Source organism: Solanum verrucosum, unplaced genomic scaffold (genome assembly GCF_900185275.1).
Source record: "Solanum verrucosum unplaced genomic scaffold, falcon-dt-bn FXZP01001278.1, whole genome shotgun sequence".
Taxonomy (NCBI): Eukaryota; Viridiplantae; Streptophyta; class Magnoliopsida; order Solanales; family Solanaceae; genus Solanum; species Solanum verrucosum.
The window spans coordinates 1094018-1236702 of record NW_026020317.1 but is presented as its reverse complement, the minus strand read 5'-3'; the positions used below and the strand labels follow the sequence as shown (position 1 = coordinate 1236702).

The window sequence follows — 142685 nt, the reverse complement described above, 5'->3', positions numbered from 1 at the left end:
AGTCTCATTTGAAATCAAAGTTTTAAGACCATTTAGATGTCCTTGCATATTGCTAGCTCCATCATAACCTTGCCCACGTATTTGCGATGGACTTAATGAGTGATCTGAAAGAAAAGAGTATATTGCTTCCTTTAATGAACAGGCAGATGTATCACTAACATGAATAATACCAACAAATCGTTCTATCACTTCTCCTTCTTTGTTAACATATCTTAAAACAAGTGTCATTTGCTCCTTGTGTGATACATTCTTTGATTCATGGCTTAAGTAATACGTAGCCCCTTAAAGTTGTCCGCATAATTCACTTAGACACTTTAACTAAGACTAGTACCTATTGAACACCTCTACTTATTCGGATTTGAACCTTTTAAACACTTTTTTGACAATCAGCTAAAAGATATAAATGTGTGTAATACACTCGCGCTGACATGGCAAATTGACAAATAAGTGACGTACATGTGGCGTTTTGAGGGGAAAAAAAAGAAGAAACAAAGGAAAAGGAAGTTGCAGTGGAATCAACTACAAAACTAATGATGAACAACTAATTCATCTCATGTCTATGGAGTGGAGACATCACCTTATCTCTGAGCAATCAAATGATTTAACTTATTGATGATCAGTAGGGAAAGATTCACAATTCAAATGATTTAACTTATCGATGGAAATTCTTGATTTCAAAATGCCATTCCGTCCGGCCACCATTGTCGTCGTCACCTTCCAACCCATTTAATTCAACGATTTTATTTTTCAGATCTAATTTTTCTAAAAGTTGAAAATAGCAAATTACATATATATAAAAATTAATCAATACATGAACCACCTATAGTTTTTTAGATACCAATGAAATCATTGACTACATAATCATCTAAGCAAAGCATGGAGAAAGGTAGAAGGAGAGGTGATTTCTTTTCTTTTTTTTAGATCTGATTTATTTGAGTACAGATTTAAACTTTTAAAGAAGAAAACAAAGAAAGGAACTTTTCCGATGAATAAGATTGGCGATGGGGGTGGCAACATCGGCGGCAGCTATGGAAAAGGTGGTGGCGTTGAAGAAGTTATGACTAATGAAGAAGGAAGAAGAAAGAGAATTAAAAAAAAAACTAAAAGTACCCTTCTGACGCGCTAAACGTAGGTGATTTGCACCTTCCTTGCCAAGTCAGCAAAAAGTGTTCAATAGGTACTTGTTTTGAATAATAAAAGTGTTCAATAGGTACTAGTCTTAGTTAAAGTGTCTAAGTGAATTATGCGGACAACTTTAAGGGGCTACGTATGACTTAAGCCTTGATTCATCGACTAGTATCCCAAAATAATCCCCATCTAAATCTTCAAGAATAGATTTGATTGTTTCCTTAGCACAAGAATCAATAATATCCTTTTGAATACTTGGAGAACACATCATTTCATTTTTTGGAGCTTTTTCTAAAATAATGCTTCCAACATCTTCATTAATATCTCCATACCATTGCAAAAGTTCAAGAAAAATACCTCTATTTGAAGAAGATCGACTCTCATCATGTCCACGAAATGATAATCCTAATTTCAAGAGAAATCTTGTCACATCAACTGAAGCACTCAAGCGACGCCGAGACTCACTTTTTTCTTTCTTGGACTTTTTATCAAAGGACGTGCGTATTGACTGTGATTGATTCATCAAATCAAGCATCTTGTTGAAACACTTGTTGTGGATGCTATTTATATCTCCAACATGAGCTCTAAATCTTTCAGTAGCTTTGTTCCAAGCTCTATAGCCAGTCTTTGTGAAAGCAGCATCAACCACATATCCACGACTTTCACATTCATTTTTAAACAAATGCAACACAAACAAAATGCAGCATCTTTTGTTATGCTATACTCCAACCACTTACGACCATTAAACCAATCAGGAAAAAATTGCCGCATTTCCTTCCCGAACTTAGTTTTAGGAAATTTATGATCCTTAGGTTGGCAAGGCTTTTTAAGAATATAATATCTCCTAATATCATCACGTATATTAGGATTATATTCTGCAATGGGCTTTCTAATTCCCGGATCAGCTTCAAGAGATTCTAAATCAACATCTGAAATAAATGTTTTCCTTTGAATTTTCGGAGCTATGGTTGAAGCGGTAGATGGATGAGTAGAGCTAGAACTTGGATGCCCAATTTTCGATCTTGTGACATACTTATCCATCTCAATTTACAAAGATAAATTTCTGCAAAAAAATCAATTTTATCATAGAATTAATTCACATAATTCAATTAATTTTTATTGAAATCTATAACTTTCTATCAACAACCCAAACAACAATTAATATATCTATTTGATCTTTCAACACCACAAGCAATAATTAGCAATATATGAGTCAATGAGCACAAAATTTTCAATTGCACAATTTGTTATTTGTATACATCTTAAAATTTAATTTTTGAATCAAGTAAGTTGGTAAGAAAAAAAATTATTTCAAAAGTATTCAAAAAAATATATTTTTAATCACAAAACACTAAATATGTGACACTCTAAAGTCTAAATCTATTTATCAAGTAACAAAAAAAAGTATGTGGAATATATTTTAAGAATTAAGACTTAAAGAGTACTAGCCATAAGCAATGAAAATCTCAAAACCTAATTTCCCTAACCCTTTTTTTTCATTATCTAACTTTAATCAAACATCAAATTTTATTACCTTGCTTTTGTATTTTGATTTGAAAAGAAAAAAGCTTGAAGTTTGTTGTTGGGCTGACTGCTTTCTCTTTGAAACAATAAGAAGAAGAAGAAGAAGAATGATTTCCTCTTTTTGTTAAAAGAAAAAATTCCATAAAAGTGGGCAGTGGAAATGGTTTTAAAACATAGAAAAGGTTAAAAATAAAAAAGAAAGAAAAAGTTAGTCACCCTAAACTAATTAAGAATAGGAAAAGTCAAAACAAGTACAAAATTCGGAATAAAATAAGCCCTTAATTAAAAAAAGGAAAAGTAAAAAAAAAGGTGCAAAATTCGCTGGAAAAAGTTAAAAAATAAATAAAAATGGGGCTGACGGGATTCGAACCCTCGCCCTCTTGCTTCGTGCGCCTTATTTTTCCAAGTGTTAACCAGCGCACCCACGACTGCTAGTGTTCTATGGGTGCTTATTTTTCTTTAATAACGTATTTATCATATTTTCTATATATATATACAAAAAAAATTCCGGAATCAATGGGTGCTCGAGCACCCAAAACTGACTACGTGGGTCCGCCCCTGCATATAGCCATTTAAAAATAGTCTAATTATACTTTATAACTATTATTTGCTAATTACGATTTGTAGCTACATGTTATAGGGAGGAGAGTGGCGAGCGAGAGAGGGCAGAGAGTGGGAGAGAGGTGAATTATATATGTATATCAGTTAGATAATTGTATATTATACATATGTATTTGTATATTCTGGTGAGAGAGATTGAGAAAGGGAGGAGAGAGGTGAGTGAGGAGAGAGGCGAGAGAGATTGGGAAAGGGAGGAGAGAGATTTGTATAATTCGCAGGTACGTTTGTATAATTCACGTGTTTTTGTATAATTGGGTAGTATATACATAAAGTTTGGAATGATACAAATATAATAAAACTCGAAATAACGAATTGATACAAACATAAACGTATGAACTTTAAACAATTATACAAAATATATTACACAAATTACATTATATAAACTATATTATACAAAATCCAAAACTACACGTTTATACAAACTTTTAAAAGTTATACACAAAAAGATTGAATGTATATGATGACAAAACTGAAAAATCAAAGCAAATCGTCGTCATATACAAATACAAACAACTGTATACAAATACAAATCAAACAAAGAATTGTTAGCTGTGAATTATACAGATGTGGCGAATTATACATATACAAACGTGACTAATTATACAAACTCGAAGTCAACCCATGTAATTAATGTATAATATTAGTCGCAAGTGGTAATTATAGCAAACTATAGCTATGATGAGTAATTAAGTAGTATAAGTTTGCTTAATCGCGTAATTTTCCCATATTAAAATGAGTTGAAAATAGAAATTGAGTTGGGTCCTGACTCGTTCAAGTTTCCTTTAAGCTAAAATGGGCTTAAAATGGGTTGGGTCTTGACCAGCCCAATTTGACCCACTTAATCTCAATAATTATAGGAAAAATTACAGAAATCCCACCTTTTAGTTTACTTATTACCATTATCCCCTATAAGTTTTACAAATCTCCAAAATCCCTCATTTTCGCGCATCAGATTAGTGTATCTCGTGCATCAGATTAATGTATCAGCGCTTATATTATTGTATCTCGCGCATTAGATTAGTGTATCATGTATAAAATGTACATCAGATTAGTGTATCATGTATAAAATGTAATGTATCTCGCGCATCAGATTAATGTATCAGTGCTATATTATTGTATTCGTTTGAGGGATTTCTGTAATTATAAACTTTTAAGGGATAAATTGTAATTTTGCGTTAAAAGTATGTGATTTTTGTAATTTGCCCATTATTATAATATATTGTTATTTAGGTTTTATAACCATAATTTGAATTCCAACTCAAGAAAATTTTAAAAAAAGGAAGTTATAAATGGATAGATAAATCTTAAAAAATATAAAATGGATAGTAATTCATACCTTAAATATAATATTGAAATTAAGGATTAAATTGGACTAATTTGAAGATTCTCTTAAAATGAGTTAGGATTGAATGAATTGAGATTGAACCTAACTCAAATTATCTTGAGTCAACCCTTAAAATTATGGACGGATTAGATGGATTACCTATAATTGAGCTCAATTTTAACACCTCTACTATATTCTAATTGATTACAGCTGGTGTTCATATTTAAATTTTAACAATTTTTTATCAGTAAATAGTAACGATCATACATATGCTTGTTGAGGAATCATACTCCCACGTAATGAAAGTTCGATTTTCCACCTTGTAATTTCTCTCCATTTTCCATTTCCCCTTTCCTTGCCTTTTTTTTAAAAAAAAAAGATCATACATGCATGTTGATGTTTTACTACAAATATATCAAAAATAATATCTCAGATAATCACTCAACTATGTATTCTTTTCACGGACCACCCATTGAGTGAAAGACTAGTCTAAAAAAGCATCAACCAAATTTCTTACTAGACATGCGGAGGATTAGTGATAGCTGGTTGAATTTTCAATCTTCCATTCTTAGGTATATTAGTATAGTCAGCTCTCGTGCGTAAATTGTTCTAGTCTTCCTGAATTAAATCCCTCTGCATTCAGTTGATTTTTCTATTATTTCGAATTAATTATAGTTATAGTAATATGTTTTTCTTATTAGGACTCAGCATCACGACTTGGGACAATTAATATATACATGCATCTGAATTTATACTCTTCATGTTGATGCTGATTAGTCACTACATTATTATAAGGCCAAATTTTTTTTATTAAGTTAATTGTAATAACTTTTCTTTTTAAGAAAAAGTTAGATTGTAATAAGTTAGTCTGGAAGAGTTCTTGCATAGTAAAGTCTCTTCCAGTCTTGTTGTACAAACAAACAGAAAATCATTCGTATAATTCTATTACTTTTTTTTTGTATGTGTGTGTGTGTCTCTGTGTCATGATCGAGTACTAGTTGCATCTTCTTTGCTGAATGCTGAAACTTTTTCATATACAAACTTTTGTTTAACACTTAGAATTTACATACAACGAGTTTGTAACATATACACACCACACAATGTATGAACAAGGTGAATAACAAATTTACAATAGTGTTTAAAGACGAATCGATAACAACTTTCTATCAAGCTTCTCAGCTATTTAATTAAGCAGTTGGATAAGAAGCTTGCATAGCAATTCCACAAATTCCTTCCTCAGGAACAACGCCTCTTTGCATTCTAATGTAACCGTTCTCACCCCAGCTAGTTCCCCACGAGTTCTTGACTAACCAATACTTTGTCCCGTCACTAGTTATTCCATATCCAACTGCTGTAACACCGTGATCTAACTCTGTTCCACATTCTCCAGTGAAAACACCACTAGAATAGAATTGGAAATCTGATCCACTAGCATCAATGGCGACGGATACAGGTTGGTTAGCAACAGCATTCAACAAAGCAGATTCACTGTTGGCTGGGACATCTTCATAACCAGTAATCTTAGCAGCGTCATTGGATTCCTTTCCAGTTTTGCAAGTGCCATCCGTTCCCTCATATGGATAATTAGATTCAGTAGTAAGACCGTGGTTTTTGATGATGAACTTAAAAGCATCATCCATAAGACCTCCTTCACATCCCATATCTGAACTTGTGTCGCAGTCCACAAGTTCTTGCTCAGACAAGGAGATCAACTTACCTGTTTTGATCTCATTGATCCCTTCAGTAGCAGCAACAGCGGAAAATGCCCAGCAACATCCTACAATATTATCAAGTTAAGCTAATAAGATTCTTCTTTCGTTAAAAAAAAGAGAGGATACTATTAACAGGACTTAATTAATTTGAATACTTACCACATTGCCCTTGATCCTTAACTCCAGTAACAGCACCTTTCTTTCTCCAATCCATGGTAGCTGGAGCAGTCACATTTTCATACCTGAAAAATGTTGTTTTTGATGATGTAAGATGAGAAGACATTTTGTATCCGTTATGAGTGGCCCTAAATTCCTCATTTGTTAAATCTGTAAATCCATTGATGCTCAACTTATAAGGCCTCATTCCAGCCTTGTTGATTGACTGAATGTAATCAAAATTGTCCTTGAATATGTTGAACCTTTTTGCCTTCTCTGTATCATCTCTGTACACACGCCCAAAGCGAGCCATCCACTTCTCGTGTTTCTGGACCATTGAGGCTTCGTTCAAGTCACGAGATGTGGCTTCATTAGCCCACAATATTCCTATCACTAGTAGAGCTAAAATAGCTGATTTCCAATTTATTGTCAAAGCCATTTTTCACCACTTAAATGTTTATGTTGATTCTAATATATGTCCCTGTTTGAATGTTGTGGATGAAATGCTTAGAGTGACCATGGTATTTATATTACTATCATTCTGGTTATATTAAGGTGACTCAAATGTTATTATTTTCAATTGATGATTGAATTCCCTGGAAAGCACGGCAAGTGATATATGTTAAGAGTTATAGAGTGATTTTTATATGATAATAAAGATGGATTGTACTGTACGCAGTCTGATGTCCTTATTTGATTGTGTTGCAATGAACCTTTCATTTGTAACTATCTAACAAGTTTTATTACCATAATCTTGGAACTATTAGCACTAACAAAGCTCCTTTACTGGCACATGGAAAAAATTTCTAATTTAGCAGTGGAGAAGTTGATCACTATGCTGTCCTTTTTGCAAATCAAAAGTGCTTCTCTTTTGGCTTAAATGTGATAAGGAAATGGAACAAACAAAAACATCAAAAGGTTGTGGTGGAGTGGTAAGTACTTATCCACCAGCATCAAGCTGGTTCTAGTTTCCGTCCTTCCCTAGCAGTGCAAAAATGAATTACTAAAGAGTTCACATTTCTAAGACACAGAATGGATTCTTTCTTAATTCTCGAGGATGCAAAAAACTAAAAGATGGCAAGTTTATTAGAAGGGAAGCAATTTGGAAAGCTCAGATTGTTACACACACATATATATGGGCTCTTCAGAAGGGAATCAGTTAACTAGTCATGCATTTTAGAAATTCAATGGTTTTCTTGGTTACACATGGAAAGGCGAAAATCATACCAAAGGAAAGTATAAGCCAGGAGCACAAGAACATAAAGACACATATCACACCCAAGTAGTGGATCTAATGATATTTATGAGACCGACTCTGCGAAATTCAAATGAGCTCTTGGTTTTTGAAATTAAGTACATTGTTGATTTACCTAGAAGAATTTCTAATATTCATGAACGGGAACGTAACAAACCACATTGAAAATTCCTTGTGAAGCCAGGCTTTCTATATCCACGGGTATTTGGCCATTTTCCGGCACCAGAAAGGTGTCGATGTATATTTGTCAATCACAAGAAACTAAAATTTTGATTTTCATGCCAGAGATTCGAGGTACTGTTTGTGCAAGTACTCTTTGAAAGTTGTATATATCTGAAAAAACGAGATTAAGTATTTGAGTATTATACTACTATCCCTTTGGATTGGGTGACCTTTTTAATTTTTATTTTTGTATGCGTGTGTGTCTATGATGAGTAGTAGTTCCATCTTCCAACTTGCAAATGCAGGATTCGATCTTCTAGGTACAGCATTTCATGAATTTAAACAAAGTTTACGAAGGCTTCGTAGTGCAGGATAGGCTAATCTTGCTCTAGAATAGGTTAATTGTTCGAAACAAGAGCGAGTGAATCTAGTTTCGAGAACATGTCATATTGAGATTCAATGAAATGTAGAAATCTTTTTTGACATGAGTTACATCTATAGCAAGTTGTACTTGTCATTTGGAGGCAAGAACAAAGTGTCCTCTAATCTTCTTCATCATTGCTTACTGCTAGTTAATTTTTGTGTCTAGACAAAATTGCTTATTTTAGGTCAAGTCGTGACTAAAGATTTGCAAGAAGATATAAGTGCACTTCAATGTTCAATGCTGAAATATTTTCACATATAAACTTTTGTTTAACACTAAGAATTTACAAACAAAGAGTTTGTAACATATACACAGTATACACACCACACAATCTATGAACAAGGTGAATAACAATAGTGTTTAAAGACGAATCAATAGCAACTTCCCATCAAACTTCTCAGCTATTTCATCAAGCAGTTGGATAAGAACCCTGCATAGCAATTCCACAAAGTCCTTCCTCGGCATCAATGCCTCTTTGCATTCTAATGTAACCGTTCTCGCCCCAGCTAGTCCCCCACGAGTTCTTGACTAACCAATACTTTGTCCCATCACTATTTTTTCCATATCCAACTGCTGTAACTCCGTGATCCAATTCAGTTCCACATTCTCCAGTGAAAACACCACTAGAATAGAATTGGAAATCTGATCCACTAGCATCAATGGCGACAGATACAGGTTGGTTAGCAACCGCATTCAACAGAGCAGATTCACTGTTGGCTGGGACATCTTCATAACCAGTAATCTTAGCTGCGTCATTGGATTCCTTTCCAGTTTTGCAAGTGCCATCCGTTCCCTCGTATGGATAATTAGATTCAGTAGTAAGCCCGTGATTCTTGATGATGAACTTAAAAGCATCATCCATAAGACCTCCCTCACATCCCATATCTGAACTTGTGTCGCAGTCCACGAGTTCTTGCTCAGACAAAGAGATCAACTTACCAGTTTTGATCTCGTTGATCCCTTCAGTAGCAGCAACAGCAGAAAATGCCCAGCAACATCCTACAATATATCAGCTTAAGCTAATAAGATTCTTTTTCGCTGAAAAAATGAGGATATTATTAACATTGAACGGGACCTAGTTTGAATACTTACCACATTGCCCTTGATCCTTAACTCCAGTAACAGCACCCTTCTTTCTCCAATCCATTGTAGCTGGAGCAGTCACATTTTCATACCTGAAAGATGTGGTTTTTGATGACTTTTGATGAGATGACGCTTTGTACCCGTTGTGAGTGGCTCTGAATTCCTCATTTGTCAAATCTGCAAATCCATTGATGCTCAACTTATAAGGCCTAATTCCAGCCTTGTTGATTGACTCAATGTAATCAATATTGTCCTTGAATATGTTGAACCTTTTTGCCTTCTCTGCATCATCTTTGTACACACGTCCAAAGCGAGTCATCCACATCTCATGTTTCTGGACCATCGAGGCTTCGTTCAATTCACGAGATGTGGCTTCAATAGCCCACATTGCTAACACAAGTAGAGCTAAAAAAGCAGATTTCCAATTGATTGTCAAAGCCATTTTTCACCACTAGAATTTTTTGTTGATTCTAATGTATGTCTCTGTTTGAATGTTGTGGATGAAATGTTTAGAGTAACCATGGTAGTTATAGTACTAAGATTGTGGTTATAAATTAAGGTAACTCAAATGTTATCATTTTCAATTGATGATTGAATCCCCTGGAAAGCACGGCAAGTTATAAAGATGGGTTGTGAATGCAGTTTGATGTCCTCATTTGATTACCTTGCAATGCACCTTTCATCTGTAACTATCTAATAATTTTTATTACCATAATTTTGGAACTATTAGCACTAACAAAGCTCCTATATTGGCACAAGGAAATTTTTTCTAATTTAGCAGTGGAGAACTTGATCACTATGTTGTCCTCATTGCAAATCCCAAACACCTTCCCTTTTGGCTTAAATGTGATAAGGAAAAGGAACAAACAAAAAACACCAAAGGTTACTGTGGAGTGGTAAGTACACCTCTATCATTAACCAAAAGGTCTCGGGTTTGAACCCATTTCCTAGAGTGAATCCAGATTAATTAGGCCCCAAAATGGATACTGAATATGTGGGAAACCAAGAAAAAAAAGGAGGAAAATAGAAGAGAGGGCATTACAACAGTTTGCCCCTTACTCAACGGGAAAAGAAAATATTTCCATGTACGGCATCAGGCTGGTTCTAGTTTCATTCTTTCCTTGCAGTGCAAGAATGAATTACTAAAGAGTTCGGTTTGCAAGTTCACTGCAATTGCTGCAAAAGGCGTGGTGAATCATTTGAAAGACGGGAAATAGATGTATGAACACAGCAAGATTACGATCAAAAAGCACACCCTCTTTTGGATCATGGATAGGATCTACTTTGACCTACAAGAACTCAATTTGTCACCTAAATTGAAGAGGATCACTAGTAAAGCAATTACAAGTAGTGGATCTAACAACATTTATGAGACCGACTCTGCAAATTTCAAATGAACACTTGGTTTTTGAAATTAAAACGAGCAATCTCATGACCAATAGAAACTGATCAAGTACATTTTTCATTTACCGGGAAGCATTTCTAATAACCGTGAAACAGGAACGTAATATACCACATTGAAATTCCTTGTGAAGACAAGCTTTCTATATCCACAGGTATTTGCCCATCTTTCGGCACCAGAACTAAAATTTTGATTTTGATGACAGAGATTCAAGGTACTCTTTGAAAGTTGGACAAATCTGAAAACTAGAACGAGATTTCATAACAAACACACTATCACCTAATACACAAAAACTTAGGGTGTTTGTGTATTACACTACTATCCTCATTTGCTTAATATTTGGATTGGACGCCCATTTTTGTGTGTATATTTGTGATGAGTAGTAGTTCCATCTTAAAACATGCAAATGCAGGACTGAATCTTCTAGGTACAGCATTTCATGAATTTAAACAGAGTTTTGGAAGGCTTTCGAGTAGTACGGGATAGGCTAATGACTACATCAGTAGGTTAATTGCTGGAAACAAGAATGAGTGGATCTAGTTTAGAGAACATGTCATATTTGGATAACTAATTAATACTGAAATTCAATGAACTGGAGCCTACGAGTGTACAAGTCTTTTTTTACACGAGTTACATATATAGCTCGTTGTACTGTCATTTGGAGGCAAACGAGTAGAATTTTTTTTATCAAAAACAAAGTGCCCTGTCCTCTAATCTTCAACAACATTACTTACTGCTAGTTAGTTTCTTTGTCTAGACAAAGTTGCTTATTTTGAATCAAGTGGTGACAAAAGATTTGCAAGAAGTTATGTCTACACTTCATTGCTGAATGCTGAAATATTTTTCACATACAAAGTTCTGTTTAACACTTAGAATTTACATATATATACACAGTACCACATAATCTATGAACAAGGTGAATAACAATAGTGTTTGAAGATGAATACATAGCAACTTCCCCCATCAAGCTTTTCAGCTATTTAAGCAGTTGGATAAGAAGCTTGCATAGCAATTCCACAAATTCCTTCCTTAGCATCAATGCCTCTTTGCATTCTAATGTAACCGCTCTCACCCCAGCTAGTCCCCCACGAGTTTTTGACTAACCAATACTTTGTCCCGTCACTAGTTTTTCCATATCCAACTGCTGTCACACCATGATCTAATTCAGTTCCACATTCTCCAGTGAAAACACCACTAGAATAGAATTGGAAATCTGATCCACTAGCATCAATGGCAACTGATACAGGTTGGTTAGCAACAGCACTCAACAGAGAAGATTCACTGTTGGCTGGGACATCTTCATAACCAGTAATCTTAGCAGCGTCATTGGATTCCTTTCCGGTTTTGCAAGTGCCATCCGTTCCCTCGTATGGATAATTAGATTCAGTAGTAAGCCCGTGATTCTTGATGATGAACTTAAAAGCATCATCCATAAGACCTCCCTCACATCCCATATCCGAACTTGTGTCGCAGTCCACGAGTTCTTGCTCAGACAAGGAGATCAACTTACCTGTTTTGATCTCGTTGATCCCTTCAGTAGCAGCAACAGCGGAAAATGCCCAGCAACATCCTTCAATATTATCAGGTTATGCTAATAAGATTCTTTTTTTTCATTAAAAAATTGAGGATATTATTAACAGGACGTAATTTGAATACTTACCGCATTGCCCTTGATCCTTAACTCCAGTAACAGCACCCTTCTTTCTCCAATCCATGGTACCTGGAGCAGTCACATTTTCGTACCTGAATGATATGGTTTTTGATGACTTCTGATGAGAAGACGCTTTGTACCCGTTGTGAGTGGCTCTGAATTCCTTATTGGTCAAATCTGCAAATCCATTGATGCTCAACTTATAAGGCCTCATTCCAGCCTTGTTGATTGACTCAATGTAATCAACATTGTCCTTGAATATATTGAACCTTTTTGCCTTCTCTGCATCATTTCTGTACACACGCCCAAAGCGAGCCATCCACTTCTCGTGTTTCTGGACCATCGAGGCTTCATTCAAGTCACGGGATGTGGCTTCAGTAGCCCACATTCCTAACACAACTAGAGCTAAAAAAGCAGATTTCCAGTTCATTGTCAAAGCCATTTTTCACCACTTAAATGTTTTTTTGTTTATTCTAATATGACACTGTTTGAATTTGTGGATGAAATGCTTAGAGTGACCATGGTATATATAGTACTATCGTTGTGGTTATATTACGGTAACTCAAATGTTAACATTTTCAATTGATGATTGAATTCCCTGGAAAGCACGGCAAGTTACATTTGATAAGACTGATTTTATGATAATAATAAGGTCAAAGATGGATTGTGCACGCAGTTTGATGTCCTCAAATGAATGAACCTTTCATTTGTAACTTTCTAATAAGTTTTATTACCATAATTTTGGAACTATTGGACTCTGATACAGCAGTAGATCGAGTACTTGATCACTATGTTGTCCTGTTTGCAAATCACAAAAGCTTCTCTTTTGGCGGAATAAACAAAAAAAAATAGGAGGAAAGGCATCACAGCAGTTTGTCCCTTAACGGGAACGGAAAATATTCAACACCCTGCTCTAAAGAGAGAACATTTAATTTTCCTATAAAATAAGGCCCTTGATGTAAAGAAAATTCCATTATGTACAACAGCAATTACGCTTCAATTCCAAACAAACTGTGGTTGGCAAAAATTTCATTGATCTGTACCTCTGTCCAAATACGAAACATCAGATGTGTTTCAGCTCAATTGTGAACAATGATATTCTTTCCCAGTAAGAGCTGAATAAGATCTAAGCCAATGCCAACGTGAAACTATGGAAGCCTTACCCTCATCCTTCGGACTTCATGGAGTTGAAATCAATGCAGAGGTCTTTGAATTGTTTATCGATCTACAAGTTCGCACAAACAGCCTATTTCTCTTCAGACCCTGCAATAGCAGCACTAAAAATATTATGAAAATCGATAGATGTATGAACAAAACAAGATTACTGCACTCCCTATTAGCGAACTTCATACCATTGCAAGTTGTGCAAAAGGGAGAAACTTCAGAACACTACTGTGCCACAAGCTCTGAATTTTCTGATAAATTAAGGTTTAACGAGCACAGTGGCATTCAGGCTCGTTCATCCGTCAACAGATTGGAAAGTGCTTGAATCAGTGACTTGGGATCAAAAAGCACACCCACTTTTGAATCATGGAAGGAATCCACCGTGACCTACAAGAACTCCATTTGTCAACTTAATTGAAGAGGATCACCAGCAAAGCAATCACATGTAGTGGATCTAGCGACATTTATGAGACCGACTTTGCGAATTTCAAATGAGCACTAGGTTTTTGAAATTAAAACGAGAAATCTCATGACCAATAGAAACTGATCAAGTACATTATTGATTTACCAAGAAGCATTTCTAATAACCATGAAACAGGAACATACCACATTGAAAATTCCTTGAGAAGCCAAGCTTTCTATATCCACAGGTATTTGGCCGTTTTTCGGCACCAGAAGGGTGTTGACATATTTGTTTGGCTGAAAAGAAAAATTCCATCATAACTTCATAAGAAACAAAAAATTTAATTTTCATGGCGAGATTCAAGGTTATGTTTGTGCAAGTATGTGAAATCTACTGTTGTGTGTTACATTCAGCTAGTTGCTCAATGAACTAAAAACAAATTAAAATTACAGTGATGAGAGCCAAATGATTTTGATCAAATTGCAAAATATAATGGATACCCACTTTTCATTGTTTATCCATGAAATAATTTATACTCTCAAGAAGAACTTTACAGCCTAATATGTAATGTGAGGGGCATCTTGAGCCACTTTTCCTCTTTGTTATATCTCTCTTTCTATTCAATTGGGATAAAGGGAGTAGCATTTTTCATCGACTCTACAGAACCATAGGACTCGAAAATTAACTTATGAGATGCAGTAGGAAAACACTTATGTATGAAGAGAGTTCAAATTCTTCATCAAGTTAACTTCCTCCCCACTTTCAGACACACTTCTATTTAAGTAAAATAAAATTTTGACTCTCACTCTCATACTTATGCCAGCCTATCCAGGATGCCCACTATGAGATGGAATGAACACGATGCTATAGAAGATTGGAACCAAAATACCAACGCAAACCACATATAATAAATGCTTCAGCATGAGTACTGATCTCTTGGGGAAGGAACTCATAATTCCATGAGGTTCAATGTATGGATCATGTAATCAGAGAAATGGGATGGCAAATCATATGAGCTCCCATGAAATTTAACTGAAGCATCTGTCATGAGCTATAGTTTAGTAATGAACAATTGACAAAGCTAGCAGAGTATCACGACCTATGATGTCAAACTAGGAGTTCCAAGTTCCAATGCCAAAATAAGTTGGAAAATTGCTGATGTGGAAGTGCTTGAGAATGAACAATTGGCATTGCTATCAAAGGATCCATCCACACATTGAGACTGTTAACTAGGCCACTAGGGTGTGCTTTATTCAGTAATTTTTGGGTCGGATTCAGGATCCTACAACCACAATCGGGAACATATTGAGTAGTCCATAATTTCTCATCACTTTCCTTAAGTTACATCTAGGCAATGATTAGAAAAATATTCAACTGACAAGATGCATGTTCTACACATAAGGACTGAGAGTGAAAACCCCAATTAAATGAAAATCCATAACAACACACAGTGGACAAATGAAAATACATAACAATTAGTCAATTTGAGAAGAAACGCATAAATGCTTAGGTACTTACAGGATTTTTAAGACAATTATGAGGATCTCCATAAGTTCGATTTAAGGCATCGGTAATGGCAGTCACAAAGCAAGAAGCACTAAGGCCACTAGTTTCTCGATCATGAGAACCATTCAACAGAAGTACCTGGGATTAAGAAGAAGAATTGTTGGGGAAGGAGAAGAAGAAATTAATAACATTCACATGAGAAAAACATCAATGAGACGAGGAAATCATTTGCACAGACAACACAGTTTGTCTGAGAAAGCAGCAATACAGTTATTATTTGCATCGCCTAAATTACCTTGGGACAAGACTGTGAAGAGATGGTTTCCCCCACTCCAAGTAAAACCTTCAAATGGAGCAGCAAAATCACTGAGTACTTATTTTCGTTCTTTTCAAAAAAAAAATGAGAAGAAGAATGATAACATAATAGTGATGAGTGATGACAATGCCATGCTTGAGAAGATGAACTCAATTAAAAGAAAACAAATTAGTTTGTCAATATTAGGTATATCTTCAACCTACTTGTTTTAGTTTGTCTCACAAGCAGGATCGACTCGACAAAACTAGATACTTGCACATGCTTTAACAATGGGGGATGAACAGTATAAATATCGAAATCAAATGAGAAACAACAAATCCTGAGTTGTAATAATGCACCCAGCACCACCCAAAGCATTTCATGTCTGTGAACTAATGTGGAAGAACTTAAGTTGCATGCTACTCTACCAGAGAAGGGCAGATGGAAGTAAAGAGGGATCCCATGCCAAATACGATACAGTCAACACTTCTCAACTGTTCCAAGACAGTGGGATTTACAGTGGGGAAGACCTGTACAAAAGGCAAAGAACCAGGAAATATCAGCAGTCAGAACATCAACTATAGAGCTAAAATGAGCTTTTCATTAATCTATTTATACTATTTTTAAAGCATCAAAATCCAACATGAAATATTGATCAATGTTTTTACCTTAGTTATTGTATTCTATGGTGGATCAAATTGTAATTACAATTAATCTTTAAGAACTTCATAGTTTTATTGCATTCAATTTTGACCTTTTCTAATACAAAACATTTCCTTTTACAGTGATATTAGGAACGCCAGTAGTAATTCTTGTTCCCAATACAAGAAGCAAATTCAAAAACGGTAAAAGGGATTCAACAACCTTTTTTATAACCAAAAAATCCCTGAGAGTTAGTTGCACAGTTCAAAGCTCGGTGGGTAATGGGCCACCCTTCTCCACTTAAATTACCAAACTTATGCATGTGATTAGTGATAGAGTTCAAACTTGTGAAGTACATACAACCCCCACATCATGCGTTGCGCTTTAACCACTAGACCAATGCCCTGAGGCTCAGCAGCTTTAACCATCTCACAGGTGCAAGATTAGCTACTTTTATTATAGGAGAAAATATGCATAAAATTAACATGTAATCCCTTAGAGACAATCTTTTTTTTTTTTATGACAAGGGACCCTTAGAGACAATCTTGTCAACAATTTCTTTGGTTGCATAAAGCTTTTAAGTTTCGACAAGTAGGAATGTGGAATGAACTTTCACAATCCAAAACTCATATGGCAGATATTCTTTGTAACATCCAAATTTAGATGAAGGACAATCATTGGAGACAACTGATTGATAAATATATTTCTTCTACCTCGTCTGGCAACAACATTTTGAAGTGAGGGTTTAGCTTTAACGACCTATCAGAAAGTGCTTATCTTTTAAAAAACATGTTATTATACAGGCATGCAGAGTTCAAGTCTCATCTTTCTATTCATTGATAAGAACAACAAGCCTATTTACCTCATGCAATAAGTTGCTTCCTTCACTGGACATGTAGAATATCCGTTTTATTCTAGAAGGAAGTGCTGGGGCTGAAGAGGCATCCTGTCCGACAAGGTTCAAAAAGTGAACTGGTTAAGTTGAGCAAGACCAACCTGCTGCACACTAGCAAAAAATGAAAGCAAGTACTCTAGATTTATATTGCATCTCCCGACTTTCTATACTGTGTTGTTGCACAGATCAGACTATTCAACAGAAGTGTAAAAGTGAAATATCTAGCAAAGGTAAGGGCCATGACCATGCTTTGGACTATTTCGTGAAATTTACCATCACTCCACCAGTCTCTAGTACATATATGCAGGGTACTCAGTAATCTCTCCGATCCAAAGTGCCAATCCATCAACTTAACCCTTTGAAATCACTCGGTTAGATCAAATTTAACATCCTGAACTATTATACCAAGGCCCCTTTATACAGAACGCCCAAGTGCCCATATGTACAAAGCATATCCAAAATACTCTATAACATAAGCATCTCATTTACCAATCTCTTTCTCCTATAGAACAAGATGGTATTATACAAGTTATTTAGCAGTCTCACAAATATGAGGCTTAATCATTCAAGAGTATGTTAACCCAAGTAAACAAGTCTCCTTAAAAAGCCCATGTCATACTTAAGCTTTGAAATTATCCACAACATGCAAATGGAAAGTAAATTATTCTTATCCATGTTCGTTTTGAACCTATCAAATGAATCGAAAGTATATCCCAGATAGATTATCCAAATAAATTAAGGGTTTCTGATCTGAGAACAAAATACGATAACAAGGTATGGTAAAAATATCACATTTCAGCAGGGATCACAGCAACTCCTTTTTAAGAAGACTGTATTTATCATGATTATAGTTTATGTTAGGAATATAAAATTACAACAATTAACCTTGCAAGTAGTATCTGTTTCCAGAAAATTTTAAGGGAAAAATATAATAAAAGAAACAAAAAGCATTACACATCAAGATTACAGACTGCTTTGATACCTTGTCTATAGGTTGCATGGATCCATGGGTTGGATGAGATATTTCATTTTGTCCGCGTATGACAGTTCCATCCTACACATTGGTTACATGCAACAAAGAAAAGTTTTAATTGTAGTTGCAAGCCATTATCCATTAACTAAATTATTTTAACTTTTGTATCTAATCGACAAATAAAGGAGATTTTGAATGGCTTAACAAACAGTGTTTACCACTTTGAGCACAGGAAACAGATTTTAAATTTGTCAGTTACTGTTCAGAGCCTTGTTTGTTAGAAGGATCATCATCCTGAATTCCTATAGAAATTCAACTTCATCACGTCTGAGATAACTACAAGGTGCTACTCTTACAAGAACAACATACCTAGTGAAATCCCCCAAGTGGGGTCTGGGAAAGGTGCTATTCTTGCCGATGAAAACAGTATCCAATTTATATTGCAAGTTACTCATTGATAACAACTTTCAAGCCATGGTTCTTAGTATTTAGCACTAGTGTTTGACATCATTGTTTAAGATGACTTTAAAGGCAAATTATAGAAACTTACCAAGATTATGGATTATAAGAAGCCATGTAATTGATCAAAAGAATCTCAAAGAAGATGGCATAGGTTCCTTAATTCCCTAATATTAACAAGCACAAAACAGGCATCCAAGTGACTTTTCAGGCACATATGACCAATTGGAAATAGAAAACTGATATTATGAATAGCCTGAAAAAAGAGAATTCCTTATCAGGTAAGCATAACACAATTAGAAAATAGACTTGAATAAGAAAACATAAACAGGGCATTCCTCATTTTGGTTATATCTTTTCCTAGTTTTATGGACTTATGATTGCATCTTTGCAAAAACGCTCATTTTCCATATCTTCAGCCACACTTGTCTAATTATATTTTTCCCTTCACCGGATTACATCCATTAATTTATTTTTTTGAGAAGTGTGATACTTTCCTCACAAAGTGATCAAGATATTCCTGGCACAAGAAAGACATCAATGCATTTAAGCGACTTACTGAAGCTCAAAAGCATGCAGTCATACTCATTTGCATTAGATGCTAAGAGGAACTGGATTCCTTGTGACTCTTTATTTATGTCTAGTCTATATCAAATAAGGATGACCAAAATACAACCTCAAAATAAAAGAAGGCGCTGATGATGAAGGTACCGAACAGAATAATTAAAGAGTCAAGGTATAGAAAGGAGAGGTTAGATAATTGTTTTTGTTAACATAGAGATCATACCGATAACTCACATCCCAGGGTAAGCCTTTCATTTGTAGATATCACGGGAAGAACAAAACTTTCTGCTGGAATTTCTGAAACCCGTGAAAACAAAAAGATTGCTGCATCTAGAGACTGGAAGAATATGCGTGCTCCAGCGAAGAAAAAGTTCCCTATACTGCAAGTGTAATAAGGTCTTGTTACCAACTTCAGTCACTATTACAAGTGCTGATAAAAATAAACCACCCAGAACAATGACTAAAGGATAATATTAAGCTATACAGACAATTAGTAAGATACCTTCCATTGCTGAAACAGAAACGCTCATCTGAACGCCGGAGAATCTGAAAACAGAAAGAGACAACAGCTGGTTCAATAGCAAAGCCAACAACTTCTAAAGACGACCATTCAAGAGGGAAAAAAAGACCCAATTAATGAGCAATTATAAAGTATCTTTTACTTCCAGTGGAAGTTTCATCATTATGTATGACAATTGACAACAACAACCAGCAAATAGCTTCAAAAGTTTCGACCATATTATCTGATTTCAACACCATGGAATGCTGGCACAACAATAGAAAGAAACATTGATTTTTGGATAAGGTTACATATAGAATTTGAAGGAATATTAATGATTTGACCGTTTAGTATAAGTGCTCAAGAGGTGAATATTTATACACTCAAGCTGCAAACTAACCGCCATTGATAAGTGTTTGGTTGATTCATTGGCCATTAAATGCCATAAGCAGAAGTTTGATTCAATTAGGATCAACCCAGTCCCCTATCATAAAATCATTAATTGGAAGGGGGCAATCTAAACTGGAGGTCAATATAACCCTACTAATAATAAAGACATCCAGATTAGGACAGTAGTAGGTGTTATTAGGTGCAATGAAGCTATTGGGAACCTATTCTCGATAATAAAATTATAAACAAGAATCAGAACTTCTTTTATATGACAGAATTACAGCATGATAGTTTGGGCTATGGGTTAAAATACACTGCTTAAAACCACTAAGTTTAGGTATAGTCATCCATTCTATACGGACTTGAACTCCTTATTCTTTCCAAATTTGGCAACTTGTGCCCTAAGATGTAACTCCCCCTCTAAACTGATGAAAAATATACTACATGTATATAAACTTATTTAATGCAGCAATAAGCATTGGATGCAAAGATTATCCATCAACAAAAGACAAAGATGAATTAAATAGCATAATAATGATGAAGAACAAAGTCAGCCACGTCTAAGGAAGAAGAACAAAATTCTGCAAGATAATTTTCAAGGCAATAATGCATCTTAGAAAGCAATAAGACAACCCGAAACAGTTAATAATATAGAAGTACCTAATTGACCAACCTGATCCTGGAAGTAAGCCAAGAAAGCTCTTATAGTTTCCCTATACGGTTTTGAGACATCTTGCCAAAGTTTATGGCTGCCCTCCACAATTTCATACCTGTCATGATCAATTAACAAGTATAAGTGGGTATACAGAATTCAGTAGAACCGGTTAAAAGATGAAAAGGTTCTCAAAGGAACCACTGTTTTTCTTTTCTTCTTTTTTTTTCTGTTTATTTCCTTCTTTTTCTTCCTGTCTTTCTGTCTTTCCATTAAGATGCCATCATTTTAGTAAAAAAATTCACATTTGTGTAGGCATGCTACTACTCCAAGCAGTCAAGACCTAGGTAGTTTCCTAAGCTTATATCTTCTTCCTATCAAATTTCTGAGAATTAATTCTTAATACTATGAATCTTTTATTTCTTCTAGGTCATTTATATGCAGCCTTGTCTGACAGTTGGGGTTTCTTCTACATCCTTCAATTTTATAGCTATTGTTATTGTTCAGGAGTTCACAAACACAGATAAACAGATCTGCACCAAAATAGATCCAACATTTTTGTTCTTTCCTCAAGATCTATCCGTTGTCTCACCTCTTTGAAGAATTTTGTAGTTAATATTCCACCTGAGTTTAGCTATCATATAAGAAAAATCATGATAAGCCCAAGGAACCCATGACCATGGCATAGCAATTATTCTATCTAACCATCTAATCTGTGTTGATAATATTTTACCACTGAGCATGCATAAGAAGAAGACTTGTAGCCAAAAATTCCACAAAGTACTTTTTGGAGAAGAATCCAAGAGCATTGTAGAGAAAATGAACAGAATTGATGGAAGGTGTTACACAAACTATCTGGTTTTAACTACCATTCTGATTTGGCTCTTCGTGGATCAAGAGGTAAACGATGACCAAGCAATATTCGGACTGCACGAGCCTCTGACGTGCTTTGGTCGGATAATCTCAAACATCTTGATCGTATATCTCCAACAGCAGGACCACCTAAACATTCACGGTCAACTTTTCTATCTTTCATTCGTGTTGCCAGAAAACATGCGTAAAGAATGATGCAAAAGCTAAACAGGGGAACAAACTCATTAACATAACTGTAGTCAGCAAGATAACCAACAGTCATACATCACTTTATTTTCTGAAGAAACTTTATTTTTCTCTTTTTTTCTTGGGAAGGCCTAAAACATTACTAGCTATAGTTGGAAAAGTGTTGTGCACTTCTCCCAACGAAGATTTAGTCACCGTAACTCTTCAGATATCAGTCCACAGCAAACTAAAATGAAATGTAAACTATCACACACCCAAATATATCTCACGTGGGGAAGTCATGTGCTATTATTAGTGCCTTCTTTTTTCTTCTCATCGGAGTTATTTCACAAAGACTTGCCAGGGTAAGGAAGAAGAGGAGAACAAGCACAACGTGGGGAAGTCATGTCTTATTAATACTGCTAACACTAATTTTCAGATGCACCAGTTTAGTGAACACAAATAAAGAGTGCCAAAAAGGAAAGATACAGAATAGAAAGGATTGGAACTTTTAACCATACCAAGAACACGAACAATTTCGGCTGTACTTCCTCCGTCATCAGAAACAGGGAGCACATGAGCTACACGTGTAGTTAGATTCTTAAGCTCTTCAACCACACCATTAAATGCAGTTCCACCTGTAGCAGTAGTAAGTTCTCAGAAAGTAATCATCAAGAGTCTTGATGTATAATACAACTACACCTTCAATATCAACCAACTTGAGGTCCACCACTATATGAATCCTTGCTGACCATGTCGCCACACTTAAGCTCATTCCATACCAACATTACACAAAATAAAAATAAAAAGTACTATGTTCATTAAATTTTCTACTGGCATATAAATCTTTGACAGGACTAAAAGACTCCTAGAGTAAATGTACTAACATGAAAAAAACATATTCCCAACTAATTCATATCGCTTGTATAAATCTTTTTCTTCCACTGTACCCTATTTTTGGTTAGGTCTACATGTATTCCTAGAGATTGTAGGTCTTCCAACACAATTTTCGTACATCTGATTTTAGACTATGTTGCTCAGACTTCCCAAAATATTGTCACACACGTGTCAGATCTTCAATAATTTAATATTTTTGGAGGATTGGACACACACTCCTTGACATTTTTTAAGAACCTCACTCTTCTTATGCCAACTAAACTTCTAATGCATATGGTTAGTCTTACTTCTACTTATCCTAAAACCCTTGCTCTCTAAAGTATTTATCCATAGTTCAAACCTTTGGTGGACACCTTCATTGGTTTCGTCAATTAGCACAATATCGTCAGCAAATAATATACGCCATAGGACCTCATCTTGTATTGTATTAGTTAGTTCATCTATAAGATTACAAGTATGGTGTCAATGCTGATACCTGGTTTAAACCCACTATTATGGGAAACTCCTCTGTATCTCCAACTATAATTCTTGCACTAGCCACAAGCTCCTTCATACATATCTTTATGGCATTCATATATTCAATATGAATTCCTTTCTTATCCCCAACACCTACCAAATGACCTTTCTTGGTACTTTATCTACTTCCTATGTTGATATACAAACATTTTATGTCAAAAAAATAAAGCAGGAAATAAATGCTGAACTGGGAATGATCCAATTATTTTAGTTGAAATTGCATATTAACCGGACAAAATCCAATTCCTTCAAACTTCAAAACAAAATGCCAATTCTAAACAATGCCTACGTTCTCTACCCACATTTGGCACTGACAACCAAAATGTAATTGAGAAATAAACTGATATTGCAAGTAACAGCATAAAGCTTCATTCCTCTGAATTAGTACCCAAAAACACTAGCATTCAAAATACCCAATTCTCATCTCAGTAACAATAAAAATGAGCTTTTTGGTTTGTGGGTACTTTTCAATATTCAACATTTACATACCCCACCAATCAATTAAGCAAGTAAATCAACAATCTAGCCAACAAAAAACGGAAAACGCGCAACATAGGTACCTGAGAAAACAAGAATAGAAGGTTGATGGGTAGTGGAGGAACTAGTAGAGGAGCAATTACAGTGACGAGCAGAAGAGCAATTAGAGGCCATAAAGGAGAAAGAAAGAGATCTGGGGGAACCTGAAAATGGGGAAAAAGTGAAAGGAAAGGTATATAAAGAAGAGGGCTTAAGAAGTGGAGAGGGTCCCAAATAACTGTCCGCCATACTTGTCGCTCTCTATTTATACCATACACAAACCCCAACTCTCCTTAGCTTTTACTAATGCAATACCCAATTCTTACACATGCACCACAATCAAAGATACCATAAATGGACTCTCCTGGAAACAGACAATTCTCTTCCTTTTTTGTTTCACTTTTGCCAACAAATGAATATATCTTCTTTTTTTAAAACAAGAGAGTGAAATATGTATGGTATATGTCACGCCCCTTTATTTTCCCTCAAAATTAATTTAAGTATCTTTTGAAAGAAAAAGAGTTTCTTCAATTAAAGTGATAATTTGAAAAGGGATTATTTTATTATTCAGAGTCACCACTTGGAATTGAGTTTTGGTGTTCCAAGTCACCTTATTATTTAAACCCCTAATCAAAAAGAAATTTGACTCTTTATTTTTATTGGTCTGCAAACTAAAAATTCGGGTAAGAAATTCTGTTGACCAAGGGAAAGGTGTTAGGCACCCCTCGAGTCCCGTGGTTCTAGCACGGTCGCTTTATTGACTATATATATGACTTGAATTAATTTTTTGAAAATAAAGGGGCGTGACAGATGGCGACTCTGTTGGGGACTAACCAGAATTCGAGCTTGTAAATATTGACTTGTGTATGGCTTTATTTATTTATTTCTTCATTTATGTTTTGGATATTATATTTGTTGGCTTAATGTGCTAAGTGTTTACTTTTCTTTTTACTATTTTAATATTATTTGAATTGCATTATAATTGTCTTCTCTCGCGCACCCCTTTGAGTCTTCTATAATACAATTATGGGAATTGCGACTGCGCACCCCACTTTTGTCAAGATAGCCAGTGGATCTTCGGTCCACAGTGAAGGATTTTTAGTCACACATGTTTAGAATAGGGAGCACCTATGCACAAAGCCGAAAAGCGCTGCTACCGGTACGTTGCTACTCCCTAACTCGAGTTGTCCGCTCGTTTTACAGCCAGTCTAGATACCTTTCTCCACAAGTTCAACCTTAGTATAACTGAAACCTTCAGACATAATATCCTTACTAGATTCTGTTTTATCTGCATCATGTGCATTTAACTTAGCAAGACTCGGCATGGGGGCCAGGTCTGTCTAGGACGGGTACCTTTTCTTGAGATCATCATGTACATTTTTGTGCTACTTGTTGCATCATGTGGAAGACTATAACAAATATTGACCGGCTTTAAATAATTGACTAAAAAAAAAACGTCTATTTTTACCCATTTTCAGCAACTAATTCAAGATAAACAAAGTGAAAATATAAATATATATATATAAAATTCAAGATAAACAAAGTAAAAATAATATATATATATATATATATATATATATATATATATATATATAAATAATATATATATATATATAAAAATAATATATATATATATATTATATATATAATAATAATAAAAATAAATAAATAATAATAATATTAATAATAATAATGCATATACAAAAAAAAATATATATATATATATATATATAAATATATGTATGTCTTCAAATTTGTTTCAGATAGTGCATGTCCACCTTCTTTTTATTACTTTTTCTTTCTCTTCTTCATGATTAACTTGTCAAAATTATCTCCTTATCTGGTGATTCTCTCCGAAAACAACCTAGGCTTTTCCTAAGAAAGGTCAACAAAAGTCGTTTTCGAAAGAATGACCACTTTAGGCATTCTGAGTCATTTTTCAGATCTATGAGAAATCGCGAGTTTCTTTTCCTAACCAGGTAATCATGAGATCTATGAGATGTGATAAAAGACCAAGGGATGAAGCAGTCGAAATGGCCAATGATCCCCCAAAGTTCATGATCACGGATAAAACCCTACCACTACTCATGGCTTGGTGGAACGATATGCATGAGTTTAGGCGAACTGAGATATTCAAACATCTTGGTTTCCTCACAGATATCATAAGATTTAGTCCTGACAGAGATTTGATCGAGGCTTTGATCCTTTTTTGGGATTTTACAAGCAATCTGTTTCGCTTTAGCGATTTTGAGTTGACGCCTACATTGGAGGAGTTGGGTGGTTTCACAGGGTTAGGCAAGGATCTCCGAAGCAAAACACTCATAGCCCCAAAAAGCGTCAGCGGGAACAAATTTTTAGAACAAATGCACATCATCTATCCTCATAAGGAGTGTTTCGATAATGGGTTGGTTTCCTTGGAATTTCTATACTTAAGATATGGAAAGAAATAAGGATTTTCAGACTACGGGAAACAACTTTAAAATGGGCAACACCTCCCTACTTGGGAAAAGCATAAACAAGAAGCATTCATGGTGGCCTTTTTGGGAACCATGGTTTTTCCAAAGAGGGATAAAAAATCAATATTCGTTTGTCGGGAATAGTCGTTGTTATGATGAAGAAAAAGAAATCCACTATCTTGCCAATGATGTGGGCTGACATTTATCGTGCTTTGACTAAATGTAGGGAAGGGGAAGACTTTTTTGAAGGTTGCAGCATTCTATTGTAAATGTGGTTTTTGGAGCACTTATATCGCCATCGTTTTGCGACAGATTTCAAATCTGAATGGACGAATTATATTTTAAGCCACCCAGACAGGATGAAAGAATTAGTAGACAAATTACCAAAAGGTGTCAAAGCGTGGAGACATTATCTTCTTAAATTAACTGCATCTGATATTACATGGAACTATCATTGGTTCCCTGTGAGTGAGGTAATTGTTATGTCTTCCTATCGTCCATTCTTTGTTCTGACAAGCCTTCGAGGATTCCAACCATACATACCCCTTCGGGTGCTACGCCAACTAGGACAAAGACAAATCTTACCTCGGGCCGAGGATACACAGAGTTTCGTATGGGAGGTGTCGTCTAAAGTTCGAGATCGAGAATCAGAAGCTCAAAAGATTTAGGGTGATAGTCGAACTTTAAGCTCGAAAGCTATGGTAGACGATCGTGTTGAAGGAGAAGTAGACCCCTCATACCTCCATTGGTTCTTTGATCAAGCCCCCCTCAAAGTAATGCCCGAAGGATCAGCGCGATAACTCAGAGATCGAGAAGAGGAAATTGAAGTCAGAATCAAGCAAGCTCGGCTCGAGGTGGAAAGAAATTACAGGTCTACTCTGGATATCCTCAGTAATGATCTAAAGAATGCTAGAGAAAAGTTGGCTCAACATGATACAATATTCGAAGAGAGAGTTAGGTTAATTCAGAAAAGGGCTGAAAAGGAACATCAACCCACCATTCGAACCTTACATGAGGATTTAGACATTGTCACAGGCGCTATGGAGCAACAAGAGGAGGAGTATAAAAAAGAAAAAACCCTCTTAATACACACACAGGCTAGACTACAAAATCAGTTAAAAGCTTCGATGGGACGAGAAACAGACATAGCAAAGCATTTCACATCGTATCAAGCAGAAGTCGCGATCGAGAGAAACCAATGAATGGGGGAGCGTGAAGAACTTCATAATCAAATCGAAGAGCTTCAGGCACATGAAGAGGATTTGACCCACACGATTGGTACTACTCAAGAATGGTTGCAGAATTGTCACGAGAATATGGAGGAGGCCAAAGGACAAGTGCTTCAACTGACAGAGAGCTTGATTGATGTTTATGATGGTTATCTACATCGGAGTAATGAGAGCCTGGGTCGACATGCGCGTGCACTGGCCCCACATCTGCCAAAAGCTTTGTTCAAGGTTTACTCTAGCCTATGGGGCAATTGATGATCGAGAAATATTGGAGAAGGATTTTTATTATTATTATTATTATTATTATTTCTTTTATTTTCATTTTTTGTCGAAGTTTGTTTCAATCTTTAAGTACTTTGACGTTTTGGTCATTTGTTTTAAGAATATTTTGATTTGAATGATGTCTTCATATAAATAAATGTCGTGTTTTCTTTTTTTTAATAATTCTTCTTCACGAACTACGTAATGATCTGATTCATGTTCAACATGATACGTAGGCAACCTTCAACAGGTTCGATCAAAATGTGTTCAAAATATTCAGATGAGTAAAGTATGGGACTAAAAGACATAAGCAAGTCGTCCAAAGACGGGATGAAACATTAAAGTCTTTCAAAACTCATTGTAGAAATAAGAATAATTTAGGTGCATAACATACAACGTGTGATTAATATTGCAAAGTGTTGAATCCTAACACATTTGTTTTTATATATAAGAGAGAAATAGTTTAAAGGTGGCTGGTTTGTGAAGAAAGCTGACATCTCATCAATATAACACAAGATCAAAAGGGAAGGCAAAAATGACACGCAAAGACGGAACAGAGTCGGGAAATGACGAAGTCCAAAATCAAATGGTTGCATAAGAGTCAGTATCTGTAGAAGAGGTAAAAATGTTGAGACAACAGATGGCCGAAATGTATGAAGCTTGGATGAATGGGCAGGCTCCCCCATCTTCAATTCGGGAATACCTGAATGTGAATATGTCATTCCCCATTCAAGTCTCAACAAGTGACCCGATTTATCCACCTAGATTTGGACCCTACGTTAACACATCTAATACTGCTGGAACTTTCTCGGTACACCCATTGAATCCACCCATGATGAATAATTCACTCTTCATGCCAACTGTGCAAACTAATGCAATTACTCAACCAACACTAGTACAAAAATCCAATGATGATCTTACACCCAAAGATCAATATGGCCAAGGTCAGGCCCCTAAATTGACTTTCAAAATTCCTGATTCTTACCACCACACTCATCAATACAGTTCCCCCGTCGAGGTTGAAAAAACCATTAAGGACGAGGAACATGAAGAAATTGCAAGAAAAATGAGGAGTTTAGAGCAAAACATAAGGAATATGCAAGGGTTGGGAGGACACAAAAGTGTCTCGTTCAAGGACTTATGCATGTTTCCAGATGTTCACTTGCCTATAGGGTTCAAAACTCCAAAGTTTGATAAGTATAATGGTCATGGCGACCCAGTGGCTCATTTGAAAAGATTTTGTAATCAGCTAAGGGGAGTCGAAGGAAAAGAAGAACTTCTTATGGCTTACTTTGGAGAAAGTCTAACGGGTGTAGCCTCAGAATGGTTTATCGATCAAGATATTTCTCGATGGCATGTATGGGATGACATGGCGCAAGATTTTGTCCAACAATTCCAATACAATATCGATATCGTTCCGGATCGCAATTCCCTAGCTAATATGAAGAAAAAATCGTCTAAAAGCTTTAGGGAATATGCCATAAGATGGAGGGAGCAGGCGGCTAAAGTCAAACCGTCGATGAAAGACTATGAATTGATTGATGTTTTTCTCCAGGCACAAGAACCTGACTACTTTAATTACCTTCTCGCTGCAATGGGAAAGCCTTTCGCCGAAGCAATTAAGATTGGAGAAATGGTAGAGAACGGCATAAAATCGGGTAAAATTGTAAGCCAGACAGCCATTAGAGCTACCACGCAAGCAATATAAAACGGGTCAGGTAATTTTGTAAATCGAAAAAAAGAAGGAAAAAGGGTCCATGATGACGTCTGGATCGAGAGGTGTTCAAATGGGCATGAACCACCCTTATGTTCAAGTCCAACAAGAACAATCTAATTCTCCTCAACATTATTACCCATCCCAATATGCAGTTCTCAACACTCAAGCATATGTCCGACCTCCTCAGCGCCAACAATGGTGGGCACCTACCCCACAAGGTTCTCGCCCCCAACAATAAAATTTTCAGGCACCCCATAATCCACGTCCTTGAATGGATTATACAAGAGAACAAGGTCGGAAAGAAAACTTTACCCTAATTGGAGAGTCATATATGAGTTTGTTGCGGAAATTAGTACAATTGAGATTGGTTGAACCTGTCAATCCGAATGCAAGAGGCTTTGATCCACCTGTTTTATGTGAGTATCACGCTAACACTCCAGGTCATAGCACAGAGAATTGTTGGACTCTAAAAAGAGTCATTGAGAAGTTGATTGAGGATAAGGTAATTGAGATACGCAATGAGGAGGCGCCAAGTGTCACCAATAACCCACTCCCTACTCACAATAAAGAGCATGTTGTGGGGATGGTAGACATTTATGAAGATTGTGAGCAAACATGTAGAACAAAAATGGAAAGCAGGGATTCAAAAGAAGAGTCGAGTATGGTTTTAGAACCCATACAAAAGGCACCGATAATTGTGAATGGTGCAAGTTCAAATTTTGGAGACTCGAGAAAACTAGTGTTGTATGTCCCTGGAGCTGTAAAAAGAAGAGAAGTATCGTTGAATGGACCAAAATTATACATTCTTGGTAAGCTTCGAACATTTGGTCAAAATCAAGAAAGTGTGAAAAAGCCAATTGTGATACAAATTGCAATGCAACTTCTGATGACAAACACCAAGATCGTTCCATGGAACTACAACAAAGTCGTTGTTACCCACAAGGGAAAGGAGATTATTGAAGAAACAAATGAAACAAGAGGATTAACTCGTTCTGGGAGGTGTTATGCTCCAGAAGAATTAATAAGGGACAAACAAGCCAAAGAAAATCAGTTGTCGGTTAAAAAACATGTCACTGAGAAGGAGGTTGAAGAGTTCTTGAAAAAGATGAAAGCTCAAGATTATTCTGTTATTGATCAATTGAGGAAAACACCCGCTCAGATATCCTTGTTGTCATTACTCATACATTCTAAAGAGCATCGTGAAGTTTTGACCAGAATCTTGAATGAGGCACATATCTCAGAAAGTATCACGGTGGATCACTTGGAAAAGATGGCCAACCGAATATTTGAGGTAAATAGAATCACTTTCACTGATGATGAATTGCCTTTGGAAGGATCTGGGCATAATAAGGCGTTACATTTAACCGTGAAATGTGAAGAACACTATGTGAAGAGGGTCATGGTCGATGAAGGATCAGGTGTAGACATATGCCCTCTTTCTACTCTACAAAGGTTGAAAATCAACACGGATAGAATTCGTACTAACAATGTCTGTGTGCGTGCATTTGATGGCGCAAAATGGGACACTCTTGGTGAAATATACTTAATTGTTACAATTGGACCAGTGGAGTTCGGAATCACTTTCCAAGTAATAGACATATACACAGAAACATAGAGAGAAAAAAAAAAACAAAAAGTGAGTTTTATTTTGAAAATTAAGTCAGCGTTCAAGATTTCACTCAAGGTTTCGGATTCGTGGCTCTTTAAAGTTAATATTAGCTATTAACTTTGGAAATCAGTAGATCGTAGCAGTTGTTTTTGTGGTATTAATTTTCGCAGCGAGGTAACCCTAAATTCTCGCATAATGTAGTTGGAATGCTCGTACGAAATTTGATTCCAATAATATGAAGTTTTATGAGTCGCATGTTATTATTATCTACTATTGTTTGTGATGAATTTATGAATGCTTAGAAAAACGTAACCGTTTACGTTTCTTGCTTTAGAATAATATAAAAATAAAAATAAAAGATGCATCATACATTTTTTTAATTATTGTTTTATGCTCTTTAGATGCAATTAATATTGAAATTAGTTTCGTGATATTTAATTTTGAATAATTAATATTTCTTGGACCTTAGTTTTCACTTAAGAAAATTTTGTTGAAATTATTTGTAGACTTGTTAGATTAGGATATAAACTGAATTTTAATTGATTGGTGATTTAGAAAACCTATGCGTAATGTGTTTTAGTTTTTTTTTTTTTAATATATTATTTTAATAAAAAATAGTTTGCCTTTAGAATAAGCGTCAAGATGATTATCGCTTTAATTCGAATTATTAAGGTATATAATTAAGAGGATACATGAATATTTATTTAGAGATTTATGGTAAAAAATAAATAATGAATAATTAGGAAAACTAATTTTAAAAAATGAGAAAGCATAAGAAAAAAAAATATAAAAAAATAAAAACAGAACAAACGCAAACTGAAAGATTAATAATAAAAATAGAGCGTAACAGAAACAAAAAAAAATTTAAACCAAAAAAAGTAAGAAGAACAAAAAATAAATAAAGGAACATAATGTAAAAATGAAAAAGTATAATAATAAAAAATATAAAGAAAAGGAAACAAAAAAAAAAGATGATTAAAACAAAAAATAAAATAAACAATTAAAAAAAAGAAAAAGAAGAAGACGAGAAACAGAATGTCCAAAAAGAATAAAAAATATAAAAATAAAGGTTAAAGTAGAAAGAAACAAAAAAAAAACGTAAAAAAGAAAAATACAAAGAGACAGAATGAATTTTTTTTTAATAAAAATATAAATTAATAAAACCAAAACGTAAAAAAGGAAAGAAAAAAGTTTTAAAAAAAAAAGAAAGTAAAAATTAAGAAGGAAAAATATTTCTAAAAATAATCCTAATCTATTTAGAATTTCTTGCTAAAACTAATTCCAAATCACATAAAATTTTATTCCTATTTTAAATCTAACTAAAAAAAAAATACAATCCTAAAATACTCAAACTCAAAAAATCTCAATCCTACACAAATTCTAATTCCTAGCAATTAGATACCTACATATTTTCTATCCACAATAAAAAATAAATAAATACAAATACATGAAAAAGAAAAGGAGAAGAAAAGAAATTACAAGACATTTCAAGATTTGTAAATATCCACCTATTAACTTTAATTTATTATGTTTAAATAAATTTATGTGATATACATTTTTTTAATTAACGAACATATATTAATATAATATAAATAGGTTTAAAATAAATCAAATAATGAGGTAAATAACTTTTATTATTAAGCTAATAATACAATATCCAAAAATTAATTTAAGTCATATATGTAGTCAATAAAGCGATCGTGTTAGAATCACAGGACTCGAGGGGTGCCTAACACCTTCCCTTTGGTCAACAGAATTCCTTACCCGAATTTCTAATTCGCAGACCAATAAAAATAAAGAGACAAATTTCCTTTTGATTAGGGATTTAAATAATAAGGTGACTTGGAACACCAAAACTCAATTCCAAGTGGCGACTATGAATAACAAAATAATCCCTTTTCAGAATGTCACTTTAATTGGAAAAACTCTTTTTCTTTCAAAACATACTTAAATTAATTTTGAGGGAAAATAAGGGGTGTGACAGTATATATATTTGTATTTCATAAAATCACCAAAAAGATTGCTCTTTTAGGAATTAAATTAAAAGATATCATCATTTTAATTATAAATAAAACATATAATTTGAAAACAAAATGAATATATTACAATATTAAAAAAAAAAAAAAAAAAAAAAAACTCAGAGTGGATTGATATTCAAGGAGCTAAACAGATATTGCTTGAAATTATAGAAGGGGCGAGGAGAATGCAAATAATGGGAAGTTGAATAGTGAGATTGATTATTAAAGCAAATTAATAATTGGGAAGAGAAAATGATTTATTTGGGTGTATAATATAAAATGCGCAAGTATGACACTGAGAATCGTATCGAATTAGATACATATGTTAGCTAAAAGAGAAGTGAGAATTCACATTGCCACTCCAACTGAAGCGTAGTTGTTATTTGTAGCTAAAAAAGTATCTACATTCCTATAAGCACACCTTCACTGATTCTTCATGGTAGAATGGTTGAAATTAGGGAATTTGGAGATACAAACATTTGCGACAGTGGTGGCAAATGGGTGGATTGGGTTAAATTGAGCGGGTTAAAAATGGATCAACATAAAATGGGTAATAATTCAACCGGCCCTTATTTGATATGGATAAAAATGGATTGGGTAACAAATGAGTTGGGTAAAATACTAGTTTACCCTTATTTTACTCATATTTCCATGAGTAAATAGTACTCTACTTAAGAATTCAACATGGAGAAAATATTTTAGTTTTTTTTTTAGATGAAAAATGTTGAAAATGCTTCATCTAGTTTTATTGTATCATAAAAATAAAAAAATCCTATAACTTTTCAATATAAAATAAATTTATGTAATAACAAGGAGAACATATTTTTAATTTCAAAATAAATAAATATTTGCATTTTAGAACTAAAACATGCTTAATGCACTTTAAGCGATGTCAATAATACATGATTTGCTTATTATCCAATATAAAATTAAACAAATAAAAAAATATAATTATAATTAACAAAAGAAATGTACATTTAAAATATTTATTTTTGGAGGGCCAAAGACTTCACCTTTTCAATTATAAAGAAAAATAATTAGTTTTATAGAAGAAGATAAAAAGGAAGAGAAGTTACAATATTTTTGGTGATATCATGAATTTTGAGTGAATAAAAGTTAGAAGCTTAACTCATTTGGCTAATCCATATTTTACCCATACTTTTATGGGTTGAATATGGTTTTACCCATGTAAAAAGTCACTCACCCAACCCATTAAAATATGAGCGGGTTACTAAAATATGGGTGATGAGACATTGTATCAAATGATGTTGCTACAACTTTAGAAAAATGGTGAGGGTGGCTAAATGAACTAGTTTTGACCAGAAGTTTAAAGCTTCATTCGTCATCAGTAACTTGAGTTATAATACGATATGATGACACAAAATTTACCTACAACGAAAAGATAATAACCGAGGCAAAAAAATTACTTATACTCATTAATAAAAAAAATATGAAGCATTCATCTCGAGAACTATAGTCAATGAGAAAACAGAAAAAGCAGATTAATCTGATTTGACTAAAGAATGTCAAAAAAATCGTTAAGGAAGTTCCGTTTGGAGCTTATTACTAAATCTCTCTCAACTGCTTCATTTGAAGCCTATTTGCCGTGATGATTGTCGCTGGATGAGCTCATCTGTTTAGATGATCTCCCAGTCTGATTCATAAAAGCCTTCTTGTGACAATTCCAACTTGTCAGTTGGAGAAGATATTGTCTTGCCTTCTGCATTTGATTCCTCTAATTCCACAATGAGATCCTCACATTTGGTTGCGTCCTTGTTTCTCTGCTTTTCTAGTTTCACCTTTAGCATTGCCATATTTTTCTGAAAGCAAAACAATAAATGACTACACACATACAAACAAAGGAAGGTGATATGAAACAAATTAATTTGTTAGAAGAAAAAGTGGCATCCAATGCAAAAATATAAAATCAAGGGGAAGGCAGGAGGCAAGACCTTGTGAGAGATATGAGCTCCATGGAATTCAGAGCGTGAAAAAAAATCATCTTTATCCACCAGAACACAATTTCCATCAAATGCCACTTCAGGAACCGAGTCAATAACTGGTTCATCTACAAGATGATCCACAGACGCTCCTGCATTGTTTATCCATTAGAAACACAGATGTTAAAGGCCAATGCCAATGATTTCTCAATCTTACAATTCTCCTTTATGCATGTCAAACAAAGAATGATAGCTTAACCAAGAAAAGAACTTAAGCGCACACTAAAGAGTGATGTATGGTCAGCATAAATCAATTATCAATTCTATGTAGTGTCTTGTACAACTTTTTTTTTTTTGATAAATAGTTTTACATACAGCAATTACCTAGTCCGTCAAAGCAATGCTTTCTAACTGAGCTACTACTTACAGAACGATTATATTATCAGCACAAAAGCAGAAAAAAAGGAAAGTAGCCAGAGCTACCAAGGAAGTATTGCCATATAAAATTGACAAGAAACTAAAGAGGTTACAAAATCAAATGGGACTTTTCTGATTGAGGGAGAAAAAGTTGTACAAAAAGGGGAAAAAATAGCATCATACAAACAACCAACAAGAAGATATACCAGTCTTAAGACTAGGGAGAACATACCATTTGATACTGCTGGAACTGCTGCATTAGAATTTATTTCGTCAAAATCAGGAACACTTTCTTGTGACTCAGTAGAGTAAATTGAACAAGTTAATGATGGAACATTCAAAGTGTTAGCACCATGATCTGTGAAATCTATAGTTTTCCCCTCTTGCATAGAAGGGTCAAATTCTAGGCATTCAACTGATGATGCAATTGTCGAAGATTTGGCAGGAACTTCAACTCCTGTATCACCCTCACAAGATAATGTCATTTTTAAAGTTTCCTCAGTAAAAGCAACTTGTGCTGAACTTTTACCAGTAAAACCTAGTATATTTTCCCAATCCTCAATAGACATCTTCATCGCCTTATCTGCTGTTGGCTGAAGTGATGGAGCAGCATGCACTCCTTCCGTGGCTTCCACAGCGAGCTTGAGGGAAGACGAGTTTGAACAGGAAAGTTCATCCTTGCTATCTTCTTGCACACTGCTGTTTGACAGCTCAGAAGCTGGATGTTGTTCTTCTCTATTTTGTTCTGAAGATAAATTACGGGTCTCCTCCTTGACAGCTGACAAAGATCCTGGGAGTATTTCTTGAATAACCCCTGCACAAAATTGTTTCAAACTTGCACTCGCTATCTGGAATTGGCTTTCAACAAAATTAATCTGTTCCTGCCAACACACAATGAATGAATTAAACAAGCATGTATCAAGGAACATCATAAACTGGCAGAAACCTAATTTTAATATCCAGAACTCACAAAAAAACTAGAGGTTTGCAGATTATACATGATACCACAATTAATAGTAGCTGAAGTCTACCATCCATTATTTTTGCGGGAACAGAAAGACTAATAAGAACACCAAAGAGGTGGTATTATGGATGAAATGTATATCTGTGTATTTTGTGCATATATGTGCATGAAAGCACCAATTGCAATGTCCTCCAACATGTACCGATCTACATATTTTAATTTGATTTGCAAATGATAACAAAACCGAGAAAAAGGAAAGCTAAAAGAAGTAACAGACTAAAAGCCAAAGAAATAAAATGGCACTTAAGATGTACGGAAGGCCAACAAATGATACCTGAGATCTAGCATCAACTTCACAACACAGATTTTCCAGCTTTTCGCCAATTTTGTCGAACCAGGCTCTGCCTCTACTTGTAAAGTCCATTACGAACACAAATATCTGAATGATTAGAGTGGTCAGTACATAACACAATTCCTGTTCTAAGGCAAAAGAACTGTAACCTTCCATTCAAACCAACAAGTATGAACAATAGGGGTCCACGGGATGAAAAATAAGAAAACTGCTTGTATAATTGAATCACATTGAGCAACAGGCTGAGCAACTTTCTGATGAATAAAATGCATGTGGATGTATAGAGTAATTCATCCATGTCAATACTAATGACGCTGCACCTGCTTGGCTTGTTTACTCTCCCAAGACAGAAACCAGTTACAAGACAAACAGAAAGCTAGTAATGTGCTTTAAGCACGTCGTTGCACTCAAAAAGGGATGCATCTTTAAGTGCAACAAAAACATACCCCACTGTAATTTCACTACTGAAGTCTGGGGAGGATAAGATATATGCGGACCTTATAGACCCTTAGCTCAAAAGAAGTTATGTAGATAACGGTTGCAAGAAGAAAAAATGGCAACAAAATACGAAGATACAAAGCAAAATGAAGTAACAGATGGTAGAACAATTAGAAGAATATGAAACTACACTATTACCAAATATTACTACTAATACGGAGAAGAGGATATGTGGCTAACCCCTCTGCCTCTCCCACCCATTGGACAACCATACTCTGCTACCTACTAACCTTCTACCCTAATTTTCGACCTTCATACCTTCCTATCTAGGGTTATGTACTCAGCAAGTCAAAGTTGTGTCATGTTTTGTGTAATCACTTCCGTTGGTTCTTTTTCGGCCTACCTCTACCTCTCCTAACTCCTACTACAGTCAATCTCTTACACCCTCCTAACTGGCACATCTGTCCACCTTCTCCTCACATGTACGAACCATCTCAGTTTCACTTCACTCATCTTATCCGCCACGAAGGCCACTCTCACCTTTCCCTATATAACTTCGTTTCTAATTATATCTCTCCTAGAATACACATATATATTCATGTGCGTCTCTACTAGTATGCTCATATATCCATGTGAGCTAATACAAAAACAAGAATTGAAAGATGAGATTTATCTGACATTCAAATATAATTGCAAGATAAACGAATGCAGGCACGGGATACAGGAGTGTAGTTCAAACAGCTGACACCGCTATAATATATGGTGAATACCTTCGATTGATTACTACACCACGCATTCAGATTCTCATTGTTGAATGCACCTTTCTCCTAAGTACAAAATTAGTTTTAAATTTCAATAATCACTCGTTTTTTTCTTTACCACAAAGCAATGTGTGGCATTCAAGTGAAACTATCCCTATAAAACATTGGGAAACATCTGAGACTATATAAAACGTTTGAAACCCCATAAATAGAACCATACCAAAATTGGACGGACAGTTAATCACAAATTTGTGGAAAAAAAATATATAATTCTTTCGTTTGTTCAGTTCATGCAATTAATGGAATCCGAAAAAGTTTTCAGTGTTCTGAAAAAACAAACAGAACAAACAATATTGCAAGTTCATAATATAAAATATTAATCATTCACAGCAAAAAGATGATCAATCCTTGAATTAAAGTTCACAACTTACCTGGTGGAGACAACAAAATTGAAAAAAAAAAAAATAGATTATAGTAAAACGAGGAGTAGCCTAATAGAAGTAGGAAGTCACTTATACCGTAGAAATCTAATTGTGATAGGACTAGAGGTGTTTGGAGGTTAACAACTGATCAAAATTGTTTTTAAGTATTTTTTAATTTAATTTAGTATAAATTAATTTTGATTCTCAAATTTCTTTTATACAATAATCCTGACAATACAATTTCAACTAATAAAGAAATAGAAATTGTGATATGAATACTTACTTAAATATGTATTTTCAAATTAATTTTTATATTTATATTTAAAATAAAATATGATTATTGAGAACTGCTTAATTAATTTTTATATTTATATTTAAATAAAATATGATAATTGAGAAGCCAGAAGCGGTGCACATAAATAAAGTACGTTGTGAATGTTTATTTTTTGTTAAAATCAGAAAGGGTAATTTATTGATCAAACTAAATATGTTGATGTTTTTTCCTCATTTAAATGGAGTTGTATCTCTATGATATTTTACATAATTCGTATTTGTTATATATAATTTCGAATTTGACGCAATAGTCAAGTGCACGCTAAAAATATGTTAGACTAAAGCTCTGATCCTAATTAGTAATTAGTAATTACTCTATGTGTTAGGGTTTTGTCCTGATTTTTTTCTGATTTTTTTTTTCTCATTAGAAGTTTATTTTTTTCCTTAAAGAAAAATTAAAGTATTATCATAAATGCTTGAACTTTTTCTGAAAGGAAAATATAATATTCTTTCATATTTGGTTTATCATTTCCTTAGAGGAAAAATTTGGAGATCTATAAATTGAAGATCCCTATTCTCATAGCATAAAACAATAGCATCCACAATGTAATCGTTTAAAGACTTTTGTTTATGGGGAGATTTATTCTCTCAACAATTTCTAATATTTTTCTTTTTAATTAGTTTTAAATTATGTAGGTCAATTGGCCATATCATATAATAATATATTTCTTTTAGTATAGGTTTATGTGTTGTCTAATTTATCAACTATATTATTTGCAATTGTAAGCTTTCGCATGACACCTAATCACTTTCATAACCCAACACTATGTTTATTTATATCAATATATTTATATAAAAAATATATATTTTTTCAAATTATTATAAATGGTATGTGTATCTTCATTATATTTTAAGGTCATAGATATCTTATCGTCAATCTTTTGAATTCATATGTACTCTTTAAGACTAACAAATAAACGTGTGACATCATCTCAGAATATTAAAAGTGACAATTTATCACCATGTAGTCAGTCTTGGTTCATAGTTTTTGTTGTATATATAGGTGATTACTGATTACCAAGCATTTACATGGCTTAATTGTTACCTCCCGTTGAGAGGTTCTATCGGCATTCAATCGACGCGTCTCAATTTTTGTCACGTTTAATATTTTTTTCACCTATCTTTTTTATTAAAATAGCCAATACTAAGCTCACGTTGGGTATTGTGTTGGCTGACGTTGAACTAATCTCACTTTATGATTTAATTTCGCTTGGAATAATAGTATTAAATATTATAAAATAAAAAATATAAAATTTAAATAGAAAAGAAGAATTATCTATTTCTTATTAGAAATATTTTAGAACTTTGATCATTTAAACAACTTAAATATTCATATTAATAAATGAGGTTTTTACAACAATATCTAAGTTAATGTATTGCAAATAAATGGTTAACCTCTTATTAACTTGAATCAAGTTAAACGATTAATGTCTTTTAAGTATATATACTACAAATAAGAAGTATGTTATAACAACAATAATATTTTGTATATCTGTATATTTAAAAGTGAACGGACGGGAGTCTCAGTGTTAATCACAAATTTGTGGAAAAAGTTCTCACGTTATTTCTAAAAAGGTAACATCTTTACTCAAAGCATCAAAATTTAATGAAAAATTCTCACGTTATTTCTAAAAAGGTAACATCTTTACTCAAAGCATCAAAACTTAATGAATTGTTTGCGAATTTACCAAATTAATGTTTTGACAAAACGAACAATTCATAATATAATTCTCCTAAACATTAATGATATCAACATTCAGGCATTCAGTTAAGAGGGAAGATGATTAATCAACAAGAAAAGATTAATACAACAAACAAGTTAGACTGCTTCACAATTTTGATGATTTCATCGTGTTCTTAATTATTTTTAGTAAAAGTTCATAGTTACAATTAATTGAGGTAGAAAAAAGACAATGATTAAATTATAATAAGAAGAGAAGTAGCATATCAGATTATTTTTTAAGTATTTTTTTTTAAAATTTAATTTAGGATAAATTAATTTGATTCTCAAATTTCTGCAATAATTGTGGTAGAAGTGGTGCACATAAATAAAGTAAGTAGGTTGTGGAGTGTTATTATTATTATTATTGAAAAAACAGGAAGTGTCATTTATTGATCAAGCTAAACATGTTATTGTCTTTTTCTTATTTAAATGGAGTTGTATCTATCTAATATTTTATTTTACATAATTCATATTTCTTATATACAATTTTAAAATTGATGTAATATGCACATGCAATGGACATACGCTAAATATGTTATTGTCTTTTTCTTATTTTAATGGAGTTGTATCTATCTAATATTTTATTTTACATAATTCATATTTCTTATATACAATTTCAAAATTGATGTAATATGCACATGCTACATGCGCTAAAAATATGTCAGATTAAATTTAAAGCTTTGATCTTAATTATTCTACATTTATTTATGTCTATATATGAAAAAAAATAAAGATATCCTGAATTATCACAAAATGGTATGTCAATATCCACTGTTATATTTTAAGATCTTAACACTTACTGTCAATTTTTTGAATTTGTATATACTCTTAAGACTGACAGATAAATACATGACATCATTTAAACGTTTTACCCAACATTAAAAAACTCACCCGTTTAAGTCAATGTGTAAATATTTTTCTTTTGTTGTCTTTTAATTTTAGGGATTTTACACAAATTTCACAGTGTTAAGAGCTAATTACATCTTATTCCTACTCTTTTTCAAATTACAAAAATCTCTTAAATTTTGGTGGAACTCGAATACATCCCAAAACGTCTTGATACATCGTGTCTCAGTTTCGGATACATCCTTTAACGTTCCGATACATCGCGTCTTAATTTCAGATACATCACTCAACGTCCCGATACATCACGTATGTCCCGATACATCGTGTAAAGTGATGTATCCGACCGATACATCGCATAAAGTGATGTATCCTGAAATAAGAGAGTAGGAATTTCTGAAAAATCTTTTCGAATGGTAAAGAATTTTAGAGAATATAGTAAAATAAGTTGTGTATGTAGATAATTTTTCTTTTAATTTTAGGTGGATTGTGCACTTTGGACCAATCCCCCTTTTTTTTTTACATATTTTGTTCCATTTTAATAAGGAAAAATTACATAATTAGGTAAATATGTAATATATATTTACAATACATAAATTTTAAAATTAGTATTTATAGCTATGATTAAAGTTTTGTAACTATTCTTTCTCACCTCTCTCCTCTCTCCACTCTCCTCTCTCTCACTTTCACTAGTCTCTCTCCTCTCATCTCTCTCTCTTCTCTTGCCTTTTTCTGCCTCCTCTCTCTCTCAATACAAATACAAATGATAACAATCAGGAGTTAGATTAAAATAAGTGAAAAGACATAAAGTGACACCTGAAGTTGTCCCGAATTTTCAAAAAAATACCTAAACTATGCAAGCGTCCTATTACCCCCTAAACAATCCTGAACTGATACTATTACATCATTTTTTGTCCACCTAGCATGGAGAGTGTATGCACTCTTAAAGAAAGTGAACAAACTAAAAAAACAAATATAATTTTATTTTTACAAGTATTTTGCTATAAAATATATTTTCTTGTTTTTCTTTTTATTTTAACTTTTTCTCATTATTTTTTTCTTTTTCTTTCTTCCTTCTTCTTCAAAAAATCCATTGTCATCTTCATTGTAACTTCTCACTTTCAATGTCAATTTTTATCACAACTCCACCTCCCTTTTTTACTACTATTAGTTTATTTCTCTTCAATTTTAAAATTATATCTAAATATTTTATTACATTTCGAACAATTTGATAAGCCCATTAGATTTCAAGATGATTAGTAGGTATTATTTAGTTTTTTTAATCCAAATTTCAATTAATCTTTTTCAATTTTTGGAGAATTCTAATTCTTTTAAAATTATCATTTCTAGTTTGAAGTTATATGAAAATGAGATAAATTAATTGATGATACCTTCAACATTTTGATTCTTTTCTTAGAAAAATAATTAGTTTTGTTATCAATAACACAAATTCTAGAAAATAGTATAATTTTGGAAAGAAAGGAATTTCACCGAAGAAGAAGAAGAAGAAAAAAGAAAGAAAATGGAGGGGCTCAACTTGACGTGGGGTTGGGGTGAGGTGAGGGTGGGAGGTGAAGAAGAAGAAAGAAAGAAAAAAAATAGAGGGAGGGGTAGCTTGAATGTAGGGGTGGAAGATGAAGTAGAATTTAAAATGAAATTAAAATTAAAGTAATAAAATTAAAATAAGTCAAAAAGTAAGAAAGAGAAATAAAGAAAAACTTAAAATGAAAAAAAATTATATTTCAAATTAAATTAACACTTGTCACACAATGATTGGTGTGTGGTAACACTTGCCATTTAAAATCTGGAATTGATCGAATAATGATGTAATAATATATTATCAAAATTGTTTAGGGGGTAATAGGACGCCACACAGTTAAGGTGTCTTTTTGAAAATTCGGAACAACGTCAAGTGTCAATTTATGTCTTTTCTCTTAAAATAATAATTAAATATAGGTAAATTACTTCAACGCAAAATGTTAAAAAAACTATATAAATGAATATGAATGGTGGAAATAAATCATTGCTACATACAAGTAATGCTTGTGTTTGAGCTAAAGAAAGAAAGTGTACTTCACCAGACACCAGGACATATGTAAAGGGCAGGTACGAGTTCAAACGAATTCAATAGCTTCAACGCAAACCTTCCATATGTATTAAAAGTTAGTTAACAAAAATACAAATAATTGATTTTGACCAAGAAATCAAATTAGTGATAAAATCTCGAATTAGAAATGATTAAATTCAAATCATGTATTCGCTTCTTCTTCCTCATATTGGAATGAGTCATCAGACTATTGTTGTATGGTTATTCTATCAGTCTGGCCCTTTTCTTCCTTCAGGATAAATATTTTCATATGATACAAAAGAAATGAACAATTCATGTAGAACATTGCACAAGTAGTGCAAGATCATGAGGTCAATTTAATTAAATGCTTGAAAGATCCATATTCCTAGTAAGGCAAACTCTTAGAACTTGAGCTAACAACTAAGGACTTAAACCTTGAAGAATCACCACCCCCATTGGCTCTACTAGTAATTGTTTCCATATTCTTATAAAGGCTTTGTTTCACAATTTTCTTCATCAGTTTCTTGCTTTCATCAACAGCTCTTGGACTCATTGGTGATGAATCAATTGGCATCCTTCCTACTTGTGGCCCTGAATGAGGCCCCATTTTGCTCTGCCTTTCATCCTTAAACCATTGCAACAATTTCAATGCTCTTTTTTGAGCCAAAGAACTACCTAACAATGCCACTTCAAGAAGTACTGGAACAATACCAGCCTTGGACATTTTCTCTCTTTGAATAGAACTTTGGTGAGCCAAAATCATCAAAATGTATACCGATAACTCTTGACATTTCGGTTGCTCTTCCCATGTCATTATCTCCATTAAGCTATCGGGCATCATCGGGCTTTCCTCCATCGCCTTCTTTCCCATTAGAGTAACCACAAGATTCCCTAATGTGGCAAGTGCTTTCTCTGATACTTCCTTTAATGAAGACAATCTCAATAATGTGGTCACTGTTCCATTAGTCGCCAAACTGGCGGAATTTTCCAACACAGAGGATATGTTGTACAATGTCCCTAGACATGTACATTTAGTCTCAACACTTGAATTTGATGAATCAAGAATGCTGACTACAAATGAAATAATTCTTGAGGAATCCATATTGAATTGTGTGTTGGCTAATAATGATATAGACAAGATCAATTCTGCAAATTCTTGCCTTGTGTTTCCATCTAAGTTGTCTGTTTTTTGAGGTAATTTTGATAAGATTCCTGCTTCTACCATCAGAGCCTTGTTACTGAAAAGGGGAACCAAGAAAACAGAACAATGTTAAACAAATGAATTATGAAACAACTCAAATCCATTAACATGGCCAAATCAGAAATATAGAATATAATCAAGCTTTAGGGACCCCATTTTATGACTTTCTTTGATTATATTTAATTTATTGGTCAACTAACAAGTTGGAAAATGATAGAAAAATGGTTAGGAATTAAAGTTGGGGTAGGGGGTATCCCAATCATGTAGGGGTCCTCAAAATAAATAACCATAGAAAATTTAAAAATTATTGAGAGTGAGAAGTCAATAAGATTCTGCTAACCAGATCAGTGCTAGGGGCTGAAGGTCAAACAAGTAGATTTTTTTCCTATTTCTTATTTAAAAAACACTTTGAATACATATAAATATTATATAACATAAGGGAGAATAATATGTCCATAACAATTAAAAAATATTCCTCAACTTAACCCGTTGTCGCTTCCACAATGATTGTACTAGATAGTGAATGCATTTACAACAACAACAAACTCGGTGTAATCTTACAAGTGTGATTTGAGAAAGGTAGAGAGACTGTTTTTTATAAATCCTCAGCTCAAAGAATGATATTCTTTTCTTTTTTTTTTGAAAAAAAAGGTGATTCAACCCTCTTCATAATGAATCCAAGTAGATATGTTAGAGATGAGGTGAAAGGAACTATACGCTATGATAAAATAAAATGTTATGGCTAGAAAGTCAAGTTGACTCAACTAACTTATCCTTGCAATTTTAAGGCTTCCTAAATAAAATGGCTATAAATAAAATCAAGTTGCTAAAATCCATTTGCTAGTTGCTTTCCTAGTCATACAGGTCACCTATTTAAGGCATTCAAATATGAAAAGGGCTAATTTAGGTTTTGTCTCCATGTCTAAAAGTTGTGTCATGTATGAATATAACCATTGAGTTCCTTCCGGACAACACTAGTCTCGGATCGAAAGTTTACTCGTATATTGCTCAACTTTACAAACAAAATATTAAACTGTCATCTAACATTTACAATAACTTACGAGATCCAATTAGATTTTTTATTTTTATTTTTGGGATTGATGTATAACTATGGGTATTAAAATTTCATGGGTGTCTATTATAGGAGGTGTACTACGAAGTCATGAACTTCTTGGGTACTTAAAAAGGATATTCCCAAGACCAAATCTCACGTGCCACACAGTAGGGGTTTAAGTCAAAAATTGGCCACGCAAAGTGGCCTTTGGGCTCCATTTTTTGATACATTCCCTTTTCTGTAGTTAGTTAAAAATCCAATAAAAATCCGCCACGTCATTTCACCGCATTATAAGTCCACTAACCTAATGGGATGAACTTGTACTACGATGAAAACCCCTTGTGTAATAAAATCACTATAAAATTCTCAACCAAAAATTTCAGCCCACCAAATTAATTAATATTATATGATAAATGTCAGTTAATTTTATTTTATGACGGTGATGTTAGGAACCTTTTGCACGCATCTTCATTAGATTATCAGATAAAATTCATCTAGTGCCTCTTCTATTCAAACTTTTAACCTAAGTGATCTTCAAGATTGTAATTCATGGTTTTATTTTGGTAATAAAAACAAATCATGATATAGAAAATACGTTATTTTCTATTCCGAAATGAATAATGCAATTTAAATTATAAAATCAGATACCGAATTCATGAATATGGGATAAAATGTAGGAGAATAAACATTGAAATTCCACTTTTAGTAATTGACTAATTTTCCTTCTATGAAAAATATCTCACATTTAAATAAAATGACAAATCATTATAAATTCACGATTCTTAAAATAAAAATTAATATGAATATTAGTGCAACATCAAAACTAGCACTTAAACTTGATCATATTGTTGGTCAATTGATAAAAAAAAATGAATTAACATAAAAGAATGATTAATTAATTATTTAAACTGATAAAATAGATAAAACTTACGTGAAAGAGCCATTAGCAAGTTGGGTCAGTGCTTGCACCGCTAATCTCTGCCGCCGCAACACCGCCTGATCAGAACCACCAACCATGGCAACAAGCGGCGGAATCACACCGAGCTCCGCCATGAATTTCCGCCTCTTCAAATCCTCTTTAGCCAACTTTATTATCTCTTTCACCGCCACCTCTTTTTCATCCCAGTTCCCAAAGTGAAGTTTCTTCACAGATTTTTGCAAAATCATCCATCCATTATCTTTATCACTCTCTTTTCCCATTATACCCTTTTCTTCAATCACAATCAAAATTTCTGAACCGTTACTTGGCTGATGATCAGACGGTTGAAATTGTTCCTTAGATTTAGCCTTAATCTGAAGGAAACGTTTGAGTTTAGTGAAGAACCTTAGTTTTAAGTAAGTCAAATAAAAATTACTATTTGTAGAACTAGTTGTTTTTGGAGTATTTGGCATGTTTATGACATATAAGAAGAATGGTTTTGTAGGGGCCTTGGGTGGGTGGGTTGGGGGGTGATTGAAATTGTGAGAGGTTTAATTTTAATTAAATTAAGTGTGTTTAATTTATGTCTTGACTTTTGGTGAAAGAAAAGGATTAGAGACAAAGAGAGAAGAAGACTTTGTGGAGAGAAAAAAACAAGAAGAGCAGAGAGCACATGCCGAATATGTCAGTTACATAGAAGGAGGAGAGGAATACGTGAGCTTCTTCCATTTTTATTAACAACTGTTACATAGCCGAACATGTTTGACACAATTCCATATTGACCCTTGTGGTTTCTTCTAATTGTAGAAAACCCCCTCTAGTTTTTCAAAACTGAGTACGCTTCCAAACTTTTTAAATATATTAAAATCTGCATATATTTAAAAAGGGTTATCATAGTTGTAGTTGTGTTTAACTAAATAATTTTAAAAATACTTTTATCAATATTAAAGTAGTAATTTTGTTTAGCAAAAGTTCTAAAAGTAAATCTGATTAAAAAAAATATTCTTTTTCCAGCTTTTGCTACTAGTCAAAATACACTTATTTTCCCCTAAATATTCAAGTCCAAATAGAAAGGAATTATTGATATATAGTCCTATTTTAATTTCGCTAGAAAGCTTGGCTAAGAAAATTGTATTTGTTCGTACTTCGTAGGGTCTAATATATAGGCCAAACTCATACTTTAGGTACATTATTCGATTTATCAAAACTTGAAGAGTCTATATGTATTTCTTGAAAGCCTCGCCTCCAAGAAGGAACAAGAAATGCATGCCTCTAGTTTTAAGATTTTATTTTGCTCTTAAAAGAGAGATTAAGCAACAAATTAAACTTAGTGACGGGTGACCTAAATATCCACAAAGCTTAGGCACTTTTTTCTACAACGAAAGTATGATATGTCAAAAAGTTATAACAAGAATTTGTTAACAAGTCAAATGTCAAAAGGGTCAAACCAAGGCTCCTAATCTTTATGGACCTTGAGAAAATTGCAAGCAGCCCAAATGGAAAAGGAAAAATATAATGTATAAACGCCTAACAGTTTTAAATATTTTGAAGTCTCTTTAATTTGCAATTTAACACCTTAATTGCATATAATTCACTTTGAATATATTCAAGAGACAAGAACACCCCACAAGGGTTGTTTCACAGTTTTACCTTTTTAAAATCTTCATTGATAATTTGCATTTAGATCTATATTGATTTTGATGCAAGTCATTAATTGTTTGACGTGGGAGTCAGGGTGCACCATGCTCCATGTTTCCCTATATTCGGTTAATAATTTTCGATACTCTATTACACGTCCAATTAGTATAGTACTTCTTTCGTTTCATTGACCCTTGTATTAAAATAGATAGTTCATTATATAAATTTATTTATTTTTACTTATTTTAATTTTCACATACTACTCTTACTATTAAATAATTACTATTCTTAGTAGTAGTCAATTTTAAAATACTAAAATATTATTAATAAGGTTAATTTAGTAAAATATATCTTTAATTAAAGTATCTGTCAGGCCAATAAAAATCAATTAATACGAAACTGTAGGAGTATATACTTTTGACATTATTTAACCGATTTATAGTACCATCTTTGGAAAAAATGCACTTCTCTTTTTATATTTTCTACTGTATTTAACAAGTCACGAGATTATTAATTTCAGGGGAACAGAGGTTATCCTAATTAATTCAGCGACAAAATTATTATAGCTTCGTACATCCAATTTTGTTTTACTGACTTAGTATTTTACTAGGTGGGAGTGAATATATACTCCCTCCGTACCTTTCTACTTATTAAATTTTGATTTGACACACCTATTAAGAAAATAATTATTGGTATATTGACTTTATCATTTTATCCTACTAATTGATAGGGTCTCAAATATATTTACTCACAACATTTTTCAAAGACATTAACTCAATATTAATAAATTGAGGATATAATAAGCAGTTTTCTTTATATCATTCCTTGATTTGTCAAAAATGACAAGTAAAAGGAGAAATCAAATTAGGAAATATTTGACAAATAAATAGGAACATAGAGAGTATATGTTAAAAGAACTTATAAAAGGAATATGCAATTTCAAGGGGGTCAAAATAATAGTTGTAGTAACTTTTAGAGCTCAAAGACAAAAGAAAATTAAGAGCTAATTTATGAGGAACTTAAATGTGATAAATGATTTATCAACCAATTTGAAATGATCACGATAAAATTTCTTAGTCCAATAAGTTAAACCAAAATTTTAATTTAAAAGGCTAACATTAAATTTGGAGTATTGTTTAAATGTAACAAATATTGATCCTCTCACGTGCACAGTACTATCATTCTTGGATGTCACAAAGGGATAGCTTGGTACAGTCCAGTCCAGCTATTGCATCATTATTAATGTCATTAAAATTGACGATTAATTTTGTGTTTAAGAGGATCATAGATTTAAAGTTGGACAAAAAAGAGTGTAAACCGGAACACACGTGTGAGTCCAATGTAGCCTAATTAATTAGTTTCAGACAATCAAACATAAGCCGAGTTTTGTGCTGCCTTAACCAACTTAGTGCCAGCTTTTTCATTAATTATTTCTCGATAATTAATTGAAAGAAAATCGTTATATACAGAAAATACATATGATATCTTATTACCCAAAATAATTGTTTTCTCAAAAAGAAAGTTATTAAGGAAATCTTTTTAAAATGGAGAATAGATAGTTTTTGAATCGAAGGAGTTGCGAATTTGTTATTTTACTGTGTCACTAAAGAAAGTCGATCAAGTCATAGACGTACCGAGCTCGACTTAGAAAGGAGACGATGAGGAGAATCGATCTCTAGCCTCAATTAATTATGGGATATCACATATTGCACCAATTTAGTTACCCTTACTGATATGGTGGTACCTAACTTATTAAAAGTATAGTAATAAAGGTTTTCTTGCATGAGCAAAATAAACAATTTAAGGGAAATTAAATGAAAATGTTTGATTTTTTCCCCTCTCTATCTTGTCTGATTCTTTAGTTGTTATTGAAAACTGTCCAGTACGGAAGGGGTGGGGTGTTAAGAATTAATTAAGTTAACTAACCCTATAGCAAAATCTTACTGAAAGTATAAAGGTATTGAATATGTGATCGATCTACTTAGGGATAAATTAATTACTCATATACTTATAAAATAGATTGGAGCTTCAACAATTAAAGTATATGAGCTGGACCAAGCTAGCTTATCGAGTAAGAGTATATATGGTAAGCTACATATCAGCTTCTCTGGATTATCCTTAATTCTACCACCTAATATGCTCACTTTATTATTAAGTATTGGTTTGGTATTTTGGTAATCATGATACCATTAATTTCAATGTAGGATAGTGTAAAAAATTCAGGCTCACCCACAAGGGGTGTTTTAAGGCTTATAAGGGTAATTACGTTAGTCCTAATTAATAATTTCTATATAAACACATATATGTTGTGTAATTTTTATTTTTTATTTTTAGAAAACACAACGGAATATGTACAAAGAATATAGTAATGTTATGTTTTATTCTCTCCTCAATCAATTAGGATTTGAGCTGTGATATAGAGGTTATTACAAAATATTGTGACAACCACCATGGACGAGTAAATTTCAACCGCAGTTCATCCTACAGCTTCCACTACATGAAAAATAAGTAAGTTCTCTTTCATGAATTACGTATTCTATCTGATTATATTTATTCATTACTATCTGAATTTATGATGTACGTATGATGCACTTAGTTGGAAAGGAAATTTTTACCATAGAAGCGTGTGGTGGTTGGTCCTTGGAAATTGTTCGATCACCAATAAGAAAAGAGAAAGAAGAGAAGTAGATATAAAACTTTTTTAATTTAATAAAAGTTTGGGAGTGGAATTTGCATTATAAAGAGTAGTGTCATGGTCTGGGGTGGCATTCCCACGTTGGATTCCACCAAAAAATTTAGCTATCGACATATATGAATATATAGTCGGAATCAAAATTAATTGTAGCACATGTGCAAGTTTAGTTTGGTATGATTATATTGTGTGAAGGAGGCATTGAGATCAAATAAATAAGGTCAAAAACATACTACCCATCTAAAGTATTTTAGTTTTTTTATTCATATCTGAATTATTAGGTATGCAAATTTTTTTATTTGAACTGTCACACAATGTTTATAGAAACATACTTTAACTATCAGTTGTTCTCTTTTTCTACATGAACGAGGGGGATATTTCAAGTAAGTAAAGAGAACAACGGATAATTGAGACGTGCTTCGATAAATATATGGTGATAGTTTATGTAGAAACCTCGCACACCTTATAATTCATATGTGAAACTAAAAAAAATCAAAATACTTTAGATGTGTTTTTGACTGCTGACTCATTAAATAATGCATGAATCGTCTGATGTACGTTCCTCTTCTTCTTTTTTGGCTCCTTCTTGGTGGTTCCCCATTTTTTTTATATATGGTAGACGAAAAGTTAGGTGGTTATATGAGGTGTTCCACCACAAACTATATATCCTAATTTGTTAAAAAGAAAATGTAATTCCTTTATCTTTATTTTTAATGGTGAAACCCAAGTTCAAAGAATGGCGGCCATTTTACTTCTTGTTTCCTTAATCTGAACCAATATATATACCTAACGTTTGAAAAGCTTAGTGATCCATATTTTATATCGTATGTAAATGTGTTGCTTAAAAAGTTATCTCCATTCGCAAATGAGAATTTGAGACCTCACGATTCTCCTTTTTGCTTAATTGACCGCCAGTCCATGACTTTGGTCGATATGCGCCTGCATTAATTTAAGTAATTAACAATTTATAACTCACATGCTGACATACATACTTTTATAATTTTTGTAAAAATGTAAAAAAATAAATGGATGTTGGCTCTTTTGGGACAGTTTGGGAAGTTCGTAAAATACTTCCGAAGCTGTCTTTTTTTTTTTGTTGGCCGGTGAAAATCACATACACGTATTGTAGCATAGCTATATTGATTCGAGGCAGGGTCATCTTAATGACTAGGCCACTAAAACTATTGCTTGGGCCTCATATTTTTGGGAGCTCCCATTTTATTTTCTTAAAATACTTGTACATATTATTAAAAAAAATTATATGTACTTTTATTTTTTTTTAAAAACATGTAAGAAAGTATAAAAAAAAAATGACGGTTAGTTTTCCCACTATTTTAACGGAATCGAACATTTTTTGGGATTAATTTCCTTACATGAAAATTAGGTTTCCTTATTTATCTCCTAAAAATTTGATCCTATGTATTATTTACCTTATACTCATTTTTTTTATTCTCAATATTGAACTCTCTCCTACAATTTTTTTTTATTTACTTTTGCTTACAAGTTATAAAAGAAAAAAAATTACTTTTGGGTGTCTTCTTCAAAATCTCAAGTGCAACAAGCAATCTTTATATTGAAGGAACGCAACACTATTTCGATATTGTTATGCATATCAACTTATCAAATTCGTGAGCCATGTTTTATTATTCTAATTTCATTTTATAATTTTTTCTTGAAAATTTGTTATTGTTGATATTCTTAGTTCATAAGTATATATATATCCTTGTTTTAGTTATTATTAAAATTTATTCAATTACTAATTGAACAAATTGATTATAAAATAATAATTAATGAATCGCATCTAACAAGGTTAGAAAAGTAGATTTTAAATTAAAATATATATGATGATTTTTTCAAAGAAAAAGAATTAAGAAAAAATATTAGGGCCACCTCTTTAAGGTTTGACTTTAGGCCCCCAATCTTGTTGAGTCGGTCCTGATTCGAGGGCATAGTCACTAAACATCTTTCATTAGAATATTATACTATGCATATATAAATTAATATTATCAAAAATATTTTTTTAGAGATATATATTAAAGTTTCGAATACCCTTGACAAAGTTTGTAGCTTCGCCATGTATTAGAGCAAAAGCTATATCTATGGATAGTTTACGCCAAAGCCCAAAGGTGAGTTTTTGTCTCTCAGAGAGGAGGGATCTCTTATCCTAGTTGTGTAATTTCACTAATTAATATTTTTTCCGTCTCAATTTATGTGACACGTTTTGAATTTCGAAATTCAAACAAATCTATTTTTTACCGTAAATTTTTTATATATCTTTTAAATATTTTAGATTGAACTCTATGTCACTGACAAAAAGTATATTTCTAGTTTGTATGATTGTATATATCTAATTGGCCCAAGTCCTTCCACAGGGAATAGGTATTTTAATAATGGATTGTAGGGTACAACTTTTTGTAACTTTAGCAATAAGCTATTTAATTAGCAAACAGACCAAAAATACTCTTTGTAGAAGTTGGAATACATTGTAATTATTGATAATCGAGACGTTCTAGGAAGTATTAATAAACAGAGAAGTAGCTGATGGCTAAAGTTAGAGATCTTCTTTTCCTTTATGAAAAAGTCATGAAAACATTTGATCGATTTTGACGTTAAAACTTTTGTTGCATTATGTTGTGTACCGTATTAGTTCAAAAGTTTCATAATTTCTTTTCCTTTTGACTCCTACCTTTAATCATACCCCCTTTTAATTTTCCATTGTTTGTCTCAGCATGACAAAAGAATTTTTGAATATATTTTCAATGGCCCTACTATTCACAATTTAAGTTGTACACACTAATACCCTAAACACTGAGGAGTCGCGGGTGTGAGGTATACGGTACAATAATCTCAAGGATAAATGATTTTCCGTTTGGTTGGATTAGGCAGTCGTGTAATTATTTATCCCATCATTTATACCTTAGTGATGAGAAGATAAGTTTTCTCATATACATGGTAGAATAACTTAACACATGATAACTTATTCCGAAATAACTTGTTGTCAACCAAACGACCCTGACATAATTGTAGAACCAACAAAACGTGGAGCTGAGCTAATCAAGATGGCGACTTTAGACCCAAGAACTTTTTTTGGCGGAACATTACTTCATAATTTTTTTAACAAGGTCAAAAATTAAATTAAATACTGGTCCTAATTAAAGAGACTTGCCGTGAAAATTTCTGTTGAAAAGCACTGAAAGGTATAGAGAGTTCTTTGTTTTTCTGGACTGTACACACCTCTATTTAGAAGGATCATAACTTTTTTTATTAGCTAATAGATAATAACTTTTTTTTACGTATATATTAATATAAAAATTTTTATATACTTATTGGCTACTATTATTTTGGTGGACGGTTATTTATGTTCGTTTCTGAAATAATTACCGCCCTAAACCCTTGGTCCAACTAGTTTACTAAATATATTTATATTATACATATAATATACATGCTTATACATAACATATACATGATATATTTTGTTCATGTTGATAAACTAGGCGGCTGAACAATATATATTCGTAACTTCCCCTCGTTTCAATTTGAGTGAACTTGTTTCAAGCCCAAGAAAGTGAAGAAACCCGAGGACCCATAACTAACAACGTTCCTAAACATAAGAGCTTCATTCAATTCTTTCAACATTTCTTATACTTTTTTTGTTATATGGTAATTTGAATGATCTTTATGCATAAAAAAAATTACATTTTCTTAAAGCAATTACAATACACGCATTCACAGTCACCCTCCATTTAAGAAATGTGCCTTTCTGCATACACAAATTAAAGAGTGTACTATAATAGGTAACAAACTATTTACATATAGTCATCAGGCCACTGAGGGGCAGTACAATATAACATGAAATTTCCAATCCAAATCAACCACTATTTGATGATAGCAGAGAATATACTACATACAAGCAGTTGAATGATACTAATAAAATGGCGATAATCGTCATCAGAATAATAAGCTTGAAGAATCGAAGCAAGAAATACGTTGCCTCTTGTTCGGATAGGCTGAATATTCTGGAAATGCAGAAACTTTATCCAGTATAGAACTAAACGCCTGTCGAACAGATGATAAGAAAATTTCCCCAGCCTCAATATTGGCACATCCTCCATCGATCAAATTCGTGAAGAGAAACACGTTCTTCACACGACTTCCTAACGTTGATATTTCTGACTTCACTAAATTCACATGAAGAGAATTGATAGTTTCCTTTAAATCTGATAAAAGATGAGGCCTGTATTCACAACAAATGGATGCCCTGTAAATACATGTCCCATCTATTGCATTTTCAGCAATTATTTCAACTTTTATTTCATCAGAGTCCAATGGTATGAACAACCTTTCACTAACATGAGTTGCTGTTTCCTTCAGTTGTTTTACTTGACATACTACTTCAGCTAACAATGCTGCTTTGTCCATCTGAAGTAACCATTAGTTAAAGCTCAATCAAAGTAAATCATTGTCATGACATGAAAATGAAAGTCTGTTTCAATTGAGTCTGATGTGTATAATCAATGATGTAACATACTTAATGGACACACTTGCAAAAAAAATTTCTATAATTCAAGTCAGAAGTGTCTAGTTGAAATATATTGACAAATTTAAGGGTTGTCGATGTATTCCCGCCAAATAGCCCTAGGCTAGTCCTTTCTAGAAAAGTTGGTCATGGTAGATGACATGAAAATGACTATCTTAATAGAAAATAAGTGTTTTAAGTCAAATGATTAACGCATAGTTGTTAAGGTCATGTCGTCAGTTTTTGGACCAAAGTGCTAACTGCAATAATATTACTAATTAATTGGTGAACAAAGTCAAAAAGTTATCAAAGAGACACAGTCCTAACTACTTTTGCTAATAATATAACTAATTAATTGAACAAATCAAAACGTGTTAGCATAGATAACGAGATAGAAGTCACCAGCCGACTTTGCACTCTACAGGTTAAGCCTTAATCAAATGAAAATTCAAACCGCCAAAGAGTTTACATTGGTGATGAACTTATAGTGCAAATTTTATATCTTTAATGTTTCCATCAATACAAGTTACTCCAAGAACTAGCAATTCCTAATTATGATCTTTGAGGTTTTACGTTTAAATTTCTGACACTTTATATTTTTCGAACCCCTGAAAATCTAGGATCTACAATTGATTATGAAAGGACCACATCAAACTAATACATGTTCAATTCTACATAGAAGTATAGCCTCCCTGAATTTCCTTCTATCAGAACAAAGGGGGAATAAACAGAAAGAAGTAAATGAAACAAGAACTGTCAGAGGCACATAATGGAAACAAGTTGGACAGTTAGCCGGTTAATTTATTGATTACTGAAAAAGAGTGGTGGATACATAATTTTCACTCTACTATATGTACATAAAAAAAAAATTAACTTTATATCTATGAAGTAAAAAAAACCCCTTCCGCCCCTCTAGTTCCACCCTGACGAGAAACACATTGTCAACTTGGATCTAGTGACCGGTGAATCACAGATCAAAAGGCGAGATTTAGAGAAATTCTTCATTAATCTAGCAGCCGAAAACAGACTCAGCCTTCAAGATTTATGCACTCAATGAAAATTCATTTCTTATTTTTCTTTATCTGTGAGAGTTAGGGAATACAACCAGGTTTGTTTCAATCCAAACTTCGGTAAAAACTTGTGCAAGTAAGTGACACAAAACTGACCTAACAACAATAATTCAAGTTGCAAATTGCAATAGTACTGACATTTCTACATCAATACCAATATAGATCATAACATGGAACAGCGTATACAATTGATGCACCAGACATGTAATCTAAAAATTCAATTATGTACTATCATTCTTTAATCATCATTATCAACAGAAATGGAGAGAACTTACTTTATCAGAAGATGGCACAAGATTCCTGAGTGTGGACAAATGAGCATTGATCCTCTGCCTTCTTCGCCTCTCTGCCTCGCTATGGCTCTTCAATGCAGCAATTGTTTTCCCCTCTGATTTTCCAATTTTTTTCTCCACTCTTCCACTAGCCTTCACTAATTCACTTTTCTCACTATCCAACACCAAACTTTGAACAACCCCTTTTGCCTCATTCTCACAAAACTCACCACAGTTCATTCTAACAAATTAACGCACACCAATACAATAGTCCTTTTTTTTTTTTTTTTGTATATTATTGTATATGGATGGTATATGTAACAATACTTCACATTTCAAACAAGATTCAACAAACCATAAGTTATTAAAACTAAGATTTTTAGTCACTGGGATTCAAAAACAAATATGATAGTACCATCTAAGGGTCAGCTCCCGGAGGGCGAGTTGTCGGAGCAAACCAAAAAGAGATCATTCGAGGGACAATCTTGAAAATTGAGAAAATCTTGGCAGCAGATTGAGTGTTAATTGTGATAGTTGAGAACATAACTGCCATAGAAGATGTAAACTAAAAAGATTAAAAAAATAAAATGTGAACTTTAAACAAATTATGGGGAAAACAAAAATTAGCAAGAAAACATCCACATTTTCTTTCTAATGGTCAGCATCTCGATGAAGATGAAGTTGACCCTGTTGAGCAAATCGATGTAAACAAATCGAAACCCCAGAAATAAACAAACAAAGATTTTGTGTGTTGTTGAAAAGGACAAAATGGACACAAGACTTTTTGATCTTCTTGGTTTTGAAGATGCAAAAAAATTGTTATGGCTTATGGTGTTTAGTGTAGGAGTAGATATAAATAGAGAATTGAAAATTTGCCAATTCAAGCAAAAATGATTAAAGAAATATGTATTTTTGTTGTGTAAATAAAGGACAATGTATACTTGAATTATAAAATGAATGCAAGTGCGTATGTGGAGAAATTCAAATAAGTTGAACATACCATGAAATATATAAAATATTGGATAAAGGTATGAATGTTACGTATTCATGATTTTAAAAGTTAATATCTCAAAGGATCACTCAACTATGTAAATTTATGTAGTAAAGTCATTAAATTTTGTCTTGTATCAGTAAAGTCACTCTAAGAATTTTTATCTTACAAAATCATTCAACTTAGAGCTTTTATCTTACAAAATCAATTGTCCTAATTTAACATTAAAAAATCTAATATAACAAAATAAATTAATTTTTTATATTATAGACGGACCCCACAAATACATAAATTTCATTTTTTTACCCAATTCACTGACAAATTAAATAATGAATTCAAATAGATGATTAAATATTTTTTAAAGCGCATTTTAGCAAGAAATTGAACTCAAAATGTTTATGTTATAAATAAGAGAAAAATTACTGTTACTAAAGTAAAAAGAAAAAGTTGGCCTGGCAAAAAATATCACAGTAAAGTCAAAATATTCTAAAATATGATATCAAATAAATAACTTATTGATAAAACAAATTCAAAGTCAACGAAAAAGAAATAAATATTGCACACGCATTTGGTATTTGTAAAATTTATTCAATACCGTATGATACTTAATTGATACGTGTTTCAAAAATAAATTTGTATCATTTAACTACAGTTATTAATCATAGAAAAGAGCTAAAAATGGCAGATCTCATGCTAAAATGCTAGCTGAAAATATTTACTTACCGATCAACCTAAATATGTTATTTTAATTTAGGAGTGTGTGGGTGGGATAAAATAAATTAATTTTCCTTAATTTTGTTTATTTGATTTGGTTGAGTGATTTTTGAAGAAAAAAGTCATAAGTTGAGTGATTTTATTGATACAAAATAAAGTTTAATGACTTTACAACACAAATTCTCATAGTTGAGTGATTTTATTGATATAAAATAAAGTTAAATGACTTTACAACATAAATTCTCATAATTGAGTGACCTTTAAGATATTAACTCTTTTAAAATGTTGCCCTTGTCATTTTACCTTTAAAATAATATATTTTTTTCTATTTGTGTTTGATATCTGTTTTGACGGCTGACTGATTCAATTCACGTCGAAAAGTCTCCAATGGGTTAAATCACTCCCTATCAAAGACGACTATACATACTCAGGGTTCAAACCTAAAATATTTAATTAAGAATGAATGAGTATTTACCGCATTCCTACCATCTTTGATGATGTTTTTATTAAAGATAGTACGTATATAAAAAAACAAAAACAAAAGAAGCAAACTTATGCAGTGTTTCTATGTAACGATGAAAGGTTATAACGTCCATTGATTGATTCTAATATAACCCCGGCCTATGATCCAAAAAGGGTGTTATAGTATTGTTTTTGAGAATCAAAATAGTGTGGTTCTTTAAATATTTTAAATGTATACTTCGTCACTTTTATAAAAGAAAAGGGCATCTAATAGAAATTGTGAAAATATCAATTATTATATGTATTCAATTTTGCGTTAGAAGTTTGACAAATTGTCAAGTGCTGGGCCTAAGTGACAAGCAGATTAGAATATAATAACATGAGAGGAAAGAACAAAATTGAAATCTACAATCTTCAGCTTTATAACGAGTCAGAGACGAATTCAAAATTAGATGCTAATAAACTAAAGCCTAAGCATCCATCCATAGTCTCTTTCACACTCTCAAGTCTCAGACGTCATCTCCAAATGATCAGTCTATAAGTCATTAGAGTTATTAACAAAAAAAAAATATTTATTAAGGTTTAGCAATATTTCAATTTTAATTAATAGAATAAAACTTGATTAGAGCGCTAGCCCCGTCACCAAAGTCCAAAAGTAGTTGAAAATTGCAATTATAGAGGTTGAATATTGCAATGCATTTATTAAATAATTCCCTTTCTCAAGTGGTTAATATTTAAAATTATTCGGAATAGGTCCGAAACCGAAAACCACAAGAAACATTAGCCATCATAAAAGTTTTAATACACACATTATTAATACTTTATTTGAGGCTGAGAACCTTTTATCTCTCAACATATGTAGCTTTAAATTATTATTTTTTAATTAAAAAAACCCAAATAAAAAAAGTCAAAACTTAAAAAATCTCTTATTGTAGACCAATAGAAAGTCAAATTTGAAATATTCTTGTTTTAGAATCTCAAACTCCATTGATTGATTTATTCTTAAAAAATTAATAGCAAGTTAACATTCATAAAATAAAACTAATATAATAAATAATTAAACTTGAAGTCATTATTAGGTGGTTAAAATAATTGTACTCAAATTAGCTGCTGAAGATTGGCTGGTGTAACCGTTTTCTGAAAGAGAAATATTGGTAGACTTATACTTTTCAGTTAAGTTTTAAAAGATGTTCATATTCTAGTCATCCATGACGTGACATTTGATGCTTATAAAGTAACAATAAAGAAAAAAAAGGTTTAGACTAAACCAAATCAGAATTAAAGTTAGTTCACTCAATTTATTATTAAGAAAATAATTAATTTTTGATTATATAAGTGAACACATATTCAAACCAAAATAAAAATGTTGAGTGAATACTTATTTCGGATAGGAGGAAATAACTAATTATCATGATGGAACAGAGTTGATAGTTAGCGCAATATTATTTAGATAGTACTAGTTAATTATCAGACTTCGAGTTAGCTATATATTATTTAGTTGCATTGGAGCTTCAAATTAGAATCACGCACTGCATAATTTTTCTGGAGTGATGCTCCCAACATCATTTTTTTCATATTCAAAGCTCGACCTGAAACATCTGGTTAAGAGTGAAACATTCTTCTCACAATTGTTAAAAATTGAGATCTACCATGAAATCTGTAGAAAACTGTTTGAAGAGATGAAGAAATATGAAGAATTACAGAGAAGATTCTAGATGGCTATCTCAGATATTTTCGATTGATTGTTTACATCTGTACACTGGGATATTTATACACAAATAATCAAAGCTAACAAACTATGAGTTCACGCTGTTTAGCTAACTAACTGATTCTGTTAAGTAACTAATTAACAAACAATATAAAAGGCAATGTAACAGCAACTATCTTCAATGCACTGCTATGCAAGTTGTCAATTCCTCAACACCCCCCCTCAAGCTAGGGGCAATGAAAATGTTTTTCATCCCTAGCTTGGATAAAAGATAGGAATGCTGGCAGTGAGGAAGACCCTTGGTGAGTATATCAGCCTGTTGCTCCGAAGTACCCAAATGAATAAGAGAAATCAACCCAGCTTGCACTTTCTCGCGGATAAAATGACAGTCAATGTCGATGTGCTTGGTGCGCTCATGGAACACCGGATTAGAGGCAATTTGGATGGCTGACTTACTATCACAGTGTAGGGGCACGGGAAGAGAAATATCCACATTAATCTCAGCAAACAGACCAATTAACCAAACGAGTTCAGCCACAGTGGAGGCCAAGCTGCGATACTCTGTTTCGGCTGAGCTACGTGAGACTGTGGACTGTTTTTTTGACTTCCAAGAAATAGGAGATGAACCAAATTTAACTAAGTAACCAGTGACAGAGCGACGAGTGTTGGGACATGACGCCCAATCAGCATCACAAAATGCAGACAAAGTGAGATCACAATCTGAAGAAAGGAGCACACCAAGTCCTGGAGAATGTTTGATATAACGAACCACTCTAGTGGCAGCAACCATGTGGGATAACTTGGGTGCGTGCATGAACTGACTCAATGTTTGAATGGCGAAAGAAATATCAGGTCTGGTATGGGTTAGATACAGTAATCTACCAATGAGCCTTTGATAAGCACTCACATCCGTAAGTGGGGGATCATCAGAAGAATCAGTAAGGTTGTCTAGTTCGACAGAAGTGAGCTTCAAGTGTAATTCAAGAGGAGCACCTGTAGGTTTGGCACCAGCTAACCCCAAATCAGCAATGAGGCCAAGAGCATACTTACGCTGGTGCATAACTATTCCTGCCTTGCTCCTAGCAAACTCAATCCCTAGAAAGAATCGAAGTTCGCCAAGATCCTTGATCTTGAAATTAGCTTGTAAGCAGGACTTAGTATCCTGAATCATATCCAAATCATCCCCAGTGATCAACAAATCATCAACATAGACAAGAAGAATGATAATCTTTCCTTGATACTTCTTAGTGAATAAAGAGTAATCGAAATGGCTCTGTGAAAAGCCAAAAGAGAGCAAAGCTGTGGTTAACTTCAAGTTCCACTGCCTGGAGGCTTGCTTGAGACCATATAAAGACTTAAGTAATTTGCAGGCATGAGTGGACTGATTATGAGCAGAGAAACCTGGAGGCATAGTCATATACACTTCTTCCTCTAAATCACCTTGTAAGAACGCATTATACACATCCATTTGATGAATGTGCCAGTGCTTAGTGGCTGCCAATGATATTACTGCCCTTACAGTGATCATTTTTACTACCGGAGAAAAAGTCTCTTGATAATCAATTCCTTCTTGTTGGCTATATCCCTTTGCAACTAACCTTGCTTTAAACCTTTCAACCTCACCATTAGCTTGATACTTGATTTTATAAACCCACTTACAACCAATTGCCTTCTTCCCATGAGGCAAAGCTACAACATCCCATGTATGATTATCCTCTAATGCCTTAATTTCGGATTCCATTGCTTTAACCCATCTTGGATCTTTGGCAGCTTGGGCATATGATTTAGGTTCTATGTCAGCAGAAAACTTAGCAACAAAACTTTGATATGAATTGGACAAGGAGTTATAGTTCACCACATCGCCTATAGAATATAAGCAGGCAGGATTAGAAGAATGAGTGCCCTTGTGAGGCATAACAAAATCCTTTAGCCAGATTGAGGGTTTAGTTTGTCTGGTGGTGTAGGAAGAAGGTCAGAGGATGAATTTTCAGCAGCGTGTGTGTTATGCTCAAGTGAGCAGTCAGAAGATATTGAAGTAGAAAGAAAATCAGGAGAGCTTGGAATGGGAATGGTAGGCAGTTGAGTTGTGACAGGTGCAAGAATAATGGTTTTATGGACTATCACTGAAGTTGGGGATTCAAGGTCTAAGAAAGGATCAATAATTTGTGACATAGGGACTGTATTAGGGGAATAGAAAGGAAAAATGGTCTCATGAAAAACCACATCTCTGCTGACAAAAACTTGCCTCTTATCAAGATCAAACACCTTATAACCCTTTTGATACAAACCATAACCAACCAGAACACATTTAGCAGCCCTGGAACTGAACTTATCTTGCCTGGGTAATACTGAAACATAACACAAGCAACCAATAACTCTCAAGTGATGCAAGGAAGGTGCTCTACCATACAATAATTCAAAGGGTGATCTATCTTGAAGAACAGTAGATGGTACTCTATTGATGATGTATGCAGCAGCCTCAACACAACAACCCCAAAACTTGGATGGTAAATTTCCCTGAAACTTGATTGCCCTGGCTGTTTCTAGGATGTGCTTGTGCCTCCTTTCCACCACTCCATTTTGTTGTGGAGTGTATGGACAGGAACTTTGGTGCAAAATTCCATGACTTTTGAACAAATCACTACAAGCAGTATTGAAAAATTCTGATCCATTGTCAGATCGAAAAACTTTGATATGCTGTTCAAATTGATTTAGAACCATAGCAATGAATGTTTTAAGAACACTTGAAACATCAGATTTCACTCTTAGTAAAAAAATCCAGGTCCATCTAGAGTAATCATCTACTAAAGTGAGGAAGTAGTTCATGCCATTGTATGTAGTGACCTTGTAAGGTCCCCAAACATCTAAATGAATCAATTCAAAACAAGTAGTAGATCTAGTAGTACTATGCTTAAAAGGAAGTCTCGATTGCCTGGCCATAGGGCAGATATCACAATGGCCTAAAACATTACTACAATTATTGATAAGAGTAGGAATTTTCTTCAAAACTGGTAGAGGTACATGCCCCATCCTCTTATGCCAAAGTTCTGAATCTGGTACCTCTTTTGCCATTAGAGAGTGACCTGTAAGTGAATGACCATTGCTATGGTGTTCCCTCAACCAGTAGAGTCCTCCATGTTCTCTACCAATCATTTTCACCCTCCCATCGGAGAGGTCCTGAAATGTGCAGAAGTCAGGATAAAACGAAGCACAACAATTCAGCTGTTTTGTAGCCTTAGACACAGAGAGAAGGTTGAATTTAAAGGTGGGAACACACAACACATCTTTGAGAACATCACCTCCTGCTAGATGACTGTTTCCTACATGTGTAATCTCAATAGATTCTCCATTAGGCAGCTGCACTTTCCCTGTGTTGCCTACTTTAGTATGGTCAATCAGTAAATGTGAATCTCCAACCATATGATTAGTGGCCCCTGTGTCAACAATCCAACTAGGATTAGCATTAGAAGCAAGAAGAGATGTACCTGCCATGTGAGCACTAGCCTGATGACCAGCCATTTCCTTGTTCAACATCCCTAAAATCTGAGCATATTGTTCAGGGGTGAAAACATGAACAGTCACATGAGCAGTATGGGGATTCAATGGTGGTGTTAGATCAGGTGTTGGATTCCCATCTGCATGCACCATGTTGCTAGTAGCAGTAGTGTCTCTGCGTTTGGACTTGAAGTCAGCAGGGTACCCTATCAACCTGTAACAATTCTCTTTCAGGTGGCCAGCTAGTTGACAATGACTGCATTTCATCAGTTTGAAACACTGAGTTTTGTTATGTCCTTTCGCGTGACAAAACTCACATTCCAAACCAGATTTCTTAGGCTTAAAACCTGAACCTCTAGCTGTGAAAAAGGCAGTAGGATCCATTCCACCATTTCCAGCAGATATTTTCTGAGTTTCATCCTGCAGCACCATAGCATAAGCTTGGTTGACATTGGGAATATGAGATTTCATCAAAATCTGGCTCCTAGCATGAGCATAGCCATCGTTATAAATTTCTTATGATCTAATCAAATTCAAGGAAAAACAGTAATGGAGAAAACTGAAAAATAGCTTGAAGAAAGATAGAAGAAGTAGGAGAATAAGAGAATCACGAGAATCTACATTCTATCAAATGTTCTGATTGAAGACTGAAAAGATAATTCTTCACACTATATATGTGTGACTTTGTAGACTTACAACCAATTCTAACAAACTCACGTGCCTAGTCCATGATTCTAACTGACTAACTAACTGATTTTTTAACCAACTCTATTAGCATTAATCTTGGCAGCTTATTTGTAGCTCAATATTCCCCTTCAAGATGGAGGGTGGAAGACATCTAACACACCCAACTTGGACAGTAGCTCATCATGTTGTCCTGCACCAAGTCCTTTGGTTAAGAGGTCAGCCAGTTGCAACCTAGAACAGAGATACTGTGGAGCAATAAAACCAGATTTCACCCTCTCTCGAATGAAGTGACAGTCAATTTCAATGTGCTTTGTCCTCTCATGGAAAATGGGATTTGCTGCTATCTGAATGGCAGCCTTGCTATCAGAAAATACTTTTATGGGCATGGTGATAGATACACCCAGCTCCTTCAACAGACCGGCCAACCAGATTAATTCTACAAGTACAGCAGCCATACTTCGATATTCAGCTTCAGCTGAACTCCTACTTACTGTTTGTTGCTTCTTCGATTTCCAAGAGATTAGAGAGTCCCCAAGCTTGACCACATAACCAGTAACAGATCTCCTGGTATTTGGACAAGAAGCCCAGTCTGAATCACAATATCCAGTTAATTCCGTGATATTTCCTCTTTTCAACAATACACCAAGACCGGGTGATTTCTTCACATATCTTATGATTCTAAGAGCTGCTTCCCAGTATGATACCTTTGGTTGTTGCATGAATTGACTCAAGACCTGTACACCAAAGCAAATGTCAGGCCTTGTAATTGTCAAATAGAGCAGCTTGCCAACCAACTTTTGGTATGCCGTAATGTCATCAAATTTTGGATCATCAGTCGCACCAATTTGTTTGTCATAATCCAAGCTAGTAAACTTGTGATTGAATTCCAATGGGGTGCTAGCAGGCTTAGCACCACTAAGACCAGCATCTGAAATAAGTTGTAAAGCATATTTTTTTTGATTTAGTAAGATTCCTTCCCTAGATTTGAGAACTTCAATTCCAAGAAAGTATCTTAAATCTCCTAAATCCTTCATTTTGAAATGTTGATGTAGTGTCAACTTTGCTTCCTTGATCAGATCCCCACTGCTTCCAGTAATAAGAAGATCATCAACATAAACTAAGATAACAACAACGTGAGCACCTTGTCTTTTGGTAAATAAAGAATGGTCATGCATGCTTTGAGAATAACCAGAATGTAAGAGAGCATCTGTAAGCTTGATGTTCCACTGTCTAGACGCCTGTTTAAGGCCATAAAGTGACTTCTCCAATTTACAAACCTTGTTCTCCCCCTGTCGATGGAATCCCCGAGGGAGTTCCATATAGACATCTTCATGTAAATCTCCCTGTAGGAAAGCATTATTGACATCCATTTGGAAAAGACTCCACCCATTAGAAGCAGCAATACTAATCAAGGTCCTTACTGTTACCATCTTAGCCACAAGTGAGAAGGTTTCATGATAATCAAGTCCCTCTCTTTGTGTGTAACCCTTGGCCACAAGCCTAGCTTTGAATCTGTCTATTTCACCATTGGCTTTATACTTTATTTTGTACACCCACTTGGATCCTATAGCTTTCTCTCCCTTAGGCAGATCCACAATCGTCCAAGTATTGTTATCTTCTAAAGCGAAAATTTCCTGCTGCATTGCTGTCATCCATCTCTCATCCTGTGATGCTTCCGTAAAAGATTGAGGTTCAGTGATACTGGAGAAAGCACTGAGATAACTTTGATATTTACAAGGAAGATGGACATAACTAACATGATTAGTGATGGAATAAGGATTGAACTTAGAGGGAACAACATAGTCCTTAGTCCAAATGGGAGGTTTAGAAGATCTGGTAGTCCTCCTTTGACCTGAGACTTGAGGAGGAAGTGGATTACTATGATGAGTATTTTCAACCAGTCCAAGCTCCTCACTTTGGTCCACATGAATGTCGGAGTCGAGTCTTGGTCCAACCATATCTGTGGACTCATGATTAAGAACTACTCTATCAGGAGTGGAATTTTCATCTCCAGATGAAATCACAGGATCATCACAATGCTTCATATCCTTCTTGACAATATCTGCATCATTAACAAATGGTGAAAGTAATGGTAAATGAGCATCTTCTGCCTGAATTCCCTTGAAAGGGAAGATATGTTCTTTGAAGGTCACATCCCTGCTAATAAAAACAGCCTTGGTTTCCCAATCTAACAGTCTATATCCCTTTTGTGTGGAGGAGTAGCCTAACAACACACCTTGTTTAGCTCTTGCTGAAAACTTATCTCCCTTTGGCAAAACATTTGCAAAGCATAGACATCCAAACACCTTAAGATGCTCAATGAAAAGAGTTTTCCCATGTAATAATTCAAAAGGTGATTTTCCATTCAAGACAGGTGTAGGCAGCCGATTAATTAAATACACAGCTGTTTTCACACATTCACCCCAGAACCTTCCTGGAATGTCTGATTGCAGCTTCAATGCTCTTCCCATTTCTAATATATGTCTGTGTTTTCTCTCAACTACATCATTTTGTTGAGGTGTATAAGGACAACTACTTTGGTGAATAATGCTAGAATTAAGCAACAACTCATTCAAGGTGTTGTGATTGTGTTAAATCTAAGGATTATGCTGCACATCTCCAATACCAAAGGCTTTTACAATTTCTTATGGGACTTAACGATGGCTATGCTCATGCTAGGAGCCAGATTTTGATGAAATCTCATATTCCCAATGTCAACCAAGCTTATGCTATGGTGCTGCAGGATGAAACTCAGAAAATATCTGCTGGAAATGGTGGAATGGATCCTACTGCCTTTTTCACAGCTAGAGGTTCAGGTTTTAAGCCTAAGAAATTTGGTTTGGAATGTGAGTTTTGTCACGCGAAAGGACATAACAAAACTCAGTGTTTCAAACTGATGAAATGCAGTCATTGTCAACTAGTTGGCCACCTGAAAGAGAATTGTTACAGGTTGATAGGGTACCCTGCTGACTTCAAGTCCAAACGCAAAGACACTACTGCTACTAGCAACATGGTGCATGCAGATGGGAATCCAACACCTGATCTAACACCACCATTGAATCCCCATACTGCTCATGTGACTGTTCATGTTTTCACCCCTGAACAATATGCTCAGATTTTAGGGATGTTGAACAAGGAAATGGCTGGTCATCAGGCTAGTGCTCACATGACAGGTACATCTCTTCTTGCTTCTAATGCTAATCCTAGTTGGATTGTTGACACAGGGGCCACTAATCATATGGTTGGAGATTCACATTTACTGATTGACCATACTAAAGTAGGCAACACAGGGAAAGTGCAGCTGCCTAATGGAGAATCTATTGAGATTACACATGTAGGAAACAGTCATCTAGCAGGAGGTGATGTTCTCAAAGATGTGTTGTGTGTTCCCACCTTTAAATTCAACCTTCTCTCTGTGTCTAAGGCTACAAAACAGCTGAATTGTTGTGCTTCGTTTTATCCTGACTTCTGCACATTTCAGGACCTCTCCGATGGGAGGGTGAAAATGATTGGTAGAGAACATGGAGGACTCTACTGGTTGAGGGAACACCATAGCAATGGTCATTCACTTACAGGTCACTCTCTAATGGCAAAAGAGGTACCAGATTCAGAACTTTGGCATAAGAGGATGGGGCATGTACCTCTACCAGTTTTGAAGAAAATTCCTACTCTTATCAATAATTGTAGTAATGTTTTAGGCCATTGTGATATCTGCCCTATGGCCAGGCAATCGAGACTTCCTTTTAAGCATAGTACTACTAGATCTACTACTTGTTTTGAATTGATTCATTTAGATGTTTGGGGACCTTACAAGGTCACTACATACAATGGCATGAACTACTTCCTCACTTTAGTAGATGATTACTCTAGATGGACCTGGATTTTTTTACTAAGAGTGAAATCTGATGTTTCAAGTGTTCTTAAAACATTCATTGCTATGGTTCTAAATCAATTTGAACAGCATATCAAAGTTTTTCGATCTGACAATGGATCAGAATTTTTCAATACTGCTTGTAGTGATTTGTTCAAAAGTCATGGAATTTTGCACCAAAGTTCCTGTCCATACACTCCACAACAAAATGGAGTGGTGGAAAGGAGGCACAAGCACATCCTAGAAACAGCCAGGGCAATCAAGTTTCAGGGAAATTTACCATCCAAGTTTTGGGGTTGTTGTGTTGAGGCTGCTGCATACATCATCAATAGAGTACCATCTACTGTTCTTCAAGATAGATCACCCTTTGAATTATTGTATGGTAGAGCACCTTCCTTGCATCACTTGAGAGTTATTGGTTGCTTGTGTTATGTTTCAGTATTACCCAGGCAAGATAAGTTCAGTTCCAGGGCTGCTAAATGTGTTCTGGTTGGTTATGGTTTGTATCAAAAGGGTTATAAGGTGTTTGATCTTGATAAGAGGCAAGTTTTTGTCAGCAGAGATGTGGTTTTTCATGAGACCATTTTTCCTTTCTATTCCCCTAATACAGTCCCTATGTCACAAATTATTGATCCTTTCTTAGACCTTGAATCCCCAACTTCAGTGATAGTCCATAAAACCATTATTCTTGCACCTGTCACAACTCAACTGCCTATCATTCCCATTCCAAGCTCTCCTGATTTTCTTTCTACTTCAATATCTTCTGACTGCTCACTTGAGCATAACACACACGCTGCTGAAAATTCATCCTCTGACCCTCTTCCTACACCACCAGACAAACTAAACCCTCAATCTGGCTAAAGGATTTTGTTATGCCTCACAAGGGCACTCATTCTTCTAATCCTGCCTGCTTATATTCTATAGGCGATGTGGTGAACTATAACTCCTTGTCCAATTCATATCAAAGTTTTGTTGCTAAGTTTTCTGCTGACATAGAACCTAAATCATATGCCCAAGCTGCCAAAGATCCAAGATGGGTTAAAGCAATGGAATCCGAAATTAAGGCATTAGAGGATAATCATACATGGGATGTTGTAGCTTTGCCTCATGGGAAGAAGGCAATTGGTTGTAAGTGGGTTTATAAAATCAAGTATCAAGCTAATGGTGAGGTTGAAAGGTTTAAAGCAAGGTTAGTTGCAAAGGGATATAGCCAACAAGAAGGAATTGATTATCAAGAGACTTTTTCTCCGGTAGTAAAAATGATCACTGTAAGGGCAGTAATATCATTGGCAGCCACTAAGCACTGGCACATTCATCAAATGGATGTGTATAATGCGTTCTTACAAGGTGATTTAGAGGAAGAAGTGTATATGACTATGCCTCCAGGTTTCTCTGCTCATAATCAGTCCACTCATGCCTGCAAATTACTTAAGTCTTTATATGGTCTCAAGCAAGCCTCCAGGCAGTGGAACTTGAAGTTAACCACAGCTTTGCTCTCTTTTGGCTTTTCACAGAGCCATTTCGATTACTCTTTATTCACTAAGAAGTATCAAGGAAAGATTATCATTCTTCTTGTCTATGTTGATGATTTGTTGATCACTGGGGATGATTTGGATATGATTCAGGATACTAAGTCCTGCTTACAAGCTAATTTCAAGATCAAGGATCTTGGCGAACTTCGATTCTTTCTAGGGATTGAGTTTGCTAGGAGCAAGGCAGGAATAGTTATGCACCAGCGTAAGTATGCTCTTGGCCTCATTGCTGATTTGGGGTTAGCTGGTGCCAAACCTACAGGTGCTCCTCTTGAATTACACTTGAAGCTCACTTCTGTCGAACTAGACAACCTTACTGATTCTTCTGATGATCCCCCACTTACGGATGTGAGTGCTTATCAAAGGCTCATTGGTAGATTACTGTATCTAACCCATACCAGACCTGATATTTCTTTCGCCATTCAAACATTGAGTCAGTTCATGCACGCACCCAAGTTATCCCACATGGTTGCTGCCACTAGAGTGGTTCGTTATATCAAACATTCTCCAGGACTTGGTGTGCTCCTTTCTTCAGATTGTGATCTCACTTTGTCTGCATTTTGTGATGCTGATTGGGCGTCATGTCCCAACACTCGTCGCTCTGTCACTGGTTACTTAGTTAAATTTGGTTCATCTCCTATTTCTTGGAAGTCAAAAAAACAGTCCACAGTCTCACGTAGCTCAGCCGAGGCAGAGTATCGCAGCTTGGCCTCCACTGTGGCTGAACTCGTTTGGTTAATTGGTCTGTTTGCTGAGATTAATGTGGATATTTCTCTTCCCGTGCCCCTACACTGTGATAGTAAGTCAGCCATCCAAATTGCCTCTAATTCGGTGTTCCATGAGCGCACCAAGCACATCGACATTGACTGTCATTTTATCCGCGAGAAAGTGCAAGCTGGGTTGATTTCTCTTATTCATTTGGGTACTTCGGAGCAACAGGCTGATATACTCACCAAGGGTCTTCCTCACTGCCAGCATTCCTATCTTTTATCCAAGCTAGGGATGAAAAACATTTTCATTGCCCCTAGCTTGAGGAGGGGTGTTGAGGAATTGACAACTTGCATAGCAGTGCATTGAAGATAGTTGCTGTTACATTGCCTTTTATATTGTTTGTTAATTAGTTACTTAACAGAATCAGTTAGTTAGCTAAACAGCGTGAACTCATAGTTTGTTAGCTTTGATTATTTGTGTATAAATATCCCAGTGTACAGATGTAAACAATCAATCAAAAATATCTGAGATAGCCATCTAGAATCTTCTCTGTAATTCTTCATATTTCTTCATCTCTTCAAACAGTTTTCTACAGATTTCATGGTAGATCTCAATTTTTAACATCTTTTATCCAAGCTAGGGATGAAAAACATTTTCATTGCCCCTAGCTTGAGGGGGGGTGTTGAGGAATTGACAACTTGCATAGCAGTGCATTGAAGATAGTTGCTGTTACATTGCCTTTTATATTGTTTGTTAATTAGTTACTTAACAGAATCAGTTAGTTAGCTAAACAGTGTGAATTCATAGTTTGTTAGCTTTGATTATTTGTGTATAAATATCCCAGTGTACAGATGTAAACAATCAATCGAAAATATCTGAGATAGCCATCTTTAAGTCCCATAAGAAATTGTAAAAGCCTTTGGTATTGGAGATGTGGAGCATAATCCTTAGATTTAACACAATCACAACACGGAGGAGGCATTAATGAGTCATATTCATCCCATAGGTCCTTCAGCTTGGAGTAATATGCAGAAACCGAGAGAGTTCCTTGTCCCAATGTAAAAATTGACCTATGCAATGAGAACATACGGGATGCTGTAACCTTGTCAAACCTCTCTCGTAAATCTTCCCAAATCGCATGAGCACTCGATCGAAACAGTACTCCATTGATTAGATCGCGGCTTACATTGTGCATGATCCACGATTTGACTACGGCATTACAACGATCCCAAAGCAACTCATAGTCCTTACCAAAAGTATCACGTGTAATAGATCCATCCACAAATCCAAATTTATTTCGAGTGAGTAGAGACAGATGCATAGCTTCACGCCAGAGTGAGTAATTCTCCATGCCAAGCAGAGGCATGCCAATAGACATTGAACTGGGAGCATCAGATGCGTGCAAAAACAGAGGGTGATGATAGTCAATTCCAAATGCATCCTTGGATCGAAGAGAATCAAGGACAGGAGTTCGAATTTGAGCATCAATGGCAGCTCCATCAACATCCATCGTGACAATGGATTTGGAGCAAAATCAAGCAATTATACAAACAACAAAGAGAAATCTCTCGATCTCCAGTCAATCCGCGAAGGAAATCCCTAGATTTACTCCTTAATGCTTTGATACCATGCTAAAAATTGAGATCTACCATGAAATCTGTAGAAAACTGTTTGAAGAGATGAAGAAATATGAAGAATTACAGAGAAGATTCTAGATGGCTATCTCAGATATTTTCGATTGATTGTTTACATCTGTACACTGGGATATTTATACACAAATAATCAAAGCTAACAAACTATGAGTTCACGCTGTTTAGCTAACTAACTGATTCTGTTAAGTAACTAATTAACAAACAATATAAAAGGCAATGTAACAGCAACTATCTTCAATGCACTGCTATGCAAGTTGTCAATTCCTCAACAACAATCTATGTTGGTAGATTGTGTTATGTTTAATTAACTAAGAAATTGCTTCGGAGTTTAGATGAAACTTTTTTTTGGTATATATATATATACACTTGTGAGATTTGCGCTAATATATCAATCAATATTTACTAGTCATAAGAATCCAAAACGACACGTACTCTTATTGGGACATTATTAATTTCATATAAGAACGCACGTCATATATTATTGTTGCAAGGGAAAGCCGGTGATAAGTCAAATCAAATTTAAACAATATAACCATTATATATTAGTATTTCACATGATGCACATACAATACAATTAAATAGAAGGCGGCACCTTTTTAGTGCTATAATAACGTAACTATGGACAGTTCAATAAAAGTCTACTTCAAACCCACGACGTATTCACATATGTTTTTTGAAAAATTTGAGTAGCTCAGTTGATTGGCTACGCGAATTTATATTTGTTGTTGAGAATTCAATTCACCACCTGATAATCCCACCCCTTTTCCCCTTTTCCCCTTCCCCAGCACAAACCTTTGTTTTTTTCAAAAAAAAAGTATTCACATATGTTTATGGTTGAAAAATATTTAAAAAGCTAAGGATATTTAATTTCCTTTAGGCAGTGGGATAAGAAGCCTTCATGGCAAGTCCACAAAGGCCTTTTTTATCATCAATATCCCTTTTCATGTGTGCATATCCATTTTCACCCCATTTACTGCCCCATGAATTCTTTATAATCCAATATTTTGCACCATCACTTGCAGCACCATATCCCACTGCTGTAACAGCATGGTTAAGCCAAGTGCTGCATGATCCACTAAATACACCACTTGAATAAAACTGGAAATCGAAGCTACTCCCATCAATGGCCACCGACACGGGTTGATTAGCCACAGCTTGCAAAAGGGCCTTCTCGTTGTTGGCCGGCACATCTTCATATCCTGTAGTAATTAGGGAAATGTGTTAAATGAGTGAGTTGAATTATATTTAGACAGGTTAATTAAAACATATTAAGTTAATAAATAGGTTAGGTCATAATTAACTCGTTCAGTGTTTGCTTGGTCAAAGATTTATTTATTTCTGCAACAATTTTCATCGGAATAGTTAAACAATGGGTCATAACCTCCTAACTCGTCCAAATCAAATAAGTAAATTTTTCATTTTTTAATTTTTGGGCTAAATGTACCTGTAATCTTTGCTACTGAAACAGCTGATTTTTTCTTGTTGCAGACACCATCTGCTGCCTCGTATGGATAATTTGCTTCTGTAGTGAGGCCCTTATTTTTTATGATGAATTGAAAGGCAGTATCCAAGAGTCCTCCGGTGCAACCTACGTCCTCGCCTTCGACATCACAATCTACAAGCTCTTGCTCTGATAAAGGGATTAATTTTCCTGTTTTCATTTGGTGTAGGCCTTCCATAGCTGCTACTGCAGAAAATGCCCAACAGGATCCTGTATGTTTGCATAATATTAATGAAAGAAAAAGTGTGTTTTTGAAAGAGGCAAACTACCTTTTTTGGAAATTTCCTTAAATTATGAGACAGTATTCACAAAGAAATGGAAATTTGTCCCCTGTTTTTTTTTTACACTCTGAAGTTTACAGTTCGTCATGATATTATATTAATTGATGTATAGTCTTTAATAAATTCAGAAAATAATTTGAAATGACTAGTTCATGTTAAAGAATAAAACTGGAAAAATAAACTTGTCTTTCTTTTGATATACTAAAGTAGACAAATTACAAGTACAAGGAGAGGCACAACTAGTAAGGATCTAGGGGTTCATTTGAGCCTCTTTAATTCGATAGAAAATTATATTGTTTATACATGATTAAAATTATATTTACTTCTTCATATTTTAAATATCTTAATGAATATCCTAACTTTGTCACTAAGTATAAGTAAATATTTATTTTAATATAATTAAAATAGTGAAGAAGTAAAAAGAAGAGAAAAAAATAAAAGAAGTAGGGGAAAAATCTTGACTAACCACATTCCATTTGGTCCTTGAGAGGGGTAACAGCTCCTTTCTTTCTCCAATCCATAGTTGGCGGTACGTCTGTTATATTAGCGTACCTAAAATGTGTTTTTGGTTTTGAGGAGGACATAACATTAGGGTGCGATGAACTCTTGTAACCTGTATGCAACACACGAAACTCTTCGTTCGTGAGATCAGCAAATTTATTAACGCCAAGTTTGTACCCTTTATCTTCTCCTGCATTAAAAGTTTCTATACGTTTCACGTTTTCTTTGAATATCTTAAAACGCATTTCTTTCTCTTCCAAATCGTTGTAAATTTTGTCATGATGGGCAATCCATTGCTCATGCCTAACTCGCATGGTTGTCTCATAGTTGATTGGACGCGATGTAACTAATTGAGAGCTCCAAAGTCCAAAAACTAGGAAGAAAAATGCTAAGCAAATGTATTTGCTAGGATTTGTAAATATGGCCATTATGGAACAACTAGTTATTTTATTATGAATAAGGAAAATGAATTATTTTTTTCTTGGATGAATGTTAAAGCATGCTTGGCCAAAGGTATTTATAGGAAAGAAATTCCTACAAGTTGAATCTCCTGTTGTTGTTGCATAGATAAAGTCATAATCCTAATTTAGATTTCTTGCACAATTTTCTAACTCATTAGGTGTTCGACTAAACTTTTGAGAGAGAATAAGTGTTTTGGGGAAGTAGTAAAAAATATTTTTTAAAAACTAAAAAAAAAATAGATTTTCTTCAAAAATAGGATTTTTGAAAATTAAAGTATTTTTGAGAAAATACACTTAGAAACACTTTTTATAAGTTAGGTCAAATATTAATTGCTGCTCAAAAGTAATTTTTAAATTGATTAGTCAAACACAGATTACTTCTCACTAAAAAAAATTCAATGATTCAAATAAGCTAATTTTAGAAGTTTGGCCAAACAAATTAATTACTAGACACTTTTAGATGGAACTAGATCAGCTATCGTGCTTAGCATGCAAATTGTTGCATACTACCTCGATGGCTGATTTTTTTTTATTTTCTCTTAATATAAATTTGTTAAGAAATCTTTATTAGTAACTTCTTGTTGCGGTACTAAAACAGCTCAAAAAGACTTAAATGTGTGTCACTCATATTCAAGTATTTATCAACTATACATGTGTTTTCGTGTGTGCATCTTCAAACATAGTAAAGGTAATAAATTGACCCATAGAAAGTCCCCGCATCATTATTTTGCCATCTCCAAACTTATCTCATGAAACATCGACTTGGAATTACTAGTTGTTGGTCTAAAATGACTTTAAAATACTCCTAACATGATATTACGTCTTCTTCAATAAAAGGCCGCATATACTAAGGGGTCGTTTGATTGAGGGATAAAAATAAATAGTGATGTAATAAGAAAATAGTAATGGGATAAAAGTTTTGTATCTTGTTTGGTTGTCATGTTTGGGATAACTTATCCCACCATTTTATATCATAGTGATGGTATAAGTTATTCCATATGCATGGTGGGATAAGTTATCCTAGGATAGTTAACCCCAAAATAACTAATCTTGGGATAACTTGTTCCCAACCAAACGACCCCTTGTATTCTATCACTTTATAGGTAACTTCTTTTCTCGCTTTTCTATGTGACTTGTACAAATAATACTTCTTTCTTTCGGTAGTCACATTCTCTATTTCCATCACATGACTCCTATTGGTAATTCAAAATTTTGAATTTTGGTTATTAGGAAATAACAATAAGAATATGAAAATCATCATGATTTCTATTCAAGTGGATCGATCTTATCCAGTACTTTCCTCCCTCCATTTTTATTTGTTATGTTGCACTTTTTAAAATTTAATTTGACTAATTTTCAAAGTTAAATTAGATTACGTTAATTTGATATTTTAAACAAAAAAATTAGATATTCAAAAATTATACGAAAAGTACTATACATTGCAATTTTTTGCATATCAATATGATAAAAAAATGCATCATAAAATGTTAGTCAAAGTCTTTATGATTTAACTCTAATTAAAAAGGAAACCATGACAATTAAAAGTGGACGGAGGGAGTAATATACTGTTTATGGTATACATGGACTAGTATACGGAACCATCACCACATGCAACTCATTATGGAAGAGTTTTGACTTAAATGATTGATACACATGCCTAGCTAAAGGCTAAACAAGTAGTAGTACTTATAATATTGTGTATCACATTTCATGCATATATATGTAGCTTGGAAAATGTTGACTAGGTAGGGATGTTTGACACGGAAATCTAACTTCATGTTCAGAATAATTTTAGCAATTAGTTACTGAATTAATACTAGTTACTTTCAGTCTCCATTTAATAGCTATGAAACTGACAAAATGATCTCATTATTTAGCCATTATCATTTTAAACAAGAAAAGAACTTGAAGCGGATGAAATGGATCGGGGATGGACTAAACGGGTAGTTTTCTAAAAGAATCTAGTATTTAAAATTTGGAGCAAGTCATTTTATTTTGAGTTTGCTACGCGTCTCTCTTTCAAATTAAGGATTAATTTGTATCAATATATAATGAGAGGAATATATTTGGGCTAAAAGTATAATGGGAGGGTAATATTTGAAACGAAAATACAATGAGGATTATATTTAAACTAATTCTGATAATAAAAGGATATAGTTAGCCCTATTTCGATCCGTTGTTTTAAATGGGAGGGTTCAAATAAGCTATAGGATGCAATTGCAACAAAAAAAAAACATATTGGGCTAAAAGGTTAACCGATAGATAATATTTAGAACTAGATCAATAGATCAAAGACATATTTGGTCCTTTTTCATAAAAACCATAATGAACCTGCCCCTTTACTTCCTGGCTTATAACTCTAAAAATTGAAGTCTTCGTATTCAAGGAGGATTTTTATACGTTACAATTTCTTTCACATGAGGATCTCTTTGTTGAGCTTTGAGTGATATTGTGAACTGAATATATCCATGAACACAAATCATGACAAAATATAAAACATTTCATTCTTCTTTTTCTGGAATAAAATAGTTCAAATTACAAGAATCTCTGGGTCAGCAAAATTGAATAATTAGCTTTACGAAAAAATCCAAATAAAAAAAACACTCTTTATCATGGAATCCGTGTAATGGTGATACTCTTTAAAAGTAAAAGGAATATATTTCATAGAAGCAAAACATATACTATCAACACGTACGAAAAGAGTAGACCCCAAAAATTTGGAAGTAAAAGGAATCTATATATATTTTTATGCATGAAAGAAAATTTGGGTCACGTTAATTTGTGGGATCGCTTGAGTTGTTATACATTTTGTATGTGTCTACTAAGTGTGAAGCATAATCTCTTACTCTATTGTGCTATTAGCCACAAGTTAACAGAAAAAATGATAATGATATTCAGTGATTTGAACGGAATCTATTAAATTTTATTTGTTTTTACAATCAAGTTTTGAATTTCATGATCATAAAAAGTGTGTATATGTAAAATATGTTTTGAATTTCGTAGATATATATATCAATTATTAAGGTGAACTAAATATTGAATAAAGAACTTGCAAAGTATAGAAATTTAATATTTTTTTAAAAAATGGATTAAAAAAGAAAAGTCACACAGTTTAATTTTTAAATTAAAAGGACGGAATATTAATTAAAAAAAAGAGAATTTTCTTTTGAATAATAAATAAGATAAGAAAGAATAATGTTTTGTTAAGGAGACATGATGACGTACTCTCTAGTCTAATGCCATTAGAAAATGGTGGCCAATTCGTTTTCATATGATGCATAATAAAGGCAAGACTAATCACTAATCTAATTAATTTGTACTTATAATGACTTTATCTTATACCTATTAATAATTGTAAATAGATGGTTATAAATGCTTCAAATGTTATTTCATCACCTGTCAATTAGCCTCTAAGGACTTTCTTAATTAGAAGCAATTGATTAGCAAAAACATGCATCCTTGTCAGTGACTTTAAACAGAATTGATAAACTTGAATTGGATTTGAATTTATATATTGATAATGCAAAGATTAGTTGCATTATCAGTGTTTTAACCTTTTGATGATAAGTTATTTACTGTTCTAATTTCTATTAACAAGCCAGAACTATGTTCATCGTTTGAATTTATTTTTAACATAATTAAATTTATAAATAAACAGATTGAGTAAATATTTTTTTTATAGTTAATTAATGTGTAAAATTTACAGGCCATGAGGATGAACAGTTGAACACTACTTCAATATTTATCTACCTTTCTGTTTTAATGTACTACTTTTTTTCAAGGGTGAGAATATTTTCTCCCTCTTATTTTGTGTAAAGCATCAAAATTGTACGATTTAACCAAGTGCGTCATATATATATATTAACAACCTATTTTTACAAAAAAAATAAAAATTAGTTCTATTGCTCTATTTTTAGACTAAAAATTCACCCTCGCGAGTGAAGAATGATACTCTATAAATTGCTCTCAGTTTAATATATTATCAATATTTTTGATATTTCGTTCTTGAGAAAGAAGAATATTTGAGAGATATGTATACATTAACTTGCCTTAACTTCATTCATGCATGTGATCTCTTAATTTTAAATAAAATTTATAGTTTCAGGCACAAATATTTTCAATTTTCAATTTTAATTCCTCGTGTCTAAAGTTATAATTTAGGCTATGATATAAATAGGAACCCCAAAATTGGCTATTTTGTGCACTTCACCTATTGGGGAATTAGGATGGCAGGATTGGACATGGACTTATAAGCCCAAACTCGTTACAAATTGGAGACCCTAAACCCAATTGATTTCGGATTTGGCTAAACCCAAACCTTCAAATACTGCTTTACTCCTCTTTCATGCCTACACACTCGTTCTTTTTCCGACGAAATCCTCGCACTTCTCTTTCTTCTGGAAAAAAAATCATCAATGTAAGTTGTTTATCTCTTTTCCGTCTGATCTCATGCAAATGTTCTGAATCACTTTTCTATGAATGGAGAAAAGTTTGTCGGTATAATAATTGTAGTGCCCTATTGTAATCTGTTTCTCTGTAAAGTTTTGTTATCTAGCTATTCACATGATTCAATATAATTGTGATTAATAGATAATTTTATATACTTTAGTTAATGAGAAGGGATAGTTAATGAGAAGGGATTGAAGTCCAGTTTAGCACATTGTGATATCCAATTTTGATCTGTTTTTGAGAATCCTGACTAGGTCTATTGGAATAGTGCTCTAGTGTTTATTTTTTCTCTCAATGTGAGACTTGTATATCAGTGTAAGGATGAGTCTAAGATTTAGAGAACATGTAGTTTTAGAGAAAAGGTATGAATTGTTGAGTACTGGAATGGAAAAACTTCGAATAGTGTGGAACATAAATAGAAGATTCATATAATTGTTTCTAACTACTTGAGACCTTTAAGGCTGCAACACGGATATTCATTTGCAATCCTAAGTGATTTTAATCTCAAAGTTTCTAATGTTACAAGAAACAAATTGTTCTAGTTTTCATTGAGGAATTGGATCTTTTTATGATGCTATTTTTATTTTTATGTCATTCTCATTTATTTTTTAAAATTTGTCCAACCCTACTTTTATTGTGTTGAATTATTCCCTTGATTATTTAGGAAATTATAATTCCTATTAGTTTAGGTGACCATTTGTCCTAAAAGATTTGGAAAAGGAAATATTGTCCTTATAGGATTGGAAAAACCTGTTCTTTATAGGTTTGGGACTACCTTTTCCTTATAGGTCTGGGACTACTTGGGATCTATATAATAGGATATGTAGTTGGGGATTCTAAAGTATTGTAAAACTTGTTCTCTTTCTTTCATAGTGGAAAACTTTCTTTCTACTTTTGCCGGAGGAGTAAGCTCAGCCGAACCTCATTAAATCCTTGTTATTCTTTTTCTATATTTTCTTTGTTTGTGATTGTGTGCTTCCACGATATTTCCGCAACATATTGCATTCACCTTTACCATATTAATTTGAGGGTAGGGCTTTCGATTATATCTTCATGTTATATGTACATACCTGTAATTGCTTTATGTCATTTGAGGTTGCTGACCAGTAACAACTTCTGTGCTGAAAGGTGATTTGTGAAATGCTAGATAATGGGTTGAGGTGAGCATCAACCATATAGAATTATTCAAGACATCAATATGTTGAACCATATCTTTCATGGTCTTTAAAGATTTTTGGTTATTAACTTGTTATACATGCATTTTCATTGGTTTCACAAAATGGGCTACATGTCTTATCACACTTCATGAGTCGATGTAGTAAATCATGGTTATTCTTACACATGCATATTTTTAGATAGTTTCTCCTTGTGATGAATATGCATGGTAGCTCTGCAATATTCTTCTCTTACACTGATTTCCGTTGGCTGTAAACAGATAAAGTGACCTAGTACCATGGAAGCAGCTAATGTTAGTATTGATAGTTCTCAAAAAGCCTCTGATGTTAGTATTGATCCAAAACCTCAAGTTATATACCGCTGCAAGAAATGTCGAAGGATAGTTGCATCAGAAGAGCAAGTTGTTCCACATGAACCTGGTGAAGGCCAAAAATGTTTCAAGTGGAAAAAGAGAAGCGACAATCCCTACAATGAGCCACCTCAATGCACCTCTATTTTTGTTGAGCCCATGAAGTGGATGCAAGTTGGTTAGTCTCATTCCTAACTGTTCTTTTATTCCTATACAAAATTGCCTTCTATCCTTTCAAATTCCTAATGTCACTCATTCTCATCTAACAGTGGAAGATGGTTGTGTCCAAGATAAGCTTCAGTGCCTGGGTTGCAAAGCTCGGCTTGGTTTCTTCAATTGGGCAGGCATGCAGTGCAACTGTGGAGCATGGATTAACCCTGCATTTCAGCTGCACAAGAGTCGACTAGATGAGTGTCATCTTTAAATGTTTTCTATTTATTAGTTATGTAAATCAGTTAAGAACTAACAGTCGTCCTACCCGCGACTTTTTTTTATTGGAGTATTTGATGTAAAGTTGATCACAAGCAATTATAGTTTTAATGGAGTTGCTAACAATATCGTTCGTCTCTTTAAATATGTTGTTCTGTCAAATGTGCTTACTGCTCTATATCATTTGGTGAAGAGAGTTCAGGAAGAAGAATACATAATGTTTATCTCAAAGAACAGGACATTGCTATCAGAAAACGAAACATATTATTTTTAATGCCAAACAAAAACTGCAATGCTCCAACACAAGGTCAATTTTTGTTATTACCAATTGGATACAAGTGTAAGTTCTAAGGATGATCAGAAAATATGCATCCCTTACTGACCAGCAGCAAAAGCTTCAGCTGGAAAAGTTTTGGTGATGCCAGCCAGACTCTTGATTTGAACATTTCCAGTAAGAGGATCATCCACAGTGATCTCATAAGCTGGAAGCCATAACATCAACTCCCTACCCTTCACTCCCTTGAGGTTCTTGATTCTCCTCTTTTCGACGTATCCACTCATTTCTGTATCATAACTTACCAGTTTGCCGATCATCTTGAACTTGTGCTCAATTTTTTTTTCTTGCTTGACCCATATGTAGCCTGTGTTCTTCACAAACCCCACTTCGATCACATCAGCAAGATGGAGTAGCCCCAATGGGAGTTCGAATTCCTCCATTAGGGAAAGTGCCATTTTCAAACCTTCTTCATGCCCCTTGTTGATAATTGCTCCTTCCTTCTCTGCCATAGCTGCTGCTACCTTTGAATTCTCACAACAATCGCTTCTTCTTGATCACTATTTTTGCTGAGCGAAACTGAATTTACTGTGGAAAAATCAATGAAAGCTATGATGGTTGTTCACCATATCAGATATGATTCTAAATATCTGGCAGAATATATATATATATATATATATTATTACTATGCAAGTCTGCAACACATGCAGCTCAAGTCATGCTTGCAATTATCTAAATATCTGGCAGGATATATATATTTTATTACTGTGATAAGAATGGCTCAAAAAGAAAATCAATGAAGCTTTTGCTTTAGGCCTCCAAAAATTTGAGGGCCCATTAATAGTGAACTTTATGAAATATATAAATTTTTGATTAAATTATAAAAATTATAAAAAATTACCTACTCTTTAAATTAGATAATATTTCAAAATTTTAAATTTAACCACTCACATCTTCATATTATTAAATAAAATTTAATACTAACATTATTCAACCGATTGTACTGCAAATAAATAAGATTAACATCTTTTAATAAATTAACATCAATCGGCAATGAACTTAAATCAATTCCTTTACTTCGTTGATTTTTTTTTTTGACTAATTGTCTTGTTCTTTCAAGTCGGTTGAAGCTTGAGTTGTTAAAATTGACTTTGAACGTTTATGATTTTTTTAGAATAATATCGTTGCATTAAATTTAGACTCTCCATTAAATTTAGACTAATATGATGTGATCTGCACAATTAGTAATTGAGGATCAAATAATAGACGATTGCGGACAATTGTAATCAATTTAATAAATTCTAAATTGTTTCACTGTAACAAGCCAACAGAAAAAAAAAAAATTATTATCATGAACAAATAAAAATTTAAGCACGTAATAGTTTAAAATAGAATAGCAAAAAATACTTGCATGATGCGGAGAGATTTGAGATGCCAAATAACGATGATTGATGAACAAGACCGGAAAGAAAATTGAAGAAACTCACAAGTCACAAATATACAAATATAAGGATTTAAGGAGTCAATACTATTTTTATGTACTATAATTCTAATGGATAAAGGACTCAAAAAATTTGAGTTATATTTTAATTTATTTTTTTAAAAAAAGAGTAAGTTAGATATGAATGAATTAAAGTGGTAAAAATACAAATAAAACGTGTAATTTTGAGTTTTATTTTAATTTATTTTTTTTAAAAAGAGTAAGTTAGATATGAATGAATTAAAGTGGTAAAAATACAAATAAAACGTGTAAAAAAAACCTAGAAAAAAAGTAGATTGTTGAGAATCGAACCCGGAACGTGAGGCATAAAATGTGGCGCTTCTGCCACTTGAGCTAATAGTGTTCTGATATGGGTGTCCTTTTTAATTGTCTTAACCTTAAAAGTTTTTTATTTTATTTTATTTAATATAGGTATATTTCGAAAAAAATTTCGACAAAGCCGTGTCCCGTGACACACCTTACCTATGCCTAAATCCGCCCGTCTGCAACACATGCAGCTCAAGTCATGCTTGCAATTCAAGGTCTATGTTGACCGGGTTAGTTTGAGTTTCTCAAATATCAAACTAAACTATTTGTGTCAAAATTAATTTTAAATTTATAAATCTAAACCAAACTAATAAAACTCGAATTTTTTTGGATTTTTCAACATCGGATTTTTTCGGATTGGTTCAGATTTTTCAAGTACCAAACCAAACCATTTGTGTCAAATTTTTAAATCAAACAAACTAATAAATCTCAGATTTTTGGATTTTTTCGGTATAGTATTCATACAAACATGTAATTAACTTGTGCTCCAAATATTTCTTAAGTCCAACCAAAATACAACCATCCAAGGTGTTTTTTTAATAAAATAACACAAATATGAGATGAGTGATAACACTAAAATATTCAATAAAAAATAATAATGAAATCGTATAAAATTAATATTGCAAATTAATGAGTCATAATGAAAATGATCATTATTTTGAAAGTACTAAATCATGCTAAAATAAGTCTAATACGTATTAATTGCATGATTAAACATTAAAAAAAATAAAAAATTAGGTTATGTATTTTAAATGTCTAAACCACGGTAAAACTAAAGAACAATTATTCAACATTATTGTCATTCTTAGTTTTTGAATTAATTTATTTTGTTAGCATTGGTATTCATTTGATTTTGAATTGAGCTTCATTAGAATTACTAATATCTATGTAGCATAACCTTTATCGGACCATTCAAAATTCTAAGTTTCAAAAAAACTTGAAAAAAATATGTTAAAAGATAAAAATTATGAAAACGTATAAGCAATATTTAGAAATTATATCAAAATAAATACTTTTATATATAAAATAAATTTTAAAAATTATATATATAATGTCAGGTTGGTTAAAAACCAAACCAACGTAAGTATAGTCGATTTTTTTTTCCAATACAAAATCAAGTCAAATCAAACCATTAGTTAGATCTTTTTTTGATTTGACTTAATTTGTGATTTGATTCGATTTTTGATTTGATTTTGTACACCCATACTTTGTAAGTAAATATTCTCTCGTTTTTCAAATTACAAATCAGAAAATAGAAATACTTTTTCAACTCTTTTGATTCTTGATTTATCAATAGTTATCAGTTTTCACTTGCTGCTTTTAAGTTTTATCAAATGCAATTTGTCAGCCCTTTTCTTGGTTCATGCCAAGATGATGACAATTTTGTTGCATCCAAGGCAATGGTTTCTTTTGGATCGACTTATTTTAGGTGCTTGTAAGTTCTTTTGTAATGTTTGGATGAGACAAAAAAAAGTGCTTTAAACACTTATTTTTGTTGGGGAAATATGGATATTATAACAACAATAATATAATATTTATTTATAAGTTAATACAAGCAATGCTTGAATCGTGCTAGGCACTGTCCTAAGAAACTATTTCAACTACATAAAATGTTTCCTCAAAATTAAACAAGCCTTCTCTATAAGAGGAACAGGAACAACAAAATATAATTACTACAAAAACCAGCAAACCTGAAAGATAAACTGTGAATTGCTTCGTTGTCCTCTTGTCATTCTGAAGCCTTCGACTCCTATTTATAGCAGCAACAACAAAGGTGAGGCTTTGGATACAATTGTGAGTAGCATGTGACAATCATGTCACTTCATATGAAGAGCCATATACCATCACATGGACTTGCCAACTGCCAAGTCAATATTATCCTTGGCCACAAAGTAACATATTGACCAATAATTAAAAAAAAAAAAACTTTTAAAAATACAAAATATTTTCAACAATTTTTAAATCAAAATAACAAAATAAGCCAAAAACCATAAATTAAAAACTGAAGTATATATACATCAAAATAAGGTACAAGTATTATAGCATACTTACATAATTGATCAATATTCTTGGAATTTGTATCATCAAGTTTAGAGAAGAATCCTTATCATCTTTTGAAGCCCTTCAAATTTTGTATGGTATATATACACACCAAGCCATCCTTCCCGTTTGTACTTTATTTACTCTCAGCAAGCAACATTCTAACTTGTCTTAAATAATCACCAACGTGTTGATAACCAAGGATACTACCAACTTGAAGTTGAAAACTATCATTTAAGATACTATCAAGATTTTAAGCAATGCTAATTATATATCATATATCCCATTGTTTGAGAGAAACAAATACTGTGGCTTATCACTTCGCTAATTAGCTGCTACTGGTGGAGACGGAACCTTCTACCTCTCATACCAACAATTACCAAGGGAGGTTAAAAGTTTAATACTACTGGATAAACAACAATTTCCTTCGATGAGAATGAACTAGATAAGAAAAGTGTAATTTTTTGTCGGTTAATATTTTACATGCTTAGTATGAAAGGAACTTGTATAGGCTAATTCTTTCATCATAATTTTTTGTGCTACTTGCTTCTCGTGTTCCTTCAACAACAAGTAGAGGTTAAGTCCATGTCCCCCCTCTAACTAATTGTAACTTTTTGTTATGAATAGCCATGGTCAAGCCTAACCTCCCACACCTTAGGTCCACAACCCACAGAGGCGTATCCAGGATTTCGACTAGATGGGTGTACGATTACGAAAAAATATATTTTAAATATAAATTTGATCAATTTGACTTTTCGTTCGTATATGAACCATTAAATTTTAAAAATTATAGGTTCAAAATGTATAATACTACTAATTTTAAATTTTAATATACACATTTGATTTAATTATATAAAAAATTTACAATATTAAATTTTTTAGGAATTTTCAATATAACACACTTGAAAATTTTGAAAGATTAAAGGAAAAAAACAAAAGCAAAATTAGCTGAAACATCAAAAGTGTAACCGATAATCACTTGGAAAGGTGTTACTCACAAAGACAAGATAGATATAAGATTTAAATTTATATCCTCACTTAGAAAGGTGCACCCAATCATCATCGCATTATTATATGATATACTTTGAACATGGATTCACACATCTATATTTAAATATTTTTAAAAAAATATAACACTACTATACATGATCTAGAGAGGGGAGCATGGGTTCACGTGAACCCACGGTACCCCCTCTAGATACGCCTCTGACAACCCAGATGATGGCTTATTAAAAAAAACAGGGGACTATTGTTTTAAAAATCGGTATCATGATAATGGCCATCTAAGGTTGGTTGTATTATCAAGCCTAGAATGAATTTATTTGTTATTACAAACTATATAGTAACATTACCAACATGAAACTGAAGACGCTCATTCGTGATATAAGTCAATTCAATAGTGGAACTTCCGTGAATATTACTCACTGTTTGCGAGAGGCAAATCAAGTTGACAACTTTAATTTCTTGCTAAATTGGCATCCTCTAGTTAGTGGAAACAAAACCTTTTACTCCTCTCATCGTCAACTTCCCAGAGAGGTTAAAGGTTCAATTCAACTGGATAAATGACAATATCCGTCCATACGAAGAAGATACGAGAAAAACAACTTTTTGTTAGCTAAAAAACTTTTGGTTTATAGGAAAAGATATTGTATAGGCTAATCCTTTCTTTATTTCTTCGGAATTTTTTTGTGTAGTTGGTTTCTTGTTGGAGGTTTGGTCCATGTCCCCCTCTAACTTTGTACCTTTTGGATGAATAGACATGGTCGGTGTCAAGCCTAACCCCCCACACTAAGGGCTCACAACCCTGGTGATGGCTTAAAAAATAAAGTAATTGAATAGATGTGTGGACTCTAGCGCATTTAACTGCACATTGTCCCGATTTGATCTTTATTTTTTTAATCTTTTATATGAGTTGATTTTTTATTTTTATTTTGTCTTAAGCAATTGAACTTATGTCTAGCTAGCCGAACATAAGTTCTTTAAGGACACGAGACATATTTTGTGAAATATTATAATATGAAATATACTTATGTCCCACAAATAAGTTTTTGGTACTGATGGACAAAACACAAAATAGGGAAGAAATTAAAGTACAAATGACCCACTCTAGCTAGCTATTAAAGCCGCACCGCAACTTCAGTGTGCTTTCTATCATGACCCAATTCTCCTCATTATTTTCTTGAAACTTTTGTGGCCCTCATAGCACAAGGTTTGTCTCCAAAAATTAACAACCTATGCTCAAATAAAAATGTGAAAAGACAAGATAATATGTGACCACATTTAAATGGTATAATAATCTTTGCTATCGATCATGAGTGTGTCCGTTTATATGTTTCGAGATTCTGTGCACATAGGTGGTGCCAGGATTTGAACTTATGGGTTCTGAATTCTACAATGACTTCAAATGCTAATAACTGATATTTGAAAGAAAGCAGACTGTTTTTTATTGATGGAGTATTTGATGTAAAATCGATCACAAGCCATTATAGTTTTAATGGAGTTACTAACAATTATATCGTTAAACACGTTGTGAAGAGAGTTCAGGAAGAAGAAACATGCATTAACTTCAACAATACATGTGTAACTCAAAGAACATGGACATTGCTATCAGAAAACAAAACATTTTATTTTTTATGCCAAACAAAAACTGCAATGCACTAACACACAAATAATAATGAATTGATCATTTTGCTTAATACCAATTGGATACAAGACACAAGTGTCATGAATCAGAAAATATGCATTGATTTTTTCCCTTACTGGCCAGCAACAAAATATTCAAGTGGGAGAGTTTTGCTGATGCCAGCAAACCCCTTAAATTGAATATTACCAGTGGGAGGATCATCCACAATGATCTCATTAACTGGATGCGACACTATCGGCGTGTTAACTTTCAGTCCCTTGAGCTTCTTGATTCTATTCTTGTCAATATATCCACTTATTTCAGTGTCATAACTTGCCGGTTTGTGGAGCATCTTGAACTTGTGCTCAACTTTTTTTGCTTGCTGGATCCACATGTAGCCTGTGTTCTTCACAAACCCCACTTCAATCACATCAACAACAGGGAAGATCCCCAGTGGGAGTTTGAATTCTTCGAGTAGGGAAATCATCATTTTGAAACCTTCCTCATGCCCCTTCTTGACAATTGCTCCTTCCTTCTCTGCCATAGCTTCGAATTCTCAAAAGAAAGAATGCTTCTTCTTGATTACTACTATTTTTGCTTCTCTGCTTGAAAGAAACTGAATTTATTGAGGAAAAACCAATGAAAGCTATGGTTGTTGTTGACCATATCAGATATGATTCCAAAACATCTGGCAGAATATTTCTTTTTTTAACTATGCAAAATCACACCATTGACATTCTGATATATATTGTGCAAGACATGGTGCTCAAGTCATGCTTGAAATTATAGGCAAATATTCTCTAGTTTATCAAATTATATATCAGAAAATACTTTTTCAACTCTTTTGATTCTTGATTTATCAATAGTTATCGGTTTTCACTTGTTGCTGCTCCTAAGTTTTATCAAATGCAGTTTGTCTGCCCTTTTCTTTGTTCATTCCAAGAATAAGATGACAATTTTTCTGCATCAAGAGGCATCCCAAAGCCATGGTTTTAATTAAATACCAGTAATCCATGTGTGGTATTTAAAACGTCTTCCTATTTATATTGAGAATCTTTTAGATAGGAAATCTAAATAGTTGGCAGCATTTTCTATGTTTTTGTTGTACATGGAGAGATACATATATGAAACTACATGTCTTATTATCTTTTTCTATTTTTCAACCACAAAGATCGAATGATATAAGAAAAGGTTTTTTCTTGTCTGATTTTAAAATTTCCTCAATTAGGATTTGGTCTATATGTGACCTTGGGTTAATTAATTTACTTCGCTTACAAATAGGAACTTTTTTTCAAAGATACCATTGTTTTTATACAAAATTCCTATAAAAATGAGAAATGCCCTGCTTTTTTGACTTTGATCAGCAATTATCTGCTTCACTTTTGGGTACCCAGTGTTACTGTGAGCACGATAACTCAACTATTTAGATTTCCAAAGCGCACACCATTCATTCTACTCGCAGCAATCCAACAAGTTCTTTGGGTGAAAAAACATTAGACATTTCATTTTCTAGAACCAACAGACGTATACAATAATTTCTATATACCAGATCACTAGCTAATAAAGGAAGACCAGGTAACAAAGTTTCTTATTGAGCTACGTACTTACTTAAAAACTAAGAAACCACAGTTCCAAGAAATCATATCTTTCTATGAAGAAAGCAAACAATATAGAAAACACAAAAGTGTCATGAATCAGAAAATATATATTCCATTTCCATTACTGGCCAGCAGCAAAAGCTTCAACTGGGAATGTTTTGGTGATGCCAGCCAGACTCTTGAATTGAATCTTGCCAGTGGGAGGGTCATCTACAGCCAGACTTTTCTGCTCCTATGTTTTAAAAAATGAAAATTTGACCATTCACATTCTTATGAATTATAAGGACTCACATTTAATATGGATTTTTATATAGCATTACAAAAGAGTGATAAATTGGATAATTATGCTCCATTTCATCACACTCCCAACTTCACAATAATCATAGAAATATGACATATTTACATAAGAATACAATATCATCCTTTTCTCCTAGAATAGTAAGAATATGGTACTGAGGTTGATATTTATTTTCTTCCATATAAATAATTGCTTTTAAATTGTATGTTATGATGGTTTAAAATGTTGATTTAGGATACTAGCTTTATAAAATTATTCCTACAATTGTATTACTAAAAAAAGGGTTAGTTATATGCTTACACTTTAAAATGTGTATACGTATTGTATTTGTGCTTAATTTGGGGTAAGATTCTTTAGTGCTATTTTTAGGAACATTAATTTTGAAAATTTTGGTGCAACTTATATTTTATCATGTCATGTTGTAGTTGTACAAACAGCCACATACTTATTATTTGATTACACATTGCACCTATATAACTAAATTTAATTGTTTTTTCTAAGTTTAGGCAATCCTTAATATTTTGTATTGAACAATTAAGTCATTTAAGTAGCTTAATTATTTTTCATATTCAATTTGTACTTTCTTTCTTCAAATTTATATTACTCTTTCCACACATGTTTAATATTATCTTATTATTTTTTTAAAAAATATACTAGCAGAATTGGGACACACGTGCAACGCACATGCCCTGAAACTAGTTTAAAAAAAAGGGACTATTGTTTTAAAAATCGGTATCATGATAATGGCCATCTAAGGTTGGTTGTATTATCAAGACTAGAATGAATTTATTTGTTATTACAAACTATATAGTAACACTACCGACATGAAACTGAAGACGCTCATTCGTGATATAAGTCAATTCAATAGTGGAACTTCCGTGAATATTACTCACTGTTTGCGAGAGGCAAATCAAGTAGCCAACTTTAATTTCTTGCTAAATTGGCATCCTCTAGCTAGTGGAAACAAAACCTTTTACTCCTCTCATCGTCAACTTCCTAGAGAGGTTAAAGGCTCAATTCAACTGGACAAATGACAATATCCGTCCATACGAAGAAGATACGAGAAAAACAACTTTTTTCTTAGATAAAAAACTTTTGGTTTATAGGAAAATATATTGTATAGGCTAATCCTTTCTTTATTTCTTCGAAAATTTTTGTGTAGTTGGTTTCTTGTTGGAGGTTTGGTGCATGTCCCCCTCTAACTTTAATTTGTACCTTTTTGGATGAATAGACATGGTCGGGGTCAAGCCTACCCCACACACTAAGGGCTCACAACCCTGGTGATGGCTTAAAAAAAAAGGAACTGAATAGATGTGTGGACTCTAGCGCATTTAACTGCACATTGTCCCGATTTGATCTTTATTTTTTATCTTTTATATGAGTTGATTTTTATTTTTTGTCTTAAGCAATTGAACTTATGTCTAGGTAGCCGAACACAAGTTCTTTAAGGACACGAGACATATTTTGTGAGATATTATAATGTGAAATATACTTATGTCCCACAAAAAAGTTTTTGGTCCTGACGGACAAAACACACAATAGGGTACGTAGAAGTTAAAGTACAAATGACCCACTCTAGCTAGCTATCAAAGCCGCAACTTCAGTGTGCTTTCTATCATGACCCAATTCTCCTCCATATTATTTTCTTGAACTTTTGTGGTCCCCCATAGCACAAGGTTTGTCTCCAAAAATTAACAACCTATGCTCAAATAAAAATGTGAAAAGAAAAGATAATATGTGACCACATTTAAATGGTATAATAATCCTTGCTATCGATCATGAGTGTGTTCGTTTATATGTTTCGAGATTCTGTGCACATAGGTGGTGCCAGGATTTGAACTTATGGGTTCTGAATTCTACAATGACTTCAAATGCTAATAACTGATATTTGAAAGAAAGCAGACTGTTTTTTATTGATGGAGTATTTGATGTAAAATCGATCACAAGCCATTATAGTTTTAATGGAGTTACTAACAATTATATCGTTAAACACGTTGTGAAGAGAGTTCAGGAAGAAGAAACATGCATTAACTTCAACAATACATACATGTGTATCTCAAAGAACAGGACATTGCTATCAGAAAACAAAACATTTTATTTTTTATGCCAAACAAAAACTGCAATGCACTAACACACAAATAATAATGAATTGATCATTTTGCTTAATACCAATTGGATACAAGACACAAGTGTCATGAATCAGAAAATATGCATTGATTTTTTCCCTTACTGGCCAGCAACAAAATATTCAAGTGGGAGAGTTTTGCTGATGCCAGCAAACCCCTTAAATTGAATATTACCAGTGGGAGGATCATCCACAATGATCTCATTAACTGGATGCGACACTATCGGCGTGTTAACTTTCAGTCCCTTGAGCTTCTTGATTCTATTCTTGTCAATATATCCACTTATTTCAGTGTCATAACTTGCCGGTTTGTGGAGCATCTTGAACTTGTGCTCAACTTTTTTTGCTTGCTGGATCCACATGTAGCCTGTGTTCTTCACAAACCCCACTTCAATCACATCAACAACAGGGAAGATCCCCAGTGGGAGTTTGAATTCTTCGAGTAGGGAAATCATCATTTTGAAACCTTCCTCATGCCCCTTCTTGACAATTGCTCCTTCCTTCTCTGCCATAGCTTCGAATTCTCAAAAGAAAGAATGCTTCTTCTTGATTACTACTATTTTTGCTTCTCTGCTTGAAAGAAACTGAATTTATTGAGGAAAAACCAATGAAAGCTATGGTTGTTGTTGACCATATCAGATATGATTCCAAAACATCTGGCAGAATATTTCTTTTTTTAACTATGCAAAATCACACCATTGACATTCTGATATATATTGTGCAAGACATGGTGCTCAAGTCATGCTTGAAATTATAGGCAAATATTCTCTAGTTTATCAAATTATATATCAGAAAATACTTTTTCAACTCTTTTGATTCTTGATTTATCAATAGTTATCGGTTTTCACTTGTTGCTGCTCCTAAGTTTTATCAAATGCAGTTTGTCTGCCCTTTTCTTTGTTCATTCCAAGAATAAGATGACAATTTTTCTGCATCAAGAGGCATCCCAAAGCCATGGTTTTAATTAAATACCAGTAATCCATGTGTGGTATTTAAAACGTCTTCCTATTTATATTGAGAATCTTTTAGATAGGAAATCTAAATAGTTGGCAGCATTTTCTATGTTTTTGTTGTACATGGAGAGATACATATATGAAACTACATGTCTTATTATCTTTTTCTATTGTTCAACCACAAAGATCGAATGACATAAGAAAAGGTTTTTTCTTGTCTGATTTTAAAATTTCCTCAATTAGGATTTGGTCTATATGTGACCTTGGGTTAATTAATTTACTTCGCTTACAAATAGGAACTTTTTTTCAAAGATACCATTGTTTTTATACAAAATTCCTATAAAAATGAGAAATGCCCTGCTTTTTTGACTTTGATCAGCAATTATCTGCTTCACTTTTGGGTACCCAGTGTTACTGTGAGCACGATAACTCAACTATTTAGATTTCCAAAGCGCACACCATTCATTCTACTCGCAGCAATCCAACAAGTTCTTTGGGTGAAAAAACATTAGACATTTCATTTTCTAGAACCAACAGACGTATACAATAATTTCTATATACCAGATCACTAGCTAATAAAGGAAGACCAGGTAACAAAGTTTCTTATTGAGCTACGTACTTACTTAAAAACTAAGAAACCACAGTTCCAAGAAATCATATCTTTCTATGAAGAAAGCAAACAATATAGAAAACACAAAAGTGTCATGAATCAGAAAATATATATTCCATTTCCATTACTGGCCAGCAGCAAAAGCTTCAACTGGGAATGTTTTGGTGATGCCAGCCAGACTCTTGAATTGAATCTTGCCAGTGGGAGGGTCATCTACAGCCAGACTTTTCTGCTCCTATGTTTTAAAAAATGAAAATTTGACCATTCACATTCTTATGAATTATAAGGACTCACATTTAATATGGATTTTTATATAGCATTACAAAAGAGTGATAAATTGGATAATTATGCTCCATTTCATCACACTCCCAACTTCACAATAATCATAGAAATATGACATATTTACATAAGAATACAATATCATCCTTTTCTCCTAGAATAGTAAGAATATGGTACTGAGGTTGATATTTATTTTCTTCCATATAAATAATTGCTTTTAAATTGTATGTTATGATGGTTTAAAATGTTGATTTAGGATACTAGCTTTATAAAATTATTCCTACAATTGTATTACTAAAAAAAGGGTTAGTTATATGCTTACACTTTAAAATGTGTATACGTATTGTATTTGTGCTTAATTTGGGGTAAGATTCTTTAGTGCTATTTTTAGGAACATTAATTTTGAAAATTTTGGTGCAACTTATATTTTATCATGTCATGTTGTAGTTGTACAAACAGCCACATACTTATTATTTGATTACACATTGCACCTATATAACTAAATTTAATTGTTTTTTCTAAGTTTAGGCAATCCTTAATATTTTGTATTGAACAATTAAGTCATTTAAGTAGCTTAATTATTTTTCATATTCAATTTGTACTTTCTTTCTTCAAATTTATATTACTCTTTCCACACATGTTTAATATTATCTTATTATTTTTTTTAAAAAATATACTAGCAGAATTGGGACACACGTGCAACGCACATGCCCTGAAACTAGTTTAAAAAAAAGGGACTATTGTTTTAAAAATCGGTATCATGATAATGGCCATCTAAGGTTGGTTGTATTATCAAGACTAGAATGAATTTATTTGTTATTACAAACTATATAGTAACACTACCGACATGAAACTGAAGACGCTCATTCGTGATATAAGTCAATTCAATAGTGGAACTTCCGTGAATATTACTCACTGTTTGCGAGAGGCAAATCAAGTAGCCAACTTTAATTTCTTGCTAAATTGGCATCCTCTAGCTAGTGGAAACAAAACCTTTTACTCCTCTCATCGTCAACTTCCTAGAGAGGTTAAAGGCTCAATTCAACTGGACAAATGACAATATCCGTCCATACGAAGAAGATACGAGAAAAACAACTTTTTTCTTAGATAAAAAACTTTTGGTTTATAGGAAAATATATTGTATAGGCTAATCCTTTCTTTATTTCTTCGAAAATTTTTGTGTAGTTGGTTTCTTGTTGGAGGTTTGGTGCATGTCCCCCTCTAACTTTAATTTGTACCTTTTTGGATGAATAGACATGGTCGGGGTCAAGCCTACCCCACACACTAAGGGCTCACAACCCTGGTGATGGCTTAAAAAAAAAGGAACTGAATAGATGTGTGGACTCTAGCGCATTTAACTGCACATTGTCCCGATTTGATCTTTATTTTTTATCTTTTATATGAGTTGATTTTTATTTTTTGTCTTAAGCAATTGAACTTATGTCTAGGTAGCCGAACACAAGTTCTTTAAGGACACGAGACATATTTTGTGAGATATTATAATGTGAAATATACTTATGTCCCACAAAAAAGTTTTTGGTCCTGACGGACAAAACACACAATAGGGTACGTAGAAGTTAAAGTACAAATGACCCACTCTAGCTAGCTATCAAAGCCGCAACTTCAGTGTGCTTTCTATCATGACCCAATTCTCCTCCATATTATTTTCTTGAACTTTTGTGGTCCCCCATAGCACAAGGTTTGTCTCCAAAAATTAACAACCTATGCTCAAATAAAAATGTGAAAAGAAAAGATAATATGTGACCACATTTAAATGGTATAATAATCCTTGCTATCGATCATGAGTGTGTTCGTTTATATGTTTCGAGATTCTGTGCACATAGGTGGTGCCAGGATTTGAACTTATGGGTTCTGAATTCTACAATGACTTCAAATGCTAATAACTGATATTTGAAAGAAAGCAGACTGTTTTTTATTGATGGAGTATTTGATGTAAAATCGATCACAAGCCATTATAGTTTTAATGGAGTTACTAACAATTATATCGTTAAACACGTTGTGAAGAGAGTTCAGGAAGAAGAAACATGCATTAACTTCAACAATACATACATGTGTATCTCAAAGAACAGGACATTGCTATCAGAAAACAAAACATTTTATTTTTTATGCCAAACAAAAACTGCAATGTTCTAACACACAAATAATAATGAATTGATCATTTTGCTTAATACCAATTGGATACAAGACACAAGTGTCATGAATCAGAAAATATGCATTGATTTTTTCCCTTACTGGCCAGCAACAAAATATTCAAGTGGGAGAGTTTTGCTGATGCCAGCAAACCCCTTAAATTGAATATTACCAGTGGGAGGATCATCCACAATGATCTCATTAACTGGATGCGACACTATCGGCGTGTTAACTTTCAGTCCCTTGAGCTTCTTGATTCTATTCTTGTCAATATATCCACTTATTTCAGTGTCATAACTTGCCGGTTTGTGGAGCATCTTGAACTTGTGCTCAACTTTTTTTGCTTGCTGGATCCATATGTAGCCTGTGTTCTTCACAAACCCCACTTCGATCACATCAACAACAGGGAAGATCCCCAGTGGGAGTTTGAATTCTTCGAGTAGGGAAATCATCATTTTGAAACCTTCCGCATGCCCCTTCTTGACAATTGCTCCTTCCTTCTCTGCCATAGCTTTGAATTCTCGAAAGAAAGAATGCTTCTTCTTGATTACAACTATTTTTGCTTCTCTGCTTGAAAGAAACTGAATTTATTGAGGAAAAACCAATGAAAGCTATGGTTGTTGTTGACCATATCAGATATGATTCCAAAACATCTGGCAGAATATTTCTTTTTTTAACTATGCAAAATCACACCATTGACATTCTGATATATATTGTGCAAGACATGGTGCTCAAGTCATGCTTGAAATTATAGGCAAATATTCTCTAGTTTATCAAATTATATATCAGAAAATACTTTTTCAACTCTTTTGATTCTTGATTTATCAATAGTTATCGGTTTTCACTTGTTGCTGCTCCTAAGTTTTATCAAATGCAGTTTGTCTGCCCTTTTCTTTGTTCATTCCAAGAATAAGATGACAATTTTTCTGCATCAAGAGGCATCCCAAAGCCATGGTTTTAATTAAATACCAGTAATCCATGTGTGGTATTTAAAACGTCTTCCTATTTATATTGAGAATCTTTTAGATAGGAAATCTAAATAGTTGGCAGCATTTTCTATGTTTTTGTTGTACATGGAGAGATACATATATGAAACTACATGTCTTATTATCTTTTTCTATTTTTCAACCACAAAGATCGAATGACATAAAAAAATGTTTTTTCTTGTCTGATTTTAAAATTTTCTTAATTAGGATTTGGTCTATACCTGACCTTGGGTTAATTAATTTACTTCGCTTACAAATAGGAACTTTTTTTCAAAGATACCATTGTTTTTATACAAAATTCCTATAAAAATGAGAAATGCCCTGCTTTTTTGACTTTGATCAGCAATTATTTGCTTCACCTTTGGCTACCCAGTGTTACTGTGAGCACGATAACTCAACTATTTAGATTTCCAAAGCGCACCCCATTCATTCTACTCGCAACAATCCAACAAGTTCTTTGGGTGAAAAAACATTAGACATTTCATTTTCTAGAACCAACAGACGTATACAATAATTTCTATATACCGGATCACTAGCTAAGGCCCCTAATATAGGAAGACCAGGTAACAAAGTTTCTTATTGAGCTACGTACTTACTTAAAAACTAAGAAACCACAGTTCCAAGAAATCATATCTTTCTATGAAGAAAGCAAACAATATAGAAAACACAAAAGTGCATGAATCAGAAAATATATATTCCATTTCCATTACTGGCCAGCAGCAAAAGCTTCAACTGGGAATGTTTTGGTGATGCCAGCCAGATTCTTGAATTGAATCTTGCCAGTGGGAGGATCATCTACAGCCAGACTTTTCTGCTCCTATGTTTAAAAAAATGAAAATTTGGCCATTCACATTCTTATGAATTATAAGGACTCACATTTAATATGGATTTTTATATAACATTACAAAAGAGTGATAAATTGGATAATTATGCTCCATTTCATCACACTCCCAACTTCACAATAATCATAGAAATATGACATATTTACATAAGAATACAATATCATCCTTTTCTCCTAGAATAGTAAGAATATGGTACTGATCAGGTTGATATTTATTTTCTTCCATATAAATAATTGCTTTTAAATTGTATGTTATGATGGTTTAAAATGTTGATTTAATTAGGATACTAGCTTTATAAAATTATTGAGTTAATAACTTTGGTGGTCACTCAACTATTAACTTTTTTCATAGAAAGTCACTCAACTTTCATTTTCAACTCAAAAGTCACTCAACTATGACTTCTTTGCATAGAAAGTCACTTAGCCTATTTTATTATTTTTTTCACTAAAATTTGCTGACACGGCATTTTTATTTTTAATCAAAAATGTAAAAACCAAATACATATCCATTTAAACCATTTAATTACCCGACCCATTTAACCCGACCCGCTAAAAATATCTTCCATTATAATCATTCTCTTTGTCTCCCCGTTCTCCTAGCGTTCTTCTTCTGCCTTTTTTTTAATTTCACAATTTCAAAATCTCTATTAAGTAGAAATTTATAATGGATTCCTCCTTTCCTTTTATCTAGATTTAGAATTATCTTCCATTATAATCCAAAGTTTCACTATTGAAGATGGAATATGCTCTTGAGCTAAGGAGAACAACAAGTGGATCTCAAATTAAAGGATCCAGCTCATCACCTCAGTCCTTGTTTCATGAGGAAAGGGAACACTACATGGGTATTTCACAAGAAAACAAGGTACGCTTTAGATTATTTTTTATTTTATTTTTATGAAAAATGTATAGTTTTGTTTAATCTAGGTTTTATTTTTATCTTTAACTATTTGTTGTTGAATTGAAGAACGGCAAGTGGGGTTAGAGGCTCTTTATCAATGTGGGAGTTGGACCTTTCTTAATAGATATGGTCAGGATTTATTATTTTAAGACTCTTTGAATTGTGTCTGCTTTATGATTTTTCTTCTACTTTAATTTGTGTTTATAGGGAATATCGTCACAGTTTGAAATTTTTTTAAGTGTAGTACTAGCTGAAGAAGTTCAGGGTGATAGTGTTCTGAGTTTAAGGGATGATGTAGTAGAGGTTGTCCAAGATAATATGGTGGGTGAGGTAGAAGATCATAATTTCAATGATCCTGATTATAACTTGGAGGAAGGTGATGAAGATTATCATGATGTTGTTACTGAGCGTCGTCATATGAAGGTGAAAGGTAGACCTAAAAAAAATATTGATAGTCGGATGATTGGTGTCCACTACTGGAATTTTAATTCCGCAAGTGAATCAAAATGCAGAATCAGATTATGACGATTCTGATGAATTGTTGGAGGGGGGGTACTGATTCAGAAGACGAGGTAGAATATAAAGAGTATGATGCAGAAAATAACAAACCTATTTTAGAAGTAGGGATGAAGTTTGCCAGCTTTGAACAGTTTAAGGAGGTTTGTATGAACTGGGGATCAAACATATGAGGCAAATACATTTCGCCAGCAATGATAAAAGAAGATGTATTTGTAAATGCAAGTAATCTGGGTGTCCATTTCATGTTTTTGCTAGCCCAATAAGTAAGTTTGATCCTACCATTCAAATCAAAACCTTGACTATAAATCATACAGGTCCTACAGTATCTAACAATTTTCATTTGACATATCAATGGATTGCAAGAAAGTATTTTAATATTTTTAGAATTGATCCAACTTGGAGTGTTAAGGGAATAATTGCAATAGTGCAGAAGGATCTTGGCTACACAATAGAATATATGAAGGCATGGAGGGCCAAACAACAAGCTTTGAAATGGGTTTATGGAGATGAGGGTGCACAATATGAAAAATTGTTAAGGTATAGGGTTGATTTGCTGAATACAAATCCAGGCTCTAATGTAGAAATTTGGAGAGATGAAAGTAAATTTAAGGGATTTTATGTATGTCTTGCTCCTTTGAAGGAAGATTTTAAGTCTGGGTGTAGGCCATTAATAAGCCTAGATGGTTGTTGGCCTAAGGGCACATATAAAGGCAATTTGTTAGCTGCTGTTGCAATTGATCCTAATGATTGCATCTTTCCTGTTGCATATGTTGTGATCGCTGATGCTGAAAGTAAAGAGACTTGGAGTTGGTTTTTAACCAATCTTGGATATGATTTAGATATAACGAATAGTCACCACATCGCATTCATGTCTGACAGACAAAAGGTGAAACACTCATTTTTTTCATCTTTCTAGTTTACTATTTTTTTTTGTAGTATGTATTTAACTATTTAAAATTGTTAAATTAGGTTTTTGACCTAACTCACACCCCAAAAGTTAGCTCAAAGGGAGGAGGAATGCCCAAGCCTTATAAGGAGTTCACCTATCTCATTAACCACCGATGTGGGACTTTTGTCATTCTTTAACACCCCACCTCATGCCCAGTGCTTAGCATCTGGTGCGTGGGCAATTTTTTATTTTGGGGGCCCCAACATCGGGTGAGACGGGCCCTGCTCTGATACCATGTTAAATTAGGTTTTAGACCTAACTCACACCCCAAAAGCTAGCTCAAAGGGAGGAGGATTGCCCAAGCCTTATAAGGAGTTCACCCATCTCATTAACCACCGATGTGGGACTTTTGTCATTCTTTAACAAAAATCAATGCTACAGGGATTGATTGGGGCTGTTAAGGATTTATTTCCGAAAGCAGAACATAGAAATTGTGTCAGACACATGTATCGAAATTTTAGACAAAAACATAAAGGCAAGGCACTAAAGGACCTAGTATGGAATGCAGCAAGAGCAAGTAATGAAGTGAGATTTAGGATATGTATGGAACGACTCGAGCAAGAGGATAGAGAGGCTAGAAAATGGTTTGATCATTCTGAAAGGCCATTCCAAACCTGGACTAGAGCATTGTTCAAGACACATAGCAGATGTAACATGCTCTTGAATAATCTTTGCGAAAGTTTCAATAGGTACTTACGTATTCTTGTGTCTATGTAAAATATCACTCACACCTATTAATCCTCTCATTTTGTCTTTATATTTTAATTTGTAGGTACATTCTTGATGCAAGAGACAAAGCTTTTATAACTCTATTGGAAATGATAAAGAATAAGCTTATGAAGAAGTTGTATAAGAAGAAGGAATGGATTAACAAGTATCAAGGTCTTATCTGTCCAAAAATTGAAAAAAAATTGAACCAAATAAGACTTGAGGCAGCTAGGGGTGGCAGGGGGACCGAGTCGGCCCGCCCCGGCCAGCGACCGGTCCGAGAACCGGCCCGCCGGACCCGATCCCGTTTGAAGATGGCAGGATGGGGGCTTTCGGGATAGGGGACCGGTACCGGTCCGGTTCACCCGTTGGTCCCGATCGACCCGGCCCGGTCCCGGCCCGGATGAACCGGCCGGTTCGCGGGATCCCCTAACAATTTTTTTTTTTTTTAAAAAAAATAAAAAATTCTATCCGTTGGGCAACGGCTAGTGGGGCCCCCCAACGGATATTTTGGCAGTTTTTTCCCCCAACCAACACCCCCTACCACCCCTACTTTTAATAATTTACTTTAAACCCTCAAGTTATTATAAATACACTTTAACCCACTTTTAATATTATAAATACCCCTCTATCCCTTATTATTTCTTACAAAATTATATATTCTCTCATCTATTTTTTATATTCTTTCAAGTCTCAACTCTCAATCTTAAGTCTCAAATCTCAATATTTTATTTCATTTAAGTCTCATATTATATCATAATACATATATTTCAATTCTAAGTTTTCATATTATATATCATAATATATATATCTAAGTTTTCATATTATATTTGCTATCAAATATTGGAGTTCCAAATTACAAGTTACAAGTTACAACAAACTACAAGCTTCAAGAATCGGTTATAACGTCTGCTATTAACGCAGACGTTTGGTACATTCATTTCATAATATTTATATTTTATTTTTCGTCATTAATTTTTGTGTTATTATTATTTTTATATTATACTTTACATATAATTAAATATGAGTTCTAACAAAAAAGATACCGGTAAAGGAAAAGAGAAGGAACCAAGTGCCATTAGTAGATTATTTAATTTTACTAAAAAAAGTAGTAAGGAAAAAAATAAGAGTAAATGTGGTGGTACTTCTAGAGTTAGATTTAATACAAATGATTCTACTTATGTTGATGATACTTCTTATGATATTTATTCAAATGCTCAACTCGATCATGAACTTTTACAACAAATTTATGGTGATATTAATCCTTATCGTGATGAAAATTCAGGTGAAGAAGTAGAAGTTGGTTCGGGAGAAGATGAATTAGAAGACACACCTACTAATCCGGTGATAAATGTTCCAAATGAAACTACAAATTCAACGGAGCAAAATTATGGACGCCCACCCCTTATACCTCCTACAAGGGAGAAGGTGAAGTATCAACGCCCTAAAACTTCTGTTGTGTGGCAATTTATGACTTTAGATAAGGAAAATTCTATTGCTATTTGTAATAAATGTAAGCAACCTTTTAAACATAAACAAGGTGGAGGTCAAGGTGGGACGGGGGGCTTAAATAGACATTTGTTATCTTGTGTGCCGATTCAATATAAAGAAGCTAAATCATTAGCCAATAGAAAAAAAGGAATTCCAGTTAATGATTTTGATATTAATGTTCATGAATCGGTAGGGGCTTCTAACATGGTTCAAGGAACATTAGATCCTTCTAACCCCGGTGGTCCACTAACGCAACGTAAATATAATAAGGAAAGAGATCGTGAAAATTTAGCTTAAATGGTTTCTGTTTGTGGTTTACCTTATAGTTTTTCTTCACATCCCGGTTTTATTGAATATATTCAACAAACTTATAATCCTAATTATAGAGGTTTTTCAAGAAATACTGTTAAATCTGATGTTTTTGTATATCAAGGTAAACATTGTCAATATCTTCGTTGTGTGTTTAGTATATTAGATTGTAGAGTGTCTATAACTTCGGACATGGGTCGTAGTGTTAATGGACGTGATTATTTAACAGTTACAGCACATTGGATTGATCATAACTGGAATTTACAAAAAAGAATCTTAAGTTATAAAGAATGTGTAGAGAAAAAAACTGGTGCATATTTAGCTTCAAATATTTTGAGTGTTATAGATTATTACATGCTTATAGATAAAGTATTGTCTGTCGCATTAGATAATGCATCTAATAATGTAAACGCTGCTAGTATGTTAAAAACTAGATTATGTCCAATTGATGATAATTCTTTTCATGTTAGATGTGTTGCACATGTATTAAATTTAGTTGTACAAGATGGTATTTCATTATTTAAATGTGGTTGTATGAAAATTGAATATGCTGTTGCCTGGATTTTTTATGCTAATAGAGCTGCTAGAATTAGGGAATTTAATGAGCGTTGTGTACTATGTGATTTGCCACCAAGAAAAATTCCAAGACATATTAAAACAAGGTGGAATTCTTTTTACGAAATGCTTTCAGTTGCTTACGAATATAGAGGACCCATACAAATGGTGTTTAATGCTCATAATGCTGACCCATTAGACAGAATTTGTGAAGAAGATTGGGAAGAAAGTAATGAACTATTAGAATTTTTAAGACTTTTTTATGATGCAACCAACAACCATGTTTTCTGGAATTTATTATCCTACTATTTCATCAGTATTAATAAATATTTGTGCTATTTCAATTCAATTTTCTAAATACAAAAAAATTGAAAAATTTAGAGTTGCAATTGACGGTATGATTGAAAAATTTAAAAAATATTTTTTTCCTATTCCTCAAATTTTTTTAACTGCTACTTTACTTCATCCTGACTATAAATTACAAGGTGTGCAGGGACTTGTTGACACTTTTTATGATACCTTAGAAATTTCACCGGAAATAAATCCAACTAGTCAACTGTGTAAGTGTAGCATAAAAGTAGAAGCAAAAATTTTGTATGAAAAATATAGAACTACAGGAAATACTCAAGAAGTTGGTCAAACTTCTAATCCTCAGAGTAAAACTCGAATTTCAAGTTATATGAGAGATTTTGTTGGTCTTAATTCTACTAACCATGATGATTTTGAAGAATATCTTAATCAATCTTTAGAAACAGTGGAAGACGAAGATGGCAATGAAGATTTATTAGCATGGTGGAGGAGGCGGAGCGTTGCATTTCCAATTTTAAGCAAAATGGTTCGTGATGTTCTAGCTATTCAAGCTTCATCAGTTGCATCAGAGGCTACTTTTAGTGTGGCAAGGTTTCAACTTGGCGATCATAGACATTCATTGGCGGAAGACAGTTTGGAAATATCAGTTTTATTTAGAGATTGGGTCAACGCCGAAAGGAGAAATGATAATTTGCCAAAGTTAAGTTCTAAACAAGAAGCTTGGATTAATGCGGTACTTGGATCTAGTGATGATGAATTAGAGTCACAAGAGTTTCTAGCAAGTTTGCCAACACCAGAGGATGTTACCGTCGATATGATGCGACAATTAGAATTGAATTTTAAAGAAAAATACAAATATTAGATTACATCAGAGAACTAATTGAAACAGAACCCTTCCTAGAAGGTGGCTGCGTAAATTAGTTACTCATCTAATATTTGTAACAAATATTAGTTTTACATATGAGAACTTATTGAAACAGAACCCTTCCTAGAAGGTGACTGCGTAGATTAGTTACTCCACTAATATTTGTAAATTGTAACTTCTAAGTTCTAAGTTGCAATTAGATTTTATTGAATAAATTTGAAGGCTTTATTAAGTCTTTTTTATATAACTATTGCCTTGCATTTTAATTTTAATATATTCATACATATTTACATATATACTAATTTGTTTGAAAATAGTTGAACATAATAAAAAGAGAACTAGTTATTACAAAATTTTATAATAAGGAACAAATGTTAAAAAATGGAACTTTAATACATCAACTAACACCTAGATTATTAAAAAAAAAAAAAAAAGAAGGAAAATTCAAAGTATTGCACATAACGTCCTTTTTTGGGGCCTTTTCTTCAAAATCAAAATTTCAAGTTTAAATTACTTTAAAATATTTAAAAGACAAATTTGAACTTCTCAAATTTGTAATTTCAAAATTGAAAATTGAAAATTGAAGTTTGAAATTTGAAAGTTGAATTTGAAATTTGAAATTTGAAAGTTGAATTTGAAATTTGAAATTTGAAATTTGAAATTTGAAGTTTGAAATTGAAATTTGAATTTTGAAATTTGAAAACTTAAGCATTATTTATTAGCTAAAAATGTTATTGAAAAAAAATCAAATAAACTAAAAATGTTATTCAATAACATATAATTTCAATACAAATAAATAAGTATATAAAAAATAAAAAATCCCCCGTCCCGTCCCGTCCCGTCCCCCCAAAACCCGTCCCATCCCGTATATATAGTGGGACGGGATAGGACTTATTTTTGTCCCCCTAATCCCGGTCCCCCCAAAATCCCCCCAGAACCGTCCCCCGTCCCGTCCCGTCCCCCAGTCCCCGTCCCCGTCCCCTTGCCAGCCTTAGAGGCAACTTTGTTTAGACCAAATTTTTCTGGTGGACCAAAGGTGTCAGTTGAGGGTCCAGGAGGGCCATTTATTGTGGATATGCAAAAAGGAAGTTGTACATGTAAAAGATGGGATTTAACAGGTTTGCCTTGTCCTCATGCTTTGGTTAGTATTCATGGAAATGGTGATAGAGTTGAAGATTACGTGAATGTATACTACAAAGTTGAAACTTTCAAAAATGTGTACTCACATTTCATTAATCCAACCAATCCCGAGGATCATTGGCCAGAAGTTATGAATGGTGGTGAGGTTCTTCCTTCTAAGATAGTAAGAAAGAAGAGAGGGAGGAAGCCTAAATTAAGACGAAAGAAAGCTGAAGAGCTACAAAAATAGAAACAAGCTGAAGCGCAAAGACAATCGGAAAGTAGGTCAGCCAAAAGGGGTGAAGAACTGGCTCCAAAAAAAAAATCAAAAAAGGCACTATTCATATAAAATGTTCTATATGCAACAAAGATGGACACAATGCAAGAGGCCACTATAAGTATGTCAATATTGTTGTGCCAGAAACAAGACAACCTTTTGAAACTCAAGACTTGGTGTCTGAATATGTCTCATGGGGATACTCTAACCAATTTAACCATGACACGTGGGATAATTCTCAATTGGAGGTCAATTTGGCAAATCAATCTATAATAACTCAGGTTGTGATCTACACTTTTAATATTGTCTTTCATTAACTGTATATCATATGGCAGATTTTAAAGTTGTAATTTTTTAATTTGGAATCAAGACAAAAATCAACTGGTGTTGAATGCATTCAAGATGGAGTTGTTGTTCAAGTCACAGATGTTGTAAATGTGAGTGATAAAGGTGCTGATTGTGTGCAAGGAGCTTGGTGTGCTCAAGATGAAATTGTTGATTGTGTGCGAGAAACTCGGTGTACTCAAGATGAAAGTGTTGACTGTGTGCGAGGAACTCGGTGTGCTCAAGATGAAACTGCTGATTGTGTGCGAGGAGATCGGTGTGCTCAAGATGAAAGTGTTGATTGTGTGCAAGGAGCTTGGCGTGCTCAAGATGAAAGTGCTAATTATGTGCGAGGAGATCAATGTGCTCAAGATGAAAGTGCGCATGCAGGCTTATCAAAAAAAGCCAGAATTTACAAGAAAAATGTCATGAAGGATTATGTTTGTGAAGCTTCAATGAAAAGGTCCAGGAAGTGTTAATATGACATTGTATATAAAGTGTCTTATTTTGTTAAAACTTGTGGTCATGTGACCTTAACTCATTAGTTAGAAAGTGCTAATATGACAGTATATAAAGTGTCTTTTTTTGTCAAAACTTGTGATCATATGACCTTAACTGATTCGTAAGGAAGTGTTATTATGACATTGTATATGAAATGTTTTATTTTGTTAAAACTTGTCGTCATATAATTAGTGTAGCCCTTGTGGTCGGGCCCTTCTCCAAACTCTATGTGTAGCAGAAGCTTTAGTTTATGGGGCGACCCTTTTTTTGGTCCTCATATGACCTTAACTCATTAGTTATATGTGTTATTTTATAAGTAGTATTTTTTGTTTAAAGGTGCTGCTTATTTAGTGACATTTGACAGTTGAATGGTGATTTATAGATAATATATTGTAAAGTGATGAATGAAGTTGCAAATACAAGAGTCCATACTAAGCACACTAAAAGGAATTCACTTCTTGGAATTCAAGCCTTCTGTGATTGCAGCAGCAATAGCAATCTCATTTGCACACTAAAAGGTGATTCGCTTACAGATAAATCAACTTTTGGAGTACTCATCTGCTCAGTTTTTCTATGGATCAATTTATAAACAAATGCATCAACAATTTTTATATTTTCTTTTAACTTGGCTTTTGTTTCGATATTGAGGAATCTTTTAATCTTCCATAAGATATCAACATATCTCCAAAGTGTCATTGCATTTGCATCATCAAATGCAGCAATGAAGTTTTTGCCTTGTTCATTTGAACTGCTCATGCTGTCTAGCTCAACTCCAAAGGCAACCCTGAATACGGAATCTAGAGTTGCTTTCATGAGCAGATCCTACATCGAAAAAAACAGTCTGTTAAAAAAAAAAATCGTTCTGTGAAGTCAATTCATGGACAAATACTTACTTGAATGTCCACTATCTTGTTGGATTTGACAACTTCAGACAATATATGGGAAAACTTGGTTGCATTTTTTCTAAAAACCACACTGCTAAAATCCCTCAAGACCCTTGACTCGACAACTTCCTCTGCTCCCTCCACTTATCACCGTCAACTGTGAAAATTCCATCCCCTAACAGGTTCATCCCTGCAGAAACTCAAGTATCTTAGTAGAGATTTTGAAATTGAGAAATTAAAAAAAGGCAGAAGAAGAACGCTAGGAGAATAGGAGACAAAGAGAATGATTATAATGGAAGATATTTTTAGCGGGTCGGGTAATTAAATGGTTTAAATGGATATGTATTTGGTTTTTAAATTTTTGATTAAAAATAAAAATGCCATGTCAGCAAATTTTAGTGAAAAAAATAATAAAATAGGCTGAGTGACTTTCTATGCAAAGAAGTCATAGTTGAGTGACTTTTAAGTTGAAAATGAAAGTTGAGTGACTTTCTGTGAAAAGAGTTGATAGTTGAGTGACCACCAAAGTTATTAACTCTAAAATTATTCCTACAATTGTATTACTAAAAAAAGGGTCAGTTATGTGCTTACACTTTAAAATGTGTATACGTATTGTATTTGTGCTTAACTTGGGGTAAGATTCTTTAGTGCTATTTTTAGGAACATTAATTTTGGAAATTTTGGTACAAGTTATATTTTATCATGTCATGTTGTAGTTGTACAAACAGCCACATATTTATTATTTGTTACACATTGCACCTATATAACTAAATTTAATTGTTTTTTCTAAGTTTAGGCAATCCTTAATATTTTGTATTGAACAATTAAGTCATTTAAGTAGCTTAATTATTTTTCATATTCAATTTGTACTTTCTTTCTTCAAATTTATATTACTCTTTCCACACATGTTTAATATTATCTTATTATTTTTTTAAAAAATATGCTAGCAGAATTGGGACACACGTGCAACGCACATGCCCTGAAACTAGTTTAAAAAAAAGGGACTATTGTTTTAAAATTCGGTATCATGATAATGGCCATCTAAGGTTGGTTGTATTATCAAGACTAGAATGAATTTATTTGTTATTACAAACTATATAGTAACACTACCAACATGAAACTGAAGACGCTCATTCGTGATATAAGTCAATTCAATAGTGGAACTTCCGTGAATATTACTCACTGTTTGCGAGAGGCAAATCAAGTAGCCAACTTTAATTTCTTGCTAAATTGGCATCCTCTAGCTAGTGGAAACAAAACCTTTTACTCCTCTCATCGTCAACTTCCTAGAGAGGTTAAAGGCTCAATTCAACTGGACAAATGACAATATCCGTCCATACGAAGAAGATACGAGAAAAACAACTTTTTTCTTAGATAAAAAACTTTTGGTTTATAGGAAAATATATTGTATAGGCTAATCCTTTCTTTATTTCTTCGGAAATTTTTGTGTAGTTGGTTTCTTGTTGGAGGTTTGGTCCATGTCCCCCTCTAACTTTAATTTGTACCTTTTTGGATGAATAGACATGGTCGGGGTCAAGCCTACCCCACACACTAAGGGCTCACAACCCTGGTGATGGCTTAAAAAAAAAGGAACTGAATAGATGTGTGGACTCTAGCGCATTTAACTGCACATTGTCCCGATTTGATCTTTATTTTTTATCTTTTATATGAGTTGATTTTTATTTTTTGTCTTAAGCAATTGAACTTATGTCTAGGTAGCCGAACACAAGTTCTTTAAGGACACGAGACATATTTTGTGAGATATTATAATGTGAAATATACTTATGTCCCACAAAAAAGTTTTTGGTCCTGACGGACAAAACACACAAAAGGGTACGTAGAAATTAAAGTACAAATGACCCACTCTAGCTAGCTATCAAAGCCGCAACTTCAGTGTGCTTTCTATCATGACCCAATTCTCCTCCATATTATTTTCTTGAACTTTTGTGGTCCCCCATAGCACAAGGTTTGTCTCCAAAAATTAACAACCTATGCTCAAATAAAAATGTGAAAAGAAAAGATAATATGTGACCACATTTAAATGGTATAATAATCTTTGCTATGAGACCAATAATCTGCAAAGATCCAAAAAGTAAGCAAAAAGAACTGTTTAAAGTGAATTCTCTCCGTACACAAAAGAACCGTTTAAGTCTCAACGGCTTTTTTTTTTTTTGACCCTGCTGGGTCGGATTTAGCGCTATCTCCGACAAGCAACTACCATGGCACCACCTCCGGCCGGTGAAACGGAGCGAATAACCCAACCAAAGGACCCCCCAAAAGTTCCGACTACGTCGGCAGCTTCTAATTCAAAGAAATCCGCAGCAGAAATAGTGGCTGGTCCTCCGACCACTAACAAATCTATGAGCTCATCTGTACTAGCAAGACACACAATGCACAATGGTAAGCCTGCAATTATTTTTAAAGCTTCAGATTATTACGGGGTTATGGCACAAGATTGCAAATGGACCTTGGTTGGCAAGTTCACAATGGGTCGACCTAGAATCGAAGCAATTAGATCAAAATTTCTGGAACAACAACCTCTAGTAGGAAAAGTAAGAATAGGGGCATATGATTATCGTCATGTTTTCATAGAATTCAATAACGAAGTTGATTTTAATACAGTTTATTTCAAGAGACTCATGTCGATTGCTGGTTCTCTTATGAGATTATTCAAATGGTCACCTGATTTCGATCCGAATGAGGAGACCTCTTTGGCTCCTATATGGGTTCTTCTGCCCGATCTACCGTTCCATTGCTTTAGATGGGAATATCTAAAACAGATTTTATCTATTGTCGGTACTCCATTGAAAGAAGATTTGGCTACTATTGCGAGGTCTCGACCTAATATGGCTAAGGTACGAGTAGAGGTCGACCTAATGAATCCTCTGAGAGATTCTGTTTGGATAGGATTGGAGGGAGAAGGTGTTGGACTAAAAGGACGGGATCAGAAACTCGAATATGAAGGGGTGCCAGCTTTTTGCAAATCATGTAGAATGCAAGGCCATGATCAAGATAGTTGTAAAGTAATGGCAAGAAGAAAGGAACAAGAAGGTCACAGGGAAGAAAACAATACGGATTCAGTCATCATTGGCAAAAACGCTCTGAAAGAAAGTAATGACAATGAGAAGATGTGTAGTACTAGTAACAATGTTGAAGAAATTATGCACGACAAAGAGGGAAACAAAGAGGATGGTTTTACACAAGTCATCAATAGAAGAGACAAGAAAGGGAAAGGGAAACAACAAGAGAATACTAGCACTGGAAATATGGGTAAGGAACAGAGGAAAGATATGCAGAATTCCATAATCACAGGCAAGCAAAAAGGGGATAATAAATTGATGCAACAACCAGATTTGAAAAAAGGAGAAAACGAGACCAATAACAAGACGAACAAACAGATTCCTAAGCTTGGCAATGCTAACCGGGAGAACATAAAATTAAGGATAAAAATGGTCAATGGCAGGAAGGGAACAACAATATCTCTGAAGCTGCCATAGATTACTTCAGGCAGATCTTTACGGAACATCATGGAGACAGAAATTTAGACTTCATTAGAGGTTGCGACAATCTTATCACTGAAGATGACAACAGAAAGCTTATTGATACTCCTTCAGAAGATGAAATCAAGTTTGCAATAGAATCAATGGATCCCAATAGTTGTGCAGGACCGCATGGATTCAATGGTCATTTCTTTCAATTCACTTGGGACATCATCAAGAAGGAGGTAATCTCTTATGTTCTTTCCTTTTTTCAAGGTTCTGAACTAACTAAGTTTTATACACATGCTTGTTAGTTCTAATTCCTAAAGTTACCTCTCCTGATTGCTTCTCAAAACTTAGACCTATAAGTTTAAGCAATTTCTCAAATAAGATTTTGTCTAAAATCATTGCTCTAAGGATTAATAAGATTTTGCCGAAAATTATCTCTGAAAACCAATCTGGATTCGTTAAAGGTAGGCAAATCACTGAGAATATTTTTCTTACTCAAGAAATTATCCACAATATAAGGTCTAAGAATTCTAGTTGTAATGTTGTGATTAAACTAGATATGTCTAAGGCTTACGATAAATTGTCTTGGAGTTTTCTAACCTCTGTTCTCAGGAAAATGGGCTTTGCCGAGGCATTTATTGAAATGGTTTATAGACTTCTCTCCAACAATTGGTATTCTGTGATCATTAATGGAGTTCGATATGGTTTCTTTAAATCTTCTAGGGGACTAAAGCAGGGTGACCCCTTATCTCCTGCTCTGTTTGTTATTGCTGCTGAAACTTTTTCTAGAGCTTTGAATTACTTACATTTTAATGATAAGTTCATTGGTTTCTCTATGCATAAAAGAGGTCCCCAAATTAATCACCTTAGTTATGCATATGACTTAGTCTTGCTCACTTCTGGTGATAAGTACTCCATCAAGTTGATTATGAAACTTTTGTACAAGTACCAATTGGCTTCTGGTCAGGAGGTTAACAGGGACAAAAGTTTTTTTTCTGACCCACCATAAAACAGATAATCTTTTTAACAGAAGGATTAAAAGATGGACTGGGTTTACTCAATCCTCTTTCCCCTTTAATTATTTAGGTTGTCCTATATATACTGGTGCTAAGAAAATTTGTTATTTCTCTGATATTTCCAAAAAGATTCTTAACAAGATTGCAGGTTGGCAAGGAAGGTTACTTTCCTCAGGAGGTAAAGCTGTAATAATTAAGCATATTCTTCAATCTCAGACTTTGCATATTTTTTGCGTCTTTGATGCCTCCAAGCACTGTTATCAAAGAGATAGAAATGCAGTTTGCTAAATTTTTTTTGGGGACAGAGAGATGGGAAAAATAGCTATCACTGGGCTTCATGGAAAAACATGTGTTTTCCTACTAAGGAAGGTGGTTTGGGATTTAAAAGCTTAATAGATATCTGTCACACCTTCTCAGCTAAAAGGTGGTGGAGATTGAGGACAGAACCTTCTCTTTGGTCTCTTTTTTTAAAAGCTAAGTATTGCCAAAGGAGTAATCCAAACTCTAAGGTAATTGCTACTAAAGATTCCATGGCTTGGAAGGACTTGCTTTGTACGAGAGACAAGATGGAACAACACATCATATGGAAGATCAACTCAGGTAATAGTATGTTCTGGTGGGATAACTGGACTCAGGTAAATTCTCTTTTTCACATAATTAATCCAAATCACAAACCTGATAATGTCAAGGTTAACACCTACATCACTAACCATCAATGGGACTTGGACCATATTCAATATCCCATACCAATAGAAACCTTGAACTTAATCAAAGGTACTCCAATTGGCAATAGAGACACAAATGATAAAGCTATCTGGAAATTAAGTAATAATGGTTATTTCTCTTGTTCTACAGCCTTTGAAAATCTGAGAAAAAAAAATGTTGCTTCTCCAATATACAATTATATATGGATAAAGGAAATCCCTTTTAAGGCATCCTTTCTTATGTGGAGAATTTTGAGGAACAAACTTCCTATTGATTCCTCAATGTCCAGATTTAATATAAATGCAAATTCATCTCCGAGTTGTTCTTGTTGCAGGATTGCCCAACATGAAACTAATGATCATTTGTTTGCAGTTAGTGACATGGCCAGGCAAACTTGGTCCCAGATATCTAGACCACTTGGTTTCAATATCACAGGAAACACAGTCAACTCAATTGTGTGGCATTGGTGGAGGCAACATCCAAAAAACAACCTTCACAAATATATTTTTCTCATCACTCCTATTATTGCATGTTGGGAAATCTGGAAAGCCAGATGTATACAGAGATATGAAAAGAAAGAAGTTACTGCTTCTAACATATGCTTTCCAATTCTTTTTCAGGTTAAAGCAGCTATCAAAAAGAAGTTCAAATTTATAGATTACACCTGGAATTGGAGCAAAGTATGTCTTATGGAGGAAAACTTTAAAGCAATAATCACAAGCAGCATGATATACTGGAACAGGCCTAATGGAAATAATTGGAAGCTCAACACCGATGGGAGTTACATGAGAAACCAAAACAAAGCTGGAGCCGGAGGAATTGTTAGAAATAGTATTGGGGACATGATTATAGCTTTCTCATACCCTACTCAATGCTACACTAACAATTATAGCGAGGCTCAAGCAGCTTTGATTGGTATCTCTTGGTGTCTTGGTCAACAATTTGAAGCTTTGGAGGTAGAACTGGATTCTCAAGTTGTGGTTCGAATGATTAATGGGAGTTGTAAACCACCTTGGAGAATCCACAACCTTATTGAAGACATCAAGAATAAGATTGCTCAAAGAAACATAATAGTAAAACATTGTTACAGGGAAGGAAATGAAGTTGCAGATGCTCTTGCTAAGTACGCTACTAATATACAAGAGCCGATCATTTACTTTCAGGAGTCTAAACTTCCGGCCGAGGTTAGGGGTCTTTTAAGAATGAATAAACTTCACTTGCCTTCCTTCAGGAGAAGACCAAAAAAGGCCTCTTTCTGGCACTACAACCCTCCATAATTCATTTCATCACTTGTTTCTTCCGTGTGCTACATTCTAGGTGTTTTATTTGGGTGCATCACATGGGAGATTAATGACTTAAGATCCTTTTCTGATCATAATCTCTATTAGGATATTTTTTGTATTCTATGATGTAAAAGGAGGTAAGGCTCGATATCCCCCTCCAACTTATGTATTTTTATATAGATGTAGTGAAATGGATATGGTAGGGGTCTTGCCAAAGCCCCCCATCACACAGGAGGTGAATACTTCTGTGCGAATGGTTTTTTGGTATAGAAAAAAAAAAAAAAAAAAAAAAAAAATCTTTGCTATCGATCATGAGTGTGTCCGTTTATATGTTTCGAGATTCTGTGCACATCAGTGGTGCCAGGATTTGAACTTATGGGTTCTGAATTCTACAATGACTTCAAATGCTAATAACTGATATTTGAAAGAAAGCAGACTGTTTTTTATTGATGGAGTATTTTATGTAAAATCGATCACAAGCCATTATAGTTTTAATGGAGTTGCTAACAATTATATCGTTAAACACGTTGTGAAGAGAGTTCAGGAAGAAGAAACATGCATTAACTTCAACAATACATACATGTGTATCTCAAAGAACAGGACATTGCTATCAGAAAACAAAACATTTTATTTTTTATGCCAAACAAAAGCTGCAATGTTCTAACACACAAATAATAATGAATTGATCATTTTGCTTAATACCAATTGGATACAAGACACAAGTGTCATGAATCAGAAAATATGCATTGATTTTTTCCCTTACTGGCCAGCAACAAAATATTCAAGTGGGAGAGTTTTGCTGATGCCAGCAAACCCCTTAAATTGAATATTACCAGTGGGAGGATCATCCACAATGATCTCATTAACTGGATGCGACACTATCGGCGTGTTAACTTTCAGTCCCTTGAGCTTCTTGATTCTATTCTTGTCAATATATCCACTTATTTCAGTGTCATAACTTGCCGGTTTGTGGAGCATCTTGAACTTGTGCTCAACTTTTTTTGCTTGCTGGATCCACATGTAGCCTGTGTTCTTCACAAACCCCACTTCGATCACATCAACAACAGGGAAGATCCCCAGTGGGAGTTTGAATTCTTCGAGTAGGGAAATCATCATTTTGAAACCTTCCTCATGCCCCTTCTTGACAATTGCTCCTTCCTTCTCTGCCATAGATTTGAATTCTCAAAAGAAAGAATGCTTCTTCTTGATTACTACTATTTTTGCTTCTCTGCTTGAAAGAAACTGAATTTATTGAGGAAAAACCAATGAAAGCTATGGTTGTTGTTGACCATATCAGATATGATTCCAAAACATCTGGCAGAATAGTTATTTTTTTAACTATGCAAAATCACACCATTGACATTCTGATATTGTGCAAGACATGGTGCTCAAGTCATGCTTGCAATTATAGGTAAATATTCTCTAGTTTATAAAATTATAAAACAGAAAATACAGAAATACTTTTTCAACTCTTTTGTGATTCTTGATTTATCAATAGTTATCAGTTTTCACTTGTTGCTGGACCTACGTTTTATCAAATGCAATTTGTCTACCCTTTTCTTTGTTCATTCCAAGAATAAGATGACAATTTTTCTACATCAAGAGGCATCCAAGGCCATGGTTTTAATTAAATACCAGTAATCCATGTGTGGTATTTAAAACGTCTTCCTATTTATATTGAGAATCTTTTAGATAGGAAATCTAAATAGTTGGCAGCATTTTCGATGTTTTTGTTATACATGGGGAGATACATGTATGAAACTACATGTCTTATTATCTTTTTCTATTTTTCAACCACGAAGATCGAATGACATAAGAAAAGGTTTTTTCTTGTCTGATTTTAAAATTTCCTTAATTAGGATTTGGTCTATACCTAACCTTGGGTTAACACTACAACAAAAACAACTTTTAGCCGCAATAAATATTGACATTAATAAAGAGTATCAGAGTCTTTACCGGCATTAGTTAAGTGTCATTAGAACCAATGTCAGTAAAGGCTTTAGGGACATATACAAAGACTAATTGCCGCTAAAAATACATATTGCCGCTAATGATCATTTTTTATGTAGTGTAATTTACTTCGCTTACAAATAGGAACTTTTTTTCGAACGTTCGATTGAGGCTATAATTAGAGATACCATTGTTTTTATACAAAATTCCTATAAAAATGAGAAATGCCCTGCTTTTTTTACTTTGATCAGCAATTATCTGCTTCACCTTTGGCTACCCAGTGTTACTGAGCACGATAACTCAACAATTTAGATTTCCAAAGCGCACCCCATTCGTTCTACTCGCAACAATACAACAAGTTCTTTGGGTGAAAAAACATTAGACATTTCACTTTCTAGAACCAACAGACGTATACAATAATTTCTATATACCGGGTCACTAGCTAAGGCCCCTAATAAAGGAAGACTAGGTAACAAAGTTTCTTATTGAGCTACGTACTTACTTAAAAACCGAGAAACCTCAGTTCCAAGAAATAATATCTTTCTACCAAGAAAGCAAACAATATAGAAAACACACAAGTGTCATGAATCAGAAAATATATATTCCATTTCCATTACTGGCCAGCAGCAAAAGCTTCAACTGGGAATGTTTTGGTGATGCCAGCCAGACTCTTGAATTGAATCTTGCCAGTGGGAGGATCATATACAGTTATCTCATTAACTGGAGGCCATAACATCAATTCCTTAGCTTTCACTCCCTTGAGCTTCTTGATTCTTTTCTTGTCAACATATCCATTTATTTCAGTGTCATAACTTACCATTTTACTGATCATTTTGAACTTGTGTTCAATTTTTTTATTTTGCTGGATCCACATGTAGCCTGTGTTCTTCACGAATCCCACTTCGATCACATCAGCAAGAGGGAGGAGCCCCATTGGGAGTCCGAATTCTTCGAGTAGGGAAACTGCCATTTTCAAACCTTCCTCATGTCCCTTCTTGACAATTGCTCCTTCCTTTTCTGCCATGGCTATTACTAACTAGCTTTGAATAATCTCGACTTTGTTATCAAAAAATTGCGTGTTCTTGATCACTATTTTTGCTTCTCTGATTGATCTAAACTGAATTTATTATGTGCTACTATGCGAAGAGACAAAATACTTGATGGACAAACCAATGAAACCTAAGTTTTATCAAATGCAATTTGTCTGCCTTTTTCTTGGTTCATTCCAAGAATAAGATGACAATTCTGCTGCATCAAGAGGCTAATCCAAGGTACTTGGCTTGGTTGGATTGGATTAAGGAACACTAATTACTAGAAAACAAGAAATTAACAACCGACAAAATTTTGTAGCTTAACAACAAAAATTTCATGATAAATTCATTTAGTTACGGATTAGCAATGAATTATATAAAATTTGAACTAGCTAGAAGTTTTAGCGACAGATTAGCTAATGTCTTTTTAGTAGTGGAACTAGGCCAATTTATGGAGTTATATGCCTATAATATGTTAATTTGACTATGAGCATGTTTGGATTGGCTATTATGTGCTTTTAAGCATATTAATTTGTAGTGTTTGAAATAAGATAAGAGAAAAGTACTTTTGTTTTTAAGTCAAAATAACAAAAATAAGTTGAAAATCATAAGCTAGGAACTGAAGTATATACATCAAAATAAGGTATTAGTGTCATTGCATACTTACATGATCAATATTCTGGGAATTTTCATCAAGTTTAGAGTACAGTCCTATCAATATTTATTTCTTTTCGATTACTTAATTATTGTGACACCAAAATTAAAAGAACCAAAAAGGTTCTATAATATGTAGCTGCAGCTAGAGCTAGGGGTCAATATCATGTAAACAACGAAGCAAACTTCAAGCCTTTTGAAATATGTCAAAAACTTTTTTTGTACTCAATCAAGTGTGCAGTGTTATGCACATACGACACTAGTCTTGACATTTAAGTAAAATTGACAATTTTAGTAAAATACCCTACAATTTCAATGATTTTTCTTATACATTCTTAATTACTATAACAATCCCAATTTGATGGTTTCAGCAAACTTTATTATTCGCAAGTAGGGGTGTGCACTATTCGGATTAAACCGAATAACCAAACCAAATCAAACCAATTTTTTATTTGGATTGGTTTTTTGGTTTTTCGGATTGGTTTTGGATTAATAAATTACTTTGTTTGGTTTTTTGCTTTGGTTTTGGATTTTAAAAAATAAAAACCAAAAAACCCAAAAAAACCCGAATTATATATATATATAAAGTTTAGGTTTAGAATTAAGTTGGAGTTAACCACTTTTGTCCTTTTTTGGTTATTGCCTTTCATCATGATTACGTTTATATTTTATATTTGAACCTCTATAATAGGTATAATTATAAGTATTGTGTTTTAAGTTTTACTTATGATTTATATTATAAAGTATAATTAAGAGAATCAATATTATTACTTTGGTTATGTTATTAATTATTGACATAACCGAATATCCAAACCGAAAAAAGCCGAATCGAACAAAGGAAAACCAAACCAAACCAAATTTATTTTGGATAGGATTGGGCTACACTTTTACAGACCAAAAACCAAAAAATCCAAACCGAATAGTGAAAAACCAAACCGAAAAACCGAATGCACACCCCTATTCGCAAGTATGCGAAAACTAAGATTGAAAAATTCAGGTCATAAAGAAGATAGTGGTGAGATAATAATAAATAGTCGTTGTAAATAAGAAGGCAAAGTCAATAAATTTATATGATATTACTGGAATTAAAATAAAAAGGGACTATTATATTGATTTAAAAATCGCTATCACGATAACGCCCGTCCTTATACAAGATTGGTTGTATTTTCAAGATCAGAATGAATTTCTTTGTTATTACATTACTCTATAGTACATATATTGCAACTACCTTTAATTTTCCCCAAAACAAGGAGTTGAATACATGAGTGGACTCTAGCTCATTGCTCATTTGATTGCACGATTGTCCCTTCAAGCTTTAAATAAGCTGATTTTTAATTTTTGTTTTTAAAAACCAAACTCATACCTTGAGGACCATAAATTTTTTTTAAAATACGAAACATAACTTGCAAAATATTCTAATGTGAAAATATAAGCTTGTGTCCCTAAAAACGTTTATCTTGAGGGACAAAAGTTTGAAACCAACCCAAAATGGGGGCAAAAAATGCAAATGATCCACTCTAGCTAGTTATCAAAGCCGCAACTTCAGTGTGCTTTCTAACATGGTCCAATCCTTCTTATTATTATTTTCTTGAAATTTTTGTGGCCCTCATAGCACAAGGTTTCTCCAAAAATTAATAACAACCTATATATGGTCACATAAAAATGTGAAAAGAAAAGAAAATATGATTATATTGTGGGTTGGACCACATTTAAAAAAATATATATATAGTACTATTTTTAGTCATATTTTTCCTTATCTTTCTTATTGTATACGCTCCAATTAATAGGTAATCATGCCTGTCCAGGTCAAGTTTTGTGTGTATATAAACACACAATATTAGTATAGTCTATAGACACACAAAGGAATACGAATTAAACTTAGACATTAATTATTTCATCTAAAGGAAGATTACATTTGTGTTGCTAGTAGCTCCTCCATCGTCTCAAAGTCACACAATATGACGGTCTGCTTCTTAACTCATGTCTTTTTTTATTCTTCTTCTTTTTTGGTTTAAATGCTACTTAATTACCATTCACAACCCCATAACTAAAGGAGAAAATAAAGAAGAATATATAATATAGTATAATAATTTTGCTATCGATCATGAGTGTGTGTTTATATGTTTTGAGACTATGTGTGCATACGTGGAGCCAGGATTTGAATTTATGGGTTCTGAATACTACAATGACTTCAAATGCTAATAATTGGATTCTAAATTTAATATATAATCATATTTACTAATTTCATAACACAAATATAGAGTTCAGGACGAAGCCGTAAGTTAAGTTGCCTTCTAGCTCCGTCCCCTCTTTGTGTTTGTGTTTTCCATTGCTTCACCTTAAATCCCACATTGGTTTCTAACTTTTTTGCACTTTATTTCTCTCTATACTCATGTTATATATATTCCTCTCCTTTTGTACTACAGTAGCATAAGTGTATAGTGAGAAATAAATTGGAGCATTATTTGAGTCTTCTTATAAATATGTGTATGTTATCATGATTACATTCCTCTTCTTATTGTTTTTCTTTAAAATGATATGTCTCGTTCTTCTTCGGTATATATTTGAAAATATGAATGAGGTTGAAGACTAGAGAGGAATGAGAAAGAGCTACCTATATATAGCTAATCTCTATTTTGAAATGCTAGTACTAAAAAAAAGTTTTTGTGACCATGTTTTTTTATACTACTCCCTCCGTCGATTTATGTGACTTTTCGTTTTCCAAAATTTGAACTAGTTGAATTTTTTTACCAACATTTAAATATTTTAAAATATTGAGTTGATCATTAAATTCGATAGTTCAAAAATTAGCCAATTTGACTCTCTTCAGAAGTTAAAAATGTCACATAATTAGATAATCCTAGCTTGTAGTCTAGTACATGAATATTTAACATGAGTATGATCTATTTATCTTTTAAACATCTTTGTATCTTCTAGTCAAATGAAGATAAATAATACTAGTAGTAATGAACACTTCTATAGTCATGCTAAAGAAGAGAACTCAATACTATGTGCATGTTACTAGCTATTCTTTTTTCTGTTGAGTATAAAAGGAGAATTGTTTTAAGGTTAGTGGCTCGAAAAGAATGCAACAAAGAGTAAGAAAATTTACTAATTAGTGACTCTTCCACTCCAATATCTCTACTTTTTTTAATTAATAATGTTAAGCTAAAAAAAAATGAGCTTATATATATAATTAAAAAAAAAAAAGGGGGGGGGGGGGTTTCATGATGACTTGCCATATTGCGCCGTTGCCGTTATAAGAGAGATTATATATTAACAAATAAATGCTTAAAATAGGGAAAGTGCTATGAATGATGATACAAATTAAACAATTTAAATTATATTTTTATTATATTATGTGATGGCAGATTAGTTATAATCAATTTTTATAATATAAATTTATTTATAATTTTATCATATATAATTTGATTGTATAAATATTTTAAATATAACGAGACGATCGTATAATAAGCTATACATTATTCATTTTAGATTGTGGAAATGAGAGTGCACATGGATTGTCAAGGATGCGAAAGCAAAATAAGGAAGGCTCTCAAGAAGCTTCATGGTTGGTATTAATTTCTTTTTAGAAACATAGAATTAGCTACTGAATGTGTGGGTATTCTTTAGCTAATTCGTAGCTAAATAGATTCTAAGCTATATGAATTTTCTTAAAATCCGTCCTAACTTATAACTAAATAAAATTAGCATAAAATTTTTATTGTTTAGCTATAAATTTTGTCCGTTGCTAAGTCCTTATTTTTCAATAGTATTGTATATCACAATACCTTTTATTTAGATTTTTTTTTTATAAGACAACCCTGCCCAGCTTTGTAATAGAATTATAATTAATATGAAAGCATATCTTATACAATGATATTTTCCTATAAAATAATTTTCTTACAACTTTTAGTTGGAAATTTAAATTATTATATATCCACCAAATAGACATATGACCAAAGTCGTCATTCACACAGCTGGTGAATTTTTTTCTGTCTCCAACTCTCCATGCTTATTGCTTGGATATGGAATGGATTTTTCTCATTATCCAATAATTCTTGGGACCTAACTCATTAAATATTAATATGATTTGAAGAATTGATCCTTTTTTTTTTATCCTTATTCTATTAATTTGTTTTCTCAAGTGTAAGAGTAGTGCGAAATACTAGGGGTTTGACTAATCAATTCGAAAATACTTAGTTAATATTAGAATAACAATTTGTGCTTGGCCAAGACTCAAAACATGCTTCTGGGAAAATACTATTTTTTTCCAACTTCTGGTATTGTTAAAAAATAGAGTAATTGATTTGTTACAAAACCCTTGAATATACTTTTGTTTCATTTTTGGTATTCACAGGAGTGGACAACATTGACATAGACATGAACATGCAAAAGGTGACAGTAACAGGGTGGGCAGATCAGAAAAAAATCCTCAAAACAGTGAGAAAAACTGGAAAGAGAGCTGAACTATGGCCATATCCATACAATCCTGAATACCATAACTACATGCACCATTATTATTATGATACATTCTACAGCAGGCCGGGCACTTACTATGCCCCGCCTTCTTCCTACAACTACCGTGTGCATGGCTACAATGGCCATGCTCACGGTTCCTATGCAGAGCTACCTTACAATACCATTTTCGATGAACGAACCAGGCACATGTTTAGTGATGACAATGCAACTGGTTGTTCTATAATGTGATTTGAAGTAAAATTAAATATGCTCATTAGGGGGTTTTGCAATTCTCTGTTTGTTCTCTTTTTGTCTCTACTTTTCCCTATATATATGTTTCATTTGCTACAATGAAATCAGAATCAAGGTGTACTATAGCTGTGTTCTTTTGCTTGCATTATCCAAATTTAAATTTATATATGTATTTTTTTCCCTTCATATTGTCACACTATTGTACTTCAATTTACTTTACCTTTCGAACACGGAAAAAATCACATAATATGTCATAGTTAACAACCAATACAGGGTACAATGCTAACATCAACAGTCTTCCTATTGAAACTGGTGACGGAGCAAAGGGTGGTCAATTAAACACCCTTCACCAAAAATCATATCACTATACATATATCTTGAATATGCTTAACGAAAAACCTGGCTTATAGCCAAGTAAACCAGTAGTGTTCTGAAAAATATACATTTCCAATCAATTATAGCGTTTTGATTTCATTTAAATGTATGCTGGATTGCTTTCTGTACAACTATATGAGTTACAAGCTAGGGGTAATTAAGGAGGAAGATTCGGGTTGCTTCTCTTGTTGCTTTATGTGGTCTGCGACATGAGCAATTACTCCTACTCCAGCATTGTGAAAAAACTCATTCTTCACCTGTCAACGGAAAATAGTGATTGAATTAGAACCCAGACAGGGAGGAACATAAGGAAATGGAAGGAACTTACATGGATATTGTTATGTGCAAAAAAGGGCCAGAATGCTGAGTGAAAGCTAACATCAATTTTTTTCCACCCCAACTGTTGCAAGCCACGTATCATTTCCTCTGTTCGAAAAGAGTAGTAAGATTCTAGTATGATATAGAGATAGTGGCATTGAGATTCATTGTAACAAACAGAAACAGCTCTATTAGTACTATTACCTTCCATACTTTCATGATATTTTAATGTCCTCTGTGTGCTTGGTGCATTTTGGGCTGCCTCCTTTGCTTTGGCTGCCTCTAAGGGGTAATGAGGTCCTTCGCATGAAGCTGGAGGACAATACTCCACATCTACTACATGTTTGTAGCCATCCAAAGATCGCCAAGGGGGCTGCCATTTCAATAAAATTTTAGAATTGTACACAAACAAAATCGTTGTGTAATGAACTCCTAAGAGAAAACTCTGCTTCCAGATCATTATTTTTCAAAGTTCTACAGCTAAAATCCTGCTAATGAATAAGATTTCATGATACCATGCTTTTATGAGTATTATATTCATCCAACTATGAGAATCACAAGTATGCATGCATGACACAGCAGATACTTAGAAATGAAGACTAATAAGACATATCCAGCCATAAAATGAGCACAGTGCGAACTATTCTTTTGCCATTTACTAGAGGATATCAGTGTCAGTTGCATAAAGTATACACTTCCTCATTTAGGGAATGAAGAAAAAAAAGACTTATAAGTCATTGAATAACTGTGCTGAGAATCATAATTTGAAGTGCCAGTTGAGGAGAACTGAACAGCTCCCTCAATGTAAAGATCAATTGCATCTCATCCCTCGCCTGACAGTAGGCAACTACAACGGACTTTTTTCCAGGGCTAAAACAATAAATTAAATACTTCTTCTTTTCATTCAAAGTAAAGTCATTCTTTCATCCGGGACACACAGTAACTCACCATCATATAAGTTCATTTCATCTCTGGAAAACTACCAAGTAATTCTAACTTAAAATATTGTAACAACTACATACCCAATGTAATCCCACTAGTGGGGTCTGTGGAGGGTGGTGTGTATGCAACCTTACTCCTACCTTATGAAGGCAGAGAGGTTATTTCAGATAGACCCCCGGCTCAAGAAAAACATATCAAAATCAGTAAGCAAAGGAAATACAGTAGTGAAGAGGTCATGTAGAAAATAATGGGGGCGACAACAAATAATACAATACTGAAGCGAAGGAAACAACAAGTAATAGTAAACTTGAAGAATAAGATAGTAGGAGAATATTAATAATAATACTGATAAGGATAAGTAGACAACGCTCGACTTATGCCCTATCTAATCAGCTACAGGTGTATCATGTCCTATCTGATCAACTGCAGGTGTATCATGTCCTATCTAATCAGCTTGCAAGTGTATCATGTCCTATCTAATCAACTCTCCCCAATACTTCTTCGGCCTACCTCTACCTCTCCTCATACCCACCATAGACAACCTCTCACACCTACTCACTAGGGCATTTATGCATCTCCTCTTTACATGTCCTAACAATCTCAACTTCGCCTCGCTCATCTTGTCCACCACGAAGTTCACTCCCACTTTGTCTCGAATATCTTCGTTTCTAATCTTATCTCTCCTAGTATGTCCACATATCCATCTCAACATCCTCATTTCCGTTACTCCCATCTTTTGGAAGTGTGTTCTTTACTGGCCAACACTCCGCCCCATACAACATAATTGGTCTAACAACCACTTTATAAAACTTACCTTGAGTCTAGGTGGCACATTTTTTTATTTATTTTTTTAAGACAAGGAAAACCCGCAGCCGCTATCCTTTGGGTGCGCACAGGGTAAAACTCCCGCTCCTATGCAATAGCTCACAAACCACACTGGAGAGGTAACCCGCACTACGCAAGCCCGGTGCGACGAGCTCGACCCAGAAGGCAAAGCTCTTGCTTTCGCTGGCAAGGGGTTTTGAACTTGAGACCTCCAACATGGAAGTCCCAAGCCCAAACCACTGGGCCACACCGAAGGGTAAGTCTTGGTGGCACATTCTTAACATAGTGTAACTTTGAGAAATCAAATTTCCCAAACAAGGAAGCTTGTATACAAGTAAAGGTCTAAAACCTGTAACAGTTTCTAAATTCTAATTTCAGTACACCAAACATAAAATCAAGGTTTCTTTTCTGTTTCAAGAGAAGATGCAAATGAAGTGTCAAAGTAATTTCCATTGTCTAATCCCCAACAAAGAAAACTTATATAGGTAAGTTACATGCTATCATGGATGGAGAGATGATTACCTACACATGTGCAGGTTATGTGCATATGCCTTTTCAGTTTTCATTATTGTCTAAGCAACATTAAAACCGAAGGTTCCAGTAGAAGAAAAGTTGATAGAGAAATTTTCCGGTTTAGGTTCACCTACTACAAGGCAGTTTATGGTACTCAAGCTATTTCATCTCATATCTGATATACCTTTAAGTTTTAATTATTGTACAAACAAAATGAAACTAATTAATAGTTCTGATATAGGGCATTCTTGCAGTTCTCATTGCAAATTTTACTTTGTACTTCCTATTGTTCTGGGCTTATTCAAATTGCAGTTCTCTTTTTTCCAAAAAAAAAAAAAAAAAAAAAAACTCAGTTCTCATATTGTCCCAATACCTCTTCGCAGGAATGTCAATTAGATCTGGACAAATAAACTTTAGATCGGGACCCTTGAGTAAATCGTGCTTAGCCAAACGAATTATACTTGAATGTCCTTTTCTGTTTTTATCTTGACTAAATGTCAACATTCACAGACCTATATTTATGGACAATTAAAGTAACAAATGAATAGTAAATCACAAATCACCTTGACAAGTTCTGTCACCCTTCTTATAGATGATGTACGCCAACCGACCATATCTAGATAATGTCAAGAAACCACTGCAATCACTTCAAAATATTGAGAGAAGAAGCACTGGAATGAACTTTATCAATGAATTAATTTTGCTAATTAAATGAAGAAAAAACAAATGAGATCCAACAGGATACGATCATAAGAGACATTAGCATAAAGAACACGCCATTTGAAAGCACCAAGCGCTGATCTGCAATAAGGAAACTCCAGGCATAAGGTAAAAAGAAAGGCATGGAGAAACAGCTGCTTCAAGGACTGGTGGAGATATTTCTACTCACATAAATTTTCCATCATCACAGTCTGATGCCATCCTTAGCAAAAGAGGTGGTTTAGTAGGTTTGCCATCTGTAAGGAAGAGCTGACTACCAGTTTGACCAACAAATATAGGAGCTATAGGTGCTGCAAGTTTCTCCAAGATTGGCAACCCAAAGAGAAAAGGAAGCTGAAAAGTAAAAGCTAATCAACTGTCCTGATGTCAGGGGCCATTACGAAGTGATCATAACACTTTTTTTCTAGATAAGCTATTAATAATAACATACCATCCAAATTCTGAGAATTTAAACACATTATGGTTTAAACTGATTCAAGAAAACACTTAGCGACTCATTCAACCTAACATTAATGTCCCAAATTATGATATCCTCTTATACCTAAGATAATATGAGCTCAGACAATAACTGGCTTCAGGTTTGTTAACACAGAACTTATTGACAGCCTGGTAAGGCATTTGTTTTTTGCTATACCATGTGGCTTAATGTTTAATTCATGGTTCTTTTCTTTCCTGATATTTGCTTTAGTGAAATAGAATGTGTTATGTTTCATTTTCTTGACTTGTAAATATTGATCGACACTTGTAGAATTTATTTAAGTAAATAAGTACTGGCATAGTTTCTCTCATTCAATATAAATTTCCAACTTTCACTTAAAATGGTGCTCTTATTTAAAACAGCATTTGATAAGGGAAAAAGATATTAAAATATAGTGTTCTTTTGGCCATTTCATTGATACCTGTTAAGATTTGTGCACCAATTAAAGGAAGGATCCACACAAAAGTAAAATAGGAGTAACAAGTATCTTTTGGATATTCTGCAAAGATGATGAAGACTACAAAAATTTCCAGCAGTTGCATGCCATGCAAAAAGCTTTTTCACAGCCGTGCATATCTACAGGCTTCTATCCTTTTATCCTCATAAAGCACACAATAAAAACTGATGATATCAACTTTTCTAGTATTTCACACTAAGCCTTTACTCTTATGAAGAATTCACAAAATTTTACTCCCTCGCCTCTGTCCCATTTTACATAATGGTATTTTAATGGACTCGGGGTCCAAAATTTATTACACTACTTTGACTTGTATGTATTACATCAATGACGGAAAATTTTGAAAAAGTTAAGAGCACAGAGATCACATATCTCAAATTTAAAATTTGAATTAACTGATAAATTTGAACTTCGAAGGTTGTGAAATTTATGTAGAATAGAATGGTATCAAACATATTAAGACGTGTCAAATGAAACGATGACTGTTATTAGACATTCGTATAGAAACTACGTAAATGCCCCAAAAAAACAAATGACTGAATGCACTCTGTTATAGATGTGCATGAGGTACCCGAGCACAACAATTTACAAATAAGATACCATTTTAACATCTAAGTTAGAACTAATACAAGCGTTTTTAAAGTTTTTACTCCACTGGCACCAACTATTCCACTCAAGTTTCAGAATTTCCAGGTAGAGACTCCATTACGAGATTTACACATTTAAAAGCAAGAAAATAGGATATAAAAACAACTGAAATCCCTAAAAACAAGGAATTGTAATGGACATAATCTAGTTACTTTTTAAGGACAAGTATAGTAGGTAAAGGTAAATTACTTTTATTAAAAAGGGCGATAACATCCCATTTAAGAAACACTGAGATAAGATTTTTGATGCATAAGTGATAAGATTGTACCATGAGAACAGACCTGATTTTTCCCTCTCACACCAAGATGTGGTGTTGCCAAGGTGATAAAATTGACTGGCTCCAGGCCAGCAATCAATCCTATATTTAAGGAGCCTACTGGTTTGAGGTTTGCACTAGTTGAAGTGACTGCATCATTGGACTGCTCATTACAGTTGTCTGATGAATAAAGTTCGCCAAGTGCATATCTTGCAATCAATCCACCAAGAGAATGAGCTAAAAAGGATATCTTCTTCAGGCTTTCTTTCTTCTTTACAACCAGCCTGACCTGTTCATAATCAAAAGTTCCAAATAAGGAAGATGAGCGTTCATAATTTCACTTTGTAAGCACAACCTATATATTGGAAACTTGAAAGTAGCCACCAAATAAGCACGGGTTCAAGAGGGTTATGTTTTCATGTCAGAAGTGTGTGGCTGGAAACTATTTGACCATTCATAAACTTTTCTTTTTTTGGATTTGGTAAAAAAAGGTGAAATTTGACCATTCATATACTTCCTTGACATAATTGGAGTTTCTGAGACGAATACAGAATGCAGGCCGAAACAACTAGCTTTTGACAAAAAAATTTATTTAATTATGTTGGAAATATGCATATGAAGTATAAGGTATATAGAGGCCAACTTTAGACAATTAGAAAAATCTATATGTGATGCACTGATGGAAAAGCTGGACATCTTTCAGCAAATATTGTACTGAGCTGAAATTTTATTCACATGCTGCAAAACAGCAAGACAAGATTGACCTACACTTCTTAAACAGCAAGTACCACCGTAGGATATACCTACCTGTCAGGGTTTTATTGCTTTGAATAGAGTATTGCCATAACCAAAAACCAACGCTAACCATACAAATTAAAAAAAAAAACAAGTTACCCTAAAAGAGAACTAAAAATAAAAAAGCTTAGTAGCATCATATTTCTGCCCCAACCAAACAAGAAAAATATAGCCACCTTTCCTACACCATGAGACCACACAGTAGCACCAGACTCGCAACTATACAGCACAGTGACCTCTTTTACATACTCACTTCATCTGCTAGTCGTTTTCCAGCTCCATCAATCCCAGTGAAGGTTTTAGTGAACGTATTACATGAACTTGCTGAACGCCACAAAAAGAAAGTCAGATAGCTTCTTGGAATTCGAATATAAGCATTTACTTTCTTGGTGTAGCATGCAAAATTGAAGGAAGAAAAACCTAGAAAATTAAAAAATAAATTCATGAGAATATAAGGATAAGTTTCACTAAAAAATGTACCATATATCAAAAAGTTTTTTCCCAACCGCCTTCTCAACTCTGCTTGTACATACGTCCAGTCACTTGGGCTGCATTCTTTGGAAAGATCAGTGATGCAAACAGCAGCATGCTAATTTTCAGGAAGAATTTTTTTACTATGGAAGATATGAACATTTATTTGGGGTTGAGGCGTACTTAATTGACTGATATGGGTGATATATCAGCAATTAAGACGGTGCCCATACACAAATATCAGACACAACCCTTGACAACCAGATCATGGAATAGAAAGTAAATCAACCTCAAGAACAAGGAAAAAGGTTCAAGGACGAAATATAAAAGTGATAAACGGATATAGACATGTATGTCACCTGGAGATTTTCTCAGGTCAAGTTTCGTACTCTGGGAAAAAGAGATGTTCCAACCATGTGATGTGTGTTGAAAGTGAGAATGTAAGACCACTTAAACCTAACCTCAGGATAGCACTATTACTCGAACATAATATTTACATACCAAAGGTCACATAAAAAATAAAATGTTATTGGTTCTGATCATAATGTTTTCTCAATGTTAAAGCTTTTCCTTGCTTGAGCACTTAGAAAGTCAAGGTTTGAGCATGGTTGACTACAGGCAAATTGACTACTCAAATCAACAGCCCTGCAAAAATAGAGGAAAGACCAACAGGCACTTTTTTACTCCATTCAGATTGAAACTCCTTTTTTTAATATGGTAAACCCCATCAGAAACAGCCTCTCTACCCCATTAAGGTAGGGGTGAAGTATGTACATCCTAACCTCTCCAGACCCCACTTGGGGGATTACACTGGGTATGTTGTTGTAGTGGGTAAACCCCAACCACCTCAGAGGAGTCAACTGTAGCCTTTTCAATTGCATGTACATACATATTATATCTACACGCGTGTATATAAAATTTGTAGACACGTGAAAGCATCCTTTCAGGATAAGTAAACAAAGCTCCCTACCTTGCTAAGATACCATGAACAAGGACTAGAAGATGTTCAGGTTCATCCCCCGTATCCATCAAGACTTTCGGAGACATAACACTTCCTTCAGTTGTACCCATTGCATGGGCTCTAAAGCTTTGACTTCTACAGATGTTGTTTATCCCTGCAGATGGGCAGACAAAATCCTCAGAGAAACAATTTACAAAAAAAAAAAAAATTAAATGGGTTCATACTTGCCAAGACATTTGAAGTGTAAGCAACAATAAGGATTTTGCAGAAGAACGCAAGAAACTATGTACTAACTCAGATATACTACATGGCTATTCAAAATTCAGAAAACAGTTGACTGCAATCAGAGAGGAGACAAAACCTGTTCACCAAGGGCACTACAAGAGCATAAATGACATAAAACTTAATGAAATCGTTTCCAACTGCACAATCCACCAGGAGAAAGGAGAGCAGATTCTATGGCTCTAGTCTTGAATATAATCACTGAACAAACAGTATTGATTTGTCTAAAAAGCAGACTTCAGTCTAAGAGTTGGTGAAATAGTGATAACTTCAAGGGGGAACAGGAAATCAAAAAAAAAAAAAATTGGAGCAGTTTCAACCCTAATGATTGTAGTATATGTAAGATGGAGCAATTAAAATTGCAACCTCAGGTAAGGGATTGGATAGAAGCAACTAACAGCTCCAATTATATAAGCACAAGCAATATGGCAATGACTAAAATATATCCTTCTCACCAGTTGATTAAACAATAGCATAATTACCTATGTGCTGACCAATGTCTCAAAGGTGAAGCTACTATTCGCACAAGATCCATTGCACTCTTTACGCCTTAGTTGTTCACCCCCTTCACGCTTTACACCTTGAGTTGTTTGCCACCTTACACCTTGAATTGTCCATCCTATACATCCTAAAATATTCCAACTTTGAAATTCTTTTAAATGTTGACTAAAATTTGGATAATATGTCGGTCTATAATTAAGAATTTGGTGACTTAGAAAATTATCATGTAACTATCTCTATGCCTAGACCTTTTTTTCCCAAAAATTGCATAAACAATGCATCAAAAAAGTGTTGTCTTTGCAAAAGTACAATAACATACCCAGTGTATCCCATAAGTGAGGTATGGGGAGGGTAAGTATCTTTGCAAAAGTACAACAACATATATTTGCCATTCATGCTTATAATCATTAGTCTTGGACTAAACATATATATATTCCCTCCATCCCAATCTATGTGATGTTCTTTGACTTGGCATGGAGTTTAAGAATGAAAGTAAGACTTTTGAAATTTGTGATTTAAAACAAGTCATAGATATCTCATTTAGGGTAAAATGGATATTTTAAAGTTAAATTAATACTAAATATGAAAATATATCATTCTTTTTGGGACTAACTAAAAACGAAAGTGTGTCACATAAATTGGGACAGGTGGAGTATGTATTTGTCTTGTTTCTCCCCTTGCACCTTTTTTCATTTAAACCCACATTTTATTTGCGCTTAAAGGCGCAATGGACCTTAGAGCTTTTTTGTCCTTTTTGCTTTTGATAACACTGCTATACAATCTCTCTTTTTATTGGTCACGGCCAATATTGCTTCTTAAGTTGCATAACTTGATAAAAATGACATCTTCTTTGCTGCCTTGTCTTTCATAAACCTCTCCACAAACGTCTGACTTTTGAGCTCGAGCTCCCCTTCTCTGATTCAGTACCTATAATAGGGTTTGACAATGCAGTGCTTCCAAGGTATCCCTCTCAAATCATACCACCTGTTTTCCTGTATTATGAGTGAATACACAACCTCAGTAGAAACAGCTTCACCTTGTCATATTCTCAATACTACAGTGGTCCTTTAGAAGCTACATTCCAAAACAAATGTGTGTGTCATTTCAAGGATCTCAGCTGCTACAACCTCCTTGTTGCCAGCCAGGGGTAGGAAGTCATCTTTCAAAGTGTTATCCCACATTAGAGGTTTAGCCAGAACTGAAGTGGATTCATATTTCTGATTTGGAATTCGATAAACTTTGCAAAAGTCCATCTTGTCTTTCATTCCTTCCACAGATTTTTCCTATAAGATAACGTTACTTCCTTCACTAGCCACTGATATTGGTCACCACCTTATTTATGATAATCTTCCACATGGCTCCCCCTTTGTTGGCAAACCTCCATAACAATTTTCCCGACAATGATCTGTTTAAGATATCTAGCATTCATTTTCCCAACCCCCACTACTTTCAATGGGGTCATACCCCTTTCCCAATTCACAAGATGGTACTTTCTTTTCCCTTTTGCAACATCCCAGAGAAAAGTTATCATTAATTTCTCCAATCTCTTACTAACTGAAACAAAGATAAGAAATGAGGATATGACGTGGGTTGGTATTTGATAATGTTGCCTTTATCAAAATGATCTTATCCAACTTTTTATAAGTAGATTTCCTTCTACCCCAAAATTCTGAACCACCGGTCACCACATTTCCCCAATTGAACCTTCCCCTAGCAGGAGCCCCAAATATTTGATTGGAAAGTTAATTACATTGCAGTCTCCAATAGTTGCAAGCTCATGGTCAGTTCAATCCTATCCAAGTTAGGCCTGGACGCACATAAAGCCATTTCTAAAGTGATTTCTACAGTAAGTAACCAACTAAATGTCCTGTGCAAGGTTCTCTCGCATTAGAATCGAGAAGCTAGTATAAAATACGACTTCCCTTTCATTTCCTTAGCAATAGAAGTATCCAAAAAAAGAAACCTTAAGAAGATGGCAAATCCAAATGACAAGCGGGAACAGAAGGCTCAAGTTATATCTGTTATCGGATTACAAACTTAGAATGGATATATATGTGAGTAGCAGTCAACTATCACTACAATTTGCAGAATGACAGTCCCTCTTTCACATTAGACAACTCCAACAATCCATAAGAACAGGAAAAATCAAACTAGAACTATTCGATACAGTGATAATTGTTCCATAACTGACATGTAAATATCTACTACCTACTCCTTTTTTTTCACCCTCTACTTTGAGATAAAATCAAATTGTTCAATAAAAGAAAGGGCTTAATTTGTGTATTTTAGCATTTCTATCCATCTGCATTACAATTAACTTCAGTATTCAACCACCAATCCAAACAATATGCACTGAAAACACCCCTAACTTCGTTTTCTTGATAAATCAAACAAATCACATCAAGGATCAATTAATCTACTAATTAAAATAGAAAAGATCCAAAATTGGCACAAATTTCAATTCAATAGACAAAGGGGTTAACTCAATTTCAATTCAATAGACAAAAAAATCGAAGTTGAATCAATTTGCAAGGTCAAAAAAAAGAGAGAAATTAAAAGATTTACCAGAAAAGCAGAGAAATTTCCAATTAAAGCATCGTCGTTGATCAAAAGAGGAAGAAGATGACGAAGAAGAAGCAGAAGATGATGAAGAAGAAGAAGAATTGGAAGAGATAGAAGGGCGAGGAGAATAATGATGAAGTAATGTCGCTGATGACGCCATATATATGGCTATATATGGCTATGGGATAACCCAACAAGTGTAGAAAGAGAAGAGGACCCTTTGGGGATTCTCTTTGTTGTTTTCCTTTTCCTCCGCGCAAATCAATCTAAGCAGAGTGTGTTATGTCAACATCACATCCACCATTTTTCCTTACTTTCAACATCCTCCTCTGCTTTTTACTAGACATTGATGTTGAACTCAACGAAGCTTCTTCTACTCAGAAAGAGCTAAAAAGGGGTAGTTGGCGTTTTCCTAATTCCATTTTTGTTGTTTTTTCTTTTCTTACAAGGCCCATAATTGTAACTCTCCTCTCCACCTATCTTAACCTATCTGTGTGATTGTTACCACAAGGCCAAGCAACAACCAACATGGGCCGTGGTGTAGTGGTAAGAGTGTTTCACCTTAATCAGAAGTTCTCCAGCCTTCTATATGGAAAAAAAATCTTTTTTTGTGAGCACCATCTCTAAATAAGCTTTATAGTGCACAATTTGAATTTAGTCGAGACTCCAAAATAGGCTCCGAACACCGAATGAGAAACCAAAAAAAATACTGAAGCAACAAGGCCAGTAGCTCACAAAAAATATTGGAATAATCTTTACATTTTAGTAACTTAGTTTTGGTTGACTACGTGAATTTTCGTCTAGTAATTTAATTTTGTATAAATTATAGGAACCACATATTATAAGTACTAAATAACATCATATCCCTTCTAGTTTTCTATTTACCAAAAATCCCTTAATCCTCTTCATATTCTTTTTACCTATACTCTTTTTTAAAGAAAATAAAAAAAAATCATGATGATTAAAAGACATGTTTCAAGAATTGTGAATTTGTAAAGAAGGATTAAATTGATACTTTACTTACTACAATTTAATTAAGGATAATTTAGTAAATATTTTGGTGAAATTACGCTTAAGTTAATTATTGTATACTTTAATTTTCCTAAATTTTCTGTTGAATTTGTTTGAAATGAAGTTAATAAACTTGAATTCTTTCCTTGGTCTTTTAGCATATGACTAGACTAACATAAAACATTGATTTGATTTTTTATTTTACTTTTTGTGTATAAGGGAGAGAAATAGGGAAACAAAAATTAAAGAACAAGAGTTAAAATAGGAGGAATGCCTTTTTTATCTTCCATTGGAAATTATTTTTAAAAAAAAAAAAAAAACTCCTTACCACAAAACGACTACAGTTAAATAACAACCTAATAAAAAATAACTGCCAGAATAATAAAAGTATATATAAAGCATTCCTTCAAGATTGTAGGTTCCATACTTTGACAAACAAAAAAAAGGTGCTTTCTAACTTCGATTTTGCAACCTGCAGAAAGAAACAAAGAAAGGCCAAAAATATATATTTTAGAAAAAAAAGAAAGAAAAAGAAGGAAGAAAAATGGAAAAATCAACAATAATCTTTGTTGCTAGTGCTATTTGCTTGCTCTCCCTATTAGGGATTACCCAAGCCAATGAAGAATCTGATAATTATCAATTTATTCTTGAAGGAATTGTGTATTGTGATCCTTGTCGTTCAATATTCAAAACCAATCTTAGTGAGCCAGTTGCAGGTATATTTTTTTTAAAAAAAAAATTACTAGTATTTTTCTTTTCAATAATATCATTATTGTTGAATCAATTCCTTTAGGATATATTTGGTACGTAAATATTATTTTAAGGGTATTTATAGGCAAGTTAGCAAAATATTATGATGGTGGGATGGGGTGGGGATTGTGGGTTTGGGGGTGGAAGAGTCGAAGGGTGGGGTTGGAAATGCTAAGTGGGTAGGGAGGAGACAATGAACTTGTGTTTTCTTTTTCATTAGAAAAGTCATTTTTCTCATTAAGGAGCTTATTTTTCTAGAGATAATTCGAGAAATTTAAAATATTTTCCTTCCTACAAAACACACGACTTTTTGAGAGTGATAATAGGTAATTAAGGCAACTAGTCTTAAAGGTTGTTTTCATGGATTAATTGAGTTGTCCAATATAAATTTTGAAATTAAATTTATTTTGTGTTTGGTTGAGGTTATTACCTAAAATTAGGGAAAAACTTATACCACAATCCTAAGATTATCTATCATATATATAATAAATTAGTAGGTCGACAATTCTAGTTCATCCTAATTATAATCTCAAGATATATATTCCGTTTGAAATTATTAAAGCTATTAAGACCTTATTCAGATGGACTTATAGATTTTTGCCTTAGTTTTTTGCCTTTTTTATTTAAAAACAAGTGTTTAAATTTTTATGTTTTTTTAAAAACCGAAATACTATTAAAAAAAAACTCTTTTTAAAAGCCAATCTAAACAAACTATAGATGTCTTTCAAAAGGAGTGCACAAAAACCTTAAAAGTCTGATAAAAATTGCATATAAATTCATAGTTGGACTCGAAAATAATAATTTCTGTTGGTGAATAAATGAGTTCATTTGTAATGTTTAGATTTGCACTAAACTATTTAATTTGTACGTACACATGCAGATGCAAGGGTGGGGATGCAATGCCGACACCCCGAAACTGAACAAGTCACAATAACTGTGACAGCCTCGACTAACTCCACTGGATATTACCACATGTTGATAGAAGGTGATCACGAGAACGAAATCTGCGAGACATATTTGATAAAAAGTCCAAAAGAAGATTGCAGTGAGATCCCAACTGAAGGACATACCAAGGAATCATCAAGAGTTACACTGACTAGCAACAATGGCATTGCTGGAAAGAACCGTGAATCCAATGCTCTCTTTTTCTTGACCAAAAAAGCAGCACCAGAATGTCAACAAGAATTCAAGGAAATGGAATATCTCCCTGAACTTAAAGATATTAACCAGGCCTAAAGGATTTTAAATTGAATTACAATAAGATTAAGAGTCTGTTTGGATCGACTTTTGATTCATAAGTTAAAATCTCTAACATATGACTTTTAGCTTATTTTTATCATATAGTTTAAAATCAAACGTTTATAAACGCTAGAAAAATGCTTAAAATAAGTCTATCCAAACAGGTTCTAAAAGTTGTCCTACATTTAATTTATTTGATGTGTCATTAATTTTACATCTATATATATACACTTTAACTAAGGACGATATGGTCATTTTAATGTAATTTTGTGTTAGTTTGAGTTTTGATTTTGAGGCTTGAGAGGTTTCTAAACTTTATTCCTTGGAGCTTTAAAAGAATAAGTACGTAGTACTATAAAATACCCATCATCATTCGTGAACCAAAAATACCACGATTATTAGCAGCAACAGCATCAGGTATTTTTCCGTTCTAATTTATTTATCTAATTTTAATTTGATACAAAATTTAACAAAGTTAAGAAGATCTTTAAATCTTGTAATCTTAAACTAAAATGTATCAAAATGTCCTTTTAATTATGTGGTCTCGAACATGTCATTTTGAAAAGTTAATTAAAGAGTTTTCGGGGAAAAAAGAGACATTCTTTTTCAAAATGGATTGAAAACATTTCCGAAAAAAGAAAGGAGACAATTTTTTTTAAAATAACTAGTTAATTGAAACAGGGAGAATACCTTGTTTTGGTTCCTTACTTTATGTTTCATTGATTTTTTTTTTAATTTTCTAGTGGTCATTGATGAGATAAGAGAATGAAGTGGTTAAGTTAGTTAGTTAAGGCCATTAAGATGATCAAGGGTAGATCAGTCCTTTTGTATTGATTAGTTGTAACAAACTATCTTCAATTAGTTAGGAGTTAGTTACAATCAGCCAATTGAGCTCAATCAATTAGAGTTTCTCCAATGAGTTTGAACTTTAGCACAATACTTGAGAAAAGAGTTGTCAAGTTCATGATTTTATAGCTAAAAATGCAAATATTGTCTTTGAGCATGGTTTTATAGTTGGGAGTTGGGAGCTATGATTTGGTTCTTGAGTTCGACCTCCAACACATGATGCGGTGTTTATAGCATTTATGAGGCATGCCTTCATTGCTATACTTGGAGGCGTAAAACTAAACTTTAAACATATATCCGAATTTTTTTAAAAGGAAAGATTATCATATATGTTTTTATTTTAAGTTTAAAGAGTTGTGTGCTTGTACTCTTATGAATATTCTTTTGTTATTTAAGGTAGGATATTATTATTAATCCAATTTGAGAGTTTTTCTTCTTTATATTTGAGTGTTGGCTACATGAGATTTATTTAAGAGACCGATTCTTCTAAGATGTAAGAATAATTTATTTTTTTAATTAATTTAATATTTTGGTTCTTATTCATTTCATAATTAAAGGTATTTGGTCATATACTAATTATTATTGCTAGTTATTAATTCAATTTTGATTTAATAGCCACTCTTTCCCGAACTTTCAGCAGGACCTGACTTGAGTAACCAACATATTTTGTTGATTTATCTGTGTGTTCGAGAGAAACACAAAGAATAACATAAAGAGTCTAAGTAGGAGTTAATGTAGTACTTTTTTAAAAACTATTTTTTTTCATTTAAACTAGAAAAAAAGTAATGGATGTACTACTTTAAGTAAAATAAAAAAAATTCCTCACCACAAAAACACAACAATAACCAAATAAAGTAACTACCAAAATACAAGTATATATATATATATATATATATAAAGAAAAGACTTCAAAATACAATATAGAGAATACATTTTTAAAACAAAAGGACATAAAATGGGAAAATCAGCTCATGTAATCTTGATTGCTAGTGTTATTTGTTTATTGTCCTTGTTGGGGATTATTGAGGGGTCTAAAAATCGTGTAATCATTATAGAAGGAAGTGTCTATTGTGATCCTTGTCGTTCCGCATTTCAATCCAATCTTAGTGAGCCTTTACCAGGTATGTTGAAATTCATGAATTGTTAAAGGCGAAAATTCAAGATCTGACATTAATCAATTCTATTCAAACGTAGGTGCACGCGTACAATTGCAGTGTCATCGTCTCAAAACTAAAAAAGAGACGTTGAATTCATCAGCCATGACCAACTCCATGGGAAAATACCGCATAATTATAGAAGGAGGACACAAGAATGAGAGTTGCGGGGTAAATTTGGTAAGCAGCTCAAAAGAAGATTGTAATGTATATCCTGATTATCCCAGAATAGCAATAATTACTCTAAACGGCAGAAAAATTAGTGATGTACAAGTATATAAAGCAGCCCCTCTACGTTTCCTTACCAAAATACCCTCAACAGAGTGTGTACATGCGCAATTTATTCCTTATTATCACGAAACTAATTAAAGATAGTCTTTTTTTTTATTTTTCGAGATTGAATTGATAGAACGTAACACACTTATTTTTGAAAACAAACTAAAATACTGTACCATTTATTTTTGAACGGGAAAGTATAGATTATTATATTTTCACAGAATTCTATATATTCCATGATTAAATTACTGGCTTTTGTATGATTTTTTGGTCAGGCTAGTATTGGATCTCATTAATGCGATAAAGAAAATTAGACTAATCAAATTATAATATGATGCTTCTGATTAATTTCATAAATATTTTGAATTATCTGGAACGTCGAAGTTTGCACTTCTTTTGAAAATTTACACTATAGGATATTCATTACAATTATTGTATATTATTGATTGATTATCTATCTCAGAACCATCTCATTACATATAGGATTACTTCATTTTCAATATGTTAAGCACATGAAAATATCCTGTAGATAGGTTAAAGTGAGATCTGAATTTAGGAACATGTTGAATTGTTGATTTTATTATTTAAATGTTCAGGTTATTAGAAAGTTGATTCAATTATTAATATTTTTTTTAGTTTTAGTTTAGTTTTGTAAGGGTACCTTCTTTTTTCTCTTTTTTCCCACATTTTTCTGCTAAAACTGTATTTTGTGTGAATAAAACCCACCATCAAGTGGCATCTAATTCTGATTCTATTCACACAAAAGAAATACTTTAAGGTTGAAATAACTAAATATGCTCTAGAAGGCATTAATTTTAGACCAAAAAAAAAACAAGAATAAGGTGTATAGAGGGGCTTTATTGGAATTTCAGTATTTCTTTATTCTACAACTATACATGTGCAGTTATTTCGTTTTCTTCCTAAATTATAAAAATCCTCTTTTGGATTTCCGTTGGAAGATTATTCCCCTAAATATAAAAAATAATCAAAGCTATCATCATAGAATTTCAAATTTTGCTGATAATTTTTCAAAGAGTTTCATGAAACTTTTCAATAATAGTTATTTTTTAAAAAAAAATATATGATTGAAAAATATTTGATAGACGCTATTTCATCGTAACACCGACCTTAGAGGTCTAGGCCACTCAAACCTTCTTCAAGAGAGAATATATAGGTAAGAAATTTGAAATAATGCATATTTTGGAAGTTGGGAATAATTCTTTAACACTCATGTCACTTTTGGATCGGAAACAATTCCACCACTATTCTAAAAAAAAAATCATGAACAAGAAAGAAGAAATATTCCCTCTGGTTTAAAATTCCTTATTCGTCTTTAGCCTTTTAAGAATCAATTATATCAAAATTGTTATCAACATGTTTTTAGAACAATTTCTTGGTATCTTAAAATGGAAAAAAAATTCCACCGTACACTAAATTATATTTGTCCGTGCTTGTTATATACAAATTTTGCAATAATTTCTTGTTCAACTATTAAGTGTAATCACATAAGTAGGGCATGGATCACCCTCGAAGTTGATTCGCCGTTCTTTTGTTTTTCCACACGTCAACATCTAACTTGCCCACGTATCACGTCTATTTTAAATACTCCATAATCTATATATATAGTTATGGCCTCAAATGTATACTATTAGAACTACGCAACACACCTGCTATCATATGAAGTACCATGATTTTCAATCACTTCACTGATCACTGGACTGCATTATTATCGGGCACTTGTCCTCAATTATAAGTCTGTTTTATGGCTCGGAATTTGTTTTCACATCTACATATCATTTCTTATACGTTAGTCATCACGTAGAGGTATACTTACATATACATATATATTTAGCCAAATATAATTAGCATATATCCAATTAATTAACAATAATGCAACTATATATTCTCTTATTAATAATGTATACATTCGAGGTATCTTTTCACGTAGGTGCATATGATATACATTTGATATATATATATAATACTCAATTTCACCACAATTTATACAGTAAGTTGCGAAATATTTGACATTATTCTTTTCTATACAATACTCATAAACTTTCAAGAATTCAATCTTTCTTTGACGTGATCAATGTATCTTTATCCAACTATTTTTTTTTTCTGATTATGACCAATAAGCCAGTTAATTAATACCCTATTTTTACAATTCAAATATATTACTCCATATAAAATGAAATGAAGAGATTTATAATAAAGTCCCCCAAAAATAAGAGACATGCAATTATTGGACCAATATGATAATAACAAGTGTATGTCGGACCTTTTATGATGGGTTGTGTGGCATGCTATCTTGTCCCTCAACTCGTGATCAACATGATTGATTAAGAAATAAATCAGTGCAACTTTCAATAATACTAGTTTCTTAATTAAGAACGTAGTACTAATTAAGACAACTTTGTTTAACTAATTAAAGACAGCTTGTATATACAATCAAGGAAGTAAAGTCAGCCTGCAAATGTTTTTTTTTTTTTTTTTTTTTAACAATTTACTAATTCCACGTACATAGAATATAATTTATATAATCACTAGACGACAAAGAGGGAATCAATAAGATTGGCTATCGGAGGTGCTCCTCCTCCTCTTAGCTGCCGGAAAAAGATGCCATTGATCTTCATGAGCCACCACTCCATCAAAGTCAAGTTGATTAGCCACATCAAAGAAATTACAACCGTCTGATAATCCGGCCAAGTCGCCATGTGGGCCCGGCCCGCATGGTGGCTTGGCTTTGCGACGGCCGGCTCCTACGGGCACGTTCCGTAGGGCTCCGCCGGCCGTCCAGTATCTCTGACAACCTTTGCAGAAGTGTCTAGGTTGGTTAACATTGTAGTTGTTGAAGTAACAAAATTTGGTTTCCATGCTTTTGCATCTAGGACAAGGGATGATCTTGTCTGGCCTTTTTTCTTGATCATTATCATTATCATGATCATCATCATCATCAACAACTTTGTTTGTTGGTTGATGAGTAGTTTTGGCTTGTTTTTCTTGAATTTGTATTGTTGCACCAAACAATTTGATGCCTTGAGAGATGGGACTTTCTTGAACTTGAGCCATATTTTCTTGATGCCTTTGGTGGGGGTAGAGGCAAGTAAATGTTTGTATATGTTTTGATGTAGAGAGGAATTAACTTATAAGGCCAAAGGAGTTGATATATATATATAGGTAGAGATGTGTATATGTATGTGTACTTTAAAAGGGAAAAAAGTGTAAAGTGAGTTGTAGAGGTTGGAGGTGGGGGTGGGGGGGCTAGATAGGGGAGGAAAAAAGTTCATAGATGATGGAGTGGGAGAAAAGAGATCTACTTGGAGAATATAAAAGTATAGAAGAAAAAGGAGAGAGAAAAAGGGCAAGTCTTTTTTTCTCTGGTAATGGAAAAAAGAGGGCAAGTCAAGAAAGAAAAAGTTCATGGTTGAAACTTTA

General features: G+C 33.6%; 20 protein-coding genes and 1 pseudogene across 24 annotated transcripts in view; 5 read left to right on the top strand and 16 right to left on the bottom strand.

Annotated features, from left to right (window-relative positions):
- LOC125835293 (uncharacterized) overlaps positions 1-228 on the bottom strand; it is a 1143-nt gene extending 915 nt beyond the window's left edge. The window contains exon 1 of the mRNA XM_049514419.1: positions 1-228. This exon is cut by the window's left edge and continues 212 nt beyond it. Within this exon, the coding sequence (XP_049370376.1) occupies positions 1-228 (228 nt within the window).
- Positions 229-5784: 5556 nt separating this feature from the next.
- On the bottom strand, positions 5785-6904 carry LOC125835223 (senescence-specific cysteine protease SAG39-like). The gene is made up of 2 exons (XM_049514345.1): positions 6469-6904; positions 5785-6374 (listed from the first exon to the last, which is right to left on the bottom strand). The coding sequence occupies exons 1-2, from the start codon at positions 6902-6904 to the stop codon at positions 5785-5787; spliced, it is 1026 nt and encodes a 341-aa protein (XP_049370302.1).
- A 1811-nt stretch (positions 6905-8715) lies between these two features.
- Positions 8716-12884, bottom strand: LOC125835224 (senescence-specific cysteine protease SAG39-like). Of its 4 annotated transcripts, XM_049514350.1 has the most exons (3): positions 12512-12815; positions 9399-9458; positions 8716-9305 (listed from the first exon to the last, which is right to left on the bottom strand). In XM_049514350.1, exons 1-3 carry the CDS (start codon positions 12783-12785, stop codon positions 8716-8718), a joined length of 924 nt encoding a protein of 307 aa, XP_049370307.1. In that variant the 5' UTR covers positions 12786-12815. The 4 variants fall into 4 exon arrangements, with proteins under 4 accessions (XP_049370307.1, XP_049370306.1, XP_049370305.1 ...); XM_049514349.1 differs by lacking the exon at positions 9399-9458 and having other exon boundaries at positions 12452-12815; XM_049514348.1 differs by lacking the exon at positions 12512-12815 and having other exon boundaries at positions 9399-9831.
- Positions 12885-13413: 529 nt separating this feature from the next.
- Positions 13414-24237, bottom strand: LOC125835200 (uncharacterized protein YNL011C). Its single transcript, XM_049514325.1, has 14 exons — positions 23896-24237; positions 22444-22560; positions 21754-21886; positions 20906-21002; positions 19846-19889; positions 19567-19723; positions 18330-18401; positions 17315-17398; positions 16239-16340; positions 15811-15858; positions 15528-15653; positions 14213-14305; positions 13795-13993; positions 13414-13705 (listed from the first exon to the last, which is right to left on the bottom strand). Exons 1-13 carry the CDS (start codon positions 24098-24100, stop codon positions 13892-13894), a joined length of 1380 nt encoding a protein of 459 aa, XP_049370282.1. The 5' UTR covers positions 24101-24237; the 3' UTR covers positions 13414-13705; positions 13795-13891.
- A 722-nt stretch (positions 24238-24959) lies between these two features.
- LOC125835292 (uncharacterized) lies at positions 24960-26506 on the top strand (annotated as a pseudogene).
- Positions 26507-29845: 3339 nt separating this feature from the next.
- LOC125835291 (uncharacterized) lies at positions 29846-31129 on the top strand. Its single transcript, XM_049514417.1, has one exon. The coding sequence runs from the start codon at positions 29846-29848 to the stop codon at positions 31127-31129; it is 1284 nt and encodes a 427-aa protein (XP_049370374.1).
- Positions 31130-34772: 3643 nt separating this feature from the next.
- LOC125835225 (uncharacterized) lies at positions 34773-36897 on the bottom strand. The gene is made up of 4 exons (XM_049514351.1): positions 36797-36897; positions 35731-36379; positions 35094-35209; positions 34773-34961 (listed from the first exon to the last, which is right to left on the bottom strand). The coding sequence occupies exons 1-4, from the start codon at positions 36884-36886 to the stop codon at positions 34779-34781; spliced, it is 1038 nt and encodes a 345-aa protein (XP_049370308.1). The 5' UTR covers positions 36887-36897; the 3' UTR covers positions 34773-34778.
- A 6798-nt stretch (positions 36898-43695) lies between these two features.
- On the bottom strand, positions 43696-47064 carry LOC125835202 (U-box domain-containing protein 7). Its single transcript, XM_049514327.1, has 2 exons — positions 46589-47064; positions 43696-44640 (listed from the first exon to the last, which is right to left on the bottom strand). The coding sequence occupies exons 1-2, from the start codon at positions 47047-47049 to the stop codon at positions 43788-43790; spliced, it is 1314 nt and encodes a 437-aa protein (XP_049370284.1). The 5' UTR covers positions 47050-47064; the 3' UTR covers positions 43696-43787.
- A 7749-nt stretch (positions 47065-54813) lies between these two features.
- On the bottom strand, positions 54814-57022 carry LOC125835229 (transcription factor bHLH30-like). Its single transcript, XM_049514355.1, has 2 exons — positions 56768-57022; positions 54814-55325 (listed from the first exon to the last, which is right to left on the bottom strand). Exons 1-2 carry the CDS (start codon positions 57002-57004, stop codon positions 54855-54857), a joined length of 708 nt encoding a protein of 235 aa, XP_049370312.1. The 5' UTR covers positions 57005-57022; the 3' UTR covers positions 54814-54854.
- Positions 57023-73353: 16331 nt separating this feature from the next.
- Positions 73354-75336, bottom strand: LOC125835218 (senescence-specific cysteine protease SAG39-like). The gene is made up of 3 exons (XM_049514340.1): positions 74836-75336; positions 74032-74298; positions 73354-73786 (listed from the first exon to the last, which is right to left on the bottom strand). The coding sequence occupies exons 1-3, from the start codon at positions 75296-75298 to the stop codon at positions 73461-73463; spliced, it is 1056 nt and encodes a 351-aa protein (XP_049370297.1). The 5' UTR covers positions 75299-75336; the 3' UTR covers positions 73354-73460.
- Positions 75337-81218: 5882 nt separating this feature from the next.
- On the top strand, positions 81219-81803 carry LOC125835238 (probable inactive dual specificity protein phosphatase-like At4g18593). Its single transcript, XM_049514367.1, has 2 exons — positions 81219-81483; positions 81575-81803. Exons 1-2 carry the CDS (start codon positions 81234-81236, stop codon positions 81727-81729), a joined length of 405 nt encoding a protein of 134 aa, XP_049370324.1. The 5' UTR covers positions 81219-81233; the 3' UTR covers positions 81730-81803.
- Positions 81804-82109: 306 nt separating this feature from the next.
- Positions 82110-82520, bottom strand: LOC125835288 (uncharacterized). Its single transcript, XM_049514416.1, has one exon. The coding sequence runs from the start codon at positions 82518-82520 to the stop codon at positions 82110-82112; it is 411 nt and encodes a 136-aa protein (XP_049370373.1).
- Positions 82521-88611: 6091 nt separating this feature from the next.
- Positions 88612-89022, bottom strand: LOC125835287 (uncharacterized). The gene has a single exon (XM_049514415.1). It carries the CDS (start codon positions 89020-89022, stop codon positions 88612-88614), a length of 411 nt encoding a protein of 136 aa, XP_049370372.1.
- A 3578-nt stretch (positions 89023-92600) lies between these two features.
- On the bottom strand, positions 92601-93011 carry LOC125835286 (uncharacterized). The gene has a single exon (XM_049514414.1). The coding sequence runs from the start codon at positions 93009-93011 to the stop codon at positions 92601-92603; it is 411 nt and encodes a 136-aa protein (XP_049370371.1).
- Positions 93012-96590: 3579 nt separating this feature from the next.
- LOC125835285 (uncharacterized) lies at positions 96591-97001 on the bottom strand. Its single transcript, XM_049514413.1, has one exon. The coding sequence runs from the start codon at positions 96999-97001 to the stop codon at positions 96591-96593; it is 411 nt and encodes a 136-aa protein (XP_049370370.1).
- Positions 97002-115278: 18277 nt separating this feature from the next.
- Positions 115279-115689, bottom strand: LOC125835284 (uncharacterized). The gene has a single exon (XM_049514412.1). It carries the CDS (start codon positions 115687-115689, stop codon positions 115279-115281), a length of 411 nt encoding a protein of 136 aa, XP_049370369.1.
- A 1393-nt stretch (positions 115690-117082) lies between these two features.
- LOC125835283 (uncharacterized) lies at positions 117083-117493 on the bottom strand. The gene has a single exon (XM_049514410.1). It carries the CDS (start codon positions 117491-117493, stop codon positions 117083-117085), a length of 411 nt encoding a protein of 136 aa, XP_049370367.1.
- A 2501-nt stretch (positions 117494-119994) lies between these two features.
- LOC125835236 (heavy metal-associated isoprenylated plant protein 28-like) lies at positions 119995-122889 on the top strand. 2 transcript variants are annotated; one of them, XM_049514365.1, is made up of 3 exons: positions 119995-120118; positions 121650-121725; positions 122515-122889. In XM_049514365.1, exons 1-3 carry the CDS (start codon positions 120113-120115, stop codon positions 122862-122864), a joined length of 432 nt encoding a protein of 143 aa, XP_049370322.1. In that variant the 5' UTR covers positions 119995-120112; the 3' UTR covers positions 122865-122889. The 2 variants fall into 2 exon arrangements, with proteins under 2 accessions (XP_049370322.1, XP_049370323.1); XM_049514366.1 differs by lacking the exons at positions 119995-120118; positions 121650-121725 and adding an exon at positions 122062-122137.
- A 261-nt stretch (positions 122890-123150) lies between these two features.
- On the bottom strand, positions 123151-134360 carry LOC125835201 (uncharacterized). The gene is made up of 11 exons (XM_049514326.1): positions 133975-134360; positions 130636-130780; positions 129675-129742; positions 129448-129518; positions 128425-128688; positions 126730-126893; positions 126586-126641; positions 126404-126456; positions 123765-123933; positions 123571-123668; positions 123151-123499 (listed from the first exon to the last, which is right to left on the bottom strand). The coding sequence occupies exons 1-11, from the start codon at positions 134129-134131 to the stop codon at positions 123383-123385; spliced, it is 1362 nt and encodes a 453-aa protein (XP_049370283.1). The 5' UTR covers positions 134132-134360; the 3' UTR covers positions 123151-123382.
- A 1037-nt stretch (positions 134361-135397) lies between these two features.
- On the top strand, positions 135398-136973 carry LOC125835234 (pollen allergen Sal k 5.0101-like). Its single transcript, XM_049514363.1, has 2 exons — positions 135398-135698; positions 136613-136973. Exons 1-2 carry the CDS (start codon positions 135527-135529, stop codon positions 136966-136968), a joined length of 528 nt encoding a protein of 175 aa, XP_049370320.1. The 5' UTR covers positions 135398-135526; the 3' UTR covers positions 136969-136973.
- A 4778-nt stretch (positions 136974-141751) lies between these two features.
- On the bottom strand, positions 141752-142401 carry LOC125835235 (dof zinc finger protein DOF1.5-like). Its single transcript, XM_049514364.1, has one exon. It carries the CDS (start codon positions 142317-142319, stop codon positions 141813-141815), a length of 507 nt encoding a protein of 168 aa, XP_049370321.1. The 5' UTR covers positions 142320-142401; the 3' UTR covers positions 141752-141812.
- Positions 142402-142685: the final 284 nt, after the last annotated feature.

Excerpts from the sequence above, each read along its gene's own strand:
- LOC125835218 (XM_049514340.1), bottom strand. The coding sequence starts at position 75,298 with ATGGCCATATTTACAAATCCTAGCAAATACATTTGCTTAGCATTTTTC. Across the intron at positions 74,299-74,835 it reads CAAGGACCAAATGGAATGTG|GATCCTGTTGGGCATTTTCT; the intron begins GTTAGTCAAGAT and ends GCAAACATACAG. Across the intron at positions 73,787-74,031 it reads TTCAGTAGCAAAGATTACAG|GATATGAAGATGTGCCGGCC; the intron begins GTACATTTAGCC and ends TAATTACTACAG.
- LOC125835287 (XM_049514415.1), bottom strand. The coding sequence starts at position 89,022 with ATGGCAGAGAAGGAAGGAGCAATTGTCAAGAAGGGGCATGAGGAAGGT.
- LOC125835235 (XM_049514364.1), bottom strand. The coding sequence starts at position 142,319 with ATGGCTCAAGTTCAAGAAAGTCCCATCTCTCAAGGCATCAAATTGTTT.
- LOC125835234 (XM_049514363.1), top strand. The coding sequence starts at position 135,527 with ATGGAAAAATCAACAATAATCTTTGTTGCTAGTGCTATTTGCTTGCTC. Across the intron at positions 135,699-136,612 it reads TCTTAGTGAGCCAGTTGCAG|ATGCAAGGGTGGGGATGCAA; the intron begins GTATATTTTTTT and ends GTACACATGCAG.
- LOC125835229 (XM_049514355.1), bottom strand. The coding sequence starts at position 57,004 with ATGAACTGTGGTGAGTTTTGTGAGAATGAGGCAAAAGGGGTTGTTCAA. Across the intron at positions 55,326-56,767 it reads TTGTGCCATCTTCTGATAAA|ATGGACAAAGCAGCATTGTT; the intron begins GTAAGTTCTCTC and ends TGGTTACTTCAG.
- LOC125835284 (XM_049514412.1), bottom strand. The coding sequence starts at position 115,689 with ATGGCAGAGAAGGAAGGAGCAATTGTCAAGAAGGGGCATGAGGAAGGT.
- LOC125835285 (XM_049514413.1), bottom strand. The coding sequence starts at position 97,001 with ATGGCAGAGAAGGAAGGAGCAATTGTCAAGAAGGGGCATGCGGAAGGT.
- LOC125835223 (XM_049514345.1), bottom strand. The coding sequence starts at position 6,904 with ATGGCTTTGACAATAAATTGGAAATCAGCTATTTTAGCTCTACTAGTG. Across the intron at positions 6,375-6,468 it reads TAAGGATCAAGGGCAATGTG|GATGTTGCTGGGCATTTTCC; the intron begins GTAAGTATTCAA and ends ATAATATTGTAG.
- LOC125835201 (XM_049514326.1), bottom strand. The coding sequence starts at position 134,131 with ATGGCGTCATCAGCGACATTACTTCATCATTATTCTCCTCGCCCTTCT. Across the intron at positions 129,743-130,635 it reads GTTCATGGTATCTTAGCAAG|CCCAAGTGACTGGACGTATG; the intron begins GTAGGGAGCTTT and ends CAAAGAATGCAG. Across the intron at positions 126,642-126,729 it reads TGTGATGATGGAAAATTTAT|ATCAGCGCTTGGTGCTTTCA; the intron begins GTGAGTAGAAAT and ends TCCTTATTGCAG.
- LOC125835200 (XM_049514325.1), bottom strand. The coding sequence starts at position 24,100 with ATGGCGGACAGTTATTTGGGACCCTCTCCACTTCTTAAGCCCTCTTCT. Across the intron at positions 19,890-20,905 it reads TGGCTTACTTCCAGGATCAG|ATTCTCCGGCGTTCAGATGA; the intron begins GTTGGTCAATTA and ends TTCTGTTTTCAG. Across the intron at positions 14,306-15,527 it reads ATAATTGTCTTAAAAATCCT|CCAAACAAATATGTCAACAC; the intron begins GTAAGTACCTAA and ends TTTTCTTTTCAG.
- LOC125835291 (XM_049514417.1), top strand. The coding sequence starts at position 29,846 with ATGAGTTTGTTGCGGAAATTAGTACAATTGAGATTGGTTGAACCTGTC.
- LOC125835236 (XM_049514365.1), top strand. Across the intron at positions 121,726-122,514 it reads GGCTCTCAAGAAGCTTCATG|GAGTGGACAACATTGACATA; the intron begins GTTGGTATTAAT and ends TGGTATTCACAG.
- LOC125835202 (XM_049514327.1), bottom strand. The coding sequence starts at position 47,049 with ATGCCAAATACTCCAAAAACAACTAGTTCTACAAATAGTAATTTTTAT. Across the intron at positions 44,641-46,588 it reads CTTGCTAATGGCTCTTTCAC|TAACAAGGCTCTGATGGTAG; the intron begins GTAAGTTTTATC and ends TCCCCTTTTCAG.
- LOC125835224 (XM_049514346.1), bottom strand. The coding sequence starts at position 12,884 with ATGGCTTTGACAATGAACTGGAAATCTGCTTTTTTAGCTCTAGTTGTG. Across the intron at positions 12,362-12,451 it reads TAAGGATCAAGGGCAATGCG|GATGTTGCTGGGCATTTTCC; the intron begins GTAAGTATTCAA and ends ATAATATTGAAG.
- LOC125835225 (XM_049514351.1), bottom strand. The coding sequence starts at position 36,886 with ATGGACTTTACAAGTAGAGGCAGAGCCTGGTTCGACAAAATTGGCGAA. Across the intron at positions 35,210-35,730 it reads AGTTCCAGCAGTATCAAATG|ATGAACCAGTTATTGACTCG; the intron begins GTATGTTCTCCC and ends ATCATCTTGTAG. Across the intron at positions 34,962-35,093 it reads GAGCTCATATCTCTCACAAG|AAAAATATGGCAATGCTAAA; the intron begins GTCTTGCCTCCT and ends TTTTGCTTTCAG.
- LOC125835283 (XM_049514410.1), bottom strand. The coding sequence starts at position 117,493 with ATGGCAGAAAAGGAAGGAGCAATTGTCAAGAAGGGACATGAGGAAGGT.
- LOC125835288 (XM_049514416.1), bottom strand. The coding sequence starts at position 82,520 with ATGGCAGAGAAGGAAGGAGCAATTATCAACAAGGGGCATGAAGAAGGT.
- LOC125835238 (XM_049514367.1), top strand. The coding sequence starts at position 81,234 with ATGGAAGCAGCTAATGTTAGTATTGATAGTTCTCAAAAAGCCTCTGAT. Across the intron at positions 81,484-81,574 it reads CATGAAGTGGATGCAAGTTG|TGGAAGATGGTTGTGTCCAA; the intron begins GTTAGTCTCATT and ends CTCATCTAACAG.
- LOC125835286 (XM_049514414.1), bottom strand. The coding sequence starts at position 93,011 with ATGGCAGAGAAGGAAGGAGCAATTGTCAAGAAGGGGCATGAGGAAGGT.